Source organism: Tamandua tetradactyla, chromosome 15 (assembly GCF_023851605.1).
Source record: "Tamandua tetradactyla isolate mTamTet1 chromosome 15, mTamTet1.pri, whole genome shotgun sequence".
NCBI lineage: Eukaryota > Metazoa > Chordata > Mammalia > Pilosa > Myrmecophagidae > Tamandua > Tamandua tetradactyla.
In genome coordinates, this window is record NC_135341.1 from 42229117 (window position 1) to 42331624 (window position 102508).

Genomic DNA, 102508 nt, shown 5'->3' on the forward strand with positions numbered 1-102508 from the left:
AATAAACTTCACAATGTCCACTAAAATCCCAATAATTTCCTTTTTCTCTGATTAAATCCAAAATTTCACAAGGATAAATTAGTCTTAAATTGTATTCTGTATACTTAAATATAGACATAATAATTTAAATAGGCTTCTGCAGATTAAACATAGAGTCTGTGCTGGTTTGAAAGTATTATGTACCCCAGAAAAGCCATGTTTTAATCCTGAGTCCAATTTGTGGAGGCAGCAGTTTCTTTTAATTCCTGTTCAATAATGTAGGTTGAACTCACCCAATGGTGGGTATTAACTTTTTAAAAGCACTCTTTTTTTTTTTTAACATGGGCAGGTGCTGGGAATCGAACCTGGGTCTTCTGGCATGGCAGGCAAGCATTCTTGCCTGCTGAGCCACCATAGCCCACCTGGTATTAACTTTTGATTAGATGGAGGTGTGACTGCACTCATTCCAGGTGGGTTGATTAGTTTATCAGAATCCTCTAAAAGAGGAAACATTTTGAAGAAATGACAGAGCCTCAGAGTCCACAGAGAAAGAGCCAACAGAAACTTCAGAGCAGAGCTGACTTGGCAACTGTGGAGAACAGAGACAGATGTTTGGAGTTGCTTGGAGCCCAGCAGATGTCACTGTAAGGCCTGGCCTGGTAGCCTCTGGCTGGAAGGCCCCCACCCGAACTAAAACCGTGAACATCCAGGCATACAGCTGTTCAAACTCAGCCAATCAAGACCTGCCCTGACAAACAAAGGACCCCCCACTGCACATGGCCTGTAGCTATGCCCCCGGCCCTAAAGCACAGGAAACTCCTAACCTACCACAGGAGGCCCCGTAGGCATCGTCAGCACCCTCCACTAGCTAGCCTATATCTAACCCCGCTGCTCCTAGGGTGGCGCGACTTCCCCGGCCCTCATCCTGAGCACCCGGACCCAGGAACCTCGCCTTGGGACAATAAAATTTTAAACTCGGACTCAGTTTCTCTAATTTCTCGATCGGCTACCATCTAAAACATGACAGTCACCATGAGATGTTAAGCAAGCCAGAACCTGGACAGAGCCAAGGGAAGCCAAGAAGTGAAACCAGCCCCAGAGAAGTAAAGTGAGGAGCCCCACAGTGACAGAGGCTGAAAGCAATGGACCCCAGGAGCAAGAGACTAGCAGATGCCACCCACATGACCACCCAGCTGACAAGAGGTGTTCCTGACTCATCAACCTTTCTTGAGTGACAATAACCTCTTGTTGTTGCCTTAATTTGGACCTTTTCACCTCCTTAGAACTGTAAACTTGTAACTTATTAAATTCCCCTCTTTAAAAGCTGTTCCAGTTCTGGCATGTTGCATTCCAGCAGCTTGCAAACTAACACAAAGTCTTAAGAAAAAATATGCTATTAGAACTAAAAAAAAACCTGTAGCCGCATGGAGGGCAGTGTGGTAGTTCCATAGGAGGCGAGGGGTGGGGTTCCCATATGATCCTGAAACCCCATTGCTCAGTATATACCTGGAAGAACTGAGTGTGGGGACACAAATAGACCTTTGCATACTGGTGTTTATGGTGGCAGTGTTCCTGATTCACAATGGATGGAGGTGGCCTAAGGGTACAATGACTGAGGAATGGAAGGGGGAACTGTTTTGTATACACACAATGGACTACTGAGTAGCTGCAAGAAGGAAGTTGTGAGACATACAACTAGATGAACGACCCTTAAGGAATGTATGTTGCATGAAATGTCAGAACCAAAAAGACAAATATTATCATGCCTCACTTATATCGACTAACCATAATATAAAAACACGGTGAATTGAAGTAGTGAGCCTGGGTTATCCATTTGGGACCTATTGTAAAGGGTCCTAGATTGTGAGCTCTTATAGCAGTCACATATATTCAGGAGGTGTAACTGTTCTTTCTAAATTCTGAAATACTGAGCTCTTTGTATACAATATGGTCATTCCCAAAAATCTCGGGTATTTATGTGACACCTGAAACTCTGAGTTAGAGCTCTGAGGCTATGAAAGTCAGCAGTATCCCATATAGGAGCTGTTTAAAAAGTTGAAAAAGGATCAGACTTTGATTAGAGATATGAATGAGGCTGATCTGCATAGGGCTGGCACAGATGAGAATACAGGGTAAAGAATGATATTGTCCGTATTTTAAAACTTCAACTTCTGTGTGAAACCAAAGGGAAAGATGTTTGGTGCAAAATTTATATTTTGGGTAAAACATTACCAATTTAACTTGAATGGGCAGTTTAGCTGAACACCATAAGTACATGGAATCTTGAACAGGGCAATGAAATTTTGTTGGTTTGTCCAGGTTAGTGTGATGCTCCAATATATCCCAGAGTAAGGAGGGCAGTAATAAAGAAGCATCTGCAAAGTCCCCTTGGGGGAATGGGGAGAAAGGAAGAAATATTCAATTTCCCCAGTTGGAAAATTTCTGATAGTCTCCAAAGCAGTGGTGTTGTGGGGCGCACCAGAAGAGAGACCACACAAGTCAAAGCAATTTGCAAGCCAATTAGGAGTCTTTATTAGCCGGCCTGCTCGACTGCCTCAGAAACTCAAGAAAGAGGAATCAGAGCAATCCCGAGGAGTTCTCAAGGGGGGCTTATAAAGGTAAAAACCGGGCGGGCCGCGGTGGCTCAGCGGGCAAAGTGCTTGCCTGCTATGCCGGAGGACCTCGGTTCGATTCCCGGCCCCAGCCCATGTAACAAAAAACGGAAAAACAAAATGCAATAAAACAGGAGAATGTTTGAAAATGTTTCCCTTTCTTCCTTCCTTCCTTCCTTCTCTCTGTCTTTCCTTTAAAAAAAAAAAGGTAAAAACCACAAGCGTATCCACAGAAGCAGGAAAAAGGACATTATCTTTTTGAGCCACATCTTGGTTTGCAGCTGTAAGCAAGCAATCTTATCTACAGAAGCAGAGAAATGCCATTTGCTCTTGCACAATACATCCCATTCTTTTTGTTTCTTAACAATGATTATTGTTCAATTTTTAACTCCTGGGAACTTCCTGCCCTGGATCTTGTGACTCCGGATACCTTCTTCTTGCTAGGGCTTGATTTATTGCCTGATTTATTGCTCCTGACCCCCTACATTCTCCACTGGTTTTATGAGAGAATCAAATCATTGTTTCTGTATTTTGATTATAAATCTGTTGATAGTGGGTTTGAAGGACCAATAATTTAATAGCTTGTATTCTTTTTTGCACATATGAGGTCAGACAGTTTATTATACAGGGTCCAAACATTAAGCCTAATAATATGAGAATTAGGGTCCTGTTATGGCAGTTAGGAGTGTGGTTAGCCATGGGGACCAGGAAAACAAATTTTCATACCAGTTGGTTTCAGCTTTTCGGTGTTCCTCCCGCTCTCGTAACCTGCTACAGACTAGGGATAGACTATTTCTAATTATTCCAGAATGATTGGCATAGAAGCAGCAGGTTTCTCCGAGGGCCATGCATAACCCGCCTTGTTTCAGAAATAGGAGATCTAAGCCTCTGCGGTTTTGGAGGACCACCTCGGCCAGTGAATTTAGGGAGATTTCCAAACGACTGATGGAGCTTTCTAATTCACTAAGATCCTGATCAACTTGTTTGCTAAGGGTTTTAAAGTTTTGGTCCCTGGTGATAAAGGCTGCAGTTCCGACTGCAGTTGATCCTGCGATGCCCAGTCCGACAAGGAGGGGCACCAGGATTGGGGCTCGCTTGGCCTGGTAAGTGATTTCGAAGTGTTCCCTACCCCCTTCTCCGGAATAATAATATACTTGGGGGATAATGTGAACCAAGATACAAAATTCCTCCTCGACGGCCATTACTGGGGGAGTTATGCAGGGGGTGATGCCAGATGTGCAAGCAAACCAAGTGCTGTCCGGAGCTACAAGGAGGCGGTCCCATCCATTTGGGGTTGAAGTTAAAATGTTCTCTAGTGATATGAGAAGTCTGCAAGAGTCACTATAGGGGGATTTAGCTAGATTGAAATCCTCAGAATAAATACAGGTTCCCTGCCCTTGGAGATCTCCTAGGGTGAGTTTCGGTTCCTGTCCCCACTTGCATAGGTGCTGGCCTTGTGCTTCTTGGACTGAGAGGTTTCTGATATGGGTGTCTGTGAGGCCTAGGGAGATATTAGCTCCTGTTCCTATGTAATAAGGGGGTTCAGGGTTTAAGCAAAGCCAACAGTCTTCAGTAGTAAGCGGATTGGTTTGATTCATGAACTGGAACACTGAATCCAACATGTCTAGCAGGGGTTTTTGGGGGGAGGGGGAGAAGCCTGTATGAGGGCTTATAGGGGTGAGACTCTGAGCTCCCATCTGCCCCATCCCTTGGCTGGGGGGAGGGAGCTGCGATGGCGGCAGCTGCTCCAGTGGAGGCCGCTTGAGCGGCGGTGGCTTTTTTTTTGGGGGGGGGGGGTGTACTGGTTTTATGCCGGGGTTTAGAACTCTGTTTGGCCCTATGGGGTTGTTCGGTTTTCGGGGAAGGAATCTCTGAATTGTGAAACTGACGCCGGGATCGTAACCCGTGACATATAATCTAAGTCCCCAAGTTTTCCCACTGTCCCAGACTTATGTATACCAGGAATGGTTATAATAATAACTGGGTTACAGGCGCCTTGGGTGCAACTGTCGGGGCTAGGGGTTGGTGCTCTTGTTAAGGTTATGAATGGGTCTCGGTCAGACCATTTTGCAAGTGTTTCACAACCCCATTTGGCACAATGGTACTCGTCTTCCCCCTGACATTCTGGACTGCCCTTTTCAGGACAGGCATAACGGCCAATATGCTGTAAGCTTTTTTCTTGGGGAAGGGTGCCACATCCATATCCCCGGATTATAGTTGGCCCTCCCCCTTGAAGATGCCCCCCCATCCTCTGATTTCCCCGGTAAGAGTTCCATTGGTTCCCAAACAGCTGGCAGAGGTCAAACTGGAGGATTGGTTGGGACAGAGTGGTGTTTCTAGTGACCACTATCCCGTCCACTGTTCTAGTGAGTTCCCAGGTATAGTTTATAACCTGGTGAGGGTTTTTTCCCGCGACCTCCACCAAAGATATCAGAAGGGCCCAGAAGGATTTCTGGAAAGTCTTATCTTTAGTGGATCCTCGGTTCGCTGGATGGTCCATTTTCCGGGGGGCTGGTCGGGGGCAGCCTTCTTGATCTGGGTGTGATGAATCCAGTGTCGTTTTTCCACAACTTTTACTGCCATTGGGGTTGTAAGGATCACTGGCAGGGGTCCCGTCCACCGGGCCTCCAAGGTGGCTGGCTGAAGCCTCTTAATCCAGGCCAGGTCTCCGGGCTGCACCTGAAATAGATCTTTGTTAGGGGCAGGATTTGTTGGTCCTGGATGGGCTGCCTTCACCAGATCCCGGGTATGATGGATGGCAGACTGCAAGGCTTGTAATGATTTTAGAAGAGAATGGTTATTTAATTCAGCTATTTTCTCTTCCCCCAATTTAGGAATTAGCGGGGGTGGTCGCCCAAACATGATTTCATATGGGGTAATTCCCTTAACATAGGGAGTACATCTAGTCCTTAGGAGGGCAAATGGAAGGAGACTCACCCAGTTTTCGCCAGTCTCGAGCTTTAGTTTAATCAGAGTTTCTTTTATTGTTCTATTCATTCTTTCAACTTGCCCTGAACTCTGTGGCCTATAAATACAATGTAACTTCCATTTAATATTTAATATTTTTGCTAACAATTGGGTAATTTGGGCGATGAACGCCGGCCCATTGTCGGACCCCATTGCAGTCGGGAGGCCAAATCGGGGGACGATTTCAGAAACTAGTTTTCTTACTAATTTGTGCTGTCTCGGTTTTGGTAGGGAATGCCTCAGTCCATCCGGACAAGGTGTCGATGAAAACTAGCAGATATTTGTATCCAAATGGACCGGGTAACATTTCTGTGAAGTCTACTTCCCACTGCTCTCCTGGGGCTTGTCCCCGCATCCTGGTCCCTTGGGGCACCTCCTTCCCTTGGCCAGAAGGGCCAAATGGGTCTCGGTCAGACCATTTTGCAAGTGTTTCACAACCCCATTTGGCACAATGGTACTCGTCTTCCCCCTGACATTCTGGACTGCCCTTTTCAGGACAGGCATAACGGCCAATATGCTGTAAGCTTTTTTCTTGGGGAAGGGTGCCTGGGCGCAGATGTGGCATCTGGATGATATTTGCCCGGCTTGTTGTTGCAGTCGGAGAATGTAGTAATTCCTCTGTAATAGTTCAGTTAGTTTTGTACTCCCCAGGTGTGTACTTTGGTGCACCTGGGCAATCAAATTGTGCCCCAGGTGCTCTGGTACCAGAATTCTCCCATCCGGGAGAATTTTCCAACCATCCGGATCTGTTTTGGTGCCCAGGGTTTTGCCCAGTTTTATTTCTTCCCCAGCAGAGTTTGGAGGGCTCGGCAGTACTCGTCTGGGTAAGACAGGAAGTATCTGCAGCGTCCCCACTGGTTTTTGGGCAACCTCCCTTGCCGTTTTATCAGCCAGGGCATTTCCTCTGGCGATTTGAGTTTCAGCAGTCTGATGGGCTTTGCAATGTATAACGGCTGCCCTTTTCGGTAACCAGATAGCCTCTAGCAAGGCAAGTATTTCTGGTATATTTTTTATTTCTTTTCCCCCTGATGTCAAAAGTCCCTGCTCCTGATGTAATGCCCCATGGACGTGTGCAGTTGCAAAGGTGTATCTGCTGTCTGTGTAGATGTTGACAACCTTCCCTTTTCCCCACCTTAGAGCCTGAGTCAGAGCTATTAGTTCAGCCTTTTGGGCTGAAGTCCCATGTCCTAGGGCCTGAGCCCAGATGACCCGGTCCACAGTTACCACCGCTGCCCCCGCATACCTGATTCCCTCTGAGACGTAACTGCTCCCGTCTGTATATAATTCTTCATCAGGATTTGGCCAGGGGGTGTTGGTGAGGTCACCCCTCAGGTTTGTGAGGGAATCCAGGACCTCGCGGCAGCCGTGGATGGGCTCGGACGAGTCATCATCCGGGAGTAAGGTAGCGGGGTTAAGGGCTGTCGCTTTCAGGAAGCATATTCTCGGGGGATCTAGTAGCAGTACTTGATACTGGGTTATCCGGCATTTGAGAGCCATCTCTCAGGAGGGCTTTTTAGTAATGTTTCTACTGAATATGGGGCCAGTATTTGTAAGTCCTGCCCCAGAGTTAATTTGGATGCTTCTTTAACCAAAATAGCAGTGGTGGCAATGGCCCGGAGGCAGTTTGGCCATCCAGCTGCTACATAGTCTAGTCTCTTAGATAGGTAGGCAACCGGCCTTTTCCATGGACCTAATATTTGAGTTAGAACCCCTTTCGCTATTCCACGGGCCTCAGCAACATGCAGTTGAAAGGGTTTCAACAGGTCAGGCAAGGTTAAGGCAGGAGCGCTTACAAGTGCTTGTTTTAGCATTCTAAAAGCCTTTTGCTCAGTTTCAGTCCGGGTTAGCGTTTCCTCTTTTCCCCCTGTACTAGTATACAAGGGCTTGGCTATTTCCGCAAATCTGGGAATCCAGAGTCGGCAATATCCAAATGTCCCCAGGAATTCCCGTACCTGCCTCTTTGTCTTTGGTTCGGGTATCCTTAAGATAGCTTCAACCCTACTTGAGGATAGTGACCTCTTTCCTTTATTTAGTTCGTATCCTAAGTATGTTGCGGAATTGGTGCAAAATTGGGCTTTCTTAGCTGAGACCCGATAGCCTAATTGGTCTAGCTTCTGCAGTAAATTTTCAGTTGCTTTTTTACAATCTGACAGGTTATTGGCTGCCAGTAAGAGGTCGTCCACATATTGTAGCAGGGTTATTTCTGGATACTTTTGTCTAAAGCTGGCCAAATCTTGATTTAAGTCTTCATAAAACAGGGTGGGAGAGTTTTTGAAACCCTGTGGCAACCGGGTCCAGGTCAATTGTCCAGAGAAACCCCCCTCTGGGTCAATCCATTCAAATGCAAAAACGGGTTGACTTACCTCAGCCAGAGGAAGTGAAAAGAAGGCATCCTTTAAGTCCAGAACAGTATAAACCTGTTGGCTGGGAGGTAGCAGGCTCAGGAGTATATACGGATTAGGCACAGTAGGGTGAATGATTTCAACTCTTTTGTTCACTTCCCGGAGGTCTTGTACTGGCCGGTAATCCTCGGTCCTGGGTTTTTGGACCGGGAGAAGGGGGGTGTTCCAGGCCGAATGACAAGGGACTAGAATACCTGCCTCCTGGAGTCTTTTGATATGGACTTCAATGCCTTTCTTAGCCTTTAAGCTTGTTGGATATTGTCGAATTCTGACAGGTATGGCGGTGCTAGTCAGTTGGACAACAATGGGGGGCCAGTGGGCGGCTAATCCTGATAGATTAGTCTCTGCCTATAGGCCCGGTATTTTTTTCTTTAAATTCCTGCAGGTACGGGCCTAGGGCCTGCACTGCCACCTCCGCAGTAAGTAAATATTCTTCTGATAAGGGGCAAGTGAGGAGGATTGCCGAGGGGTTGGTATTGAAGGAGAGCTCAGCCGAATCGTTTCTGAAAGAGATGGTGGCCTGTAATTTTTGGAGAAGGTCCCTTCCCAAAAGGGGGTACAGACACTCTGGCATCACCAGAAATGAGTGGGTGAGAATTCCTTCCCCAAGGTTAGTGATCCTAGTCTTTGTCCATGGGTAGGACTTTGTCTTTCCCGTTGCCCCCTGTATGGGGATTTTTTTCCTTAGATATGGGCCCTTCTGCCTGCTGGAGGACAGAGAAGGTTGCTCCAGTATCCACAAGAAATTTTATAGACTTGCCCCCAATTTCTAAGGTGACCCTGGGCTCCCAGGGGCTTAACGGAATGGAGCCCCGGCCCCGTCAATTTGCCTCCTCAACTAGAACAGGGGACGGTTTCAGTCCTTTAAGTTCCCTTTTAGGGCATTCGTTTTTCTAATGTCCGTTCTCTTTGCAGTAGGCGCACTGGTTTGCACCGAGGCCCAACCTTTTTCCTTGGTTCCCCTTCCTTTTTTCAACAGTTTCCTGTCTATCTTTTTGTTTTTCCTGTTCAGCCATTGCAGATACTAGAATTCTGGCAATTTTTTTGGACTGCGTGGTCCCGGGGTCATCTCTGTTATTAAAAGTCTTCTGGGCAATCTCTACCAGTTCATACAGCACCTTACCCTCAAATTCTTCTAGTTTTTGTAATTTTTTTCTTATATCTGGGGCCAACTGGGTGACAAATGCTATATTTATGGCTCGCCTATTTTCGGCTGCCTCTGGATCTATAGGGGTGTACAAGCGGTATGCCTCAAGGAGGCGCTCAAGGAAAGCAGCCGGAGATTCGTCCGGTTTTTGTATCGTTTCGCTTACCCGAGATAAACTGATCGGCTTTTTGGCTGCCGCTCATTGTCCCCAGAGCAGAGTCTGGCGATACTGATCGAGAGTCTCCTTCCTTTATCAGTGTTGGGGTCCCATCCGGGACGGGTGGAGGGGAACACAGCCTCTAATTGGGTTGGCTCAGTAGTGGGCTGTCCGTCAGGTCCAAGAATTAACTTCCTCGCCTCCCTCCTGACTCGATCTCGTTCCTCGGAGGTGAAGAGGGCCTGGAAGAGCTGTTGGCAGTCCTCCCAGGTGGGCTGGTAGGTAAAAAAGTCTCCAAGAGGGAGATGAGCCCTTGGGGCTTTTCAGAGAAAGAGAGATTCTGGTTTTTCCAATTATACAGGTCGCTAGAGGAAAAGGGGGCATAGACCATGAAAGGTGGGCGGGCATCCCCTGGGGTAGGGCCAACCTGTCTTAAGGGTAAAATTGGGGCCCCGGAAGAATCCAGTGATTGTGCACCAGAAGAGGGGTGGTAAGCAGAGCCACTTCTGGTATGGGGGGACTGAAGGTCACCTCCTGGCTATCGGAGGGGCTGATGGCCACCTCTCGGCTGCCTCTCCCGCTCTGGTCTTAGAGGGGGTGGAGAGGCTATCGGATACGGGGGAAGGATTCATTAAGAGCAGACCCTCCGGTGGTCCCGTCAGTACTGGGACCCTATTAGTCTTTTCTTTCTGAGTGTTCTTTAGTATGAGGGCTGTTTTGGCTCTGGGGGGGTCTTCCTTTTTGGGACTCCAGGCAAGACCGTAACCACCTGGGTTTTTCTGTTAAAATTTCAATCCAAATTAGTATATAGGGGAGCTGGTCAGAGCAGCCTGGATCACCAAAAATCATCCTTTGGACTCTATAAGCTGTACATAGGTCTGTGGTTCCCTCGGAAGGCCACCCGGAACCAAAAGTTGGCCACTCCCGTGAGAGAATCTCTCCAAGTCGAAGGCACTGACAGGGGCTCCATAGTCTCCAGCCTTCCGCTGAAATTCTTGAAAAATTTTCAAAAAACATTGAAGGGGAGAACAGACAGATGAGCTTGACTGACCCATGGCAATTATGACAAGAACGACATGGAATGTGACAAGACCAGCAGATGAGAGAAAGGACAAACTAAACCAAGACACACATAAAAATCTTAATTGATTCCTAACCCGAAGCCCCAGGCAACGTCTTGCTCTGGGACCTGACCTCCGAAGAAATGCTACGTCCAGCCTTCCAGAGGTCCCTGACCTGGATCCAGTAACAGACCTGCACTCACCGGTGAGATTTCCAGAAACAGATGACTCCACGCAGATTTTTGTATAATTTCAGAGAGTCTTGTAGGACCAGCCTGGTTCCTGGTCCTTGCCTGGGGCGGAGGAACGTCTCTCCGAGGCCTTCCCCTAGGCCGGACCCTGGTTCCAGGGGCGATCCCCAGGACTTGTGGTCACCAGATGTCCCGTTAGGGACAATCTCGCTGGGGCCTCCAAATGTTGTGGGGCGCACCAGAAGAGAGACCACACAAGTCAAAGCAATTTGCAAGCCAATTAGGAGTCTTTATTAGCCAGCCGGCTGGACTGCCTCAGAAACTCAAGAAAGAGGAATCAGAGAGCAATTCCGAGGAGTTCTCAAGGGGGGCTTATAAAGGTAAAAACCACAAGCGTATCCACAGAAGCAGGAAAAAGGACATTATCTTTTTGAGCCACATCTTGGTTTGCAGCTGTAAGCAAGCAATTTTATCTACAGAAGCAGAGAAATGCCATTTGCTCTTCACAATACATCCCATGTATTGTGCACCAGAAGAGGGGTGGTAAGCAGAGCCACTTCTGGTATGGGGGGACTGAAGGTCACCTCCTGGCTATCGGAGGGGCTGATGGCCACCTCTCGGCTGCCTCTCCCGCTCTGGTCTTAGAGGGGGTGGAGAGGCTATCGGATACGGGGGGAGGATTCATTAAGAGCAGACCCTCCGGTGGTCACTGTTTCTTAACAATGATTATTGTTCAATTTTTAATTCCTGGGAACTTCCTGCCCTGGATCTTGTGACTCCGGATACCTTCTTCTTGCTAGGGCCTGATTTATTGCTCCTGACCCCCCACAGTTTCTCATTCTCAGATGTTTGGCTTCTCTCTCTCTCTCTAAGCCAACTCGCAGGTGAACCCACTGCCCTCCCTTCTATGTGGGACCTGACTCCCAGGGATGTAAACTTCCTTGGCAACATGGGACAGAACTCCTGGGATATGCCAGGACCTGGTATCTCTCTTCCCCCTTTTGGTCAAAAAGGCTTGACCAAAAGGTGGAAGATATACTGAGACAAAATAGTTTCAGTGGCTGAGAGATTTCAGAGTCGAGAGGTTATCCTGGAGGTACTCTTATGGATTACATAGATATCCCTTTTTAGTTTATGGTGTATTGGAGTGAGTGGAGGGAAAAACCTGAAACAGTTGAGCTGTGTTTTGGGGGCCCTGATTCTTGAGGATGATGGTACAATGCTGTTCTAGTTTGCTAGCTGCTTGAATGCAATATACCAGAAATGGAATGGCTTTTGAAAAGGAGAATTTAATAAGTTGCTAATTTACTGTTCTAAGACTGAGAAAATGTCCCAATTAAATCAAGTCTATAAAAATGTCCAAATTAACGCACCAACAAGAGGTTACTTTCACTCAAGAAAGGCCGATGAAGTTCAAGGTTTCTTCCTCAACTGGAAAAGTATGTGGCAAATATGGAGAGGTCTGCTAGCTTCCTCTCCAGGCTTCTTGTTTCATGAAACACCCCCAGGGGCATTATCCTTCATCTCTGAAGGTCTCTGGCTGGTGGACTCGGTAGTTCTCATGTCTCAGCTGCTCTTGTCATTCTCAAGCTTTCTCCAAAATGCTTCCTCTTTTAAAAGATTTCAGTACAGTAATCAAGACCCACCTTTAACAGGTGCAGTCACATCTCCCTCTACTCAAAAGTTAAAACCCATAATTTGGTGAGTCACATCTCCATGGAGCTAACCTAATCAAGTCTCCAATCTATGGTACTGAATAGGGATTAGAAGAAACGGTTGTTCCCACAAAACTGATTAGGATTAAAACATGGCTCTTCTAGGGTACATAAATAATTTCAAACCAGCACAAATGGTATGACTTTTACAATGTAACTGTGTAATTATAGAATCTGATGCTCTTTTCATCCAGGGTATGGACAGATGAGTGAAAACATATGGATAAAAAATAAACAATAGGGAAGATAAGGGGTAAAATAAATTGGGTAGAGGGAAATACTAGAGGTCAATGAAGTGGGGGTAAGGTGTATGGTATGTATGAGTTTTTCCTTTTTTTTTTAAATTTCTTTTTCTGGAGTGATGTATATGTTCTAAAAATGATCATGGTGATGAATACAAAACTATGTGAATGTACTGTGAGCCACTGATTGTACACCATTATGGACTGTATGTGTGTGAAGATTTCTCAAAAATATTTTTTTAAAAAAAGAACCAAAAAAACTAATGCCAAAGTTGACTTGCTTTCCTCAACCACACAGATATTTTTTATAAAATGTTGGGACACCTGTAACTCAAAACCAAATAATAGCAGTTAACTATTATATATGATTCCTTTTATTCTCAATATAACCCTAGAAATATCTCCAGCTTTCCTTTTTGTAGAGATGAGGACACTGATGCTCAGAGAGGATAAGTAATTTGAATAAGGTCACATAGCCATTAAGTGGCAAAAAAGGCATCGAACTCAGGATTATCTAATCCTGAGGCCAATTTTCCTAACTTTTAGGACACATTACTCTTGCTCAAAATACAAAACATTTATACCATCTGACGACTATGAGTCTTAAATTTCCAGTACTTTAGGAAAACAATAGCATTTTTCTAAAGTTTTACTCTCCAACTTTACTCTCCAGCATGAAGTCTCTGATGTCGAAGACGTGTTGAACTGCGCCAAAAGGATTCCCCACATTCAATACACTCATAAGGTTTTTCTCCAATATGAATTCTGTAATGTTCATTAAGGTATGCTTGCTTGAAGAAAGTCTTTTCACACTCACTACACTTATAAGATTTTTCTCCAGTGTGAGTTCTCTCATGCTCAACAAGGGAAGAGTTCTGAGTAAAGGCTTTACAACATTCAGTACATGTGTAGGGTTTTTCTCCTGAATGAATTCTCTGATGTTGCATGAGGCATGCACTCTGACTAAATGCTTTCCCACATTCATTACACTTCTAAGATTTAACTCCAGAATGACTTCTGTGATGATGAGTAGGACATATGCTCTGACTGAATGCTTTGACACATTCAGTACATTTATATGGTTTCTCTCCTGTATGAATTCTCAGATGGTGAATAAGACCTGACTGTTTATGGAAATAAGTTCCACATCAACTGCATACATAGGGATTCTCTCTTGCATGAATCATCTGATGTTGGGTAAGAGATGTTCTCCGGGTAAAGGATTTCCCACATTTATTACACTTTGAAGTTTTCTTTTGCATTTTAAGATTCTGATGTCTTTTTTGGAGTGAAATCTGGCCAGAACCCATGCTGCTTTTAACACACGGATGAGGCTTCTCTCCAATAGGTTAATGTTCAGATGAAACCTCATCTCAAACTCCTGATATTTACCAGCTATTTTCTTAAAGATGATTATCCTTAGAGTAACCTTATTTCCTGGAAAGGTCTATGTGGGTGCATGTGAATGTGTTGTCTTCTAAATCATTCCCACAAGAATTCCCTCTTCCATGTTCAGCATGCATTTTCAATTATTCCAAATGGGAAGTTCTGATGAATGTCCTGTGATTCTCCAATTCTTCTCCAGGTAATTTAATACTGAAGCCTCTGGCTTGGTCTTCTAGCCTGAAAAAAAAAAAATCACAAAAGAAAATTTCCCCTCTGTAAAATATGGACCCTGCACTGTATAATTTTGATTTTTACCTTTTTCTCAATAATAGAGAAAGGAGATTACAGTGACATGGAGAGAAGATTAGAATAACTGATCAGAAAATGGAAAAAATCAAAGAAGAGGCAGACAGATCAAAAAGATTTAATGGTGACAGGTCTTGAGAATTTATAAAACTTCCTATAGTGGTTGATTCTGAAATAAACAAACACTAAAAACCAATTCTGGTATTTTGGGACCCTCCATATTTGCATATAGAAAATAAATAGTAGAAGCATGTGAAAGGGACCAATGTTCTAGACATGATTATATTAAGTTTAGGGGAAAATTACTGCCCACCTATTATCTCAAAGAACCGGTGAAAGCAATTATCTCCTCAAATTGCCTACAAGCAATATCTTGGCAGACTAGCAATAACTGAAAAGTTTCCCTTCCAAGACTGCAAAGGTAATCCAGGCTGTAACTTTCACTAGGTCCAGCTTGGCAAATCCTTCCTTATTAACCGCTCTTTCTTCCAAAGCATTGAGCATCTATAGCTCTTCCACTAGGTTCAATTGAGAAATCTCTAGGTTTGAAAACTTAGCGACTTTCATACTGAAAGAAAATAAAATAATTATTGTTGTTTATAAAAACTGAGATAGAGGTGGTCTCTAGGGAAGAACCTCTCATAGGACACTATGTATTAATTTCTGATCACCTATACTTAAACTGATCACCTATACCTAAACTGATCACCTATACCTAAACAGTATCATGGTCCAGGATCTGGCCTTCACCTTTGTAGCCAAAGAAACACTTCTGAATCTGAAGTATACTAGCCAAATTCACAAGGTAAATAATGTAAAACACAGAAAGCCAGTTACTAATTTACAATGAAAAAATTTTACCCCCTTTCTAATATTGAAAAATCATATAGGAACCTAATCATTATCATCAGGTCACTCCTTGGGAAGCATATAACTAGAGAAAGAGGGGAATACTTGGATGATCTTATGGTATCAAACTTTGAAACTTTGATGCCTTGAAGGACTTGGGCACATGAAATCAGAGAATGGATATTCAGTTGCCGAACATCAGAGGCACCTCTCTCTTGGATGAGGTTAGAGACACAGACACATTCTTATTCTCTGAGGCCTGTTAGTTTTCTAATTATACAAGTTACACATGAATATATCCTCACTGCAAAATATTTAGATAATATAGAAGTTTATAAAGTAAAACAAAATAATTTTTATAGCCATCACCACCTCATCTCACCCAAATAAATGCATTCCTTTCCCTATAGATAATGACTAAGTTTGGGGAATATTCTTTCAGTCATTTTTCTATACCTATGTAGAATTTGATTCTTTTTATATAAATAAAATCATTCTATAGGTATAGCATGCAGTGTTATTTTTCTTTTTCACTTAATGTTTTTCAGAGATCATTTCATTGTGGTACATATGGATCTAATGGGTCCAAGAGCCAACTGGTATACAGTGGTATATTTACACCAATTGTTTAAGGTCAGAGGCTGATCTGATTGGGCAGAACCTTTACCACACTGGTTGTTAAAATATATTGAATATCTTGCTTGAACCTACCTCTCTGTCTGTTCTGGTTTGCTAGCTGCCGGAATGCAACACACCAGAGATGGATTGGCTTTTAATAAAAGGGGATTTATTTTGTTGGTTCTTCAGAGGAAAGGCAGCTAACTTTCCACTGAGGCTCTTTCTTACATGGAAAGCACAGGATGGTCTCTGCTGGTCTTCTCTCCAGGCCCTTGGGTTCCAACAACTTTCCCCGGGGTGATTTCTTTCTCCATCTCCAAAGGCCTGGGCTGAGCTGCTAGTGCGGAGATGAGGAATGCCCAGCTGCTAGGCTGTGCTACATTGAGTTCTCTCATTTAAGCACCAGCCAATTAAGTCAAACGTCACTCATTACAGCAGACACGCCTCCTAGCCCACTGCAGATGTAATTAGCAACAGATGAGGTTCAGGTACCATTGGCTTATGTCCACAGCAACAGAACTAGGTATGCTCACCTGGCCAAGTTGACAACTGAATCTAACACACTGTCTTTATAGGCTGTTTAAAATTCCAGGATGGTTTGAACAGCTAACTGTAAAAACAAAATGCTAACCAAACTTTTATTTCCTTTACTTTTTTCTCCCAACATAAAAAATTAGTCTTTTGTTTTAATCATTCAAAGAATGCATGCTCATTCAATTAAACAATCAATTAGTCCAGAAAGAAAATCATTTGAAATCCTACCTCCCAGAGAAAATACAGTTGATGTTTTGGTGAACTTTCTTCTAGTAATTTCTCAGTATATATACACACACACACAAACATATATACATACATACATAAACAGATAGAAATACAAAGATATGTACACATTAAACTATACTGAATTTTTCAGGAATAGAAACAATCATCTATTCACATAATTCCTATACTCGAAGAATCCAGTTTACCCAATATTACTCTTCACAGGGCTCCACACTGCCTTCTGACAGCAGTTGTAATGACAGCTGTGATTACTTAAGCTGTTGTTCCAAACAAGCCCCGAGCCCATTCTACATTCTGGGGAAACATTTAAGCATCTTTGCAAAGTTTACCTACTATCAGTTCCCCTGATCTCACCACTAGGTCATTAAGGCGTTAATAATACTTAGCAGGTCAGCACTCTTTTCAGGGTATTCCACCAAATGACTGCAGAGGGGGTAGCTAGTCTTGCTACAGTTTAGGTACAAGTAATCAGAAATTAATGCACTCGCTGTCCTATCATATAACCAGTTACTTTCTAGTCTTCTTCCACAATAGGGCCTCTCACTCTGATCTGAGTAAAATATTGCCCATTTCTGGGTGATTCTGCAGTTTCAGTCTGCAGGGCCTAGATGTGGTAGTCACTATTCATTCCCATTGCTGTTCTGCCATCACATCTGAAGTAGAACTTCCATAACAACCCCAACCTGGGTTCTCTAGATTTCACCTATCCAGAGAAAGCTATTACAAACACAGACAAGAAAGGTTTGCCTCCTGGGGGCTTTTCTCTTGAGGAAGGGCAGGAATCTGAGGCACAGAGTGAGGAAAAGAAGCCACTCATAAATTGTCAGCCTATTTCCTTCATATACTGGATTCAGGGGAACCCAGGAACAGTCTCATCCTGAACAATAACTCTTTAAGATTTGTTCTCTGAGAAGGGTATCAATAACGACAAAAGTCAGTGAGTGGACAAACTTCAGAGACACCATAAAGCACAAAGAAAGAGGGCAGGTGTTCTAGTTTGCTAGCTGCCGGAATGCAACACAACAGAGACAGACTGGCTTTTAATAAAAGGGGATTTATTTTGTTGGTTCTTCAGAGGAAAGGCAGCTAACTTTCCACTGAGGCTCTTTCTTACGTGGAAGGCACAGGATGGTCTCTGCTGGTCTTCTCTCCAGGCCCCTGGGTTCCAATAACTTTCCCCAGGGTGACTTCTTTCTGCATCGCTAAAGGCCTGGGCTGAGCTGCTAGTGCTGAGATGAGGAATGTGCGAGCTGCTTAGGCTGTGCTACATTGAGTTCTCTCATTTAAGCACCAGCCAATTAAGTCAAACATCACTCATTGCAGCAGACACGCCTCCTAGCCGACTGCAGATTAATTGGCAACAGATGAGGTTCACGTACTGTTGGCTTATGTCTGCAGCAACAAGACTAGGTATGCTCACCTGGCCAAGTTGACAACTGACTCTAACTAACACAGCAGGTGTGCCCAAGGATTAAGCATAACACAGCAACAATTTCTCCACAGAAAATAAAGCTGGAACCCAAAGCTTCGCAAACCTACTGAAAAGAACCATTGACTTCAAAAGTCAAAGACTGTGGGGCAGTAGAGGGCAGCAGGGTGAACATTCTACAGGACTAAGTCAAGAAGTCTGGATCCTTGTCTAGGCTCTGCCTCTAACTTGTTCAGTAACCTGAAGCAAGTCACTCAATTTCATAGAATTTGTTTTATCTATAAAATGCAGGTTAAAAAACTAGATGATATCTAAGGTTTCTTCAAAAAATAATGTTCTCTGATTCTGAAAACACAGATGGGAAAAGAACAAAACCTTCAAGTCAAGCTCATTGATTTGGTTAAGCCTTTGATTGTGGCTGATCAATTGGTTTATTTGAAAAGTACTGAGTACCTACTGTGTGTTAAGCAGTGAGGTCAGCCGCACCTCGCTAAGAATTGCCTAAATCAACCGAGGGAAACTCCCCAGCAATTATCCTTCCACAATCAGAGGTGGAGGAATTTCTGGAAAATAATTTGAACCGCCTCTGTAAAGTAGAATCACCCAGCAAAGGAGAGGAAGTCTGTTTAAAGACGTTAAGGTCCTCTTCTAACAGGAATTAAGTTAAGGAACCCTTTTAATGGAAAGAGTGCCCTATTAGAAAGCAAGGAGCTTGTTTCCAGTCTAAACCACCCCTATTCACCAGCACCTCTTATCTGACACAGAACAAATGTTTTTTCCCTAAACTTTAATATTCAACTCAAATGTGAAGTACCACATCTCTTCCCTTTTTTGACTTTTGGAAGTCCTTTCCTCCTCTACATTCTCATAGAAATTTGCACGTCTCTACCACAGCACTTTCCTGTTTTAAATCTCCGATTACATTTCTGTCTTCTTCCACTAGACCGGAGCACAAGTATGGCGCAGGTTCTGAGTTTAAACTCTCTGGGTTAGAATCCCCCTTCCACCATTTATTTGTCAAGTGAACTTGGGCACGTTACTTAATTTCTCTGTGCTCCAGTTTTTTCAACTGTTAAATGGAAATAATAACAATAAATTCATCGGGTTGTGGTGATAAATAAATAAGCTAATAGACGGAAAGAACTTAGATGAGTGCCTGGTCGGTAAGCAGTCAATACGTAGTAACTGGTGTGAAAATACTGTGTCTCAGGCACGCCAGGGTGGCTCAGCAGGCAGAGCTCTCGCCTGTCACGCTGGAGACCCCCGTTCGATTCCCAATGCCTGCCCATACGAAAAAGAAAAAAAAATTATTGTGTGTCTCTAGGCCTTCGCAATTACTTTGTTTTGTTTTTAACGCTACCTACTTTTTGTTATCAGAGAAGAATAAATACTTAATGAAAGTAAGGAGGTAACTCATCTTTATATTCTCATTCAACCGCACAACTGTGAAGTGGCAAAGAATAGCATTCGGTTTGTGGAAATCAGAAAACTGACAAGCTCAGCAGCTCGCTGACTTGCTCAAGCTGATAAATTAGAAACCAGATCTCCCGATCCCCCGACCAGAGCTCTTGAACAACTTTCCCCAGGCCCCTGGCCTCCGCGCCTAATGTCCCTATTCACCGGGAAAGGAGAGGTGCTGCGAGCGGTCTAGTCCCGAGGGAAGGAACGGGGCGGACTCACATCAGCTGGCCACAATCAGAACCGCTCACCAGGAGCTCTCCGCGGCGCCGCCTAGCCGCACTGGAGCCTGGGCGCTCCCGGGGGCGGGGAACGAGCCGCGGCGCACCCGGCTGTGACGTCACCAGACTGCGCCGCAGGCAGTAACCGCGGCTGTCTCCTCTCAGGAAGGCGGAGACTCCTCTCACTGCACCGCGCCGGCTCCAAGGGTTTCTTCTCCAGAAATCTCCCTGCTAATCCACCTTCTGTAGGTACAAAGAAGCTGAACGCAAGTGAGAGGGGGTCGGCGACAGGAAGCTCTTACTAGGTGCCAGTCACTCCACAACTCGGCCATATTTCTCCTCCTAAAACATTCCCTTATCCATGAAAGTAACCTTTGAAAGTTCTCAGTGTTTTCACTCGTTCTCGTCAATCTTCCTGCCACAAACGACCTCTTCACAGGATTCCAAAGAATTTACTTTTTCTTCCTTATTCGGGATGCTTGTTCAAGATTTGGCCAAGAGAGCATTCGATCTGGATTCACTGCTTGGGCTTAAACTCCAGATTCTCAGTGTGACGGGGGCAAGGTACTTTAACTCTCTCCCTGTTTTCCCACCTTTAAAATAAAGATAAAATAATGGTACCCAAATTCATAGAATTGTGAGAATTAAATGAGATAATACATGTAAATCACTAGGAAGAATCTCTGGCTTTTAAGAAATGTTTGATAAATGTTAGTACTATCACCACTTGTTCAAATCCCAGCTCTATTCCCCACTCTTCTGTTGGCTTCCGCTACATTTGCAGCCCTCAGAAGAGCAGGCACATCTCTCTCCAACTTCTGCAAAACTTCTGATCTTGCTTGTCCTCATCCAGAAAATATTTGCACATATGTGCTCATCCTGACAGGTGTATTTGAGGGATGAATGCTTGGGCAGCAATGCACTCGACCCATCTCCAGGTATTCCTAATGGTCTGCAAACTCAGTTAAATGGGGTTGTTTGCTTAGCATCATAGCCCTGGTGTGTAGCGCACAGCAGACACTCAGTAAATACTTGTTGAATGAATGAATGAGATGCAACAGTGAAGTTAGTTAACTGCTCAAATTTCCAATGAGCTGTCTTCCCAGAATGGAGTCTTTGGGGAGGCTTAAATCAGGAGTGAAGATGACCGAGTTGAATCCATTACCAATTGCACTGACCATCTCCAGCTACAAATTCCTTTTGTAGAATGGTCAGCTGGCATGCCAGGGAACAATGCTGAGTTCACCTTACGTTTTTGCCAAGTGTCACATTCTTAGCACTTATTTGGAATCAGATAGCAAATTTTCCCTCCAATCCTAATTTCCCCATAGGCCAAAAGCGTTGCCCTAATTATTTTGTCTTACCTTTTAGTCTTCAAAGAATCTCTTAAATCAAAAGGCCTGCTATGTGGAAATTAACCCTGGAGTGGGGTACTATAGGCGAAGCAAGCCATTAGAAAGAGGAATCTGGGGCTCAAGAGCAGTTTGGGCTGAGTGTCAATGAGATGTGGAATATGACTGGAAAGGATAGACACCAGAAATATTCCACAGAACTAAAATATTCTTAGCCCTGATATACCTTGTAGGTGAAGGAGAGTGAAACTTAAGTCACATGGGATCAAAGTTAGGTTTCTGCATTGTGTAGGGAGTAAGGAATGGTCAAAATACAAAATAAACTCACTTTCATTTATACACAGGATAATATGAAATTCTAAGAGCAAATAGCTTTTTGATCTAAAGTGAACTCCCATTCACGGGAGCAGAGCAAGGTTGGAGCCATAAGTGTTCAATTCTATAACAAACACAAGTAAAGGGGAACCAGGGAGCAGAGGTATGCCCAATAAAGAGAAAAATCTGAATGAAAGGGAGAAGGGACATTGGAGTTTAAATTTCACCTGACACTTACTAGTTGTGTGCATGTGGGTGAGTCTGTCTACTTTTCTGTTTTCTCTTTGGTCGTTTTGAGGATCTGAAATGGCTACCTCCCACTGTGTCCTTCTGGAGTTACAAATTAAATTTCAGTGCAAAGAATGAGCATCACATATTTGTTCTTTAGCATCCCAGCACCCAGCAGAACCAAGAGTTCATAAAGTGCTTCCTCTTTGGAATTTCTAAGGTCCAACTGATCTGATGCCAGGCCAGCATCACTGTTCAATTCCAGCATCATAGATTATTCAGTTGACATAGCTGTGCCTCTGCAGCTTGTCTTGTCATACCTGACAACTTCAATTTCCATCTGAAACCACTCTGTTAAACTGCAGTGGGATTTTGAAATACCTGGTCTGTGTCACTGCCTCAAAATATCACTTCTTCTTATGGGATCCTTGCCTTAATACAAACAAACACTGTATCTTGGGGATAGACTCAGAATTCTTCCTATAAAACACTTTTTGGAGCTACATTCACCATAACTCCTTTCTACTTATAAACATACGTTCAAGTCACAACCTGCTGTCTGGCATGGAAAAATGCCTGACTCATTATTCTAGTTGAGTTCAACAAATATTTTTCTACCTGCACTGGAGAGCCGACATTCCAATGAGAAGAGAAATATTTGTAAACAACCGTTCGATACACCATGATCCATAAAATGATGCAGAATAATGCAATATGATTGAGATTAGGAAAAGCTTTAAGTACATGTTGCCTGACTATATTCTTAAGTGACAAACAGGAGCTTTCCAGACCAGGAGGAGCAGAGCAGAGATGGAAACCTGGAGCAATAGGAATGTATGTACAATGGAACCAAAGTGCAGAATCCAGTGGTGATGATGTACAATCATAACAAATTTGTACTATGGAATAGAATGTGCAAGGTAGGAAATGGTAGCTGAGGCTGGAGATAAAACCATGGGCCAGATGTAGGGCTCTTCCTTAAGGGGGTGGACTTTATTCTAAGAGAGAAAAATAGAGCTGCCACAGTTATGTCTTACAAAGATCAACTAGAAGAAACGTGACAGATGTGCTGGGGGCGGGGGGCAAGAGACTGGAATACTGGTTAGGAGAATAAGAAAAGTCTAGGAAATAAACTCTAGGGTCCTCTAATAAGCAATGTCAATGAAGATGGCCTTCAGATTCAGGAGCTAGATCAACAGGATATAGTGGGTGGTTGGATGTGAAGCTTGAGAAAGAATAAGGTTTGAGGAAGGGAGCAATTTCTAGGTTTGGGGCCCAGCTAAAGTGACTAGGCACATGATGGCCAGCAATTGAGAGAAAATCAGAAGCAAATATGTGTAAGGGTAAGAATATGAGATAACAGTAGTAGAGAGATGATGAATTCTTTTCATTCCTGTTTCCCCAGGAAGTGAAAATGTGTCAATCTCCCTTAACCTGAGGATTAAAACTCAGGGTCATATTCATTTTTTTTTTAAGTATTTTTTATATCATTCACTCTTGGGACTTTTCCATTTTTTCCCCAACAAAACTCTTCCCTTATTCTCTCTACTTTTCACTCAAGACTCCAAAATTTGTAATGTATAAATATTAGTAAGTAATATCTGTATATCAAAGAGGTTCCTGAAAAGTTTTATGGGCAAAGATTAACTGAAATATATTAACTCCACAAATAAATATTTATTGAACATTTACCAATAATTAATTCTATGATCTTATTTTTCATTTAGGGAGCATAAATACATTGGCATTTTCTTTTAGTAGAATATATATATATATGCATATATATATATATATATATATGCATATATATATATATATATATATATATATATATATATATATGTTTCTAAACTTTTCATAGGGCTGTTTTTACCCATAAGATAGTAATTTCCTCAATAATGAATTCCCTTATGGAAGGTTTTCAGAACATACTATTCATAACTGAAGAGGAAAAATTGTATATGATATTTCTGCTGAATTCCCATTAGTGGTAATTAATGACCCAAACCAATGCTGACAATATAGTTGGTTTAGAAAAATCAGTGCTGAGCTCCAAACTAGCAACCAGGCCAGAATCAACTTACTTTAGTTGATTTCAATAGTCATAGTTTTTAAACTATCGTAAGTCTTGGAGCTTAGAAACTTTGTTTTCAAATACTGGCCAAAGAATATCTACACATAGTCTTCCAGATCTTAACTGCTGTTTCCCTCAAAAGAATAAAACGTCATCACAATCAGTGGCAAACCATGCTATCTTTTCAGGGATTTGAGAAACAAATAATTCTCTCAAGAACTCTTTCCAAATTTATTTGATGAGAAGTGTTTTCCTAGATGCTTCTTAAATGAAGGGAAGGGCAAATATCCAAGAATACAATAGTCCTAACAAGAGAAATACCTGAAATCTAATCAATGGAAACCCAGCCCTGCAAAACATACCTGTCAACACTCTTTCGAAGTGATACAGCAGGGTCTCAACTCCAGCCAAACTAAAGGGCCTTCTTCCATCTTCACTAATGCTTTCTTCTCCCTAAGGTCAACAAGCCGAGTCCTACTTTTTTGGACACTGTTATTCTATTAAGTCTCTCTGCAAAGGTCCCTGCTAACCAGCTGCCCAGCCAAACTTACAAGAGACAGATATATACCCAAGTCCAGGGCAAGGATGAGTAGGTGACTTGTTTGTTGCATACAGGTTTCATGCTCTAAGGCCTCTTATCACCTAGTACAGATAATTTATCTCTTGGGTAAGTCAGTATTCCTTTAGGACACAGGTTGGTCCTTCTTTCCTTGGCCCTCTCAGCACATCCATCTTTCTTCATAATGAAGTATCTTTATTTTCTTCTTAACCCCAACTCCCTTCAAACTTGAGAGGATAAGGAAAGACCTTCCTCACCCTGTTAAAAGCCTTCTTCGCCAGCATATATGCAGGGATTAGACCAGTTCTTGCCACATATTCCTTTATTCACACATTAGATTTTTTGTTTTTCACTTGTTTCTCTCTCCCCATTCATGGGCAACTTCCAACTTCACAGTGTTTGCAGCTTAGTCACAGCTGCCCCAAACATCTGGACTTTGAGAATAACCATTGTTGTTTGGAAAAGCATCTCACCTACCAGCCTGTGGACAGGCATAATGAGGTGGGAAGGTTAGGGAAGAGGTGTGCTAAAGGCAACATAAGTTTCCTTTAGCTTTAGCTTCAATGTCAACTCAAGGTAAAAGAGTCACATGGGAAAGAAGAAATGGTAACCAGCAGGGCTTTATCAGAAAAGCAGGAACTTCCTTGAATCTACCCTATATTTCCAGATGCCCACCAAGAGTAGGTCCAGAATTATTTTCCAAGCTCCTGCTTCCATTTCTGAAAATACTCTTCTCATAAGGCAGTAGTCAGGGATCCTTCATCCTCCCCTCTAGAAATCCTGTCTACCTGCCCACTACTTCCAAAGCCAGATTCCTAATCATTACCCTTAGAGAAAATGTCAAGTTTATTCACCACTGTGAAGTTTCTGATGTCTGAAAAGGACTGAACTATGTCTGAAGAATTTTCCACATTCAATGCATTCATAAGGCTTCTCACCAGTGTGAATTCTGTAATGTTCACTAAGGTGTGCATACTTGCGGAAAGTTTTCTCACATTCACTACATTTATAGAGCTTCTCACCAGTATGAGTTCTGTGATGTTCAGTAAGAGATGAGCTATGAGCAAAGGCTTTCCCACATTCATTACATTTATAGGGCCTCTCTCCAGTATGAATTCTCATATGCTGAGTGAGACAGGTATTCTGATTAAAGCCCTTCCCACATTCATTGCATTTATAGGGTTTTTCTCCAGTGTGACTTCTCTGGTGCCGAATAAGGCAAATGCTCTGAATGAAGGCTTTACCACATTCCCTGCATTTGTAGGGTCTCTCCCCAGTATGAATTCTCTGATGTTTTATCAGTGGAGTGCTCTGAGTAAAAGCTTTGCCACACTCCTTACATTTATAAGGTTTTTCTCCAGTATGAATTCGTTGATGTTTAACAAGGGATGGGCTCTGACAAAAGGCTTTGCCACATTCCTTACACTTATAGGGTTTCTCTCCAGTATGAATTCTCTGATGCTGAGAGAGGTTTGCCTTTGTTTGGAAGGTTTTCCCACATTCATCACATTTATGGGGTTTTTCTCCACTGTGAATTCTCTGATGTTGAGTAAGATTTGAGTGTTTCCGGAAAGAAGAACCACATTCACTGCATAAATAAGGCTTTTCACCAGTGTGAATTCTCTGATGATGAATGAGGTGTGTGTTCTGATTGAATGCTTTCCCACATCTGCTACATTTGTAAGGCTTCTCTCCTGTGTGGATCCTCTGATGTTCACTGAGATGTGAATGGTTACGGAAGGAATTCCCACATTCACTACATTTATAAGGCTTTTCTCCAGTGTGGATTCTCTGATGCTGAGTAAGAAATGATCGACATCTAAATGTTTTCCCACACTGCTCACATCCATATGGTTTCACTCCAGTGTGAATTCTCTGATGTTGAACAAGGAAGGAGCTACGACTAAAGGCTTTCCCACATTCCTCACATATGTAGGGTCTCTCACCAGTATGAGCTCTCTGATGATGGGTGAGGGATGAACTCTGAGTAAATGTTTTTCCACATTCTTTACATTTCCAAGATTTTTTCTGCATAGAGAAGCTTGGACATCTACTTTGATCTGAAATCTCATGGGTATGTAAGCTACTTGTCTCCCACTGATGCAGGCTCTCTTCTGTAGAAACTCTGAGATGGGTAACAAGGCTAGAGGTGAAGAGCAAGCTTTTCTCAAGATTATATTCTTGTGTTATCATTTCATGGGGTGTTTCCTTGGGGATGAAAGTCATTTCCCTGAAACTTCCTTCCTGGAAAAGGTTTTGTCCAGGAATCTCTCCAGAGGTATTGTCCTTCATGCTTTCACATGCATATTTTTCTTTAGATGTAGGCTGTTGATATTCATTCTCTTGGAATCTCTCTGTTACTATCCCTGATGAATCAACTTCAGAGACAACCTGCTCTGAAGCAGGATTGTTCTCCCAATCTGTAAGAAACCATCAGAGTGAATGTCTATGATACAGAATAGAGCGAAGGCCTCTGACGTTTTGAGGACTTTGACAGGTCTCAGGCATGACCTTTGGGATATGGTCAGTAAAAGCAAATGGGGCAAGAAAGTCAGTGATCACCATTAATAAAGAATCCCCATGGAAAAGTGTGCTAGAGAGACTCAGGAAATGAATCATAGGCAATGGACATAAAGGGAGAAGAGCTAGCAATAGCCACAATTAGGGGAATAACAGAAAAATGGATGGTTTGTATTAAGAGAATGTTAAAGGGCAAACACTGGAAAAGACAGATAAAAGGAGCAGTGAGGAAAAGTTAGCCCCAAGAGATGTTCATCTCTACCTGCCTCAATATCTCTAAAAGAGAGGGCAATTTTTTTCTTCTCAGCTTCACTCAGAGTTTTTCTTCCAAGGTTTTCAAACTCTTCCTGCCTGCTGTTTCTCTCACTGATTGTCCCCTGCTTACTCACCTGGACATATATCTTTTCCATTCTTGCTTTTTTCAGCTCCTTGCATATTCAACAACCACAAATCTTCTCTTTTCTTTGATTGGAAAACAGTTCAGGTCTGGAAAACTGGGTGCACTGCTTGCATGAAAAAAAAAAAAAGACAGGTGGGATATCATTTTAACAGTAAAATGATAAAAGGGGAGTTAGCTGAGAATTCTATCTAATCACTCACCCCAAACTTGTAGGGCAGAAATATGACTACATCAGCAAGAATCAGGGTTGGCTTGCAGCTTCCTAGGTTCAAATTCCACTTGTCCACTGTCCAATAAATGGCAGGCTCAAACAAAGATAGTACCAAACACTCAAGAGCTTCATCTATAAATCAGAGTGGCATTTTTTAACTTATAATGATAATTATGAAATTGATAGGAATATTAATGTCAATTAGTGCATTCTGTCTGTCATATAGTAATCGGTATGAAACATCAATATAATTAAAAGAGGCCTGAGGAAATGGCCTCAGAGCAGACGAATGCATCAAGACTGGTCCCAGACCCACCCAATCAAGATAATAGAGTGAAAAGCTTCAGAGATGCATCCTTCACAGAAGTTTTAAACAACAGAGAGGAACTGGCTGAAATATCTTTCTGAAAGCTGCAGAAAACAGTTAATGTGTTGCATTAACAGGGGAAGTACCTAAACAAGGAAAAGAAAGCTTATAAAAATGGCAGCCTCTCACCACGCCCAGGCTGACCTCTCCCACATCCCCTCATTGGCTCAACACAAACCAGCCTGCACTCTCAGTATGGGTGCCTGACCCCAGTTCTCACAGGAGCAGAGTAACTCTCATCCACATACTAGGAGCATCTATGTTGGGCTCAACTGTCTGGCAGTAGTCTGAAACTGAACCACGATACTTGTTGCAGACTCACAATCCCAGAATGTGCCCTGTATATAAAAGATAGCTCATAGAGCTCTCCTACAAACTTTTGTGGGATAGCAGTCAACTCACAGCTGCCCGGGGCAAGAGAATGCTGGCTTTAGGAAATAGAGTACAGCATCTGGGACCACGAGGAAACTCTTTCCTAAGGAAGAGGGACATTGATATCCATGTAAATGGGGTAATTCTAGGATCACATGCATATGCCATAGACAAGATTCATGCCCAGAAAAACACAGGAATATACCTATGTTTGGGTCTGAAACTATTCTCTAAACTCATTGTGATAGCTCTGAAGAAGAGTACTCCCTCAGGTCAATCTGCAAAGACTAGGAAAAGTTCTTTCTCCTTTCCTTCTGTCCTTTTTGTTAAATTCTGGCATTCAAGGAAAGCTCTGTTTGTAACACTAGCTGGATACAAGCTTAAGAAACAGATGCCTTAGTGTATAAATTCCAGTGATAACACATTAAAATATCAAAATGTCCAAATCTAAACAAAAAATTACAAAACATACAAACAAACAGTAAGAAATGTCCCACATAAGGGAAAATAATTAGACAAGAAGGAAGATCTGGGGCACTCCAGACAAAGACTTCAAAAAATATATATGGTCCTAAATCTATTCAGAGATAAAGGAAAACATGGACTAAGAACTAAAAGAAATCAGGAAAATGACAGATGAACACAAAAGAATATCAATAGAGAGATGGAAATTATGAACAAGAACCAATCAGAGTTAAAGCCCACAGTAACGTAATTTAGAAATTCTCTAGAGGAGCGCAAAAGCAGATCGGAACTGGCAGAATAAAGAATCAGTGAACATAGAGATAAAACAATACAAATCATCAAGTTTGAGGAAGCCGGAAGAAAAAAGATTGAAGAAAGGTGAATAAAAGAAGCTGTGGGACACACTATAAGAGCACATGAATATGCATATTGTAAGAGGTCCAGAAGGGGAAGAAAGAGAGAATATTCAAAAAAATAATGGCTGAAATCTTCCCCAATGTAATGAAAGATATGAAACAGGCATCCAAGATGCTCAACTAACTCTAAAAGGAATAAATGCAAATAGACCCACAACATAACATATTATAATCAAACTGCCTAACAAAAAAGATAAAGAGAGAATTCTGAAAGCCCCGAGAGTGAAGTAACATGTCACATACAAAGGGGCCTCAATAAGACTAAGTATTGATTTCTCATCAGAAACCATATAGGCAAGTAGGCAGGGGGATGACATAAGTAAAGCACTGAAAGGAAAACAATCTGTATCTGGCAAAACCGTCTTTCAAAAATGGAGAGATTCCCAAATTAAAAAAAACAAAAACAAAAACTGAGGGTGTTTGTCACTACTAACCCAGCCCTACAAGAGATGCTAAAAGGAGTTCTTCAGCTTGAAAGGAAAGGGCAATAAACAATAGATTGAAGCCACGTGAAGAAATAAAGATCTCCAGTAAAGGCAAGGACATGAGTATAAACACCATACTATTGTGTCTTCAGTTTTAACTCCACTTTTTTTGTTTACTTCCTACTGGATCTAAAAGGCAAATGCATAAAATGAAATGATAAATCAGTGGTTTGGGACTCATATTGCATAAACACATAATTTTTTACAAGACCTACATAAAGGTGTGGGGACGGAAGGGATAAGGACATAATTTGTATATACTAATGAAGTTAGGTTGGCATCAAAGTATATGAAATGTTACAGATGTAGAGTAGGATGTTAAATTTAAGAAAATATCAGAGAATATACATAAACTAATAGAGCTGATAGAGCTAATAGACAGAAATTAAGGTACAGTATGCCAGGGGCAGAAGTGGGAGGGGGAAATGGGCAGTTAATGCATAATAGGTATAGAGTTTCTGTTTTGTGAGATGGGAAAGTTTTAATAACCAATATCTCACATGGGAAGGAATGTGGCTGGAATCTGCATCCTCTCCCAGCTTCTGGCTTCAAACAGCTCTCTCAAACCCTGTAGATCCTTCTGGCTTCTGGCTTACTTAGCACTTCATGAGAAGGCACATGGTGACATCTGCTGGACTCAGCATCTCCCAACATCCATGTCTAGGTGACTGCTCTCTCTGTTGGCACTCCAAGCATCTCCTTTGGCACTCCAAGCATCTCCAAATGTCTACAACTATGTTACTTCTGAAACAACTGTGCTTTCTCCAAATTGTCTCCCCTTTTGAAGGACTCCAGTAAAATAATCAAGACCCACCTTGAACAGGCAAAGTCACACCTCCACCTATTCAAAAGGTCACATCCACATCTTCATGAAAGTAATCTAACTAATCAAAAGGTCACAGCCTCAATTGTGTGGGTCAATCTCCATTGAAACAATCTAACCAAAGGATCCACCCAAAACATTAAGTCTGGCCTCACAAGATTGGATTAGAAAAAGAACATGGCTTTTCTAGGGTACATAACAGTTTCAAACTAGCACATTCCATCCTCTGGACTCCAAAAAGACAGATTCTTTCCATATACAAACAAAATATATGCATCCATCACAATATCACAAAAGCCTTAAATCATTTCAGTAATAATACAAACACAATACAAATTTAGAAAAAGTACAAAATCTCATCAAAGTCAGTTACAGGCATGGTCTGTTCTAAGGCAAAAATTCTCCTCTGGCTATTGACCTATGAAACTCAGAGCAAGTATCTGCTGCCACTATATAAAGGAGAGACAGTCATAGGATACATGTTTCCATTGTCGTGGGAAAAAATCGAAAGGAAAACATGAATACCAAACCCAAACAATTCCAAAAAACAGGAGGGCAAACTCCATTAGATTTCAAAGTCCGAGAGTTACTTATAGAATGATGCTTCTTCCTCAGGGCTTTAGACAGCAGCAGATGCATCCTCTGTAAGGGCTTATGCAGTGGCCCTGTTCTCTTCAAACACTGGGATGAGGGTTGCAATGTTCGGTGACCTTGGATAGACTATATTTTTCTTGGCCCCACCCTCTCCAAGCACTGAGGCAGCACCTGGGCTCTCTGCCATCTCTGGAGCACATGCTCAACTCCCTCAGAACATTGAGGTGATTGCTAGGTTCCTCCCAATCCCCAGGGAATGTGCTCCACCCTCTCTAAGGCCTTAGATGGCAAAAATCTTCCTGAGCAATGAAGCAGAAGGCCTGCCCTCTGCTTCCACGGCAAACTCATTCTTTCCACATCTATAAGTGAGTCTGCTCTCCTTGCCCAAGTTTTCCTGGCTCTAGACCTTAGCTTCCATAATTCTGTCTCTGAAGTCATTTTTCCTTCAATTTGTCCCCTTTCTGTCCCTTTTAGTCCAGACTGGCTGTGATTCTGTTTAAACAGATCCTGCAACACTCCTGTAGGTTTTCTATGCAGTATCCAGGGATCATAACCATCAGATAATAGGACTTTATACAAATCCTTTCTAGATAACTGTATTTTCAATCCTAGCTTTTTCTGAAATAACTATTTTTCCAAGTTTGATTAAATCCTCATGTAGGGCACTAGCTGCTGGGGTGTCCCTTTCTGGAAGCCCAGAATTTTTCAGACCATCACTTTCTGGTTTCTTTGTACACAAGTGTTCAGTTCTCAGCTTATCTCTTTCCTGTTACATTTTACTATGGGCTGCAAGAAGCCAGGCTGCATTTCCCACAATTAGTTTGGAAATCTCTTCTGCCAAATATCCAAGTTCATCACACTCAAATTCTACCTTCCATCCAATACCAGCACTTAAGCTTGCCAAATTACCTGCCACTTTCAAACAAGAATCAGCTTCCTTCTGGTTTGCAATGACACATTCCTAATTTCTGGCTAAAGCCTCATTGGAGGTATCTTTAGAGATCACCTTTCTACCAACAGTCTTGTCAAAGCATTCTTGGCCTTCTCTATCAAAATCCTCACAACTCTTCCAGAATCTTCCCCTTATCCATTTAAAAAGCTGTTCCAACATCTTTGGTATTTGCAAACTACAGCACCCCACTTTCCTGGTACCAAAATCTGTTTTAGTTTGCCAATGCTGCCAGAATACCATATACTAGAAATGGGTTGGCTATTACAAAGGGGATTTAAGCTACAAGTTTACAGTTCTAAGTCCACAAAAATGTGCAAACTCAGACAGCCAGAAAAAGATGTCTTCACTGAAAAAGGCTGATCTCTGTCACATAGGAAATCATGTGGCTGGCCTTGTTCCAAGTTCCATTGCTTCCAGCTTCTGATTCTGGTGGCTTTCTCTCTAAACATCTTTGGGCCTTCACTTAGCTTCTCTGGGGAAAAACTCTGGGTTCTGGCTTGCTTTGCATCTCATGGGGAGGCACATGGCAACATCTGCTGGGCTCTGCATCTCCAACTGTCCATGTCTAGGTGTCTTCTCTCTCTGTCAGCACTACAAATGACTGCATCTATGTCAGTTCTGAATCAACTGTACTTTTTCCAGTTGTCTCCCCTTTTAAAGGACTCCAGTAAACTAATCAATACCCACCTTGAATGGGCAAAGTCACACCTTCATCTAATCAAAAGGTCAAAGCCACGATTAAGTGGGTCAATCTCCATTGAAACAATCTAACCAAAGGATCCACCCAAAACATTAAGTCTGGCCCCACAAGATTGGATTAGAAAAAGAACATGTTTTTTTCTGGGGTACGTAATAGTTTCAAACAGGATCTAATAAGGCCAGAGAAAAGGCTCAAAAGGACTTAACTGCGACATATGAAAAAATTGGAATATAGACTATAAGCAGATATCAATGTTAAATTTATTGAACTTAATAAATGCACTGATGGTAGTTATATAAAAGTATATCCATGAGCCTGCCCATGCCAAAAAAAAAAAAGTATATCTTTATTCTTAGGAAATGTGCATGGCTATTGTTTTAGTTTGCTAAAGCTGCCAGAATGTAACATACAAGAGATGGATCAGCTTTTAATAAGGGGATTTTAGTTAAAAATTTATAGTTCTTCAGAGAAAAGGCAGCTAGCTATCATCTGAGCTTTTCTTTCACAGCGAAAAGAAAAGCTTTCTCTTCTGGCTTCTGGGTTCCAACAGCTTTCCCTGGGGTGATTGCTTTGTGCATCTCCAAATATCTGGGCTGAGCTGTGAGTGCTGAGATGAGGTATGCTGAGCTACTGAGCTCTCTTCTGACCTCTCTCTTGTAAGCCTCCAGCTAATTAAATTAAACCTCACTCATTGTGGAAGGCACTTTTCTTAGCCAACCACAAATATAATCAGCCATAGATGAATTTCACATACTGATGATTTAAATCCACAGAAACAAAACAGAGTATCATCACTGGCCAACTTAACTACCACAGCTGCATGATGCATACAAGCTACAATTAAGTGTTTAGAAAATGGATTTATAAATAGATAGATAGACAGCTAGCTAAATAGACAGAATGTTACAGCAAATGTGGCAAAATGTTAAAATTGGTAGTGTAGGGTATCTGGCAAGACAGAAGTATGTTGGAGTTCTCTATATGGGTTTTGTGATATTTGTGTAGCTGTCCTATAAGAGTGAAAGTATTAAAAAAAAGAAAAGAAAAAAACTGATTCGCCCACCTCCACCATATGCCAAGGGGCCTGAATAGTGTGGTTTAGGAACTCTCCCTACCTGATACAAACTACGGTACATTGATTATCCTTTCTTCTAGGTGTCATATAAGTTTGTTTTTCTTCAGGGAGGGCTCAGTATAAGAGTGTAAACTGCAGGGTTTTAAAAAAAAAAAAAAAAACTTTTAATTTTGAAATGATTTTTGACTTACAATAAAAGTTGCAAAAATAGTACAGAAAACTTGTGTACCCTGGTATCAGAAAAGTCAAAACATAACTATTCCTCCAAGACTGTCTCTCCATATAACCATGAAGTGAGAAGTAGAAGTGGTAGCATTATCTCAAGGAAGAAGAACGTCAAAGAGATGGGTTTTTTTTTATCAGAGTCAAGGACCCTGAAGTCTCAAAAGAATGCAATGCGGCAGATGAAGGTCCTGTCGCCTTCTCATCAAGTCTGTGTCTCTCAACTGGGGTTTGAAGGTCTAAGAGGATCCTGTCTGGGTTTTCCTGTTCCTCTCCCAAGGAGGGGTATAAAAGGGACCTGTCAGCTACCACACAATCCTAAGGAGACCTATGCAGTACAGTAAACAGTGTTAGACACTAAATAACAAGTCAGACATGCCCTGCCCGCCTGGAGCCTATGTCATAGCTGGACAAAGACATTAAACCAGTAATTACGAGTATGGAATTTACAAAAGTGGGACTATCTGGCACTCTGGAATATAGAGGGGCAACTTGTAGGAGATAGGATTAACATAACTACTTGGGAGTAGACGGCATTAGGGTGGTGGCGGCAGTAAGCTGCTTTATGTTATCTGATTTATGTAAGACAGTCTAGGAGGAAGAGAATGTTTGTTTACCCCAAATGGTTATTTTGAGTACGAAGGAAGAACACTGAAAGATAAGAACTTTGTTCCCTCAGGAAATGCATGCATGCCTATTGTCATCCTGTGGTATATAACCAGGATCTGGTTAAGAATAAAGTTGTCTGAAGTCTGTCTGAAGTTAACTCAAGCTTCAGACCCCCTGAGCCCATCTGTGTCTTTCTTTCTCTCCTTCTCCCTTTCTTTCTTTTTTTCTCATCATTCCTTAATATCCTTCGAGCTCCGTTTCAACAGGAAGCAACAGGAACTAATCTATTCTGAGAAATGAAGCTTCCCTGAAGAATGATAAACAGAAGACAGATAGAAGACAGAAAAGAATATATCAGAGATGAACAGAATAAATGAAACGAATCAAGCTTAGCACATTAGAAGAATAAGAAATCCAGCAAGGCCAAAGTATTAAGTATGGGAAATGAAACCTGAAGCCCTTGGCAAGCAAAGGCCAATCATATAGAACCTCCAAACCATTTTAAGGACTTAACCCTTAAATTAACTTAGAGACTTAACCCTTAAGTTCTTTTTATGGCTGCCTCCTGACAGGAAAATGTTTGAAAAGGAAAAGGACATGCTTAGATCTGCTGTTTGTTTTTAAATCCCTTGACATATAATGCAGAAGATGGATTCTATGAAAGGAGTGGGAGTAGAAGAGGCAGGATAAACACTGGGAGACCCCTTGGGAAGTTGTTTCAGTACTCCAGTGAGGGGACTGGCCTAACTAAGGGACAGAATCATAAGGAATGGAATGATACTGGGGGGACTAGTACAGGAGAGGGAGGAGTCAAGAATAATTCACCAGTTTGGAGTTGGAACAATTACTTGATGACAGTGCCCTAAGTAGAAAATAGGACATAAATGTTGATAGCATAGGAGTGAGGTATGGGCTGAAAACATATTTAGAGTTTTGGGCATAAAATGATAATCGAACTAATGGTAATAATAGATAAAATTACCAAAGGAGTATAGTTAGGAAAACCTCAAAAGTGAGTCTACATGTTTGCTGAAATTTAACACTAGCTTTTGATTTATGGCATTCCTAATCCCCTAAAAGATATAAATAAAAAAATTTAATATATGATAAAGTTGGCACAGATTTCCAATCATCAAAAAATAGATTACTCATAAATTATGTTGGGACTGTTGCTTAATGTTGGAAAAAAAATTGGTAATTATTTTCACATTCCAAACAGAAAATAAATCTAAACTGATTAAAGTGTTAAATATAAAAAATGAAAGTGCAAAATGATAAAATATTGACAAATGTTTGTTTGATTTTAGGGTTTGGATAGACCTTTCTAAGTATTATGCAAAAAAACAAAGCACAAACCACAAAAGAAAAATAAATTTGGGCACAGAAAAACAATATCCTGTATATCTAAAATATTTACATGTAAAATTAAAGTCAAGCAAGCTAGATAAAATAATTTTTATTTAAATACCAAAGTGTAAACAGACCTAATCTATAAAATGCCTTACAAATGAATAAGGAAAAAAGATGAACTGATACAAAAATAGAAAAGTACAATGAATATATCAAGAATTACAAAAGGCCAATAAATATATCAAAGCAACATTCCATCTCTGTGGTAATGAAATAAATGGAAACTGAAACAATTAAGGGTCAATTTTTATATCAAATTAGAAAATTTATTTTTAATGCTAAAACTCAAGACTGGTGAAGGTGTAGGGAAAGAATTCTCTCACACACCACTGTGGGAATATAAACTGGTAGCATCTTTCTGGAGTTGATCCAGCAAAATACATGGGTGTAGTTAGGATGCTATGTCACCATTTTGTGGGTACAGAGACTCCGAATAGAAGACTCATTCTATATATGCAGCACCTACAATGTATGTTAGAAGTTCTTCAAAGCCATCACTGTGTCATAAGAATGCCTATATATTTGCCCAAGTAATTCTACTACCAGAACATTCTCACAGGAAAATGACTTCTCAGAAAGGAAAAAACCTGAATTTATTACCTGTAAAAAATAGTCTCTGCAGTGTTGTTGGTATTTATCATTTTTCCACTGTCGGACAGAGGGTTTAGCAAATCATGCTACTTCTACTTGGTGAGAAATTATACAGCCATTAAGATCTTTTAAAAATAAATATACATGACTATTTGGAAACATATTTATGTAAGCAAAAAAAAATTTTCAAGCACAACATAACATTATATGTGTATGTTAAAATAGGCACATGAATAAGATTGAGAAACAAAAATAAAGGTGATGACATGGTGAATTATGAATTCACCCCCCTCTATTTCCCAAACATCCTATATTATTGACATTTTGCTTTATTTTTTTAAATTAACTTAAACCTGTACCATTATACTTTAAATTGTTAACTGTCATCATTCCTGAGAGATAATGGTTAACTTTTCTTTAGAGCCTATCTTCTTGTAAAGGTTTCCCACAAAAACAAATAACTTCTGTAATCAGAGAAAGAACATAAAAAAATACAATCAGAGATGGGCACAGAGATTTATGAACAAATTGTTATTATAATTGTAAAAAACAGGTGGATAAGCATTGATATTATTACATCAGTAGGACAGAATATGAGGGAAAAAACACATTTTCAAAGAATATTTATAAGGAAATGCATTATGTTGAAACAGGAAGATATAAATATTATTTCCAAAAAAATATGCACATATAAACCAGCATTAAGTAATCATTCAATAAGCAGAAACAGACACAAAACAGGCGCACAAAAGGGTAGGAAGAATAGTCATCAAAATGTTAACACACTGGGTGGTGCGATGGTGGCTCAGTGGCAAGAATTCACATCTGCCAAGCTGGAGACCTGGGTTTGATTCCCAGAGCCTGCCCATGCCAAAATAATCATAATAAAAACATAACAATAAATTTAAAATATTAACACACTTACCTCTAGGCCAGTTAATGGAGCCTTTACTTTGTCTATATATTTTACTCTTCTATATACTTCTTTATATAGATATATATCTTCTATATATTTCACTTTTCCTACAATAAACACCCCTTAGCTTTATAATCAGAAAAATTGTTATTTAAATTGAGCGATCCAATGGATATGGTATTGGCCTCCTACTCAGAATAGGATAAAAATGGTTGTGACTTAGGGAATTAGGAAACTTTGCTCTGCCATAACTCACATAAGTGGGTCTAGACAACAGACTATTTATCTGAAAAAGATGGCAAATCAGACAATATCCTTCCAGCTCTAACATTTGCAAATCCTTCCTCAAACGAGTCAATTTACGTAAAGCACTTGAAAGAAGTCTTCCTTGTGTCAGGCACTCAACGGGTTAAGTGTCATTATATTTGACACAAAACCGATGGAGAAGACATTCTGGTGATGACCACTCTTCTCCCATCATGGACTATCTGAGCTATCAGGAATCCATCTATGTCAGGGGGAGGCAAACTTTTTCTGTAAAGGGCCAGAGGGTAAATATTTTAGACTTTACCATGCTGTGTATCTCTGTCCCAACTATTCAAATTTGCCTTTGTAGTTTGAAAGCAAAATAGATACTAATATACAAATAAGGATGGCAGTCCCACAATAAAAGCTTAAAAAAAAAATGCCAAAGACCAAGTTTGGTCCATGGTTTGCTAACTTCTGGTGTGTAAATTTCCTAGAAAGGATGGAATGCCTAGTATGGAATAATCTAGATTCTTTTTTCTTTTAATTTTTATTTTTAAACATAACAACAAACAAACATGAACATTCTTACCATATGATCATTCCATTCTTGATGTATAATCAATAACTCACAATATCATCACATAGTTGTGTATTCATCACCATAATCATTTCTTACAACATTTGCATCAATTCAGGAAAAGAAATAAAAAGAAAAAAACTCATACATATCATACCACTTACCCCTCCCTCTCATTGACTGCTCGTATTTCCATCTACCCAATATATTTTAGCCTTTGTTTCCCCTATTTTTTTTCTATACCCCTTACCACTCCCTTTCATTGATCACTGGCATTTCAATCTACTAAATTTATTTTCACATTTGTTCCCCCTATTATTTAATTTAGATTCTTTTTAAGATACTAAAACAATCTGTCTGAATCCAGATTTGGGGCGGGGAGGTATAGGGAGATGGGGTATAATGATGACTCATCCCTACCCTCCTTCCCCAACCTCCCCAAATAGAAGAGCAAAATGGAAAACCCCCTGGTAAAATTAGTAAGGGTCTGGCTTTCAGCTCATACCTTGTAAGCTTTCTTCCCACTGCCATCTCCTTTTCCTCAAATAATTAGCTGCAGGAGGCTGGGCAAGCCAGTTGAGATTTTTCAAGGCTTCGAAACCACAATTCCTTCAATAAGTCCAGATTTAAAGTCACTCCTCTCTGGAGCCCTTCTCAATTTGCCTGTTGGTACAGAGTGACACACCCCTCCAGGCTCCAGCAGTACTCTGTATCAATCGCTTCTGCAGCCAGGAGTCACTTAGTAGCAGTGTCCTCTTGAACAAGTTTCCTATTCTCTTTGTGCATTCAATTTCTCCATTAAAAACAACAGACTATACTACCTGGGACATGACTCCCAGGGGTGTGGACCTTCCTGGCAACGTGGGACAGAAATCCTAGAATGAGCTGAGACTCAGCATCAAGGGATTGAGAAAAACCCTAGAAGGAGCTGAAATTCAGCATCAAGGGACTGAGAAAACCTTCTGGACCAAAAGGGGGAAGAGTGAAATGAGACAAAGTGGCAATGGCTGAGAGATTCCAAACAGAGTCGACAGGTTATCCTGGAAGTTATTCTTACGCATTGAGTACATATCACCTTGTTATTCAAAATGTAATGGAGAGGCTGGAGGGAAAATGTAGAGCTGTGTTCCAGTAGCCATGTTTCTTGAGGATGACTGAATAATGATATAGCTTTCACAATGTGACTGTGTGATTGTGAAAACCTTGTGTCTGATGCTCCTTTTATCTACCTTGTCAAGAAACGAGTAGAACATATGGAATAAAAATAAATAATAGGGGAACAAATGTTAAAATAAATTTAGTTTGAAATGCTAGTGATCAGTGGAAGCGAGGGGTAAGGGGTATGGTAGATACAATCTTTTTTTTTTTCCTGTCTTTGTTTAATTTCTTTTTCTATTGCCTTTTTATTTCTTTTTCTGAATGGATGCAAATGTTCTAAGAAATGATGAATATCCAACTAAGTGATGATATTGTGAATTACTGATTATGTTAATATTATTTTTCGTTTGTTAAATTTTTTTAATTAATAAATTTTTAAAAGTGAAAGAAAGACAATAGGTTTGGGAAAATTAAATACATTAGCACAATTGATCTGTACATTATCTTGCACATGGTAAATGCTAAATAAATGCACTTTTAAATATTAGCACAACTATATGTATAATCTTAGCACTAGAAGAGAATCTTCCCATGTGGCAGGTCCTAAAGTCATTCATTTGTACCCCGACCCTGAATTCTGTGTTTTGGGCATTTAACGGACAGTAAAATTTTATTGGAAGATCATACATGCTCATACACATGCTATCAACTGAGTTTTGCGAAGAAAGTAGGACATTACTAGACAATCCAAATTCAGAGATTGAAACAGACTCTGTATTCTCGGGAATTGTAACCCAGGTCTGCAAACTCCCAGCCTAGGGCGCTCTACACTGTTTCCCGATTCCTTCTAAGACGCGGTCTGAGCCGCGGGGTATGTTGCGGGTGGAGGGGGGGAGGCTGGGATCCCGACCGAGAAATCCGAACCCCGGGATTTCGTTTTCCGACTTGGTGCCTCGCGCTTCATCCATCATTCAATCATTATTCATTCATTCCACCATCTTTCTAGGCCACCTCCTCTATGCCGGGCACTATGTTGGGCCCTGGGAACTGCAGCGCCGAGGCTGCCGGCTGGGCCCGGCCCCCGGGGGTGCCGGGGGTGCCGGGGGTCCCAGGCCGCACGCGCCGGCAACCTCAGGGGATGAACGAGGTTGGGAGCAGCGCTTCCCCATTGCGCCCCTGGCCCGCCGCCCCAGCCGAGTGGCGTTCGGAACCTTTTTTCTCCCTTCCCGAGGCCCAGCCAGCTCACCGTGAGATACGGGACCTCCCCGCGGGAGCTGGGCGGTGACCGCGCGCGCAGAGGTGCACCGAAGCCCCAGGCGCGGGTCTTCCCCTCTGCGCCAGAGGAGCAGCGGCGCGGCCGGTAGTGCGTCACGCGCGGCCCCCGGCTGCTCGTCTAGGAGGAGGGAGGGGCACTGGAAGGAGACTTCAGAGAAGGAGCAGGGGTCTCGGTGCCCTCCCCGCTCAGCCGCGTTCCTGAGACCCCAGCAAAGACCACCTTGACCCGGAGCACTGTAACTACTCACTCCCCAGGGAAAGTGGAGATGGGGATTTTAAGGATGGAAAAGGTGCTGGATATCAGCGAAGGACTAATATATCCCATCTGCTTAAAATGATTATTTTGTGGGATCACATCTCCGAATTAAGAATCTTGAATGTGCCCCTATTTAGTTGGCATAAAAGACAAACTCCCAATCTAGAGCCACACGAACTGACCTTAACGAACAACTAGAACATTTCTTACTCTATCAGAGGCATTCTCCTCTGACATAACGGAATTCCCATTGGTTCTCTGAAATCCCTTGGCTGTTCCCGACACTGCTTCCCCCTCCCTCCCCTGCTTTTGACCTGTTGGAATAGTTGTCCCCTCTCCCTTTCTTCCAGCACCTTGGCCGTACAAGTCATACTGGTTCTTCAAAACACACACACACACCAAGGGCACTGCTTATTTTTGTTAGTTGATTAGGGGGAGAAGGTGCCTCTGCCTGGGCAGAACACCCCTTGGCACATCTTGGTTCTTTGAGCTACAAATTTCCCAGGCTCAAATGCTCAACCAAGTAATCTTTTTACTAATTTAACTCTGAAGATGACTCACATATATTCATACCCTCTAAATATACCCTTGAATTTACCACACAACATAGTTTTTAAAAGGCATGTGCATTAAGAATTGTGGCAAATAGTAAAACCAAATTTAGGCATGTTTTCTTTTCGATTTGATATTTTCTCTTAAATACCAATACAGAATAGATAACCTGATTTTCTCCAAGAGTCTGGCTGTGTTCAGCTCTACCTGAGCCCTGTGCTCCGAGAAAGCAGCCATAGTTTAGAAGGTCTCTGACCCTCTGTGTTCCAGGAAAAGACTTACTGGAAATACTCACCTTTCCCCACATGATTTAGCTAAGACTGGTGGATATCTGTCTTCTTTTACCTATGACTAGATCAGATGCAGACCCTCCAAATTCTCATTCTTTGCTCATAAATGATTAGCTGAACTGTTTGCACTCACTGACCGATCTATATCTGCTGATTAGACTTGACCACACTCAAGCTTCTTTCCTTCCCCAGGTCCGTGAACTCCGACCCTCCCTCAGCCTGAGCCAGCAGCAGAATGTGGCAGAACTTCCTAATGGCCCCTCCCATCCCAGGTGACCTCAAGGAGCAACATTTCTCTACCAACTGTCTGATCAGGATCCCTGTTTAACCCATCCCTTTTCACCCAGTTCTTTCTAGCCTCCTACGCTTCACCCTTTAAAAGAAAATTCCTTACTGCCTGATCTTTGAGATACTCACAGATCTTAAGGTTAAAGCATTCTCTCTTTGCAATAGTCTGCCTCCCCCCTGTTGCAACAGTTCTCTTCCTCCTTTGGCAATTATCCTGTTAAGTAAGGCTCTCCTTAGCTAAATCTTGATGTGTTTTTAATTTGACAAGACAAGAATCTCTGCGATGGCTTCACTGTTGTTGCAGTTATCTACTGCGACGAGGTTCAAAGTACCAAGAAATGAAAAGAAAGACAGACTGGGATCAGGGGTCCTGCAGCCATCCGTCAACAGGCAAGTTTATTGTCAGATAGCAACAGGTTATATAGCTACAGATATGTGACCAGGAACAGGTATACAATGTAGAAAGCAGGCTTCCTGGTGGCACAGTTTGTTTGCTACTTAGAAATAGATAAAAGGAACATCCAGCTATGTTCCAGGACATTCTCTTCCTCTCAAGCTATCAAAGCAAGCAGTCCTAATCTTGGGCTGCAACCCCAGCACTTCCTCCTCCTAGAAGCTGCCACAGCATTTCTAGGTCATGGTTAACATCAACTCCTACAACTGTTCCATCTCCCCACTTTGCAATGGGTGGAAGAACATTGTTTTGGAAGGCAACCTGAATCTTCTACCACCTTGGAGGACCTCTACAAGCACCTCCCCCCAATATGCTAGAATTGCTTTAAGTTCGGAAAAGCAGGTGAAAATAGTGCTCTCTGACACTCTTAGTTTTTTCCCTTTGCTTTCTGTGGTAACCATGGAGATTGTGGATTGTTCCCAGACCCCCGGTTGCACGAGTTTACTTGGCATAGATGCATTCGGATGTTTCCCATTGGATGTCCAAGGCCTATGCGGGGAGGTGTGAGACCAGACGACCTCCGAGGTTCTTAGAGAGGTCGGCCCCGGGGCCTGGCTCGGGCCTCACTTCCAGAGCGGTCTGTTTCTCTTCCGAGCTGCGGCTCAGGGGGGCTCTGACTGTTGCTCCCTCACTGTGCTCTCACTGTTGCTAAGGCGGCGTGTCCTGGGCCTGTCGGGCCTGGTGACAAGATACCCTGTGAGCGAGCCGCGGGGGCCAGAATGCAGCGCCTGGGTCCGCGTCGGCCGGATCCGGGCCCAGACCAGCGGGCAACTGCGGGCTTCTCCACGGTGCAGCGAGCGGAGCCACCTCCACCCGGATGCGGGCTCCAGTGAGCGGAGGGACCGGCGAGAATCCCTGCGGCCATGGAGCTTAAAGAGCAGTGGATTCGGGTGGGGGTGGGGAGTCTTTTGTAAATTCCTGCAAGGATTTGTATTACGGATGAACTGGGGATTAGGAAATGCGGGTGAAGGCAGAGGAGGAAGGAAGTATAGTGCAGGCAGCAATAGGAAGACTGAGAGTGTGAGAGAATAAATCAGGGCAGTGGTCAAATAAATATATGTAAGGGACTTTATTTATTGGCTTTTAACAATGGGGATTTATTAGCTAACAAATTACAATTCTAAGGCCATGAAGATGTCCAAATTAGGGCAGGAACAGGAGGAGACCTTCTCTGAAGAAAGGCTGCTGGCATCTGGGACACCTCTGTGACATGGAAAGACACATGGCTGGTGTCTGCGGGTCATTCTCTCCTGGGTTTTGTTGCTTTCAGTTTCTGGCTTCAGTGGCTTTCTCAGCTTCTGTGAATGTGTCTTTGTCTCTCAGCTTCTCTGAGTTCTCTGCCTTTTTCTGCCTTTTATACTCTCATCAAAGACTACAGTAAAAGGATTAAGACCCACTTTGAATGGGGCGGGTATATAAGGGACTTTAAATAGGTACAAACAATAGCAACTGCCTGTGTAATGCTTACTGTGTGCCAGGCAGTGTTCTAAATATTTAATTCATTTACTTATCGTAACCCTATGAGGTAGGTACTGTTTGAAGCTCAGAGAGGTTAATTTGTTCAGGTCAAACAGCTAGTAAGTGGCAAAGCTGGGACTGAAACACAGGCAGTCTGGCCGGAGAGTCTGTGCCCTTGACTGCTATGCTGTACAGAGAGGACTTGTGACTGAAGAGTAAGTCAGAGGAGAGGGTAAGGAATACCTCAGGTTTCTGGCTTGTGGCCTGATAGATGATAGTACTGGTAACTCAGAGAATAAGAGAAACAGCAAGGTTTCTTAGGGGAAAGATAATCAGCTCGCCTGTGAACACATTCGCTGATGACACTTTCCAGAAGTGATGTCTTGGGGCTAGGGAAAGGCTGAGCAGATGTAAGGTCTGGAAGGCATAATTAACAGGTGATGGTTACAACCATGAGAGTGAATGAGATAGTTTAAGGCAAAGACCACAAAGTAGAGGGTCATGGGCTGGATCAGACTCCCAGATGTAATTTGTTTGATCTGCACAGTGTTGTAAAAACTTGAATTAGTTGCCAACTTTTCACCATGAGATACTATGTTAAAGTCTACATTTGTTGTGTTTCTTGAAGAACTGGAAGATCTGGTAACACTTTGCTCACATTTCTGCAGGGCATTCTTGTACTAGAGTGAGGAGCAGGTATCCCCTTTAGATGAGCATGTACTCTCCAGTTCATCTCAGTTCTTCCCACTCCTGTTATTTTACATAGTTCTGCTTGTTGTTTTATCCCTTTATATTACCTATCTAGCCCCTAAGGTACTAACTTTTCAATCTCCAATTTATCAAGAGCCTATAAAGAGTGAGAGTGAGAAAAAAGTGAGTTAAGAGTCTTAGTGACACTGTCATTCAAGGGTATGGAATTTAACAAACTAGTTATGGTGCATATATTGCCCAAAGGTCAAATAAGAGGAGGACTAAAAAGTGACTTTTAAACTTGACAATTAGGAAGGCACTGGCAATCTTCCAATAGCTTCTCTAAGAATGGGTGGGGCAACAGGTAGTTTGCATTGGGTTGAGAGTGCCAAAAAGATGAAAAGTATAAATTATTTCTTCCCAAGGTTAGGATGAGACGGGAGGGAAAGAAATGAGGCTAGCTCTAGAGGAACAAGTTTGGTCAGAGGAGGGTTTTTTTGAGTCAGTGAGATTTGAGCATGTTTACTGGCAGACAGGAAAGAATGGGAGAGAGGTGAGTGACACAGGAGGGAGAGGAGGTACGTATTTGTGTAGTTTTCCGAGGAAACTGATCCAAAGCTTAGGTGAAAGATTTGGCTTTGAACAAGAATGGAGACACCTCTTCTTTTGAGAAATGTTCTCAATTAAGACCTCTTTCCAGAAAGTTCATTCTTCATTGACAACTTATTCTTCATGTGACACAGAACTCTTGCCATGTGAATCCTGTCATTACCATAGAGGGAACAAAACAATAAGCCTCCTGTCATGGTCAGGTTTATGTGTCAACTTGGCCAAGTGGTGGTTCCTGTTTGTCTGGTTGGGCAAGTGCTGGCCTGTCTGTTGCTATGAGGACATTTCATAGAATTAAATCATGATCATGTCAACTGCATTCACAGCTGATTCCATTTGTAATCAGCCAAGCAGAGTGTCTTCTGCAATGAGTGATGCTTAATCTAATCACTGGAAGCCTTTTAAGGAGGATTCAGAAGAGACAGGCTCTTCCTGCTTTGGCTGGTGAGCATCTCCTGAAGAATTCGTCCAGACCCTCCATCAGAATTGTCAGCTTCACAGCCTGCCCTGTGGATTTTGGACTCTGTATTCCCACGGTTAAGTGAGGCACTTTTATAAATTTTATATTTGCGAGTGTTTCCTGTTGATTCTGTTTCTCTAGAGAACCCTAACTAATACACCTCCTAACCAAACAGACAGTGAACATACAGAAAGCATCGCTGGCAGAGGCTTGAAAAGCAACATGGGGCAAATTGATGGGAAAATGCCTCTTTTTCTTTATATTCTTCCTAATATTTTCCCAAATATTCAACTGTGGTTTGTTTGCTTGTTTAGTTTGTCTCCCTATTTCTCTCACCTCTGGTAGCAGTGAGAGTGTCAGCACCCCTCAAACATCTTTCCCTTGGCTTCAGATGGGGTTAGGAACCATAGCAAGCCTGGTCGGTGGAGATGAGGAAATGAAGATCCATATTTGTTCTTCTCTGAGTCTGCCTGCCAGTTGGACCAGCTCATGCATGTTATTGGAGGTTTGAGAGGGATCCTATTACCCTAGAGTCAGGCTTTTTGTTTTTTAATTTTTCTGAAAGTCAAAGAAAATTAGGGCTAGATGAAACCTAAGAGATAACCTAGTCCAGCAGTGGTCACAGATACCTCTGGGGCCCCTGGGCAGGCTCTCAAACAGCTAAGCATGTAGACTACGAGATCCCAGCTCCTACTTTCACCAGAGTTTACTGCTGATGGAGGCAGTCCCAGCCTTGGGATCAGGCTCACTGCATACACAGGTCACAACAGTGGGTACCGATTGTTCCAGAGGTCCAGTGGCATCCAACAGGGTAGAAGGACTTAGACTCACTTCTATATAGATTCCACCCCTTGTGACTCTTTTTAACTTTTTATTTTTTTAAAAATACCAAAACCCACCAAACAAACGCAAACATTCGTAATTTTTGATCATTCCATCCTACATACATAATCAGTAATTCACAACATCATCACATAGTTGCATAATCATCATCATGATCATTTCTTGGAACATTTGCATCTATTCAGAAAAATAAATAAAAAGAAAACAGAAAAAAATTCATACATAACATACCCCTCACCGATCACCAGCATTTCACTCTAAATTTATTTTAACATTTGTTCCCCCTATTATTCATCTTTATTCCATATGTTCTACTCATCTGTTGATAAGGTAGATAAAAGGAGCATCAGACACAAGGTTTTCACAATCACACAGTCACACTGTGAAAGCTGTATCATTGTACAATCATCTTCAAGAAACATGGCTACTGGAACACAACTCCACATTTTCAGGCAGTTCCCTCCAGCTTCTCCACTACATCTTGACTAACAAGGTGATATCTATTTAATGCGTAAGAATAACCTCCAGGATAACCTCTGGACTCTGGAATCTCTCAGCCATTGACGCTTTATTTTGTCTCATTTCACTCGTCCCCCTTTTGGTCAAGAAGGTTTTCTCAATCCCCTGATGCTGAGTCTTCAGTTCATTCTAGGGGTTTTCTCAATCCCTTGATGCTGAGTCTCAGCTCATTCTAGGATTTCTGTCCCACGTTGCCAGGAAGGTCCACACCCCTGCGAGTCATGTTCCATGTAGACAGGGGGAGGGTGGTGAGTTTGTTTGTTTTGTTGGCTGGAGAGTGAGGCCACCCTTGTGACTTCTGAGTTATGATTCCACCTCTCCCCTCCCTGACCCATTTCCAGTCCCCTCTTCAGCCTGCTTCTGCTCATTACCCTATAAGCTTCTGGTAGATTTAGTGTAACAGTACACAGCAGGAATGTAGCCGGCCTATACAGGTGCAGCTTTTTAGGAACCCATTTCCTATTCATCAATTCATTCTATCCTCACACTGGGGGCCAGGACTGAAGTTTAAAGAGGTTAGGGACTTGTACTGGGTTGGAGGTGAGGGGTGGCCAGCTTTGAATGTCTTTTTCTCCATCACCAGGTTTGGAAGAATAATCATGTCTCAGCAGCACTGGCTAGTTCTTGTCACACCCACCTAAGGCCAAAGAAACACTTAAGGCAGCACAAAAGACACAGGGTATCGCGGGAGGGCTCTGTGGTGCTGTGAAGATTTGAGCCCTCCCTTGACAGCAGCAGGGCCTGCTTCTCCTCCCCACCTCCCCCAGTGCTAAAGCCCTGATTGCAAGCCCCATTCCCTCCCCTGCTCTCCCCCAGACTGAGCCTCTCCTCCAACCCCTACATCTGACACTTTTCCCACCCCCGACTCCTTCAGCCCACTTTCACGTCTCTGCCCCTAGTCCCAATGCCAGTCGTGACCCCATCCGCAATACTACCCGAACCTCCTGGGCCCGAGCTGCAGCATCCTCCTTCCCCTCCCAGGCCTCAGCTCCTCCCTTCCCAACACTTCCCATCTGGGTCCCCGCCTCCTGGCTATAACCCTGATCTCCCCCATTCTCTCTCCTCCTCCCCAGCATCCCCCATCCCCACCCAACGCCTGCCCAAAGCTCCAGCCTCTCCCCTCCCTTCTACCCGGTACCTCAGGCTGCAGTCCCCTCCCCTGCGATCTTCTCCCCCAACAAATGCTGAGGCTGAGTCTAGGCGCCTCGGGCCATTCTGCTGCCAAGAGAAACCGGCGAGGGTGGAAGAGACCTGCCGTGAGCTTTTTGCCTGGTTGCTCTAGGAAGCTGGGAAGTGTCATCTTCGTGGTTCTCCTGCTAGGTTCCTCCTGCTGCTGGACCCAGGGGAGAACGGACCCAGGACCTAACTTGCTCCTTATTCCAAAATGAATTTCATATAGGCCTTTCTTGAAGTAACAGAAGAAATCATGGGACAATGTATAATCTTTAAGGGGGGATATCTTTCCTGTGTTATAAAAATGTAAACATCCGAACAGCAAAATTTAAAAGGACCAACAAAAACTTGGGGGAAATAATTGTAACCCATGGCATGTAAGAACAATTTCTTTATATTTGTATAGTTTATATTTGTATAAACTGACAAAGAGAGTTTACAAATCAATTCAAAAGGATCAATAACCCAAAGGAAAAATTGCTAAAGAACATAAATAAGTAGTTCAAAGAAAAAGAAAGACATGGCTTTTCAACATGGGATAAGATAACCAGTCTCACTCATAATTAAATGCAAATTAAAACTTGAGAACATTTCATTTATTAGTTGATAAAAGACAAAGCATTTAATAAATACATAGTATTATAAAAGATTTGGGGGAACAGGCTTTCTCCAACACAAACTGGTAACTGCTTTTGCATGTCTACCTACCATCTGACTGAGCAGTTTATCCTTCAGATACAACATGCCAAGGACAGTGGGCAAGGATGCTCACCACAGTATTGTTTGTAATTGCAAAAGATGTCTACTAATAGGGGATTCACTACATGAATTATTTATGTTACATCCACACAATGGGATACCATGCAGCAAGGGGGAAAATGAGGTAGAGCTTATATACTAATATGGAACCATCTCCATTACACACTAGTGAAAAAAGCAAGGCATAGTCAGAGTGAATGCTCCCATCTGTGTGTCTGTGTGTGTTTAACAGGGTGTACATAAGACTGCATTCATTTACTATATCTGGAAGGGTCCTCAGGAAAGTTAACACTGGTTACCTCTAGGGTAGGGTATTGGTTATATGGGGTGAGAGGGAAACTTATTTTTCGTTGTATGCTTTTGTAGTTTTTACCACATGAAAGATTAGTTTTTCAATTTGACAAAGATATATTAAGTAAACAGAGATGAGGAGACGGGGTTCCCTGGAGATCCACTTGGGGAGAACTGAGAGAGAACGGAAACAGGCTTTAGCTTCAAAGTCAGATTATAATCCTGCCTGTGACTGTGCGGTTTTGAAAATGGGGATAATAAGACTATTTCCCTTCTAAGGTGAGGATTAAATGAGATAAAGCACTTTTGGCATTTTAAATGGTGCCTCCTCAACAAGAGGTGGTGGTTTTTACAACTAGCTATTGGCCAAGCAGAGGGACTTGTCTTCTGGGAATAGCGGTCCTTGGAGGGAAAATACCAGTGAGATCCCAACCATCTGGGAAAAATTACATGTTGAGGATAAGTGGGAACCTACGCCCCAGCTACCCTTTCCTCCTTCAATGCCCTGGACAGCTCTAGACAAGGACAAGCAAACCAGGCCTCTCCTGGAATGGACCTGACCCCAGCTGTCACAAGTTGTAAGTCTTACAAAGGTGAGAAAGCCCAGTTTGGGAATTAGCTACTTTAACTTCTATGCCTCTTAAGGCCAGCTCATTCCATCTCCTAAATATCAGATCTATCCCTTCACCTCTACCTTTCTGCTACCTGCCCAGGGTCAGAATCCCAAGGTCTCTCCTAGCTGCCTGTGTATAGTCTCCAGGATTCTTTCCTCCCCTCACTAACCTAGCCACTGCACTCCTGCCAGAACAATTATCACACACTGGGTTATACAAATTCCTCAACTGAGGAATATGTTGTCTGAGCACCTTACTTCTCCAGGCCCTTCTTCTGACATTCCCACTGCCCATCCCACACACCACAGGAATGTTTCACTACTCTTAAACAGGCCATGGGCATTCTTTCTCTTTTATTACTGCTTTTCCACCTGATCTTAAAGGTAATTCAGGCTCATTGTAGAACATGTAGACAATGCAGAAAAATTTTAACCACTGTTAACACTTGATGTATTTATTTCCTTCCAGTCTTTTCCATGCATGTACATTTTAGGCAACTGTGGTCTCTATTCACGTTTTTTAGATTGCATTTAACATTATTGTGAACATTTTACCTTGTTATTAAATATCCTTTGAAATATGACTTTTAGTGGCTGCATGATATTACATCATATAATTAATTTAATCATTCCCCTATTAGTCACTTCAACTCTTTCCTTTTTTGCAAAATAAGTAACAATGACATGAACACAAATGTTTGTCCAAATATTCACTTTTAGGGCAGCTTTCTAAAAGTGGTAGTTCGTATCAAAGGATAAGAACATTCTTTTAACAACAGTTTAGCTGCCTCTAAAATGACAAAATGGATTAATATAGACATATATAAATAACAATGAAGGAATAAGGGGTTTCAACAAATTTCTGAAAGATGGAAAAGTGACAAGTGGTAAACGAAAAAGTTCAGTGAAGGAAGTAACAGCACACATGCTGAAAACAATACAATGGAAGGAGGTAGCTGATTAACCCTGCAAATCCCAAGATTTGGGTCTTGGAAACCTAGGGTACAATAACAGGAGCGAGAAGTGAGGCTGAAAATAAAACAGAAAGTCTCATAAGAACATTTTACTCCCTTCTCTCTCACTCCTAGAGAAGCACTTATAGCATCCAAGCCCCAGATGAAAATATCAGAAAATATTTTGCAAAGTAAATTTAAGAGCCACAGACAAGATATCTCTGCATTATGGCATTGAGAGATCTCTAGGGAAATAGCCTGCTTTCTACCAAACACTCTAGAAGGAAGCCTTTGGTGGGCAAATCTCACTCCCACACATGGAGCTCCCAACTGTTACATATATAGTCAGTAAGAAGCAGAACATATTGAGGAAAGTCTCCAATGAGAGTAAACAAGATAAACAACTAGAAAAAAGGACCCAAGGGCAGGGCAGTGAATAGAGAAGATATTTCAGGTGTAGAGAATTTCTTTAAAAACAAACAAATAAGCAAACAAAAACCTTCTCATTAGAATACTCAGAGAGCTTTGAGAGGTAGCCCTAAAAAAAGAATATTATACTATGAAAAAGAACAAAGAGAAAACAAGAAAAAGCACTTAGAAATAAACTAATTGCTGTCAAAATTGAAAATTCATTAGAAACACTGTAAAACATACTCTCATAGAAAGTAGGACAAGACAAGGAAAAGGAAATAGGAGATAAGGTAATGGAGGCTCAATCGAGAACAACCTTGGATGGACACTAATTCTAGAAAGAGTAAAAACAGAAAAAAATATGTAAACAACACAAAATTTCCAAGATTAGAAGTACCTGAGTCACTAGCTTGAACAATTCCACTGAGCACATTAGGGAATTCAGTACACAGGTGTGGGGGCAGGGGAACAGATCACAATAATGTAAATACTACTTACTAATTGTCTAAGGAATAAGAATCAGAACGGAATCAGACATCTCATTAGCAAGAGTGGGGGCCATGAGTTAGTGGAGTGATGCCTTTGAGCTTATGGGTGATTTTCAACCTGGAGCTCTAGAGTCAGTCAAACTACCAATCAAGTGTGAGGGCAGAGAAAGATATTTTAGATATATAAGCAGTCAATTGTTGCCTTCCATGTGCCCTTTCTTGGCAAGTGACTTGAAGATTTGCTGCAGTGAGATGAGGGAGTAAAAGAGGAAAGAATAAGATGTGGGGTTCAGGAAACAGCAGAGCCTAGTCTAACTAATGAAGAGCAGAAAGAACATCAAGGACCATATGGAGCAGGAGACTGGAGGCCCCTGGAAGGAAGAACCCAGAAAAACAGAAAAAAATGGATGGAGAATTTAAAAATAATTGAAGATGTACTAAAAACAATTAGTACAAGGGGTGGGGGTTAAGGAGAAGCAACTAGAAACTTCAATAAGACAAAAAGTTCCAAAAAGGAATATAATCATGTGAGTTTAGTTCTGCAGTGAACAATATTTACATTTATAATGTTCACACTGTTTGTTTTCAACTTTTTGAATGAAGTAATAAACAAAGCATAAAAGTTTAACTATGATTATAGAGTAGAATGAAAGAACTATCAGACTTGACAGTGTCTGAAGCAGAAAGGTAGAAATGGGGGGAAAGGGATGAATACATTCCATATCTTACAAAATTGAGAACTGAGAGATTCTGCTATAGTTAATACAATAAAACTCAAGATGTAAATAAATAATTTTCTCCTGACTGTAAAATTCCTGCTCCTTCTAGAAACCATGGAAATTAGTAAAAGAAAAAAAAAAGCAATTTTGAAATCACCCTTAATTCCATCATTCAGAGGCCTGGAGTTTGGGTCTAAAACTCTCCAATTTATCATCTTTATGGCCGTGAACAATTTATAACCACTTAAAACATTTTGTTATATTTCCCTCAAGTAATTTATCTATATACTTTTTAAAGAGTATATAGTAGTATATGCAACAGTGTATGAGTGCTGTACTGTATATACAATTTTGAATTCAGATTTGTTTCACTTTAAACCATAAAGTAACATGCTCTTTTATACTCTTAAATGTTTAGAGGGGCCCTGTCCAGCTTGGCCAGAGGGCAGTCCAAGGTTTCCCAGAGATGGGACTTGAACCAAATCTTCAAAAAAAAGAAAGAAAAGAAAACCCAAGATTAAGCAAAGTAGGTCAGTGAAATACTATAGCCAAGGACTGTGTGCACAAAGGCACGGAGGAGTAAGTATGTGCCTCCAGGCTATAGTAAAGGGTACATGGGTAATGAAGAGATGAGGCTGGGAAGAGATCACAGGGAGCTCCATAAATCATATAAAGGAATCTGGACCTTTTCCCCAAAGGATCACAAGAACAGCATTTTGTATATATCATTTCCTTCAGCATCCCAGAAAAAGCACAATGTCTGCCTCGAAGCAAGCTCACAGTAAATATTTTTGGAACGAATGATATCTAAGAAGCCAGAAATGCCTCCTTGTTTTCCAGTTTGGGTGCCCCAGATGGTGGTGATAATGCCATTTGCTGAGGGAGGGAACTCCAGAGAAACAAGATATAAAAGGTCTTGGTTAGGAGATTCTATACTCTGACTCTGGTTTGGTTTTTTAAAAAAGTCACTGATTACGTAATATCCCCAGCTTAGAATTTCCACCCCTAGATGATCCACAGACTGGCTTCACAGAGCCTGTCCATCACAAGATGAGCACACAACCGAATGTGCAAGGTGCGGGAGAGGACCCACAACCTCCATCAGATTCTCAAAGGGGTTTCTGATCCCAGAAGGTTAGGCACATAAGATGGAAGGACAAGTAGTGAGCTAACAAACATGGGAGAGGCGAGGGAGGGAGGGGATACAGAGCACACAGGTGGGGTTTGCTCAGAGAGAAGATACTTCTTCCTGAGCCAGGAGGAATGGATTCAGGGTTTTATGTGTGCATACACACTGCTGGAGAATGTGATGAGTCTCTCTTCTGTGTTCTCAAAGCATCTGTCCATGACTTCATTATCATATTCACAGTACTGTGTTCCACTTGTATACATCTGTTAGCTCTACCCCTAAGGCTGCAACTAGGCCTGGGAGGGAGCTCCGTGGGGGATGAAATGAAGTGTGATAGCTCTCAGCAGTTTAGGAGAATGGGGGTTCAGAATTCCAATCCTCTTCTAGCAAGAACAGCCAAGGGCGAAGGGAACAGGAAAACCTAAGCCAACTCTGACAGGGGATGACCACTTCACCCCTATTAGAAACTGGTGAGTTAGTTTATTTTGAGGGCTGGAATTGAATTCAAGTTGGGAAGAAGAGTTGAATCAGTAGGGAAATGAGATTTGATCTGCCTAGTAATCCACGAGGCTCACAGGAATTTTGCAGGATGAAGGGTCCTTGGGCTCAGGTTTGTGGAAACCCAGATTGGAAATGAAACAAAAGCAGAAACGAAGTTATTTTGTTGAATGAGTAACATAAGGGTATAGTACATAAAACCTGGTTCGTGCATATAAATATTTGGTATGTTCAATTAAAATACAAATAAGACTGTAAATTAGATCATAAATTCCTAACATCTAAGGTTTGGCAGAGGTATTGAAGGACACTGAGCTGAACCAATGTAGAGTTAGTGTCCTGTTTCGCTAAAATCACACATTCATGTAGTGAATGTCGAAAACAATTTTTATATACACATCTTTATACTGGAGCTCCCTCTTTTGATTACACATATTCCTGGCCTACATGCTTTACTCTACCACAATTGCTCATAATCTTGGCTTCACAATGGAACCACGCACAGAATTTTTTAAAATACTGAAGACTGTGAATAGAAAATTTTTTAAGTGCCCTCAGTGATTCTAAAATATAGCCAAGGCTGAAAACCACTACTTACTGAAAGGTTGGGTCAGCAATTTCCAAACCTAACTTTGCATCAGAATTGCCTGGGTAGCTTGTCTGAACTACCTATTAATGAAAATCTTAAGCCAGGAACGACAATCATCAATGACCAAATATTCAATTATAAGATAGTGACGCTAACACAGAGTTTAACTATCTCAGTGGTCATAAATTCCAGCTCCTGTCTTTCAGTAACAACTCTTTTGGCCCCATGGCAGGTTAAGATCACAAAGCTATTTCAAAGCAGATCTGCTCTCCTTAAATTCTCAGTTCCTAATTATACAGAAGAAAACATTAACTTTTTCCTAATCTCAACAAACACATGGTGTTACTTTTGTATCCTCTGACTCCCAGATATAGACTGGGGACAGGAACAGAGTCACCAATTGTTCTGGTCAGCAAAATTTATGAATCCTTTTGATTTCCTTTATCTGTATCTCTATGATCTAGAGTTTAACTAGGAAAAGAAGTTGTATTTGCTTTGATGAGACTGTAGCTGGAGAGGGAAAAAGTTAACAAGTATGTCTTCTGTAAGTGAAAGTGCTCTGTAAACAGGAAAACACTATGTAGATTAACATTATTTAGTCTTGCCAAAACGGGACAATAAATGCATGAGACTTCCACATAAAGAGTTGCACCAGACTGCTTAACACAGGTATAGTACTTATGATAAATGCTCCTACATGCTAAAAGGCCTTGGAATGCAGTGTATAGACAGACTCAGAAATCAAGAGATCCAAATTCCAGTTTTAGGATTGCTGCTTTCTGGTCACGGTGCCTAAGGCACATCCCCAAATCTGTCACCTCAGCTTCTTTGCCTAAAAACAATTCCTCCTCAGACTACCACACAAGACTAGGTGGGGATTACAGATGGTTACAGGTACAGACTAGCATCATGGCAGAACAAAGAGAACCTGTATTTAGTTCCTGGATTTGAACACTGGTTCTGCTACTTGTTACTTACTTGCCCTTCAATTAAGTAACCATTGTCAGGTAAATGGAGCAAACACCTCCATCCCTGTTATAAGGAATTGGGGTAATGATCTACATGAAAACACAAAATGAATACCTGGTATCATTATCCTACATATGAATATGCACAACAAATAAAGTTCTATATAAATACAAGGCAATATTACTACATACCTCTACCTATTGCATAGTTTTATAAATCATTTTTCAGAAGTAAAGGCTCAAATGGTATCACAAGTACCTTACCTTAGCCAATTTCTTCATCCTTCTAAAAGTATCCATATTCCAACATTTCTGTACTTCTCAAAAAAAAAATAAGTAAATTAAATCTTTAGAAATCCCACCCTGTCTCCATCTACCCCTTCACATGCCTCTTTGGCCTGTTTACAATTAGAAGAACTCCACCATTTCTTTTAAACATATTCAGGTGAAAATGAAACACAGGCTGGGCCTGAGCAGAATGAGAGCAGAGACAGCTTGGCATGTTTCTAGGCAAGTCTTATTCTTTGAGTCTTCTATCAGGGAAGACAATGGTTAGTAGAATCTCACCCATAGGGAATGTGCCAGTAATTGGGGTTAAGTTGCCTGGAGAAAGAAATGCTGATCCTAGTAAATGAATACAGCTCAGCAACACTGGTGACCACAGTATGTGGTGTCTCCAACAATCCTGCAGTACTTGGTCATACAGACTTGGGAATGACAGAAAAGACTGGTCAGAAGTCTTTAGAGAGCTTTACCATACCAGAACTCAGGAGGTTCAGACAATGAGGGAAAAGACTATTTCCTACTTTTGTCCATTTTAGGAGTAGTAGACAGTAATGCTTTTGTTTCTTTGTTTTGGATGATTGGTTTTTAAAAAATTATCCTGGGGATGGAAAGCTTATAAATTTACAAGTTAGCTGTAGAACTGCTATCCCAAGTGCTTTCTTAGTCACTGCTTAACCTAAAGTATTAGTATATAAAGTTCAAAGCTTCAGAATTCAACCAGAAACAGATCTATACCAATACCCTGCCTGTTTGTTTAAGAAATGACCAGTTATAAAAAAACAAAATTAAGCAAAAAAGACCTTCCCCCAATTTGGAATCTTTATCACTTAGTTTTGTTTGACTCCCTCCTAAGAAAGCCACTTCTGATTTTTGAAAACAGGACCACTTACAGTACAATTAAAAAAAATCTCGCCTTTAAGTGCTTAATTCTCCTTTTCTTTAAATTAGCCCCTGAAATACTTGTTTTGTGCTGCATTCTTGAAAACTGTTAACTTAAGGATATAGCCAGTCTCATTTTTTCACAAAGGAGGAAGGAAGCAGCAGAGGTGTATAAGTTGTGGGGGCAGTAGGTTATAACCAATACTTATTAGTCTTTCTCTTCATTTACTTGTTATTCAACAAGATGCGTTCTGTGATGTCGCATAAGGTGTGAATTAGAAATGAAGGCTGCACCACATTTTGCACATTCATAGGGTTTTTCCCCAGTGTGGGTTCTCTGGTGCACAGTGAGGCTTGACCTCTGCCTGAAGGCCTTGCCACACTCATTACATGTGTACGGTTTCTCCCCATTATGGATTCTCTGATGAATAAGTAGGTAGGAGCTACACGTGAAGGCCTTTCCACACTCATTACACACATAAGGAAGATCTCCACTGTGAATCCTCTGGTGGACAATAAGGCAAGAGAGCTGACTGAAGGCTTTCCCACACTCGCTGCAGTCATAAGGTTTCTCCGCAGTGTGGATTCTCTGGTGCACAATAAGGTGTGAGAAGCAACTAAAGGCTTTCCCACACTCTTTACACTCATATGGCTTCTCACCAGTATGGCTTCGCTGATGAACTATAAGATTTGCACTCTGGGTGAAGGCTTTGCCACAATCATTACAGGCAAAGGGCTTCTCCCCAGTATGGATCCTCTGATGGACAATGAGGTTTGAGCTCCGAGTAAATGTTTTCCCACACTCATTACATTCATAGCATTTTTCTGTAATGTGGACTTTCTGGTGCCGAGCAAGTTGTGAGCTATAACTGAAGGCTTTCTCACACTCACTGCACTTAAAGGTTTTTTCTAAGGAGTGGATTTTTTGATGCACAGTCAGATTGGAGCTCTGAGTGAAGGCTTTCCCACATTTTGAACAAACATAAGGTTTTTGTCCAGTGTGGATTCTCTGATGAACAACGAGGTTTGCACTCTGAATGAAGGCCTTCCCACATTCATGACATTCAAAAGGTTTCTCCCCAGTGTGGATTCGCTGATGCACAACAAGGTTTGCACTCTGACTAAAGCCCTTTCCACACACACTACATGTAAAAGGTTTCTGCCCAGGCTGGGTTTTCTGATTTTTAATAGTACCAGAACCAAGACTATATCTTCCCCCAGACTTCTTAAATTTCTGATCTCCCTCTTCTTTGAGACTTTCAGGTAAGTGACAGTCCTTTACTGTCACTTGTCTGAAATCTTTCTTTTCCCTCTTTATTCTCTGCCTCTTTAAAATCTTCTCTTTTTCACAGGCTTCTCCTAACTTATGTCCTTGAAGGTCAGCTTTGTGGATCCTTCCTGATATTATGAGGGGTTTCTCTGCTTCATCATATATCTCAGTTTTTGGAACCAATGATTGTAGGTTTTTGGTTTCATCACCTGAAACAAGAAAAAGAAAATACAAATATCACCTTTCTCTGGTCTAGAAAAAGAGTAGGGCCATTAAGTTCTAAAAACCAGGAATTATGTGACTTTGGCACCTCTGAAAAATGGTATCATTACAAAAGAATCCCCTACATGTTACACTTCTCTTCCATAGGTTCTTCTGTCAGGTATGTGCCCTATCTCACACCTAGAGCAGAATCCAATGATTCATGTCTTTCTAGCACTTCCACTCACCTCCATTAGATGTTTAACCCACTACCTCCTGCCAGGGAAGCCCAATCTCTAGAAAAGTTCTCTTCCTGGTCATCTGATGACTGATCTCACAATTAAGGCTAGTTACGAAGGACATCGCCTCTCTTCAAGCTTGCCTTCTTACCTCAACTATTTAGTGTGGATTTGCTTATAACCTGCCACTTAATTCAGGATATTCCCTATCTATGAATGAAGAGCTAGGTAACTGAGTCTTGTGTGTCTGCATATCCAAGAGAGGATACGCATGGGGAGAAAGGGTCTCAATGGATGCCAAGAGGGCCATAGCAGCCAAAAGCACCCAGAACACTGACAAGCTGTGCTGTACAGGATTCTGGAGGCAGATTGCCTGGGTTTGAATTCCTACTCTGTCCCTTATCAGCTGCAAGACTCTGAGCCAGTTACTTAGTTATACAGAGAGAATGCTGAAAGTCGCAAGAGAGAAATAACATGTCATGTAAAAGGGTGCCTCTTGTAGGAGCTGGCCCATGGTCCCAGTGCAGATCCCTGGTCTCAGTTCTGGAGGGAGCAGAGTAATCTTCATGCACATACTGGGAGCATCTATGTCTGGCCCGATCTGTCTGGTGGTGGCCTGATGTACTTGCTTTCCCAGAGCTTGCCCTGCATTTAGAAGGCAGCTCATAGAGTGTTCCTAACAAAACACTGTGGGAGAACAGTCAAGCTGTGCTACCTGGTCTAAAAACTGCAGGCTTTAGGACATTCAGTGCAGTGCCTGGGAAACTACTTCCTGGGAACAGGGGACATTTGTAAACGTGTAAATGGAAGAATTCCTAGGGCTACAAGTACATGCCCATCATGTACAGAAAGGGTCAAGGAGGCCTCTACTCTTTGGTCTCAAGGTACTCTCCAAATTTATTTTATAGATATGTCCTGAAGGAGAGCATTAGCACAGGTTTACCTGCAAAAACTGGGAAAAGTGGTTTTTTCCCTGCTAGCTCCTGGCATTCAAGGAAAACTCTGTCATAACATTAGCTAGATACAAGCTTAAGGAACAGACTCCTGAAAGTCTATATTCCAGTGATAACCATTAAGTATCAAAGTGTTCAGGTTTCAACAAAAGATTACAAAATGTACAAAGAAAAAGAAAGCAATGGCCCAGGAAAGGAGAAGATTAAAGCATGAGAAATGATCACTGCAAAGAATAAAACCTGGGACATCCTAGGCAGAGACTTTAAAAAAATGGTCTTAATTATGCTCAAAGAGCTAAAGGTAAACATGGACCAAAAACTAAAGGAACATGAAAACGACAGATGAACACAAAAGAGAATATCAACAGAGAGATGGAAATTATGAAAAGGAACCGATGAGAGCTAAAGGTCACAGAAAGAGAAATTTAAAATTACCTAGAAAGTTCAACAGCAGATTGGAGCTGGCAGAGCAATTAATCAGTGAATGTGAAGATAAGACAATTGAAATTATCCAGTCTGAGGTCAGAAAGAGGAAAGAGTGAAGAAAAGCAAAAAGAGCCTAAGGAACCTGTGGAACAGCATCTCTGGTAAAGATGGTGATATGGGTAAACATAAACACAGTACTATTGTATTTTTGGTTTGTAACACTACATTTTACTTCCTGCAAAATCTAAAAGGTAAAGGCATAAAATTTAATGAGAAATCAATGGTTTTGGACTCATAATGTATAAACATGCAATTTGTGACAAGAACCATATAAAGGTGGAGAGATGGAAGGATATAGAAACAGTTTATTTATGGTACTGAAATTGTTAAATTGGTACCAAAGCAAACAAGAATGTTTTAGATCTAGGATGTTAAATTTAAGCCCCATGACAATCACAAAGAAAATATCAAAGAATATGCATGCATATGGTGCTGAGGGTAATGCAACATTGCATATGTGATTTATCTTATGAATGGCACGTTTGGGAGGCATTGAGTTAGGAAAATTTATGTTGTATATATGTTCCCACAATTAAAAACAAAAGAAAAAGAAACTAAAGAGATAATGACAATTAAATGTAATACATGATACTGGATGGAAAAATGGATGAGAAAAGGCTCAAAGGGACATTTATTGGAACATAAGAAACTAACAGAGCATCGAATATAAGCTTTATATCAATGTTAAATTTCTTCAACTTGATAATTGCTCTTATGGTAACTACATAAATGAATACCCTTATTTGAAGGCTACAAACATGGAAGTATATGTTCAAGAATTATGACATGTGCAACCTGCTCTCAAATGTTCAGAAAACAGATGGGTAGATGATAGGCAGAAGGACAGAGCAAAGGTGGCAACATTTAAAACTAAGCAGATAACTAGGGGGTAGGGGTATGCTGGAGTTCTTTATATGGGATTGTACTATTTTTGGAACATTCCTGAATGTTTAAAATTGTTTCAAAATAAAAAAAAGATAAATTGTATCAGCTAGGTGTCTATCATAATTTATACACCATCACCCTATCAATGAACATTTAAAAGAAATAATTGTTTAGCTTGAAAAAATAAAAAGGAAATTTGAAATACCTACCCCCTTTATGTTCTTTATTGACACTTTACTAGAATTTGTAATGAAACTTTTGTTTGATTAGTTAATTGGATATTGTCTCTCACACAGTAAATAAATAAACCACTAAAAACATTTTTTTTGAATGACTGATAAAGCAAGGAGACAGTAAAAAATGAAATGTTCCAGAGAGAATAGGACAAAAACCAGTAGGTGGGGAAAAGAGGTCCCTGAGATTTGGGGAATAATTAAAGAAGTGACAAGAAAATGAAAGACTGGGGTCCTAACCTTCCTTGCAGCATTGGTTTAAGAACGTAGCTTGGTACCCAAACACCTAAGGAGCAGGCTAGGGAGAAAAACAGATTCAAAATATTCACTCACTCAGACTCATAAAAGATGAGTACTATGAAATAAAATAAGGTTTCAGTGGCTAAGAGATTTCAAATAGTCAAGAGGTCATTCTGGGGGTTACTTTTATGTAAGCTTCAGTCAGATATTGCAAATTGCCATGATATGTCAAGCCCCAGCCAACAATATTCCTGAGAACCCTAAAAAATATCCTGGATTCTATACAAGATTCTATAAAAGTTTTACTTAAATTAATTTCTTCAGAAACTTAAAACCTTCAGATTGCTCCTATGCCAGATAAGCCCATATACCCAGAAGTACCATCTTTCTAAAAACATTAACCAGCTGCATTCCTGTATCCCATGATCGCAACACCCCTTTTCAGCATGAGGAAGTTAGAATAGTCATTGCCCCAAGACCTCTGAAGAATGAACAATCAATTAAATGGGAAGGAGGAGCTGTAACAGAGAAGTTAGGATTTAACAAATGAGAATCACTACTGAATCATTATATAGATATTTTCTTTTAGTTTCTAGTGTGTAAGAATAGCTAGAAGGAAATATCTAAAATTGCTGAACTGTAAACCAGCAGCCTTGATCTTTGATAATGATTGTATAACTACATAGCTTTTATCCTGTGACTGTGTGATTGTAAAAACCTTGTGACTGATACCCCTTTATCCAGTGGATGGTGAAATGCGCAATAAAATAAAGACATGCATGGGGAAAAAAAAAAGAAAGGCACTTTCAGACAGTCCTGGAAATAACAAGAATAAATAAAATAAAACAAACAAACAAAAAAAGTGAGTACGACTAGGGGCCTTGGCAGTGATCCAGGAGATCGCTTCTGCAACACATGACTCATGGCTACTTCATTCTTAACTTATGGCCACATGTCACCCCTCCACAGACACGCTATCACTATTGCTTATAGAACATGCTTCCCTTCACAAGTCCCAACTTAGAACCAGGAGATAAGCGGTCAGCACTCTACATGAAGACTTAGCTTTGAACTTCATTTTGGCTGACAGAGCCCCTCAAAGTCTTTTAGATTTGCACAAAAGATCTATGAAAACAGAACATCTCTACGGTATTTCCTTAAAATCACAGGAAAGCTGACCCTTCCTACCTTCTCTTGCAGGCTCACCAACCCATGATAACTACGAACTATATGAAGTGGACATGTGTCTACCTGTGTGAGTAGATATGAAACCTGAACAATAAATATGATTATATGGTAAATTCAGAATTCACCTACATTTGATGTGTTGAGGCTGTGTACAAAATAAGATGTTTTCCATGACAAACTCATAGGCTTCTCTTAACATTCCTCTATTCATCTGTCCCTGATACTTTTAATGCCTCAACGGTTAGGACACTAGATCTCCACAGCCTCTGAAAATTTTCTGAAAAACCCCAACAGTAAAAGTATGAGTAAGAGGATTGAGCCTTACCTAGAGAGGTCATTTCCCCTTGAGTCTCCAGTATTTCACTCTTGGACAGGATCCCCGGAGAAGGCAATGAGTAGCTACCAAGGGGTGAAGCAGCAGATACCTCCTGTGCTGCTTTCAGAATTACTGCCATGTCCCAGAACATTTTCTGACCCTAGAGATAAGAAGGCACAGGAGGGTTTATAAAGGGACTGGTGGCAGGGGTGGGGTGATTATATGAACCAGACCTCTGAGAATAAGAACACAAGTACCTGGTGCCCATGAAACATAAAAAGGAAAAAGCCAGAGTCTCCTCCAGTCCCCAAGGTGAGTTGGGCAAAGACATAAGCCTGCCAACTTCTTCCTTCTTGCTTTGATTTCACCTCATTGCCCATTCCATCATGCATACCTAACTTGCCAGGACACATGACAAAAGAAGAAAGTCCATGGGAAGATTTTCCTGAGAATAGATGTTTCTGGGGCCTAAAGGGTTAAAGAAGCAAGGTTCTGATCATATTACAAAAGAGGCTCTGGAGAACTTCTGCCTTCATTCGACTAGTGAGCGTAAGGGGTATGTTTGAAAACATTATGCACCATAGATAGTGTACGGCCTTGCTACTCAAAGTGTGGTCTGCAGATCAGCATCACTGAAGCTAGTAAGAAACACAGACCCCAGACTGCTAGAATCAATATCTGCATTTTAACATGATTCCCATGCACCTTAAAGTTTGAGAAGCACTGGCTAGAGTTGTCATACCCTGAGTGAAATCACCTGAAAACCTTTTTTTTCATTATTTAGAGAATATTTTATTAGTTTCTGTAATCAAACCCATGTAGATTAGACCTTACATATTTAATATAGTGCATTACCCCTGCAGAAGTGGAAAAAAAAATAAGAGTTTAACATTTCTAGACTAATATGACTGTTAATTTCTGTACAACGCCAACTCAACATAGTACAACTGGGATACTTTTTCCAAAGTTGACTGCACAGCTAAAGTTTCCAAAAATTCAAATTATAAATATATTATATAAAAAGCTGAAATGTTTTTAAAAGTACAGATGCCTGTGTCCCACCTTCACCACCCCATCCCGAGATTCTGATTAAATAGAAAAGGGGTATGGTACGAGCATCAGGATTCTATAAAACGTTCACCAGGTAACTCTACTGTGCAGTGAAGTTTAAGAACCACCAGTATACAGAAAATACTGAATGTCACATCACTCAGAAAGGAATGTCTCTATAATATTCCAAAGGACTAAAGCCCAGAGTCCTATTCAGGAAACAACATTCCAGGTAGGGAAGCAGACGGTAGAGATCCTCTGAAACCACTCGAGTTCTTCTTTAGGTCTCTCCTCCCTCTTTCCTCCAAGACCATCATTTACCTTTTCTTCCTGTTCTGATCCTTCAAATCCTGTCTGAAGACCCTCCCCAGAGGTCCAGACTTTGAAGTTCTCAGAACACACTTGCTGGCTGGATGAATGACCCAGAAAATCTTCCTCCTCTTCCTCCTCCTTTTTCACTGTTACTGGGCCCCAAGGGGCCAGGGCCATGGCCTCTCTCAATTCTGCAGTCATCTTTTCTGTTCAGCAGCAGAAATCCTATAGCTGGGGGCTGGCCAGCAAAGGTCAAGCCCCATCAAATCTTGAAGTTTCAAAAGCTGCTTCTTCTTTAGTTTCTTCCCAGGACCAGGATGAGTATTGTCTGAGAAATCAGAAAACACTGTTAGCCCTGAGCAGAGGTTTGCCTAGATACCAGTTAGTTCACTGGCCAATTTCACCAGATGCCACCCTGTTACACGGAATGCTTCATGCCTTCCTCATAGAATGGTAGCGGTTGGACTATAAACATGCAATCTGTCTCCATAATAATCACATTACAGTTTTACATCAAATTTCCTGATTTTTTTTCTGATTATAAAGTTAACATATTTTTATTGTAAAAACTTGAAAAATACAAGAGATGATTAAGAAAAACCATTCCTAGTCCTCCTCCAAAGAAATAACTACCATACACTGTGGAATTTAAGATATTTCTTTTAAGGGAAAATCTTCAATCATACTAACAATAATTATGATTTCATCCCTTTTGTCTTTTACTATGGGGAAACAGTTTCATAATTATCATCAATGTTTTTAAAAATAAATATTATAACACAAAGATTTTTTTATCACCAGGATACATAATAGTGTGAACAAAAGAATCTCAAGAAAAAGACTGAGAATCTACACCAATATGTTAGGAGTGGTTATCTCTTGGTTGTTGTAATTACAGGTACTTTTGGGGTTCCTTTTGCTTTTTATTTACAATTTTTTTTTTTTTACCAAATCTTCTAAGTAAATGTCTTAAAATAAAAAATAACAAAAATGGTGCTATCTTTCACGCTTATCAATTTTAATAGCTGTCCAATAATGTATGGTGTTGATAACTTTGCATTCTCACTGGGAAAGGATCAGGTAATGCAGAATTAGATAGTAGGTAACATGGAATTAACCATAAGTCCTAAACATACCCATAAATGCACACATAAAATTAGTTATCATCTAGGATACCTTTCCTCTGCATTTACATACATAAATGTACACCTTCATACATGTTGATTGTTTTTAGACACCTACTTGTATATTGATCATACTTGTAGATTGTTTAGTGACCTGTATTATTTGAACTCAATTTCCATAGTTCAAAACAGTCTTAAAGATCTTTCAAAGTAGTACATATAGATCTGTAACCTATTTAAACAGAACACTAAATTATAGCTATATTATAATTTACTTAGCCATCCCTTATTTATGACCCATACCTGTAGTAAAAGGAGTTTTGATTGTATCCAGTGTATTTTCTTAATATTTAAGAATTTCTTAATATTTAAACATTAGCCTTTTCTTTCTCTGAAGTTACTTTAGAATAAAGGATTTACTGGTTCTAAGATTCTATGGTTTATAAGTACTGCCAAAATACTTTCCATACCAAGTCAAACCACTATTAATTATGAGTACCCCGTTATCATAGCAAAGTCAGTAGGGTTTATTATTTTTAAAAATTTGTACGTAGGAATAAAATAATCTTAATACTGAATATGAAGCGGTTGACATTTTTTTTATTGACTTTAGATGTTTCAGTAGAAGAGGATTTTAAATTTCAGAAGTGATTCTATAGATGCTTTTTCCTATTTAACTGAATTTCTTCAAGAAAAGTTTTTCTTCCCAATACTTTCGCTGTTGCGACAAATCTCAATTCTGGAAGACTATTCTTCCCATGACTAGCTGAATTCTACCTAGCAAGAAAGGCCTTAAGACTCGTTCCATCTTTTGTATGCGTAGGATTACCTTCTGAGTTTTGTCTTCATCACATCTCTGCCCAGACACAAATCTGCCTCCAGCCCCAGACTACATGCAGCCCTCAATCAAGGTCTTCCCCTCCAATGCCCTTTCCTTACTCCAAACATGGCAATTCATCCCCTCCACTTACAGGCCCTTCGCGACCCCATGCCCGAGATATGTCTGGCCCCTGGAGCGATACGCGTCCATTATCCCCTGGGAAAGTCCCTGGCTGAGAGGCAGGGCACGCAGTCACCCCCTGACCCACAGGGTTGAGGTTTTCTAGGGGCCCAGTGGACGACGCGGCGGGACGTGCGTCGCGCCACCACCTCTTGGCGGGTCCCTCCTCCGCCCCCGACACTCGCCCCCGCCCCCGCCGACCCGCTCACTGTGCGCAGCGGAGGCCCGGGTAGTGCTCACAGCCTCTGGAGCAGGAGATCCCGGGCCAAGACCACTGCGCCCACCGGCGCGAGAACAATGACCGGACAGGAAGTATCTTGGGATGGGCTTCCGGCTGGCTCCTGAAGTCGCCAGGCCGGCCTCTCTAGGAATCTCGGAGGTACTTTCTTCTCGATGGGTGTCCAAGGCTGGCCTGGACCAGGGGTAGGAGCAGGAGCACTAGAAGGATGGTGTAGTGACCTGTAGCCTTGAGCACCAGGGAAAAAGCAACCCCAGGTTGGACAAGAGAACTCAAGTAGGGCGCGGGCCCGGAGCCTGACGCTACAAAGCATTAATTTGTGGAAAACCCTGATAATTTCCCCTAAACGTTTTATTTTGAAAATAAATGCTACAGTAGAGTTGAAAGAATGTTACAATGAATACCTGAATTCTCCATCTGGATTCAATAATTAACAATTGCTAAGTTTGCTATCTCTCTCTATATAGTTAAAAAAAAATTTTTTTAAGTTGAAGACTTCGAAACACTTTAATCCAAATACTTTAACATGCATGTCTCAACAATCGGTTTATTCTCCAGAAGAGCAATACAACATCAACGGTAAGAAAATTATCAATAATTCCCTAGTAACATCTAATATGCAGTAATGTTCAAGTTTCCCTATCTGTTCTAAAATGTTTCATAATTTTGCATTTGGTTATGGCTCTTTTTTTTTCTTTTTACTTTGAATTACAAATTCACAGGAAGTTGCAACAGATAGCACAAAGATGTTCCCTCTACCTTTCATCCAGTTTCTCCCAATGATTATTTACATCTTACAATAATTAAAGTACAATATCAAAATCATTGGTACAAAATATATATTTTATATATATGTTTCTGTCATTCTATCACATGGGTAGATTTGTGTAAACACCACTACAACAAGATCCAGAACTATACCATTACCACAGATTCCCGGGTGCTACCCCTTATAGCTACACCCTTCTCCCACTCCCAACCATCCCTAATCTCTGGCAACCACTAATCTACTTTTCATCTCTAGTTTTGTCCTCTTGAGAATGTTATGTGAATGGTAACATAAAGTGACCTTTTGAGATTGGCTTTTTTTTAATCAGCGTAAGTTCCTTGAGGTTCATCCAAGTTGTCTCAGGTATCCACAGGTCATTCATTTTTATTGCTTAGACTCCATGGTATGCAAATACCACATTTTGTTTGGGGCTATTACAAGTAAAGTTGCTCTGAACATTCATGTATAGGTTTTTGAACATAAGTTTTCATTTCTGGGACAAATACCCAAGAATGCAAATGCTGGGTCATATGCTAAGGGCATTTTAGTTTTATGAGAAACTGCCAAACTATTTCCCAGGGTGGCCATACTATTTTACATTCCCCCAAAAATGTATGTACAGTTTATCCACATCCTCATCAGCATTTGGTGTTATCACCAATTGTTATTTTAGCCATTCTGATAGGTGTGTAGTAATATCTCATTGTGATTTTAATTTCCATTTCCCTAATGGCTAATGATGTTGTACATCTTTTCATGAGCTTGTTTGCTATGTGTATTTTGGTGAAATGTCTATTTTTGCCTTTTGATCATTTTCTAATTGGATTTTTTAGTTTTGAGAGTTCTTTATATGTTCTAGATACAAATCCTTTGTTGGATATGTGACTTGCAAATATATTTTCTCCCTGTTTGTAATTTGTCTTTTCATGGAGAAAAATATTTTAATTTTGATGAGGTTCAATTTATCATTTTTTTTCTTTTATGGATCATGCTTTTGATGTCAAGTCTAAGAAATCTTCACTTAGTTCTAGATCCTGAAGATTTTTTTTTTCCTAAAAAGCTGAACAGTTTACATTTACATTTAAATCCATGATCCATATATATACATATATATATTTCCATTTGCTCCAGCAGCATTTGTCAAAATGTCTTCCATCCTCCACTGAATTGCTTCTGTGCCTCTGTCAGATTCAACCGGGCATTATTTGTATGGGTCTACTTCTGGTTCTACGTATCTCATGGTTCTTTAGTATCTTTTAAAAACATCCCTGTTCACTCACTTTTTAAACTTTTAATTCTTGAAAATTTCATACATTCACAAAAGCAGAGAACAGATTTATAATGAACTACCAGTATCTTCATCCAGGTTCAACAATTATTGCCTCCCTTCCTATATTTTCATCATGATACTGAATTTTTTTAAGAGTCCAGGCAGTTTTCTTATACACTGTCTCACATTCTGGATTTGTCTGTTTCTCATAGTGTCATTTATCTTGTTTTTCTGACCCCTGTATTTCTTGTAAACTGTTAATTAAGTCAAAAAATCTCGATTATATTCAAATTAAACATTTATTATATCATGAGGCCCATTATATGGGTTGTCTTAGAAATATTACATTTTGTCACATTAATGCCAACTTTATCCTTTGTTAAGGTACATTTTCCCTTTGTAATTATATAACCTCAAGTTTGGATATTTGAACATTTTCCTATATGCCACATACACAATCCAGGAGCCTCCAAATCCCTCACAACATTGACTGTTCTCATCAACATGTGGTTATCTACACATGCCCACCCTTATGAGGCTCACAACCCAAGGGAACAATCTAACTGTATTCAGAGAGTTTAAGGGACTTCCTAGTATATGCATGCAAGTAGCCAATTGTCACCTCTAAATCTTCCCTTTCCTGCTTAGCACAGTCATGTTTTCCAAAGGCTACAAATACTAGTCAATTTAAACAGTTATCACTCAGAGTCTTTTTGGCTTTATGTCCTGGTTTCTTTCTGACTTTAGTCATTTCTGGATTTAGATACTGGAATCCAGAAGATGTTGGAAACTTGCAGATACTGACTACTCAAGCATTCCCTACTTTTGTTCTTTTTATTACTCACATTTGTCTTTCTGTAGGATTCAGGGCTTGGCTCTTTCACAGCCAAGCTATGAAATTTTCCACCTGAGGGCCAGATGCCTAGGACAGCTTGAAATGGGGAACTGCTAAACTTCTGTATGGTGTTTTTCTCCTCATAAAACATCTTCATATTTACTACCTCATAACAACTCTGTGAGGTAGATATTATTACCATTTAACAGATGAGGCAATTGAGGCTCCAAAAAAGTGAAGAGATTTGTCCAAGGAAAGTGGCGGAATTTGATTCATAACCAGATTTGAAACCTCGTGGCCTTTACAGCATTCATTCTTGGGTAACTTACAGTCTAATGAAGAACTATTAATACATTTAAAACTTATAACCCACACATCACTAAGTGCTGTGTATTAGAAAACACAATCCTTGATAATATTAGCTATTTATAATCCAGCTGCATAATTGTATAGTTTTGAAAATTACTACATAAAATTACCAATATAAGCTCAAGAACATAGGATGAACTGAATCAAGAAATTTACCAGGGGCACAGACTGAATGAATGATTGGTTGGTAGAGGGTAACGAACACTAAGTGCCCATAATCCTGGGAAAGAATGGTGTTTTTTGAGTAATAAGCTATCCTATGACGGCAGTGATGAAATATTGATAAGAATTGAGAATGACGGCAAGGATCATCAGCTGGATCCATGAATTTTCTCCGATGAATAAGGAAAGCAAGTAGAACCATCTTTCCATTTTGACACTCTACATCTGTCAAATTTGAAGGTTACAAAATAAGTTTTCCTTGATATCGATGATAATGGCTGGACATATATTTTTTTCTAATAACCCTGTTTTTTTTCCCATACAAACAAATTAGGTACATTATCTATTAACTCCATTATGCAATTTTAAAGCTGTATTTTAAAAATTATTCTTAAATGTACTGAATTCCAAAGTTAGCTATCCACCATATACCCTTTTATTCACTCTAAAAATGAATAGCTTTTGAGGTTCAGGGAGCTCTTTCATTCTAATATTCAGAATTGATAAACAAATTTACATTATGCCATTTATACTGTTCATGTTCTAGACTTTGATCATACCTCTTTTATCCAATTTTATTGACAACTGAATGATTTCACAAGGAACTTTCACAAAAATCCTTTCATTTAATCCTCACAACAACCCTGTGAGGTAGGCATTATGTTAACATTTGACTGACAGGGAAAACTGAAGCTTAGAGGATGACTCAACAACACAACATAGCTAGTAAGAGAAAGAGCCAGGACCCAAACTTAGGTCTTTTGATTTTAAACTCAGTGTTCTTCTTAGGTTGTCCACAAACAGCAGACTGTTGCCCACCTAATTCTATGTCTGACATGTCTGGATCATAATATCTATATAAACATTCTACAGCAATGATGCTATCTTTAAAATGCTCAGAGCTATACGCACATTTTCAGAACCAATGTCCACTTTATAATACAAAGTATTTTTACTATCATTTATATCTACATCATTACACAAGACATAAACCCAGATTCTTCAGAGTCCTCAACTGCTTCAAAGTCCCATTCCAAGGTCAAAACAAATGGTACAGAACACAGTATTCTTTAACTAGAATTTGGTTTATGTTTTTGTAGACTTGAAAGTCTTAATTAACTTACTTTCATATGCAAAGTCACTTGTCTGTAAATGGGTCAATCATGATATTTTTCCTTATGAGAACCATTCATTACCATTCCTCCAACAGTTACTTAAGTAGGCAGGGATTCTATTTAACTTATGACACTAGATTTTCTGAATCTCTAGCTTGGATTCATTGCTATTTTGTAGCCAGGAGAATTCCTCCAAGGTATGGAGTTTTTGCTGAAGATGAACATTTGAGGTCTGAGAGAATTCTTTCTCAGACTCATCACACTCATAAGGTTTTTCATCTGTATGAATTTTCTGATGTACAGTAAGGTTTTTCCTTTGCCTAAAAACTTTACTACAATCATTACACCCATAGGGTTTTTCTCCCGTGTGGATTCTCTGGTGGCCAACTAAATTCCTCTTAGAAGTAAAGGATTTTCTACATTTCTCACACTCATAAGGTTTTTCCCCAGTGTGCATTCTCTGATGTACAACAAGGTTTTTATTCTGACTAAAGTCTTTTCCACATTCATTACATTTATAAGGTTTCTCTCCAGTGTGGATTCTTTGATGAAGCATAAGATTTCTACTAGAGGTAAGGACTTTTCTACATATGTGACATTCGTAGGTTTTTTCCCCACTGTGAATTCTTTGATGTTCAATAAGATTTCTGTTGTAAGTAAAGCCTTTTCCACACTCATTACATGCATAAGGCTTCTCACCAGTGTGGATTCTTTGATGGGCTATAAGGTTTGAACGGTAACTGAAAACTTTCCCGCAGTCACTGCATTTATAAGATTTTTCCCTTGTGTGAATCCTCTGATGTCCAATGAGGCTTTTTTTCAGAATGAAGCATTTGCCACACTCATTACACTCATACGGTTTCTCACCACTGTGGATTCTCTTATGTTCAATGAGGTTTCTATTAGAACTGAAAGCTCTCCCACACTCACTACATTCAAAAGGCTTTTCCCCAGTGTGGATTCTCCGATGTACAAGCAAGCTTGAATTATAACTGAAAGCCTTCCCACAATCCTCACATTTGTAGGCTTTCTCCTGTGTATGGAGTTTCTGATGGACCATGAAACTTTTGCTCATAATGAAGGTTTTTCCACACTCTCGACATTCATAGGGCTTCTCCCCATTGTGGAGTCGCTCATGGTCAATAAGATTTCTGTTAGAACCAAAGGCCTTGCCACAGTCTTTACATTCATAGAGATTCTCTCCAGTGTGGAATCTCTGGTGTAAAATGAGGCTTTTCTTCAGAATGAAAACTTTCCCACATTCATTACATTCGTAGGGTTTCTCCCCATTGTGAAGTCTCTGATGGTCAAAAAGGTAAGCACTTTGAGTGAAGGCTTTCCCACATTCAGTACATTTATAAGGTTTCTCTCTGCTGTGCATCCTCTTATGGTCAATGAGGTTTGATTTAGAACTGAAGATCTTCCCACACTTCTTACAACCATAGGTTTTCTTTTCTGTGTGGACTCTCTGGTGTAAGAGGAGGCTTTTATTCCGAATGAAAACTTTTCCACATTCTTTACATTTGTATGGGTTCTCTGCACTGTGGAGTCGCTGATGGTCAACAAGGTAAGTGGTCTGAGCGAAGGTTTTTCCACATTCATCACATTTATAAGGTTTTTCCCCAGAGTGGATTCTCTGATGTAAAATGAGGCTCTTTTTCAGTATGAAAGCTTTCTGGCACTTGTTACATTTATAAGGTTCTTCACCCTTGTGAAGCCTCTGATGGTCAATGAGGTAAGCATTCTGAGAGAAAACTTTTCCACATTCATTACATTTATAAGGTCTCTCCCCAGAATGGCGCCTTAAATGTATAATAAGGCCTGAGTGTCTATAGAAACCCTTGCCACACTCTTTACATTTGTAAGGTTTCTCCCCAGTGTGGATTCTCTGATGATTTAAGAGGTAAGCACTTTGAGAGAATGCCTTCCCACATTCACTACATTTATAAGGCTTCTCCCCAGAATGGTTCCGTAAATGCATTAAAAGGCTTGAACGCCGAATAAAACCTTTTCCACACTCCTTACATTTATGAGGTTTTTCACCAGTGTGGATTCTCCGATGATTTATAAGATGAGAAATTTTATTGAAATGTTTACAACAGAGATCACATTTATAAAACTTCTTTCCTTCAGTACTTATTAAACTTTCAGAAAGAATTGAACTTAAAGTTAAGCTTTCTCCAAGTTCCTTCCACTTCTGGTCTCGTTTTTCTGGTGGAGTTCTTTTCTTCTTGTCTCTTTCACACAGGGAACCTTTCTTCCCTGTATTTACTCTCACCCCAGTTTCATTTTCCCACTGACTTGCCAATACTTGCCATTCACACTCTTCCTCAAAGTCATGAACCTGGGGAACACCTCCTTGAAGCCTTTTGGATGTTCCTTTATGGGAGTTGGCTCTTAGCAAAATGCCAGGCTTTGATGACACCTCCTCATTCTCGGTCATGGTCTCCCATTCTGGTAAAAGGAATTAAAATGTAAATGTTACTAAGTCCCTGTATTTGTGAGAAGATCTTCAAATGACTTTAAAACATTCTTGTATGTATATGCATACAAAAAGGGTTTGGCATTTTGAGAGGCAAAAGGAGAAAGTTTTCATTAAATGATGGTACAAAGCAGAATGCTACAGTGACAGGATATTGTAAATTGATAAACACAGAATTCACTCTAAGACATTTCTAAGCTCTGTATCTTGAGGAAACCGACAGAAAAATACAAATGATATTGAGAAAACAGATGCAAGAAAGAACCAGAGAGATCATGGGGCCTTATGTAGGTGGGTTCAGACCTGAGGCTCAGGAAGTTGGATGGAATAGAAAGGACTAGTTGGCATAGAAAGAACTTTTTCTTTACTCTGTGTCAGGAAGACAGGAATTCTAAAAGAGGGAAGCTACACCTAAAGATTTTGAAAGGCAATTTTTAATTTTTGAAAAGTCAAGTGCATGAGCACTTTTTAATTAACTGAAAGCAATTAACCTATAGAAAAAAAATCCATTAAAACATAACTTAGTTATTATAATGTGTATTCACTCCCGCTATTCCATTTAAACTTGAGAAATGGAAATATAAAAATTCATTTCATGAAAACACGAGGTATGGGTTAGACTACTTCACTTAATTAGACATAAAAGATGAGAAGAAATATAGAATAAAAAGGAAAAAGAGACAGATTTAAAAAGCATAGAAAACATCTGTACAATGATGAAGCTGAACTAGTTAATCTCCAAAGTCCCTTTCTAACTCTTATGTTTTTAAGTATTTTTAAACTATGTTTTAAAATTATGTGAAATTAATATTTTATGAAAATATTTTTGAAATTTACTTTCAAACAACACAAAGGTGAGAAAAATTATGAACTATTTCCACAAATTACATAATAAGTAATGCTACCTGAAAAACAGGAACATTATCTTATATTTGAGTATAAAAGCATTTTTCTTCTACCTAAATACACATTCCTAGGAAAGGAATGTACCTATTTTATTTCATTATAAATTTCCTTAAGTATATGAGAGGGTGGGGATGGAAAGCATCCAATAAATATTAACTTGACCTATAGACATTCTTAATCAGGCCCTCATATCTGATCTCAACTGCCCCTCTCCATGGGACTTTGGAAGCACTGCAATCACAGTACCCTATTCCACCTGGGTGCTGGGATGGGCATGTGGCCTTTATCGATTCAATAAAGGTACTCCAGTTTCAGTGTCACAGTAGTTTCACAATTCAAGCAGGACATAAATGTCCCACCATGACATCTGACACACAGATGCTGGAGAAGAGGACTCTTTTTATTTATATTATTAAGCAAGCTCAAAAGAAGTAAACTTGTCTTCCCTGAAACTGGAATCTAATACTGTTAGAACTGTTTGAGTTGAGGTGGAAAATGGCTAAGAGATTAGCAACACTTGTATCAGTAGTTAATCAGCTGGTTTTACTGTAGGACTCAGACTGCCCATGTACTTACATAGCTTTAGGGGACTTGGTAGAAAAATGTCAGAATGATTGAAGGGGCTGGTTACAATTTTTAATGAAGTTCTGCAAGAAACAGAAGGCTTTGCCACCTTTGATCCTTTCCCTTACTCTAATCCATGCACACTCTATTGACAATTATCTTTCTGACAGGTAAATGTGATCATGTCACTCACCTGCTGAAATCAATGGCTCATCATTGCCTACAGAATAAAATACACATGACCAATATAACCCTCACCCATTGTCTGCATTTACCCTGGCATCTCCACTTATCAGTACCTCTTATGCTCTTAGGTACTAGCTATGGTGAACTACTTGCAACTATCCAGACATGTCATCTTTTAGCTTGCTTCTCTATAATTATCCATGTCCTTTTCTGTCTTCCCAACTCCCTACACATCCGTCTGGATATAACTACCAACATTAATAAAAGATTATAAGGGATACAAGAAACAATGGTATGCCAATAAATTAGACATCTTAGATGAAATGAGCAAATCCTAGAAAAACACAAACTACTGAAACTGACAAAGAAGTAGAAAATCTGAACAGATCTTTAACAAAGAAAGAGGCTGAATTAGTAACCAAAAAACTACTCACAAATAAAAAGCCAAAGTTTAAATGGCTTCAGTGGAGAGTGCTTTGAAACATTTAAAGAAGAATTAATATCAATTAATTCTCAAACTTAGAAAAAAAACCCCACAGAAGATAAGGAAATATTTCCCAACTCATTCTGAGGTCAGTATTACTATAACATTACTCGAAAAGGAAATCACACACACAAAATAAAACTACAGACCAATGTATCTTGTGAGTAGTTCAAAAAATCCCCACAAAACATTAGCAAACCAAAATCCACAATATATAAAAAGAATCATACACCATAATCAAGTGTGATTTATCTCAGGAATGCAAGGTTTGTCTAACATCTGAAAACCAATTAATGTAATACATCATATCAATAGACTGAAGGATAAAAACTACATGATCATCTCAACAGAGGCTAAAAAAAGCATTTGATAAAAATCCAACACCCCTTCACAATAAAAACACTCAACAAACTAGTAATAGAAGAAAACTTCCCCAACCACATAAAAGGCATCTCAAAAACCCACAGCTGAAAAAAAAAAAAAGGGTGAGCCACAGTGGCTCAGCAGGTAAGAATGCTTGCCTGCCATTGCCGAGGACCCAGGTTCGATTCCCGGCGCCTGCCCATGTAATTTAAAAAAAAAAACAAAAAAAACCCACAGCTGACGTTATATTTAATAGTGAAAAGTTAATTCTTTCCCACGTTAAGGAACGAGAAAAGGATAACTATTCTTACTGCTTCTAGGTTTTAGCCAACAAAATTAATCAAAAAAAGAAATATAAGGCATCCAAATTAGAAAGGAAAAAAATAAAACAATCTCAATTTGTAGATGACATGATCTTATATAGACAAAATTCTCAGGAATCCACTAAAAAAATAATAGAACTAATAAATGAAATCAGCAAGGCTGCAAGATGCAAGATCAAAATACAAAAATCAACTGTATTTCTATAAACTAGCAATGAACAATCTGAAAATGAAATTAAGAAAACAATTACCTTCACATTAGCATAAAAAAGAATAAGATACTTAGGAATAAAATTAACAAAATAAAAGTACAAAACTCATACTCTGAAAACTATAAAACACTGTGAAAGAAATTAAAGATCTAAATAAATGAGGAAAATCTTATGCTCATGGACTGGAAGACTTAGTATTGTTGATGGCTACAGTCCCCAATTTGATCCACAGAAATAATGCAAGCTGATCCCACAGTTCATATAAAAATTCAAGAGACCCAGAATAGATAAAGAATCTTGAAAAAGCAAAAGTTGGAGGACTTATGCTTACTGGATTTTAAAGCTACAGAAATAAGGGCAGTGTAATACTGATACAGGGATAGGCATACAGATGAATGAAATAGAATTAAGAGCCCAGAAATAAACCTTCACAATTAATGGTCAAAAGGAGGTAATTCAATGAGAAAAGAATAATCTTTTCAACAAATGGTACTGGGACAACTGAATATCCACATGCAAAAGAATGAAACTGGACCCTACAACATACTAGATACAAAAAAAAAAAACTCAAAGTGTATCAAAACCTTAATGTATGTGCTAAAACTACAAAACTCTTACAAGAAAGCACAGGTACAAATTTTCTTGATCTTGGTTTCTTGGATAAGGCACCAGAAGTACAAGTAATGAAAGAAAAAAACAGAGAAATTGATCATCAAAATTAAAAACTTTCATGCTTCAAAGGACACCATCAAGAAACTGAAAAGGCAACCCAGAGAATATGAGAAAATAAATGCAACTCAAAAATTTGATAAGGGATTTGCACCTAGAATATATGAAAAATTCCTGCTACTCAATAATAAAAAGACAAATAACCCAAGCAGAATATAGGCAAAGAATCTGAACAGACATTTTTCCAAAGAGGATGGCTAATAAGCACATGTGAATTTGCTCAACAATATTAGCCATCAGAGAAATGTAAATCAAAACCACAACGAAATACCATTACAGACTAACCAGGCTGGTAATTATATTCAGACAAATAATCACAAGTGTAGGTAAGGATGAGGAGAAATCAGAACCCTCATACACACTGATGGGAGTTTAAAATGTAGTAGCCTTTTTGGAAAAAAGCCTGGCAGTTCCTCAAAAAGTTATAACATGACCTGGAAATTCCATTTCTAAGTATACTGCCAAGGGAAATGAGACATATGTCCACACAGAAACTTGTACAAGAATGTTCATAGTAGCATTATTCAGAATAGCCAAAAAAAAGCTGACGCAAACCAAATGTCCATCAACTGATAAATGGATAAACTGTGGTATATCTATACAATGTGATATTATTCAGCAATAAAAAGAATGAAGTACTAATTCATGCTACAACATGGATGAACCTTGAAAAGACTAAGCTAAGCGAAACAAGCCAGTCATAAAAGATCCCCCTATCTCATGATTTCATTTATATGAACTGTCCGGAACAGGCAAATCTACACAGACAGGAAGCAGATTAGTGGTTGCCTAGAGCTAGGTGGCAGAGTACAGTTAAATCTTTCCCTGTCCCACCCACCCTCCTACTGCCACTCTCCCTGTCTTTCCACCATAGCAGGCTCTTATAGGCTCCCACTTCACCTTGAGCATACTTTTATTATAGTATTTACCACACTATATTGTAAATAACAACATAAATGCCTACCTCCCCAACTTGAATGGATTTTAAAACATGACTAAGCTTATTATGGGAGGTACTAAATATTTCTTGAATACTTCCATTCAAATTCTACTCCAGTCTCTTAAATGAACATATAGAAGACACATCCATGCAATGTGTGCAAGGTATCTGGGAGCTGCTTTTCTACGAAATAGTTCATCAATGTACAGAAATTAAGCCCATGGAGTTGTCATATTTAAGTGTCACAATATACACCAGGTCAAAACAGCATGGTCTGCTCAGTACTTTCTATCTTGGGGAATTTGTTTGTGTTAAACTTTAAACCACTGTAAAGAGTTACTTGGGACTATTTTTAAATATATTACTTATTTTCATTCTTTCTGAACTATTTCCTTCAGATAAGAATGACCACATCAAAGGGCATAAACATCCGGGCACCTGTCTGGCCAAAGCTGCAACAATACTAGAGTTAGAGTATGTTTTATCTATTAAAGTCGGTTCAAACTTTTGTTTCCTTAAATAGATAGAATAAATAAGTACTTCCACTTTTTTGTTTAAGTTTAACTCTTAGACCCACCTGCAGTTTATTTTGTCATATAGGATGAGAAATGGATCTAGGTTAACTATTTTTCTTAAAATTAACAAACTGACTAGTAATTCATACTAAAAATTTCTTAGAAAAGATGATTATTTAGTAAACAGCATTAGAAGTACTGAAAGCCATGTGGGTTCAAAAGCAAACAAACTGAATGCCTATGCATTCTGTATATCAAGTTAAATTTTAGATGGGTTGAACCTTAAAAGTAAAAAAAAAAAAAGAAAGAAACAATAGAAGTATCCAAGGAAAATAAAAGTGGTTAAAAAAAAAATTATGGGGAAGATGATGGGAATACCATAAATGAAAATACTTGATGTATGACTACATATGACTTTAAAATTTTCTGAAGCTAAAAAAATAAGGATAAATGATGTTGAAAGGCAAAGAAATGGGAAAAACATGCAACACCTGACAAAATAGTTAATGGTTCCAATATATAAAAGAAATAGTAAGTTTTCCAACAGCAAAACATAGGAAGAATATGAATAGGAGGAAAATAACTGAAAAATATGTGGAAAGATCGGAACCACATTAATAATTAAAGAAGCACAAAACAAAAGAAAGAAACAGTATTCTTCATCTACCTAGCAAAGATATAAAAGCACTTACAGGGGAAATGGGCCTCTTTGTGCTATTTTCATAGGACTGTAAAATGGTACCTCTTGATACAAAGCAAACTAGTATTACATATGAAAATATAAAACCTACAGAATATATGACCCATCGTCACCACTCGTGAGAATTTCCTTAAAGGATATTTTCTCAAAAGTATAAAAATATACAGTATAAAGTACTATGGACAAGAAAATAATTTAGTAAGGTTGCTGGGTACAAAATTAACTTAAAAATCAATAATTTCATATATGTAACAATAGTCAATTAGAAAACATCAGGAAAGACTCCAATTCCTAAGAATAAACCTAAGTAGAAATATTCAGGATCTAGATGAATGTGATCTGAAAACATGCTGAAATTCACAATGCCAGTACTGAACAAATGGAATGGCATGTAATGTTCTTGAACAGAGATACTTAAGATGATAAAATTATCAATATAAAGCATGATACATAGACAATGGAAAACTATGCAGCCATTTAAAGTGATGTTATAAATCTGTTTCAGTCAAAATTAAATCTTGTAGCTGATTCCTCAGTTTGTAATGTTTATTTCTCCCAAGAAAATCTCACGCTTTCCTTCAAGTTCCAGCTCAAAGGCTACCCTCTTTTTGGCCTTTCCTAATTCCCAGGAATGGAACTTGTTTAATTTCTGCATGTCCATCACACCAGGCTTATGCCACTGTTGTAGCAATTCTTTTATTCTGCCTTTTGTTTATTCTTTCTATGTTCATTTCCCAAACCACGGTATACTACTTAAGGGCAGAACCACATTATTCCCACAGATACCACCAGACAATAGCTATTCAAAGCTTGTTGGGAGCATGGATGGCTAATAAAAACTTTACAGGTATGCTACTTTTATTTAATTCCTCATGAAAAGAAATTCACTTGAGAACAAATAGATACTATACTATTTTTCTTACTTAGTAGCAAAATTAGTATAATGAGGGTGGAGAAAAAGAAGCAATCTTAGGCACTGCTGGTTAAGAGCAAAGAGGAAAGGTATAATTATGGAAAGCAATGTGGCAGTATAAAGCAAGATCCTTAAAACCATTCATTCAAACACTTGGGCTTTACTAATTCTACTTCTAAAAAATAATGAGAAATAAAGATAAGCCTTAGGCACAGAGATGATTGCTACCACAATTATCCAAAATAAGGAAATGGCTAACTGAATTATAGAACAAATTATGTAGCCAAAATAGATAACTGTAAAGATTTTGTAATTATATGACTGTGAGGACACTGCTATAAAACTGTATAAATATTATTTTATATACATTTATTTTGAACAATGTAAAAAAAACCTCAAATGCATAGAAAAAGACAGAAATGTCAAAATGCTGACACTTGTCTGCAAATAGTGAGGTTAAGAAAGCTGTTTCTTCCTTCCAATTTTGTTTTCCAAAATAAGTATATGTTACTTTTATAATAAAAAAGTAAACAAAAGCTGGTGAAATAAAGATTAGAATTATGGGAAGAAAGGGTCCTTACCTAAGGAGGTCACATTTCCATAATTCTCCAGCATCACATCCCAGTACAAGGCCCTCTGAATTGGGCCCAGACATTCCCATTCCTCTGAAGTGAAGCATACTGATACCTCTTCAAACATCACCAACTCCTGAAATAACAGGTGTGTATGAGCTTACCCTTGCCCAGGAGCTCCCTTGTTGAAGGGTTCCCTTCACTTCTGGGGAAAGGATATAGTCTAAGGCAATGAAGTGGGCAGTGAACATCAAGAAGATTTAAGAAGACCCCATGTATGTCTGTCATCCAGTAGCACGGACTACGATTTAGAGACGGGAACTAACTAGACACCAAAGCATTAGGATGAGAGAAGGCACTTCAGCCACAATTAGGTAGCACAGATAGGGCCTCAGGAAAGAAAGAGGATGCAAACCTGGGGCTGGGCTGTTAGAAGCATGAGTGCCATTAATTGATTTCTTGGGTTTTCTTCCTGGGAAAGGGCAGAAGCTTCAGGGGCAGGAGGATCTGAGGAAGGAGAAAAAGCTGCATGTGAGATTATTACTGTTCCTACCTACCACCCCAAGCCCAATATCCCCTACAAACAAGGAATTCAAGAAGACTCTGAACTCTCAGACTGAGGCAATGATGGCTTTAAAAATGACCTATTAACATTTTCTCTGTGACCCCCATGTGCAAGGCTGGAACAATACAAAGAGTAGTAATAAGAACGGATAAAAAGGCAAAGAGAGCCAGAAAATGGCAAAGAAATGAAGAGTAGAAACAGGAGAAAAGAGCTTGGTACTATGAGGGATCCCTGCACAGGATAGAAGGAAAGGAAGCAATTCCCTGGGAGAAAGGAAATGAACCAAAGGAAGGGTCCTAAGAAAATCTAAAACCAGGACCACTTAAGTACCATGCTGAAGATCCTGGAGGTTGAACACCACTGGGTCAGTAAGAGGATTCGGACAAGATTCAATGGATATGTGGCTGCCAATAGATGCAGGAGGAAGTACTGTTCCTGGAGAACTTATCCTCTCCTGGAGAGTGTCCCGGTTCTTGGCAAGGACTGGAACCTAGAAACAAACATGACAAAATTACCTTGCTTTTGTACTTTCAGAAAATCGACTCATCTAACCACCTTAGCCCTTTTTCTGCCCACAATCCAGAAATGTTCCTTGAGTATGGAGCATGGAAACAGCATTAAAGCTTTGCCTTAAAAACAGTGGAGCTGCCCTCCAGCCCCATTCTTATGACTCTAGTGATTTCTCCCAGAGGACACTGAACAGAATGTTTGGGACAGAAGGCAGACTGCAGAGTGGATTAAGGAGGGAATGAGAAGTAATGAGAAGTAATTAAGAGGATGGGATTAGATTCAGACTTAAGTTCAATTACATCTCTTTTTAAGATTTACTTTCTACTTATTTTTCCCTTTACCCTTTCCTTCCTAGGAAAGGAACACTAGAGTAGGAGCCTAGACTTTTGGTTTTGCTGTGAGGTAGACGTCTGACTTAAGACAATTCACTTAATTGTTTTCAGCTTTAGTTTTCTTCTCTCTCAAATTTGGAGGACAGATTAGTGACTTATAATGAAATATATAGCTCTAAATTTTTTCATTTTCATAAATAAGACAAACAATTAAGCCTATCCTTGGTGCCATGCCAAAGTTTTAAGTTATGATTCAGACTTATATAGAACACTTTATGCATGTAAGTTTTTCTAGTGGTCAACGGACTGACAGAAAGAATCACATAGACACACTAGAGGCTATATTAAAATCCCAATTTAATGGTCAAGGATATAAAGTCATATCAGAAGCAAGTATCTCAACCCAGTTCCCTGGCACCCAGAATTTCCAGCAGGGGCACCCAGCCACAAGGGGAGGTTTTGCCAGATCTGGAATTCTTTATTCTTGCTATGACACTGCCTTTTATACTCAGGGCCTACATCATCATTCTAAAAGGATTTATACAAACAATACATATGCTTCCATTTAGGGCAACACTTACAAATATCGTGTTCTTCACATTCTTGAATTAAACTTAGTATTAGCAAGAACACCCAGAAGAAGAACAAAGGAATGTCAATACAGCAGGGTGTTGAAAACAGATGGTCATTTATATTTTAAAACTTCAACCTCTGTGTGAGACTAAAGGGAGTAATGTTTATTTGGTACAGAATTTATATTCTGACTAGTGCATTTCCTAATTTAATGTATATGGACAGTTTAATTGAACACCATAAGTACATGGAACCTCAAATAGGACATGAGATTTTGTTGGTTTGTCCAGGTTAGTGTGATGTCCCAATGAATCCCAGAGTGATATGAACAGTGAATAAAGAGGTATTTGCAGGGTCCCCTTGGGGGAATGGGGAGAAAGGGGAAAAAATTCAACTTCCCCATTTGGAGAATTCCTGATATTCTCGCAAGCAGTGGAGAAAACCAAATCAATAGGCTGAGCCCTCAATCTTGGGGTTTGTCCCTATCAAACTTATCCTAGCAAAGGACAGGCTAAGACTACTTAAAATTAGGCCTCAGATTCACCCCCAGAGAACCTCTTTTGTTGCTCGGATGTGGCCTCTCTTTCCCTCAGCTGACATGGCACGCGAACTCACTGCCCTCCCCATCTCTATGTGTGACATGACTCCCAGGGATGTAAACCTCCCTGGCAACATGGAATAGAATTCCTAGAATAAGCTGGGACTTGGCATCAAGGGATTGAGAAAACCTTGACCAAAAGGGGGAAGAGAGAAATGAGATAAAATGAAGTTTCAGTGGCTGAGAGATTTCAAACAGAGTTGAAAGGTTATCCTGGAAGTTATTTATACACATTATATAGATATCCCTTTTAGTTTATGGTGTATTAGAGTGGCTAGAGGGAAGTAATGAAACTGCAGAGCTGTGTTCCAGTGGCCATGTTTCTTGAAGATGATTGTATAATGATATAGCTTTCACAATATGACTGTGTAATTGTGAAAACCTTGTGTCTGATACTCCTTTTATCTATGGTATGGACAGATGAGTAAAAAATATGGATAAGAAACAAACAAATAATAGGGGGAACAAAGATTAAAATAAATTGAGTAGATTGAAATATTAGTGGTCAATGAAGGGGGGATGGGGTATGGCATGCATGAGTTTTTTCTCTTTTGCTGGAGAGATGCAAATGTTCAAAAAAATGATCATGGTGATGAATACACAACTATGTGATGATATTTTGAGCCAATGATTGTAACCATGTCAAGAATATTTGTATGTCAAGAATGTTTGTACACTTGTCTGTTGTTTACAGTAAAAAAAAAAAAAAAAAAAAAAAAAGAACATTGTTCAATTCTCCCAGAGGGAAAAAGCAGAGTCAATGCCTTTGGTTGATTCTGAGTTGGGCCCAAAGACCCAAATCATAGAGTTGCTAATGTGCTACTAACTGATAATGAAAATCACAGGATCACCCTCCAGCCCAGCCTGCCCCTCCTAAATTCTCTCCTTCCTTCCACCCTAAACCCTACTCTTTCACCCTTTCTCACTTTTAGTGCTGGTCCATCGAGGTCTTTCTGAAGCTCTTCCACCAGGGCCACAGCCTCCTCACCACTCCCGGGGCGATGGAGCTGCACCCAGGTCCGAATCTCCCCAGGCAGGATGCTCAAGAACTGCTCCAACACCAGCAGATCCAGGATCTGTGCCTTGGTGCGTGCTTCTGGCCTCAGCCACCGATGACAGAGCTCTCGGAGCCGGGCCAAAGCCTCTTGGGGCCCAGATGTCTCATGGTAACGTAACTGTCTAAAGTGCAGGTGGGAGGTCTCCCAAACAGAGGAGCTGCTCCATTGGAGGCTGGTTCCCCATTTCCAGATATCATCTTTCCCTTTCACAAGACCTTCTTGTCTCAGGGCACTGTGGGCCCAATTTTCTCTCATCATTGTCTTCATTCAAGAAAAGGCTCCTCTCGAGGCCCCCTAATCCTTGCTTGACTTCTGCCTTAGAGCTTGGAGAACATGATCTATAAGACCCCCCCCAAAAAAAACAATGTTAAAGTTAACCCAGAGAAATAACCAAGCTTCCCAAACCTCAGTGGACTCCTAATAATAAACAGAACGTCCCTGAAAGCAGAGTTCTAGGCTGAGGTTAGGGCTTCCTCTGATAGAAGCCTCCTGCCCAAGGCCCCAGGAACACAGATACTCAGTGTTACCCAGATTCCAGACTTATGCTGAAAACAGCACATGAGATTCCTGTGGTCTTTCCTCACACAATCTCTTCTACCTAATTACAACAAACCCTTTATCCACCACTCTTAACAATGGGTATCCTGGCTATTCCTGTCTGACACTTCAACAAGTGACCTCATTTCTGAGCCTTAGTTTCTTAACCCGTAAAATAGGGATAATAATAATTCTTACCTTATCCGGTTGTTGTGAGATTTTGATGTCTAAATATGTGTCTAGTTTTGAAGCCTGGTATATATAGGGACTCCAACATTAGATATTATCCTGAAACTAGCACTCTTTACTCTTTCCTATGTTCAGCAGAGTCAACAAATGATCATGATCTCAATCCTGACACACAAGATAAAATCCTAAAAGTCTTCTCAATTAACAAAGAAAGGCTGAATTAAGTTCTATGATGCTCTGCTGTGCAAGTTCAAGGCAACTTTGCTGTACAACACTTTGAATTCTCTGAAAAATTTTCTTTCTATTACTCAAAATACTTGGATAAATTTGAATATAATATTTATTATAAAGAACTTAAGACTTGTGGCTTTCTAGAAATCACTTCTTTTGTTCTTTAGAAATAACATGTTTTTCTGATTATAAAATAGAAAACCTGTAAAACCAGAAATCACATATAAAAAATAGTTGCCAGAGAACAATCTCTGTTATTGTCTTGGACTATATCCTTCTAATACTTTTTCTATACACTAATTTGGAACACAAGATTGGGTCCAACTGCACAGTTTCATAACTTGTTTTCCTCACATATTATATTGTGAACACATTAAGTATTCTATATCATTATTTTTAAGAGCTGTATAAGTCCATTCATATTTTAAGTAGTCTCTCGTTGTTAGACATTTAAATTATTTCTAATTTCCCACTATTCTAAGTCCACAATGACTTTTTGCTATCAAATATCTGGTACATTTGATTATTGATAAATTCCTATAAGAAAGCTTGCTAGGCCAAAGAGTACAAATGTTTTTAAGCTTTTAAGGTTGTAACAGTTACATCACCATCAGTAACATATGGATTCACCTAACACACTGACACATAAGGAACTTGCTTATCACCTAGCAGGGGAGGCAGAAATACAAACAAAAATTCAATGTGTTTAATTGTGGTAAGTACAATTAACAGAACATACAAGAATCTAAAGGATTCATAAATGGCAATTTGGGGTTGGACTTTAAAGGAAAAATAAAAAGATTATTGGAGTAGCAGGAAAACCATCCAAAAAAAAAAAAGAAAAAAGAAACCATATTTTCAAAAGTAGAGTGACAGCACATACAGCTCAATCAGAAATGTGCTTTGCAAACCAGAGAAAGGAAGTAAACTTTGGAGGCAAGGTTGTAAGAAGAGAGGGAGGAAGTAAAAAGAAGTCAAATTCCAAAGGCTCTAGAGTGGCAGAACAAGGAGGGTGACAGTATTCAGTAAGCAATGAGTATTCATTAAAGAAATTTTATTTCACATTTTTCTTGTTATTTTTTAAAACAGTAATCTATTCATTTGGTTCAAAATTTAAAATTATGAAATTCATATAATATAAAGTTTCCGTATCCTCATTAATTTATGTAACTTTCCAGCTACTTATGTATATATGAGAAAATTAATCCTTTTATTTTGTACTTCCTTTTCACAAACAGTAGAAAACTATGACTAATGTGCTATACCTTCCTTTATTTAATGTATCTTAGAGATTTTCCATGCTAATACATAAAGATATTGCCCTTCCTCCCTTTCCATGGATGCATATTTTTGTATGGGTGTGCCATATATTAGGAAAAGTTCCTAGAAGCAGAATTGTTGAGTTCAAAAGGTATGTGCATTTACACTTCTGATACTCCAATTAGCCTTTCTTTGGGAATACACCAATTTACAATTTACAATCTCATCAGTACTGGTGGTACAAGAGCCCCTATTTTCATATTCCTTCATAAATTTAGAGTTGTCCACGTTTGGAAACTGCCAATCTTTAATTTGCATTTTGAGTGAATGAGTTTATTTAGTTAGACTTTTACAATAAGTATTTATTAACTTACAAATTTACAGTTCTGAGGCCATGAAAATGTCCAAATCTAGGCATCAACAGGTGATGCTTTCTCACCAAAAACCAGACCAGCTCCTGGAGATGTGGGACTCCTCTGTCACGTGGCCAGAACATGACTGGTTCTGCTGGGCCTTCTCACTTGGGTTTCCTAACTTTCAGCTTTTTGTTGCTTTGAATGAGTTTATTTTTAAAAACCATTTACATAGTTCTTCTATTAACCATTCGTATATCTTGCTCATGTTTTTATAGGACTGTTTGGTTAATTTGTACACACTCTTTATAAATCTAGGGAAAATTAGTCCTTTGCTTATGATGGCAGCTGCAAAATTTTGTTTGTTATGTTTTTTTACTTTGCTTATAGTGGTTTTTGCCATGCAGTCTGTTTTCTTTTACAGCTCTGGGTTTTGTGTCATAATTAGAAAGAGCTTTCTGACTATGAGCATGAAGGGAGTTGGGGTCAGGAGTCTATAAGGGAAAAATAATAAGGGAAAATTGGAAATCAGGAAGCCCAATTAGTTTTCTGCAATAGTCTAAGCAAATTATTACGTTTTGAATTAAGGAACAGTAGGGATGAAACAACAGAGAAAAACTGGACAGTTCTTGATAACTGATGTGGGAATGATGAAAAAAGAATTTCTGAAGAACTTTCTACTGTAAATTATCAGAACTCTATTCACTTTTACTTTGCAAACAAAAATAACAAAACCTTAAACATGTTATGTTGTCTGCTCGTCACAAAAAGTGTCTGAGGCAGGCATTAAGATCTCCAGTTTTAAAATAAGAACAAAATATGGCTCAGTTGCTAAGTGATTCATACAAGGCTACTCATCTAGTTAAGTGGTGGGAGCAAATTCTTAACTCGGGGATTCCAAAAGCCAGAATAAATTCCATCTAAGAAGAGACTTCTGAAACCCAAAAAACAAATATTCTAAAGCAAAGCAAAGGCTTCCAAGCGGTAGTCCGTGATAAGGCTTTAATCTGGCAAGCCGCAGAGAAAAAATAACTTTTGCAACAACAACAAGAAAAAGCCTTTATACGTGAGTTCACGGCCTTCGTACCTTTTACGTGTTAAAATGTGTTATCTGAAGAAATGGTGGTATGGGTAGTCTGTTTGGTTTTTAAAATGCCACTGCATTACAAATCCAAACGACGGCCGTTAGCCTATTCTGAAAAAAAAAAAAAAAAAACCCGTCCCCAGAAGTCTGGGAGACACTGCCCCAGAGAAGTCAAAAGCTTTTAACTCTAAATTAACCTCAGAGAAGATTGAAAAGGAGTGTTAAGGCCCAAGTTGTGAAACCTGGCTTCTGAGGCAACTGTACTCAGAGCGGCAAAAGGTTCTTTTTGATTCCAGCACCTGACCGTAGCCAAACACAAACTCAGAAAGCTGTCCTCAATCCCTTCTCCCATTTGCCCGCATACCCAAACTGAGGCCCAAGCGTCGACCCCCAAGACACAACAGAGAAGCAACCCTGCAGGCTATCACCGTGGTGGAGAGGCTGGCGAGGAGCGCGCGGTAACAGGCAGCTCAGGCCCGCCCTCGGCGCACGCCCACCTGCCCCGAGCCCAGCCCACTCACCAGGAGCATCCGCTGCGGCTACAGCCTGGAGGACTGCGGTCTCCGCGACCCGACGCCAGGAGATCAGTCTGGAATAGGATACCTGAGCAACCGAGGCCTAGAGTAATGGCCGAACCGCCGGTACCACGTCTTCCGGTTTCTCTCCTCATCTCGCCCCCCCAAAACCCTTCACAGACTCTCTAGGTAGCCACATCTCTATGGTTCCTTGCTTTCCCCAGTGGAGATTCCGAGAGGCGGTTTTCCAACAGGATGTACCTCTGAATTATCCTGGTCAACATTTAGTGGGAACTGCTGAGTGGCTGCGAGGATACAGACATTAATGACGTGGCCCAGGCCTTATGGGAAAATTGGACCTCTCTGTTTTAATTTGCATTTCCATTGAGATTGATAAGGAATAATCTCTCATGTCTAAATGACCTCGTGGATGACTTCTCTGGTTTGTTCTTGAGTTTATGGCAGTTTTCATTGCCATAATAACATGGTTTTAAATCACTTCTGTGCAAATTCGCCTACTGTGAGTGGTTCTTTTGCCAAGATGATGGGATGACTGAACTCTGGTATGACACTATAATCAAACCGAACCTGCAAAGTCATGTGCAGGTGGGGGATGCCGTCTCCCCTGAAGGAGGTGGTCATTCCAGTTATACAACACCGTGGGTAAAATTAGGTTTGTATAAAGGAAAGTGAAACTCTAAATCTCTTTTTGGCCCTCAGTCTCTTAGGTTTGAACTTAAAGAGTTGATACCCCTATATAGGAACTAAAGCTGGAACTAGGCTCCACAAGGGAAAGAAGGCCATATCTGTATGGATACCATGTATACATAGCACCTAACCTAAAGCTGGAGTCATACTAGATTCTAGAAAAATGTTTGTTGAGTGAGCAAGGTACATTATTCTGTTTTATTTCTGTATGTTTTCTCCTGGCTTTCATTAAACTCTTGGCTAAATATCTCAGCCTCTATTCATTCATTTGATCACTGGTTAACTGAATGCCTACCATGCAGCAGACACTAAGCACTTGGGTCTTAAGTAAAGGGTAAAGTCCTTGGTCTCATGGAACATACATTTCCAGTGGGGAGAGACAGAAAATAAATACATATAAAACATAGGTAGGTAGTCATAAGTGCTAAGAAGAGGTTGAGGAGAGAAGGAGAAACCAACAAAGAGTGAGAAGCAGTGGCCACATCAAAAAATAGTACTTTGTGGATCTCAAAGCATGAATGGGTAGATTTTGAAATAGTAATCCATTTGGTCCTTGCTGTCCCTACCTAAATTATTTTACGTGCAACCGGAAGCTCTCTTCTTCTCCCCTTCATCTCCAGGTAGACAGGTGGTATTCTCTATGGGAGTTGAAACAAAGATGAAGACAGTACTGTTAGACTAACAGAAGTCTTTGGGACACTGGAAGGCATTCTTGCCTAAACAAGTGTTTCTGCTGGGGAAGAAGAAAGAAATTAGAAAAGCCAAGCTGACCAGTTAGGCTGCAGAACACTGACTCAATGCCCCAAACAAACAATATCCTGAAAGCATGTCACCACAGAGTTATCAGCTGGTAAGGACCACCTACTGCCCCAGTGATTATTGGGTTTTTATTTGTTTGTTTGTTTCAGTAGTGTTGGTACCTGAAAGGTTTTGAAGGTGAAAGAGAGAAGAGGCAGACCAAGAAACCTTAGAGTGAGCGAGTTTATTCCTGTGCTCCCGGGCAGCGCTCACAGAACTCAAGGTAGGGAGTTGTGAGTTTGACGCTGGGCTGGGTCCTGGTGCGGGCGGTTTTTAAGCAAGGGGGTTAGGTGATGTCTAGAAGGGGCGGCACATTTTACACAGCTCGAGTCATGGTGACCTTCCCCATTCCCCCGACCTAACAGTACCATCTAGTTTTGTCATGCACTTTGTCTGTACTCTGAGATTTGGCCTGGTGCTTATTTGAGAGGACTCTGGGATGGTTCCTGGGGGACTGGAGGATGGAGATGCCTGTGGAGGTACTTTAGAGACGTTAGGAGGACAACACTCAGTTGTACAGGGAGCAGTTTGGAAAGTGATTTCTTGGAAATAATAGGTGAGGATTAAAAAAAAAAAAGCCTACAAAACCCAGATATGAGGACTATAAGGAACTTGGGGGACATTCTGATCTGTCCTCTAGTCCTGTTAAACATTAGGGAGTTCTGAAGGGACAGAAATTCTATAAGTGTGATGCATGTGGCAAAGCTTTCAATCAGAACCCATGCCTTATTGGCCTTCAGAAAATCCATACTGGAGAGAAACACTAATATAACGAGTGTGGTAAGATCTTTACACAGACATTTCCATCTAGGGTATCTTTTATCTCAGACATAGTAATTTTCATCTCTAAAGTTCAGTTTGGGTCTTTTTTATATCTTCTATTGTCTCTGCTTAACATGTTCAATCTTTCTTCTGAGTTTTTGATTATGTAATAGATAGTTATATTAACTTTAAGGATCTTATAATGGTTCTAATATCTATATCAGTTCTTGGTCAGTTTTCATTTATTAATTTCCTCATTATGGACTGTGTTTTCCTGTTGTTCTTATGCCTGGCAATTCTTTTTTTCTTGCATGGGCAGGCACCGGGAATCGAACCCAGGTCTCCGGCATGGCAGGTGAGAACTCTGCCTGCTGAACCACCATGGCCCGCCCATGCCTGGTAATTTTTTTACAGGAGGCCAGACATTTTGAATTTTACCTGATTGTTGGCAGGGTATTTTTGTATGCCTATAATTATTCTTGGGCTCTTCATGGGGGTGCAGGAGGGAGTGGGGGGTCGTGGTGGCAGGATACAGTTAAATTACTTGGAAAGTTTGATCCTCTTAGGTCTGGCTTTTAAGATTTGTTAGGTAAGATCACAATGGCATTGAATCAAGTTCTGATTATTTCTACTACTGCGGCAAGAACGTTCTTGCCTCTTAATTCAGAGTTTTAATCCCATTAGTTAAGGTGTTATTTCATTCTGGCTGGTGGGAACAGAAACTCTTGGCCCTGTTTGCCCTCTCGATGCAGTTCCCTCTAGTTTGGTGGAGTGGTTCTTTTCTCCATACTTGGGAAGTTTCCTCACACTCACGTGCAGAATAGTACTGTATTGATTACTTCGGCATGATTCTCTACAGGTCCCCTCATTTTGCAGCTTTCTGTACTGTATTCTTCCAAGTGAACGCTCACTTCTCTCTCTTCTCAACTTAGGGAATCCTCTGGACTCCACCTGAGTTCCCACATCTTGTGCTGTTGCCTGCAACACCTTCTAGACTATAAACTGGGACAATTATAGTACCCACCTTGTTTGTGTACAGTTTCTTGAGCATCACTATCCTTCATTGCTTGGTGTCCAGAGTCTTTGAAAACCACTGGTGAAACTTTTGTTTCATACATTCCTGTCTTGATTTTTAGTTGTTTCAGTAAATCCAGTCCATCTTGCCTGGAAGTGGAAGTTGAGTCAATGCCTTTATTATGAGGAGAAATCGTGCATTGTAAACAAGAGAATACACAATGGAAAGAACTCCTAAGAACAACTAGTGGGACTACGTTCACATAGTACGTGACCTTATTCACTGTTACAGAGATACTGAGAATGCTCTGAATATGGAAATACTTTTTCCTCTAAGAGTAAGCTTGTAAGCTTACTCAGTCCATAAAGGGCTGAAACCCAATGATTGAAAGGAGTGTGGAAGGAAATAAACCTTACAGAACATTTGTAAATCTATCAGGGAGAGATAAGTAGAATAAGCAATAAGAAAGTAGAAAGTGGATGCCGTTCAGAAAACAGTGAGAATTCAATTACTCATCTTAGCTGAATCTCCTTCATGAAGCTCTGTTCTCCATTGGGTTTTACTGAAACTTAATGACTTCACTACATAGTACCAACTTTATAACTCTTATAACATTATCATAAATTTGATTTTTGAAAAATTATACCACTGCTCCAAAACTGTCTTAGAATAGTCTAGGCTTGGATTCTGTGATATGTTTTGACAATCACTCTGCATATTCATTCCAGCTTTGCCTTCACTTTATTAGTTTTGCATTCAGGCTCTTTCTCTGTTCCTCAGAATTTTATACACAGTTGGTAAAATATGCTGTCTCTTGGCCAGGAGCATCTGGTCTTGAATTTAGTGTTATTGAAGGCAAAGTAGAAAGGATGACCTATAATTTATGCTGAATGAGCACCTTAATTTATCAAGTGACCACAAGTGACAGGCACACAAACTGCTGCTATCACTTTTTGAAGTTGGCTGGACTTTGCTAATAGACAGGATTTCTGGGAGGCCTCAAAGTTAAATCCTGTCTAGGAAGAGGAGGAAGGGTTCTGAAAGGCAGAGAGTTTCAAGGTGTACAAGTTGTTGCAGTTCAAAAAGGTGCATATAGAAATGGGGTAGTGTCTGTGATGGTTAAGTTCATGTGTCAACTTGGCCAGGTGATGGTGGCCAGGTGATGGTCCAAGAACTGGCCTGACGGTTACTGTGAAAACATTTTGTGAACTTATATCATCAGTCAATTGATTGCATCTATTACTAATTACACCTATGATCAACTAACGGGAGTGCCTTCCAGAATGAGAGATATTTAATCCAATCAATTGAAGTCTTTTAAGGCAGAGGTGATAACTTTAGCAGTTAGAAGAGACAACTTTAATCTCTAATTCAGCCAACCAGTCTGTCCTGGGGAATTCATTGAAGATCCTTATCGGAGTGCCAGTGTGCAGCCTGCCCTATGGGATTTAGACTCATGCATCCTCACCCTTGCATGAGACACTTTTATAAAGTCTCATAATATTTGTATTTATCTCCTGTTAGTTCTGTTTCCCTAGAGACCCTTGACTAATACAGTGTCTAAGGAAGGGATGATTGACTGCCACTTGGGCAGGTTCTTACATAGTGACTGCATTTGCTAAGTTTACCTGGACCAGGGTTGGTCCTCTGCCTTGCAGGTCTAGAAACCAAATCTGATTCTTTTTAAAGATCCTGTGGGGGATATACTTTCAGTGAATTTAGTAAGACCTTCATTATGCCCCCTACCCCAAAGTCCAGGCTTTTTAGTAAATTCACTAAATTAGATAGTTTCCATGGAGAGGTGTCTCTACCCATTCAAGGTGGGTTTGCTTACTGGAGCCCTTTAAGAGGGAACCCTTTTGGAAAAAGCTTTAGAGTCATCAGGACCAACAGAGCCACCAGAATCGACAGAGTCCACACTGCCAGAGACCTTTGGAGATGAAGAAGGAAAACACCCATGGGGGAGCTTCTTGAAATAAGAAGCCAGGAGAGAAAGCTAGCAGAGTCACCATGTGCCTTCCTTGCTGAGAGAGAACCCCCTGAACTTCATCAGCCTTTCTTGAGTGAAGGTAACCTCTTGTTGGTGCCTTAATTTGGACATTTTCATGGCTTTAGAACTGTAAACTTGCAACTTAATAAATTCCCATTTTTAAAAGCCATTCCATTTCTGGTATATCACATTGCAGCAGCGATGTGTGTAGATGTTCTACAAATTAGAACAACCTAGAACCACCAAAGGCTGGAAGAGGGAAAGAATGGATTCTCCTGTACAGTCTTCTGAGGGAGTGCCACCGTGCCAACACTGATTTCTTACCTTGAGAAATGAGAGAATAAATTCCTGTTGCTTTAATCCTGGTGTGCTATTGTTATAGCAGCCCAAGGAATCTAATACAGTTTGCTTATCTATAATCGAGGAAACAGAGGCCCGGTGATTTTATTTATTGGTAAATATATGCAAAGTCTGGTTTCTCCTTGAGTTGCGTTTCTCAAACATTGAGGAACCATCAAACTGTTGTCTGAAGCAGCTCACCATTTTTATTACTACCAGCAATGCCCAAAAGTTCCAATTTCTATATATCCTCACCAACACTTATTATTATCCTTATTCTTAAAAAATAATAGCCATCCTCATGGATGTGAAGTGGTATCTAATTGTGTTTTTTTAATTTCTGTGTTTTTTTTCCTTTTTCCTTTTTTTTCTTTTTTTGCATGATCAGGCACTGGGAAACAAACCCGGGTCTCCCTGGCATGGCAGGCGAGAACTCTGCCTGCTGAGCACCATGGCCCACCCCAAATTGTGGTTTAGATTTGCATTTCCTTAATGGCTAATGATGTTGAGCATCTTTTCATGTAGTTGTCAGCTATTTGCATATTGTTTTGGAGAAATGTCTATTCAGGTCCTTTGCCTATTTTTAAAATTGTTTTGTTGTTGATCAGTAGGAGTTCTTTATACATTCTGGATATTAAGCCTTTATAGGAGGTTTGATTTATGAGTATTTTCTCCAATTCTGTAGGTTGTCTTTTCACTTTCTTGATAATGTCATTTGATGCGCAAAATTTTTAATTTTGATGAAGTCCAATTTATCTATTCTTCAATTTTGTTACTTATACTTTTGGTGTAAAGTCTAAGAAACCATTGTCTAATACAACATTGTGAAGGTGTTCCCCTATGTTTTCTTCTAGGAATTTTATAGTTTTAGTTCTTATGATTAGGTCTTCGATCATTTTGAGTTAATTTTTGTATACAGTGTGATGTAGAGTCCAATTTCATTGTTTTGCATGTGGATATCCAGTTCTTCCAGCACCATTTTTTGCAGACTATTCTTTCCCCATTGGGTGCACTTGGCACCCCTGTCCAAAATCAGATGTGAGGGCTTATTTCTAAACTTTCAGTGGTATTCCATTAGTCTATATGTCTGTCCTTATGCCTGTACCACACTGCCATGTTTACTTTAACTTTGCATTGTTTTAAAACTGAGAAGTCTGAGTCCCCCAATTTTTAAAACTTTTTTATTATATAATTATAATATATATATATCTTCAAATCAAAGAAATAAAAAAGCAATAATTTTTCGAAGCACACTTCAACAAATAGTTATGGAACAGATCCAAGAATTTGTCATGGGCTACTGTTCCATCATCTCAGATTTTTCCTTCTTGCTGCTCCAAAACACTGGAAGCTAGAAAGAATAATATAATCATTCAGCAGCATACTTGTTTGTTAAATCCCATTTTCTCTGTTATACCTCCTTCTTAACCTTTAATCCTTCTCCCAATCTATAGAGATCTTTGGGGAATGTCTGCTCAGACTTTTTCTTGTTGAGAAGGGTGTCTACACTAAAGAATAGGTGGATGTGATTAAATGATATCCTGGAGAGGCTGATCCATCCGAGTTTTAGGATTTATCTGACCTAGAAACTCTCTGGGAATTTTATGTTCCAGGAAGGCAAACTTAGTGAATGAAACCTTTATAGAGTCTTAGCCCTAGGTGTTGTTAAGAGTTAACAGGAGTGATGGTGATTGGTGTTTAGCAAACCATGACAATTAGCAGTATCTAACTGAAGCTTACATAAGAGCAACCTCCAGAATAGACTTTTGATCTCTCTTGACCACTGATGCCTTATTCTGTTACACTTATTTCCCCCCTTTTGGTTAGGAAGGCATTGTTGATTCCATGCTGCCAGGGCCAGACTCATTCCTGGGAGTCATGCCCCACATTGTCAGGAGATTTTCACCCGAGTGGCTTGAACTATGTAGAGGGAACAGCAACGATTTTCCTTGCAGAGTTGGGCTTTGAGATACAGAGGCTACATTTGAGCAACAAAGAGACTTCCTAGAAACAATTCTTAGGCCTCATTATGGGTAGCCCTAGCTTCTTCCCTACAGAAATAAGTTTCATAAGAGCAAGCCCAAAAATCCAGGGATTGGCCTACTTTCTTGGGAGTCTCCAATGATTGGGAGGGTACCTGGGGTTTCCCAGATGGGAGAGTTTAATATATATATATATATATTATATTTATATTGCCCCTTCAGATCTGCAAGGGACTTTATCAAAACTTTTAAATTATCAGCCCACATAATCTGAGATGTATCCTGGTATTATATTAAGCAATAGAGAATTACAAGGCCTCGTTCCTGTTCTGAACTCCAGGAGTTTGGGTTGTTTAAATGAGCTATCCAGAGAGGTTGATTTAGATTATGTGTTACAGAAAAATTCAAGTTCTAGACATAATAAACCTCTCTATTCCCTCAGAACAATGTGATGGCAGCAAGGCTCTCGCCAATTCCCAAGGAATGTGCTCCACCCTCTCTAAGGCCTGAGGCAGCACAATTCTTCTTGAGCATTGAGATGGAAGGCCTTCCTCTGTCTTTGGGGCAAACTCACCCTCTCCAAATGCTTGGGTGGGTTTACTCTCCTGGCCCAAATTTCTTGGCTTCAGATCTTAGCTTCCATGATACTGACTTTGAAGGTATTTGTCCTTCAATTGACCTCTTTTCTGGCCCTTTTTGTCCAGATTGGCAGTGGTTCCATTTATACAAATCCAAAACACTCTTGTTGGTGTTCTATGCAGTGTACTGGGATCATACCCATCTGATAATAGGATTTTCCACAAATCTTTTCTGGATAACCCCATCTCCAATGCTAGCTTTTTCTGAAATGACTGATAGGTTCCATGTTTGCTTAAAACTTCATGTGGGTCACTATTCTCTAGGGTCTCACTTTCTGGAAGCCCAGAATTTTTCTGACCACCAATTTTTGTTTTCTTTGTAGCCAACTGTTCTAGTTTGCTAGCTTCCAGAATGCAAAATACCAGAAACGGAATGGCTTTTAAAAAGGGGAATTTAATAAGTTGCTAGTTTACAGTTCTAAGGTCAAGAAAATGTCCTAATTTTAAAAATCTATAAAAATGTCCAATCTAAGGTATCCAGGAAAAGATACCTTGGTTCAAGAAGGCCAATGAAGTTCAGGGTCTCTCTCTCAAGTGCGACAGCAATGGCAAACAGGGCCAGGGTTTCTCTCTCATCTGGAAAGACATGTGGCGAACATGATGTCATCTTCTAGCTTTCTCTCCTGGCTTCCTTTCAAGAAGCTTCCTGGGAGGCATTTTCCTTCTTCATCTCCAAAGGTCGCTGGCTGGTATATTCTGTGCTTCTCATGGCTATGTCATTCTCTGCTCTCTCAAAAATCTGTAGCTTTCTCCAAAATGTTTCCTCTTTTATAGGATTCCCTTAAACTAATCAAGACCCTCCTGAATGGGTGGAGACATGTTGTCACTTAATCCAGTTTAACAACCACTCTTGACTGAGTCACATCTCCAGGGAGATGATCTAATTGCAGTTTCAAACATACAGTACTGAATAGGGATTAGAAGAAATGGCTGCCTTTACAAAATGGGATTAGGATCAAAACATGGGTTTTCTAGGGTACATACATCCTTTCAAACTGGCACACCAAGAGTTTAGCTCTTAGCTCATCTCTTTCCTGTCACATTTCACTATAAGCTGCAAGGATAAACAAGGCCACACTTTCCACATTTAACTTAGAATTCTATTTAGCTAAGTATTTCAGCTCCTGGTTTTTAAAGTCTGCCTTACATCCCAAACCAGTTGTCAATTTTGCCAGATTCTTTGCCACTTTAAAACAAGGATTACCTTCCTTGCAGTTAGCAATAACACATGCATCAGTTCTTCCTAAGGCCTTATCAAAAGTATCTTAGAGTACACATTTCTACCAACAATCTCTTCAAGACATTCTAGGTCTTCTCTACCAAGTTCCTCACAACTCCACCAGAATTTTACCTTTATCCATTTCAAAATTCTTTTCAACATGTCTGGTATTTGCAAACTGCAGCAGCACCCCACTTCTGAGACCAAAAATCTCTTTTAGTTTGCTGATGCTGTCAGAATGCATTATACCTGAAATGAAATGGCTTTCAAAAAGGGAAATTTATTAAGTTGCAGGTTTACAGTTCTAAGGCCGTGAAAAGGTGCAAATTAAGGCACCAACAAGAGGTTACCATCACTCAAGGAAGGCAGATGCCATCCAAAACACTTCTGTCAGCTTGGAAGGCATGTGGCTGGCATCTTCTGGGGTCTTAGGCTTCTGGACACCTCTGTCAATGGAAAGGCACATGGCAACATCTGCTAGCTTTCTCTACCAGCTATTTCAAATGGCTTCCCCAGGTGTGTTTTCTTTCTATATCTCCAAAGGTCTCTGGCTGTTTGGGTCCTAAAGCTTTTTCCAAAACGTTTCCTTCTTATAGGACTCCAGTAAGCAACCCACCTTGAGTGGATGGAGACATATCTCCATGAAAACCACCTAATCAAAAGGTATCACCCACAATTTCCATGGGTCACATTTCCATGGAAATAATAAAAAAGATCCCACCCAACAATATTGAAACAGGATTAAACAACATGGCTTTTCATGGGTACACAACAGTTTCAAACTGGTACAGTGACTTTAGTCCATTAATGTTCACAATAATTACTGTAAGAGCAGTTCTTGACTCTACCCCCTTATCCTTTAGCTTTTATTTGGCAGATATGTATATTTTTTCCCTCTTTTTCTTTTTCTCCTTTAAATTACCATTATCATATCCTTCAGTTCTGTGTGCTCCTCCAGATCTCCCTCTTCTGTCTTTTTTCCCAGATGATAGGACTCCCTTTAGTATTTCTTGTAGGGCAGGAGAGGAACTATGGTCTCTTAATCTTTGTTTGTCTTTGAAGATTTTAATCATTCCCTCAATTTTGAAGGATAACTTGGTTGCATAAAGTGTGGTTGGCAGAAAGCCTGTCTTGTTCAGGATTTTAAATATAACATACCACTGCCTTCTTGCTTCCATGGTGCCTGTTGAGTAGATTGAAGTCAGTCTTATGTGTTTTCCCTTGTATGTCGTAGATTGCTTTTCTTGTGCTGCTTTCAGGACTTTATGTTTCCCTTTAACATTTGACAGTTTGACTAGTATTTATCTTGGAGTAGGCCTATTTGGATTTATTCGATTTGGAGTTCATTGGCCCTCTTTGATTTGTGTATTTATGTCATTTGGAAGGGTAGGTAAGTTTTTCCTGATTGCATCTTCAGCCATTTTCCTAGCCTTTTACTCTTCTCTTCCCCTCTGGGGCACCAATGGTTCTTATATTTGTGCATCTCTTGTTTGTCATTTTCCTAAGATCCAGTTTCATTTTTTCCTTCTTGCCATTTGTTCTTTTGGGTATCCTAGTTCAATTTTTCTGTCTTCTAACTCACTTATTCTTCCTTCTACTTTTTCAAATCTACTATTGTGTGTCTCTAATATATTTCTAAGTTAGTCTATTGTATGTTTTGTTTCTGTGAAACCTGCCATTTTTCTATTTAATATCCCAAATTCTTCTTTATGCTCTTCTAATGTCTTCCTGATATCCTTTATTTCTTTATAAATATCCTTGAGTAGTTCCATGTTTTGTGTCTCCTCTGGAAGTTTGATTTGCTCATTTACTGGGCCATTTCTGCTTAAATCTTCACGTGTTGTAATTTTCTGTTGTGTTCAGGGCATTTGATTATCTTGTGTCATGGTCAGGTTCGTGTGTCAACTTGGCCTGGTGGTGGTGCCTGTTTGTCTGGTTGGCCAAGTGCTGGCCTGTCTGTTACTATGAGGACATTTCATAGAATTAAATCATGATCATGTTGGCTACATCCACAGATGATTCCATTTGTAATCAGCCAAGGGGAGTGTCTTCTTTAATGAGTGATGCTTAATCAAATCACTGGAAGCTTTTAAGGAGGATTCAGAAGAGATAGGCTCTCTTCCTGCTTTGGCTGGTGGGCCTCTCCTGTGGAGTTCGTCCAGACCCTCCAACAGAATCATCAGCTTCACAGCCAGTCCTACAGATTTTGAACTCTACATTTCCATTTTTACGTGAGACACTTTTATAAATTTTACATTTACAAATATTTCCTGTTGATTCTGTTTCTCTAGAGAACCCTAACTAATACATCTTGATATGGTTATTTTGCAAGTTGGTTTCCCTCACTCAACTAAAGTTTTGTATTTAGTTGGTTTTGTGTTGAAAGTTTCATTTTGCACTCCATTTGTCAGATAGTCTGCACCAAATGAAGGTCCAGATCTCATGTAGGGGATACAATTCAGCTTGAGGGTCTATTAGAAGCTAGGCTGGGATGCACAGGTACTTCAGTGGTAGAATGACCACCCACCACGTGAGAGACCCAGGCTTGACTCCTGGCCCATGCACCCCCCAAAAAGAAAAAATATATAATAATAATAAAATAAAATGAGACTATAATAAAAATATGTAAAAACAAGAACCACAACAAAACACACCTCAACAGTAGTAGACCCCAGAGTCAGAAGAGGACTCACCAAGATATATTGGGAGTGAATTCAGACTATTGCCCACCAAAGGGAGAGAAAATTCAAGAAAAAAATGAAAAATATTTAAATAAAATAGAATAAAAAAATATATAAAATCGAAATAATCTGTAAAAATATAAAATAGAAATAAAAATAATGAAAAAATTATACTACTACTAAAAACATATAGAAAATATATTTTTAAAGGGAATAAAGAAAAAATGAAAAAAGCATATTAGGAAAAAATTTAATAAAACAACTAGGCAGACAGGGAGTTAGCCTGCTTGCACTTACCCTTTCTCGCCAGCAGGTGGCGATCCCGAGGCACTTCCTCCCTTCAGGCTTCCTCCTGGACTATAGCAGCCGGCCTGCATTTACCGCATCTCGCCAGCAAGTGGTGTGCCCAAGGCTCCTCCTCCCTCAGGCCGCCCCTCCCTGCCTTCTGTTGGTGGGGCAGAGCTCTCCCAGCCCACAGCAGCGACTGCTGGTCTTTGCTGGCAGCACTGGGCAGCAACAATGCCTGGGAAATCAGCTGACCTGCAGTGCCTGATCAACCAGACACTGCACCTGAGGGGCCGGCTGCCCCGGCACTCAGCCCGGTGATCTTTTGCCATGCCGGGAGGTCAGGACCTTCCACTCCCCGGCCAGCAGCTGGAGTACGGATGGTCAATTCCTTCCCATCCTACTGCGCCTCATGCTGCAGCCCACCCCAGTGGGGATCGCAGTCAACTGACCCACCCTCTCTCCTTCCCCAAACTCCCTGGAGACACTGTTTGATGACTCACACCCCAGGACCACAGTCCCATTTTCTCCCTGTCCCCTATCTTGTGCCACACAGCAGGAGTGAACTCAGTCCACTCTACTCTGCCATCTTCCCGGAAGTCCCACGGAGTCCTCCAATTTTAAATTATTTTTTCTCTGTGTTCATTTTGGATAACTGCTTTGCTGTCTTCAGATTCTTCAATCTTTTCTTTTGTGATGTTCAATCTGCCACAAATCCTATTCACTGTTTTCCCATTTCAGCCATTACAGTTTACATCTCTGGACCTTTCACGTAGCTCTTTTTATAGCTTCTATGTCTCTATCTAACTTTTTTAACATATGGAATATTTGTTTTTAATGGCCGTCTGCTTAATTCTAACATCTGTGTAAGTTCTGGATCAGTTTTCTACTGATTTTTCTCCTAATTATTGATTGTATTTTTCTGCTTTTTGAAATGCTTGTAACCTTTAACTGGATGCTAGATATTGTGAATTTTACCTTTTTGGGTATTGTGTTTTTTTAGTTCTATAAATATTCATGAGGCTTTTTTTTCTGGTTTAGTTAAGATAATTGGAAACAGTTTGATCCTCTTCAGTCTTGCTTTTAAGAATTGTAGGTGTAATCAGAGCAGCATTTAGTCTATGGTATTGTTCCCCACTCCTGATGGAAGTCTCTCTTGAGTAGACTATCCAGTGCCCTATGCATTATGAGGTGTTTCAGTCTGGCTTGTTGGAACAGACACAATTTCTGGCCATGTTTTTGTGCCTAGTACTGGTCCCTTTAATCTTCTAGGATGGTTTTTCCCCCTTGCTTTGGATAGTTTCCTCATATTCATGTGCTAACCAAGACTCTGCTGAATAGAGACCCTTCAGAGATCCCCAGAATTCTCAGTTCCGTTATTCCCTTTCTAGTACTCTGCCTTGTAAACTCTATCTGCCTTGGTCTCTTTGAAGTCTCAGCCATCTCTGACTTGGGAAGTTTGCCAGGCTCCACTTGGGTTCCTACTCCCTGTACCACTGCCTGGGAACTCTCTCAAGGCAGGGGGGACTTGCAGGGCTCATCTCATTTGTTTCTCATCTATCAAGGATTGCTGTCTTTTGTTATCTGATG

The 102508-nt window shown here is 40.2% G+C and overlaps 4 protein-coding genes across 14 annotated transcripts; all 4 read right to left on the bottom strand.

Moving 5' to 3' along the window:
* Positions 1–13135: 13135 nt before the first annotated feature.
* ZNF501 (zinc finger protein 501) lies at positions 13136–13783 on the bottom strand. Its single transcript, XM_077129614.1, is given in 1 exon segment — positions 13136–13783. A coding segment is annotated over 1 exon segment (648 nt).
* A 205-nt stretch (positions 13784–13988) lies between these two features.
* On the bottom strand, positions 13989–40453 carry ZNF502 (zinc finger protein 502). Of its 5 annotated transcripts, none has more exons than XR_013162804.1 (4): positions 40350–40453; positions 26961–27074; positions 23855–26471; positions 13989–14096 (listed from the first exon to the last, which is right to left on the bottom strand). XR_013162804.1 is itself a non-coding variant. In XM_077129597.1 (4 exons), exons 3-4 carry the CDS (start codon positions 27004–27006, stop codon positions 24898–24900), a joined length of 1620 nt encoding a protein of 539 aa, XP_076985712.1. In that variant the 5' UTR covers positions 27007–27074; positions 27172–27314; positions 40350–40438; the 3' UTR covers positions 23239–24897. The 5 variants fall into 5 exon arrangements, 3 of the variants coding, with proteins under 3 accessions (XP_076985712.1, XP_076985711.1, XP_076985713.1); XR_013162805.1 differs by lacking the exon at positions 13989–14096 and adding an exon at positions 19720–20116; XM_077129597.1 differs by lacking the exon at positions 13989–14096 and adding an exon at positions 27172–27314 and having other exon boundaries at positions 23239–26471; positions 40350–40438.
* A 7606-nt stretch (positions 40454–48059) lies between these two features.
* ZNF35 (zinc finger protein 35) lies at positions 48060–66662 on the bottom strand. Of its 3 annotated transcripts, none has more exons than XM_077129599.1 (4): positions 66259–66662; positions 63935–64253; positions 62573–62723; positions 48060–58031 (listed from the first exon to the last, which is right to left on the bottom strand). In XM_077129599.1, exons 2-4 carry the CDS (start codon positions 64124–64126, stop codon positions 56785–56787), a joined length of 1590 nt encoding a protein of 529 aa, XP_076985714.1. In that variant the 5' UTR covers positions 64127–64253; positions 66259–66662; the 3' UTR covers positions 48060–56784. The 3 variants fall into 3 exon arrangements, with proteins under 3 accessions (XP_076985714.1, XP_076985716.1, XP_076985715.1); XM_077129601.1 differs by lacking the exon at positions 66259–66662 and adding an exon at positions 66021–66230; XM_077129600.1 differs by lacking the exon at positions 66259–66662 and adding an exon at positions 65879–66013.
* A 1355-nt stretch (positions 66663–68017) lies between these two features.
* On the bottom strand, positions 68018–91926 carry ZNF197 (zinc finger protein 197). Of its 5 annotated transcripts, XM_077129590.1 has the most exons (7): positions 91794–91926; positions 89776–89847; positions 84201–84670; positions 81592–81751; positions 81112–81203; positions 80706–80832; positions 68018–73261 (listed from the first exon to the last, which is right to left on the bottom strand). In XM_077129590.1, exons 3-7 carry the CDS (start codon positions 84597–84599, stop codon positions 70941–70943), a joined length of 3099 nt encoding a protein of 1032 aa, XP_076985705.1. In that variant the 5' UTR covers positions 84600–84670; positions 89776–89847; positions 91794–91926; the 3' UTR covers positions 68018–70940. The 5 variants fall into 5 exon arrangements, with proteins under 5 accessions (XP_076985705.1, XP_076985704.1, XP_076985706.1 ...); XM_077129589.1 differs by lacking the exons at positions 89776–89847; positions 91794–91926 and adding an exon at positions 88508–88850; XM_077129591.1 differs by lacking the exons at positions 89776–89847; positions 91794–91926 and adding an exon at positions 88351–88450.
* Between the last annotated feature and the right edge of the window lie 10582 nt (positions 91927–102508).

Bases quoted from the DNA above. Each gene is read 5' to 3' on its own strand.
- ZNF502 (XM_077129596.1), bottom strand. From the start codon at position 27,006: ATGCAAGGAGCTGAAAAAAGCAAGAATGGAAAAGATATATGTCCAG. The intron at 26,472-26,960 runs GTGAGTAAGCAG...GGTTTCTTACAG, and splicing joins TGGAAAAGATATATGTCCAG to ATTGGGAGAACAATCCTGCT.
- ZNF35 (XM_077129599.1), bottom strand. From the start codon at position 64,126: ATGACTGCAGAATTGAGAGAGGCCATGGCCCTGGCCCCTTGGGGCCCA. The intron at 62,724-63,934 runs GTAAATGATGGT...TCTTATCTCTAG, and splicing joins GATCAGAACAGGAAGAAAAG to GGTCAGAAAATGTTCTGGGA. The intron at 58,032-62,572 runs GTAAGGCTCAAT...TTCTTGTTTCAG, and splicing joins AGGGGAAATGACCTCTCTAG to GTGATGAAACCAAAAACCTA.
- ZNF197 (XM_077129590.1), bottom strand. From the start codon at position 84,599: ATGAAGACAATGATGAGAGAAAATTGGGCCCACAGTGCCCTGAGACAA. The intron at 81,752-84,200 runs GTGAGAAAGGGT...GTTTGTTTCTAG, and splicing joins TCGATGGACCAGCACTAAAA to GTTCCAGTCCTTGCCAAGAA. The intron at 80,833-81,111 runs GTTTGCATCCTC...CTGTTATTTCAG, and splicing joins TTCTAACAGCCCAGCCCCAG to GAGTTGGTGATGTTTGAAGA.